This window comes from Camelus ferus, chromosome 6 (assembly GCF_009834535.1).
Source record: "Camelus ferus isolate YT-003-E chromosome 6, BCGSAC_Cfer_1.0, whole genome shotgun sequence".
Lineage (NCBI taxonomy): Eukaryota > Metazoa > Chordata > Mammalia > Artiodactyla > Camelidae > Camelus > Camelus ferus.
The window spans coordinates 5459018-5600676 of record NC_045701.1 but is presented as its reverse complement, the minus strand read 5'-3'; the positions used below and the strand labels follow the sequence as shown (position 1 = coordinate 5600676).

The window sequence follows — 141659 nt, the reverse complement described above, 5'->3', positions numbered from 1 at the left end:
ATCGCCTGTCAGCAATCCCAGGCTGGCCGCGGTCAGCCCGGTCAGCAGTGTGGGCCACAGTGGGACGTGCACAACCTTCAGGTTCACCCAGAGTGGGTTTCTGTTCCAGGTCTGCTGGTCACTCGCTGTGGGGCCTTGGACGGGGTACTTAATTCTCTGAGTCTCCATTTTCCTGTCTGTAAAATGGGGATACGCATATTGAATTCATAGGGCTTTAGTGCTAATCAGAGAACATAGTGAAGGCCTAGCACGATGCCCATCACAAGACTTTCAATAAACAGTTGTTAGACTTTTCTTCTGTATTTTCTTCTTGGTGACACAGAGATGGGACGTGATTGTGCCATTGTTCAACTAAAGAAGAGAAAGGGAATCAGTTTCAAGCTCAAAGAAAGGGAAATGAAATTAAGCATATTTAACCAATCCAGTAGAAGGGAATAAAGCAAAAAAAAAAAAAAAAAAAAAAAAAAACAGAGAGAGAAGGAAAGACACAGCATGCAATTAGGAAACGAAGTCGTAGAAGTTAATAAAAAATATCAGTAATCACAATGACCATAAACAGATTAAACTCACTTGCTAAAGGACACATTTTCAGATTCAATTTACTTTAATAGTAATAATTATCCAGCACCTACGATGTTGTAGGCACTATTCTCAGCACTGGAATTAAGCTAAAAGCTTTCACAAAAGAAACATCTAAAACCAAAAACAGAAAAAGGCTGAAGTTAAAAGATTAGGAAAAAATATGTCTGATAAAAATTAACTAAAAGAGAGCTGATGTAACAATATTAATTTGAAACAAAATAGGCCTTAAAACAGAGACTTGGCAATAAATAAGGTATTGATAAAGGGGACAGTTCACACAAAAAAATATAACTATCTGAACCTGTATGCATCTTACAATATAGCCTCAAAAAACATAAAGCAAAAACTGACAACATTATAAGGAAATATTGACAAGCGACATCACAGTGGTAGATTTTAATCACATCTCTCAGAAAATGTTCAAGCAAACCAAAAAAATTAAGAAGGACACAGTAGATTTAAATCATAGTCAGTTATGAACCCTTGCATCTCATAAATACAGAATAAATAGCTTTTCAAGTACAAACTTACAGGAATGAGTTACCCTAGGCCACAAAGGGAATGTCAAATGGCACTAAAGAATTGGTATCATACAGGTCACATTCTCTGTGCAGTGCAATAAAACTATAAATCAGTAACCAAAACATTTGTGCACGAAACCCACGTGTTAAGAAAACTTCTGAATAGATTTCTAAATAATTAATGGATCAAAGAAAGAATAATCATGGAAGTTTTAAAATATTTTATAACTGAATAACAACAAAATGTTACATAGCAAAGAGCAACGTGAGTATGGTTACCACCCCACAGGCATCTCTGTGGCACGAGGCTGTGCCAAGAGAGTGGGGCTCAGACAGCAGATGGAAGCCCTAAAAACTAGAGCAGGTGGCGTTACCATAGTGCTGGACTAGATTACTTCTCAAGTACCTTTTATTCCTCCCTGCTTTCTCTTACACTGCTGTCTCTGTCCGGAATGCCTTCCTCCCCTGTAGACCTCCCAACCTCCCTCCCGACGCGGACCTTCATCTGGTGAACTACATTTCCTACGTTAAGAGCAAGTTCAATTGTCATTGACTCAGCTTACCCCTGGCTCCCAAAGCATCTCTCTTCTAGAGCACTCTTAGATCACAAGTAATTGTCTGGGTACATGTTTCTCCTCTACAATAGCTATAAACTCCAGAGAGTGAAGGCTCCATCCTAGTCTTCTTCACCCACGTAGAGCCGCACACAGGAGGCACTCAGCACATCTTTGCTGAGAGACCTTTGGGATTTTTCATCTCCATCCTCTGTCTTTAATTAGCTGGAGCATTGCAGACAGTGGCCTGCCTGCCAAGGCTGGAGGGAAGACCCCCACGCTGGTTGCCAGGGGTGTGCCACAAAAGCTCCCACGATTGCTGTGCCAGAGAGAGCCAGAGGGCCCCATTCCTACCCGGTAGCGGCCCCCCTCTGAAGCCACAGCTAAAATGCAACGCCACCCTGGAGACCTCTTTAAATCGGAGCCTGGGATTTTTTTAGTAGATTTCATTTTACAGTCTGCCCACTGGAAGCCGGCAAATTTGGACTTTTGGCCCAAATCCTGCCTACACATTGGTGTTCACCTACTTTTACAGGAAGAAGCAAGATTTCACTCTAGGCAAGGAAAAACCTCATGAAAAACTGTCATTTATCTTCCTGGGGAGCCATTTGCCTGATGGAAACTGAATCCTAAAATGCAAATTCTTTCCTGGGGAGTGAGTGTGGCAACTGATGTTGCAACATGGCTCAGAACAATTTGAGAGCAATTCTTTTATTATTACTATCATCATCATTATCATTATTTCAACCTAGCAATTAGGTTAATATGATTAAGTCAGCATTCTCGGGAAAGTGTTCCGGCATGAAGGTGTGTGTGTGTGTGTGTGTGTGTGTATGTGGCGTTACAGCTGTCGTCATCATTTCTCTTCTGTTTTAGGGGTTGGTTAAATATTCAACCACAAGTATGTGCTCCAGGCTGAAACCTGATCAGTGACAGGAAGCCAGGGAGAAAGGGGGGCTCCTAACAATACTTCTTCCTATTAATATAAAAGTAATCAACACGACTGCTTGATAAAATACACATCAGCTGGTCCGAGAGGCCACAATAGATCACGTGCGTGCACATCCGCATCTCAGCACCTCCCATGGGTCCTGGCTGTGTCCGTGGCTGTGTTGGTAGCAGCCCAAAGAAGGCTAAGTTGAACTTGATTTAAGCAAGAGGAAGCGGCACTTGTGACTTGTGCCCCCCCCCCCCGAGCCACTGCTTGATTTATTACCACATCCCAATTACCTAACACTTTAACAGACCTGTAAAGGAGGGGGTGGGGCGAATAGCATTAGATCTCTTCCATGGAGTCAGGGCAGCATCACTGAAAGTATTGGAGCGTTGGAATCAGCCAGACCTGAGTGTGAGTCCTAGCTGTGTGACCCTGCACAGGTGACTTAACCTCTCTGGGTCTGTTTCCTCATCCACAGAATAGGGACTAATCACGCTCTCCCTTAGGGCGGTTATGAGTGTTAAAAGGGACACAATTCACATCACATAGACTTGATGCGCATGCATTGTAGGCACTCAGGAAAGAGTAGCTACTTTGTTGTGGTGGTTATTCTGTTCTCCTGCCATCTCATTGTTGCTTTCTAGCTCCCATGTGCTTAGCTCAGTCTCTATCTTAGGGCTCCCATGGTACTTGCTGTCCGGGGCCTTTCACAACCTCACTGGCCAAAGGGACTGTCCTGAAGACATCCAGGAGGAGGCACCCCACCCCTGGGGAATCTCCGTTCTCTCCCCCTGGCCCTGGGAAGTAATTTGAGATGTCAGGCTGAGCATTGCTCTTAGAGGACAATGTGTTTCCAAGCACTGGCAGGGCGATGGCGTGCAGGCTGTGATGGGACGCTCGGGGACTGGGTTTGGGTCTCCCTTCCCTGGGGACCCCCTATCGGTCTGTCGTGTTCCTCGGGAGGCACTCACGTGACATGCCCCTCCATGCACACACATATACTCACACACAGCGTTATGCCTCACCTTCTCTTTGGAGACTTTGGTTGGGACTGAATGACTTGGGGCCGTCCCTGTTCAGAGTGTGAACATAAAAGATACATAAATAATCTTGGCAGTGGTTTAATCCCCTATCCTTAAACTTACTTTTTTTAAAAACTTGGAAATAATAGAAAGGTAGAAAATAGAGGGAAAAAAATCTATAGTCCCACTCTCCAAAACCCTTTGCTAACATTTAGCAATACCTCTTGCAAATCTTTCTTGTACATGGTAATAATTATCCTATGTATTTAACATCTATTTGTGTATGTCCTGTTTCTTTCACTTAATTTTATAGAGTTAAGCATAATTTTAATTGTTGCATAATATTCTGTGAAGAAGGATACACCATGGTTTATTTATTCCAGTCATCAGAATCTTAGATCACTGCCTACATGTTTCCTATTATAAATGGAATGATAAAGTCGAGGGTTGGTTTTTTTTTTTTTTTTTCTGCTTTGGGAGTTTTTAATCTCAGGAATTATTTTCTAGAAATATAAAAGTTATAAGGCTCCTATGACATATTACCAAACTGATTTCCAAAAGAGTTACATCAATGGATAAGCCCCCAAACTTTTGCTCCTGATCTTCGCTGATTTTACCCCCCCCCCCCCGGAAAATCCCAACACCCCTGGAGGATGCCTCAGTCAGGCAGCAGAACATAGTTCCACCATTACATTCATCACTCACCAAAAGATGACTCCCACACCGCTGGGTACAGGAGATGATGACATTAGGGCACAAAGAAACAAACTTTTTTTTTTTTAACATTTTTTATTGATTTATAATCATTTTACTTTTTTTTTTAAACATTTTTAGAAACAAACTTTTTTGATGTGTTAGAAAAACCATGAAACACACAAAACCCCTGTTTCTCTTAAATATTATTGTTTAGGACCTGGCAAAAATGTGTGTTTAAGGTTTTTTTTTTTTTCAAGTGTGTTGAGTCAAAGAAAAACTACTATGTAATAAAAGTTCAGTCCATAAACTAACATGATAAAAACTGTAAAAGTGGAGTGTGTCTGCCCTGGTCAAATAGGCGTAGCTCAGCCATGCCCTTCCCGGAGCCCAGCCATCCCCTTAGAAGGAACAGAGGTAGGGGCAGGAAAAGTGAGTGCAGAAAACGGCTTCCCACACACATAGGACCACATGCTAATAAAAGTGCAGAGACCCTTGGAGGGTTGGGTGTGAAGGGCAGCATTTGTGTTGCTATAAGACATTGCTACCTTGGCAGGAATGAGGGATCTAAGAAAGCAAAGGGGCCAGAGCAGACCTTAGGATCTGAGGCTTCACCATCGGGGGTTGGGGGATGGGAAGAAAGGAAAAGAGGCGAATAGGCAATTGAGAAGGAAATTTTGTATACTGATTTGCCAGTTTCACAAGGTTGCCTTGAAAACAAGTATCGTCAAAGTCAAGCGAGAGCCAAGTCCTGTTTCACTGCTGCTAAAGCATCCGGGTGTGCAGCCAGGGCGTGAGCTTCAGATCAGCTGGACCTGTGTCCAGATCCTGATTCCCACTTTGTAGCTGTACGCAGGCTCAGCTTTACAACTTTCAGTCAGGATGGTAATACTACTAATTCCGCTGCACCACCGGTGGGGAAGAGACAGGACAGAGGTGCCTAGCTCGGGGCCTTGCGCAGAGACAGGCTCCAGTGAAGGCCAGTAGTAAGAGCTGGGGACAGAGAGGTGGCGGGGACAGTAGTTGTGCCAAAAGAGACAGTGGGGGAGGGAGGAAAAGGGGGACATAATAGAGTGTTGAATAGTAGGCGTGCTGCTGGTGGTAATTACCTCCCAGATAATTCTTGATTGTCCCTCACAGAACTCAGAGGACATCCTGCCTCACCCAGTCTTTCAAAGGAGTCCCAGCAAAGGAGAGATGTGGACTAGGGAATCCTACATATCCAACTTCCAAAGGGCTGACACCGATAAGAACGATTGACGACCTGTAATCCAACTGTAGTGGGTTGAATAGTGTTCCCTCAAAACTCATGTCCACCGTGAGCCTCAGAATGTCACCTTACTTGGAAGTAAGGTCTTTGCAATGTAATTGATTAAAGATTAAGATGAGATCATACTGGATTAGGATGGGCCCCAAATCCAATGCCCAGTGTCCTTATAAGAAGAAGAGACACATAGGCACACAGAGGGAAGAGGACCATGTGAAGACGAAAGAAGAGATGGGTGTGATGCTCCCACAAGCCAAGGGACTCCAGGAGGCTCCAGAGGCTGGGAGAGCAAGGAAGGATCCCCGTGGAAACTTCCCAGGCAGCGTGGCCCTGCTGACAACTGGGGACTTCCCGGAGACCTAGCTGACCACCACACGGGAGGTGCATCATAATAAATGAAAAGTAAACCAAAACACCATGTGGTAAGTACCTGTCGAATCAGTGAGTGTTGTTAGATAAATGGCCAGGTATCCCTTTAGCTGGGCACAGAGTCTTCTGTTCTCATGTAAAAACTGCTTCCGTTTGTGGTGCTCCTTGTATGGGCCAGGGCGCTGTGCTAAGTTTATCCGTCGGCCCCTCAGGAAGCCGATTAAACATTCAAATCTGGTAATTTGAGGAGAGTTAAAGCAAGGGGCTGTTGACAAAAGTGTGGGCAGAGTGTGCAGCAACCACAGGGGAGAATACAGTGACCCACGTGGGTGGTACAGAGCCATTACCACCTGGGCTAAAGGGATAAGAGATTGGAGAGGAGAGCTGTGCAGAGAGGGCAGCGGGGCAGGAGCTGTCTGACGTGGAGGGAGCCAGCCTCAGCCCCCTCATCTTGTACCGGATCCAGAGGGGCAAAAGGGACGTTCGCCTGGCCTCTCAAGTGTCACCTGGCTTATGTCAGTTAATTTCTTAAGAACCCTCGAGGCAAGTGCCATTGTCACCAGCCTGTTTCAGAGATGAGGAAACTAAAGTTTAAAAAAGAAACAGTTTCTAGTCATTAGTGGGTCAGGATTTGAACCCAAATCTCTCTGACTCCGCAGATCCTAGAGTTCTTCTATTCTCGCGTGTTTGGCCATAATTTGCCGTGAAGATAGCAAAATTGATCTTTTTTAGAAAGTAATTTTATAAAGCTGGATTAACTCTTCAGTTTAGCTTTTTAACAAGTAATCATTTTCTTTGGGGATGGAAAGACTGATTCAGAAGGTAACTGGCGAGCAATATAAAAACGTATTTAAACATGAAACTGTGGGGATCTGAATATTCTCTGTGGGCATTCAGAGAGGAGAGATGGGGAAAAGATAAAGGGTAGGCTGTGAGCACTGGAAGGGATCTTGGAGGTCAGCAAGCCCACCCCCTTCACTGCACAGGGAAGAACCCAGAGGCCAAGGGAGTTTCCCGGGACGATTGGGTGTGATGCACAGTAGGGCTCCTTGCAGATGAGCCGAGAAAGCTCCCCGACCTCAACTTCTCCCCACGTGCGCACATGCTCTCCCCACACATGCCCTTTGAGCTTTGCTCATGCTGTGCCCTCTGCTTGAAATAACTAGAAGGAACAAGCACTGACACTGCTCCAAGTGCTGAACACACAACTAATTTCATCTTTGAAACCACCTGTTATGTAGGTACTATTACTATCTGCAGTTTATTGCTGTGGGAAACAGAGGCACAGAGCAGTTAAGTAACCTACTCACGATCACACAGCTAATAAGTGGCAGAGCAGGAATTGTAACCCAAGGAATCTGATCCAAGCCCTTGCACTTGTCTACTGAATTATACTTTCTGGAAGGTCCTAGCCACTTCCTCCCCAGCCTCTGTTCAATTCATTCCTATAGATATCTCAGAGACCTTTAACTCAGGGCTGCTCAAACTCTTCTTCCAAAGGACTTTTAAAGTCACAGGAGAATGAATAGATACTCCTGGGGTCTGGGCCCATAGCCTGGAGAAGCCTGTCATGTCAGAGATATTTATTTGCAAACAGTTGTCTTAACTTAAAAATTCATCCAGATTTTGTATTCTTACACGTAATATTTTCATGTGCGTTTTGTTTTTAAAATAATGTTTTTAATTCCTTCCCATGGAGGAAACTGATGCTGTGGAGACTGGCATCAGGTTTATCCTCCGGCTTCAGCCACCCTGTCGTACGAGCCCCACGTCCTCCGGGGACGTGAGTCCCATCTCAGTCCATCCAGCACAGCTTCCCCAGGAAAACCTGACGCTAAATCAGAGCCTGTGCTCACCAAGCATTCAACTTCCATCTCTCATTTCCAGAGGAACAGTCAGCAGTCCCATCCCCTAAGACAGTGATTCAGTCCCTCCTTGAGTAATTAAGGCAGCTGCCATGAAGGGCTATTTGCTCTAAAAAGCCCCAAGCAGATCAGGTGAGACGCCAAGGGCTCCCTCCCCTGCCCAGTGATGGGCGTACTGAGGACGGTGGAGGTGGAGCCAACTGAGACAGGGCCTTTCTCAGCTGCTCAAGGTGTATCTAGTGGCTCTGGGTGGGGGGAGGGGAGCCCTGACTTGCAGTGTTTGCTCCATCGGGGTGGGGTGTTTAAGTACTCCCACCACGGCTGACCTCACGCTACCAGCAAGATGTCCCTGAATGTGGAGCTGGATAGCGATGTGCAGTAACACACACACACAGCGTTCCACCAGGCAGAGGCAGCTGGACGTGGGTAATGTCCAGGACACAGATCGTAGTAAAGTGTCGTAAAACAATCAGGAAGGAATGACTTTTTAGTGTTTATTAAATTTTGGTTTTAATACGATGTGTTTAATTATAACTTTGTATAATCGACTGTTTAATAATGGCAATGTTTGACAACTGGCTTGCAAAGTTCTGGAAGATTGATCAGTCACCTCTTGCAAGCCAGTGTGGGCTGTCTTCAGCACACTACTGGACAGCTGAATTTCTCTTCTGGGGCTTAAACACTACTATTTCCCAAAATTAAATATACTCTTTTCTCTAAAACAGTAAATATAGCTTAGATCATAGAGCTCACATGCATGCAGCTCACACTGATGCAAATGTTGAAAAAAAATCCAAAGAGAAGAGTCCACTAATGACCATGGACTATCAGACGGGGAACTTCTCCCTCCTTGGTCCCTGCTGGCCCCTAGGCTTTGTGGGGCCACGAGAGGGACTGGAGAGGAGAGGGTGGCTGAGCAAATGTCTGAGTGGGCAGTACTCTGGAATGAATGTTCCAGAGGATGGATGGAAAGGATGGATCCAGAGAGTTAGAAACTTCTCATGGCGAGGAGGAGAGGTTTCCCAAAGAGCTGGGTGGAAATCTGAAGACAGGGACTCTTTCTAAAGTGTAGGAGAAGCTCAGGGTTCGGTGAACGAGGTCAAGTGTGAGACAATGTCACTGAGAATCCCGCTTGTGATAGACTTGAGTTTAAGTGCCTTTGCTTTAGGATTCAGGGGCAAGTTGAAATTAACAAGAAGTAGGACTTTTCTTCTCCTCTGTTAGAATTTTGAAGTGGCCGCAACCTCTCTAGCAGAGAACTCAGCTCGTGCCTGTCCAGCCTGCCACGGCTGTTTTAGGTGGCAAGTGCTCATCTACGCACTGGCCTCAGAGAAGAGGGACCCGGAGCCTCGCAAGTGTCCGGTGACTCGGGGTTCTAGGAGGCAGACCCACCAGTACTAGGGGAGGACAGGTGGCTAACCCAACCTTCTGCTCACTCCTGTAGGTTCGAGGATGCCGCCTTCTGAAAGCAGGAAGAGGGGCCCCATGTCCGGCTGGCGTCCCTGACTCTGCCTCGCATGCAGTACTGGCATGGTTGCTTCATTTGCTTGCATCTGCCCATAGATCCTACACTTTCGAAGGGAAGAGAAGATGCCATTCCTAGCACAGGACGTGGCATACAAGAGGTGCTCAATAAATGTTTGGGGGTATGAATGAGATCCCAGAAGGAGTGCCTTCAGTCTTCCCAGGAGAGGAAAGCCCCCAGCAGCTGGAGGCAACAATGAGTGAGTGAGACACCCTCGCCCAGGAGCGCCCAACAAAATGCACAGTTGATGGACAAATGTCATGTTTTTCTCCGGATGAGCTTGAAGCACTGGGAGAAGACGGAGAAGGAGAGACTTGACCTTGACGTCCAGAGAGTCTCCTGCAGTGAGGAACAGGGCACAGCTGAGGAGCTCAAACAAGTCTGGACTTGAGGTGAGTTCATGGCTCCTCTGTGAGGTTGGGTGACTCATCCAAGATCTCAGCAGCAGGAGGAGGCTTCTACCCTGAGTCCTGGCTGCTCAGCCTGTGCTGGCTGCTCCCCTCCTCTCCGGACCAGGCAGCCGTGCTGGGGAGGGGGTGGTGGGTCACCTCCAACGGAGGAGACTTCAGACACATGGGACTGTCCCTGGGCTTTGCAGGGGTGGTGGGGATGCCTGGTGGGGAGAGAGGAGAGAGGAGAGGAGGCAGCCCTGAGGCCGGAAATGACAAGCTGTACCTGGGGAAAAAAATGCTTCGAGGTGCTGGAGGGTAGGTGAGAGGGGAACGTGGGGACAGAGTTGGGAAGGCTGGTGGTCTGGGGCCTGGAGTGCCCGGCTGAGACGCTGGCACTTTCACACGTCAGTTTCTTCATACACGTCGGGGGAGGAGGGAGTTAACATTTACTGGTGTCATTATTTAATGAATGTGTCTCTCCCACGCGGAAATGGAAGCCCCAGGAGGGAGGGGGGCCTGTGTCTCGTGTTGCTCGCCGGTGTACCCCCTCCCCCTGGAGAAGTGTGGGGCATGGAACAGGCCCTTATAAGTGTTCACTGAATGAGCTATCAGAAATGTTCAGTTTGTATGTTTGGTGTTAGGTTCCCGGGCAGCCACAGCAGCCAGAGAGACACAGCCAGGAGCCTCTGTGCCTTGTAGTTCGTCAGCTTCCGGTCTTCTGTATGCAGTGGGGGACCTTTAGTGTCTCGCTTGTAGCAGGAGTTCTTTAACTAAAAAAAAAAAAAAAAAAAAGAGTAAGTGTGGAAACCAGTGGAGCAGGTGTCCTCTCAGGCCCTCGGTGCTCTGTCATTCTGGGCGTGGCCTGGAGGCATGACCCAGGGGGCTGAGCGTGGATGGGCGTGGCCCTGGTTCTCTGGGCCCATCATCTCCACCACTGGCTGCACCCGGACGTTTGCCCACTTCGGAGGGCACCTCTCTGTAAGTTCAGGGCCTGATCACCAAACAGGCCTTTCCTTTCCTATTGCCTGAGGCCCCGAGAGAATGACGCGGCACAAAGCCCCCCTCAGTCTCTGCTCTGCCCCTGCAGGCCCACTGTGCTCACCCCCTCGAGTTGGCAGCTGCCCTGACCTGCTGGAGGGTCACCCCGAGCCATGCCAGCTCCCACTAGCTCCCTGGATTTCCTAGACCTAGACTCAGAGCAGCCAAGTCAGTTGAAAAGAAAAATACATATATCCTTTCTCCACACCCAGACTCCTCGCACCTGAGCTGGGGAAGTGCCAACAACAATAGCATGATGCCATCCCCGACTGATCCTGTTAATCCCTTTTCTGACGAGTATTGAGTCTTGATTTTTATTTAAAAGCGATTGTATTGTCAAAAGCTGGTTAAAAGCCTCTGAGAGCCGTGCTGGGAGAGCTGGTGGCGTCTCTGATGTGCAGAGTGGTGCAGGGCCCTCAGCCCATGAGCCCTGACAAGGGAAGAAATGGGATTTGCAGAAGGCCGGGAAGCTGGAGGAATTCTATTTCAGACAGTGTGCCTTACCAGCAGCATCTGGTTTTGCATTTCACGGCCAGCACCCCTCTGCAAGACAACCTCTCCGAGAATTTCTCAGCCTCTGCAGGGCCTGTGAGGAACACCACGGCCCGACTCCCTCTGGACCACTGCCTTTCCTGCCCCATCATCACTAGAGAACGCACTTGCCTCTGTTGGAAGTGCCCTGCCCGACTCTCATCCCCATCACCCAGCATCCAAATCCCAACCCAGTCTAGAGGGGCTGCCTTCGAGAGGCAAGGTGGACTTGGGGCCAGGGGACATGGGCTTGAGGCTTAGCTTTGGGCAAATCTGGGAAAGCCACTTTACCTCTGAGCCTTGGTGCCTCGTAGGTAAGACAGAAACACGAGTCCCTGCCCTCCTAGCTACCCTACGTCATACGCGACCACCCCAGTGTCCAAAGGAAATCACGTGTCTTCAGAAGCTCTACAAACACAAGAGCCCTGTACCAAGGCCAAGCATTGTTGCAAGGAAAGTAAAGCGCATAGGAGGCCCACAGGAGCAAGGGAGTTGGAGGTGAGTTCAAGGGAGTGAGTCCAATGAGGGATCATGGAATCTGAGACAGAAAGAAAGGGAAGTGAAGCCAGGAGGACACTGATGGGTAGTGAGGAAGAATTGGGCCAAGTAGGTCTGGGTTCATGCGGTCAAAGAATTGTTACAGGAGGCCTTGAGGAAGTAAGCTGGAGGGATAGGCATTGACGGCCAGAGAAAGAGACGTTTGGGTTTTGGTTTTGGGAGGTTTGCCCTTTTGGTGATGGGAAGGGAATGGGTAGCGAGCTATGAAAGTGTTCCTGGCAATGAGGTCAAGATTGGGATCCTGGAAAAATTATCCTCATGATTGAAGAGAGGCTGAGGAATTATGAGGGAGTTGGGGCGGGAAGGATTCCAGCAGCCCAGGAGTGAAGGTGGGCAGGGAGCGAATGGTTGACCAGAAGGCCCAGGGGGCATCAGGGACGGGGAGGGAGTGACTAGTGTGAGTCTGAAGGAGCAGAGGCTTTGACAAGATGAAGGGGAGTGTAGGGGCGGCCTGGGGAGCCAGGAGGATACAGACTGATCCTCTGACCCTGAGGAGGGGGTGTGAGAATAGCAGCCCCCACCTGAAAGGACCGCAGGCAGAGGGAAGGGAGGGTTCCAGGAAAAGGCTGAGGGTACAGAGGAGTTCGCTGCCTCGAAGACGAGGGGATGGGAGGGATGTAGGGGGCAGAGCAGGCCGGCTGAGCAAATGAACAGAGCAGAGTGGGGATGGAGCCACACTGGGAGCCGGAAGGTACCTGGGGAGACCTGGGCTCCGAGCTGAGCATGAGGAGAATGGGTTTGGATATGATGGATGTTGTCCCTGTGGTCTGTAGGAGGGGGTGAGGACTTGGAGCTGACGCCTTCACACGGTGGCTTGGCCACAGTTAGGTTCGGGCAGGCGGGGCTTGAGCGGGCCATCATCTAAGGGCTGCTTCCATGGACCTCAAGCAGTGGACCTTCAGACAGCTGTTCACACAGGGCTTGTGAGGAGGGATGATGGCTCCACTGGCTGGAGGGTGGTCAGATCAGGGACCGGAGGAGGTTCCATTTGCCCCTTCCTCACACAGCAGCCAAACTTAAGTGGGCAAGCTTTTGTAGTGACCTCTGTCAGTGTGACAGTCATCTCAGGACCCTCTCATTCTACCAGCCTCCAAGATGGCCCCCAGTGGTCCTTATCTCTCGTTATTCTTGTTCTTGTATAGTCCCTTTCTCATTGATCAGGGCTGAGATAGGTGAACAATAGAATACAATGGACATGGCGATGTGTGACTTCCAGGACGAGGTCACAGAGGCATTATAGCTCCTTCCTTGGTCTTCTCAATAGATGACTATGGGGGAAGCCAGTCGCCACGTTGGAAGGACCCTCAAACAGCTTCATGGAGAGGTTGGTGTGGAGGGGAACCAACTTGCAGCCACATGAGTGAGCCACTGAGTTTGGGGGTAATTTGCTATACACAACAGTAATTGGAGATGAGAAAAAAGGGAGGTAACGTGTATGGAAGCAAGAACAGTGGAGTAGTGTCTGGCACATTGCCCCTCCGGGGGCTCCAAGGGACCTTCCAGCAGGTGTGGCCAGCTCCTCAGGAACATAGCTAACAGATGCCCAGGCTGTCGGTCAGCCTGGTCCCTCACATGTCCCTCATGTGTGGTTATGTTTGCAAGAGATGCTAAATATCTTGGCCTCCGGGGGCAAGGGTCAGGCAGTGGTGGGGCCCAGGGTAAGGCAGTTCATGAACAGCCTCCCCTCTATAGGCAGTGTCCTCCTGGCCCTCTAAGCCCGTCTGGCCACAGACCTCCCTGGGCTGTGTTTTCCCTTTGTGTAAACCTGGGATTAGAACACCCATGAATGAACAGCCTGTGAAGCACTCACCTGTCTTTGTAAACAGACAAAGCTTGATGAGAACTCAGCCATGCCTGTTTGTTTGTATATTGTCTAAGGCTGTTTTTGTGCCACAAGGGCAGATCTGAGCAGTTGTAACAGAAATACATACATCCTGCAAAGCCTGAAATACTTACTAGCTGACCTCCTAAGGAGAAGTTTGCTGACTCCCGGTAGAAACGGTCGGAGGATCGCTGGCTAGCGCAGCTGAGAGCCAGAGAGGCAGCACGGGCTGTCTACTCCGTTCCTAGCTCTGCTTCTGTCTTTCTCTCTCAAGGTGAAGGACTTCCCAACAAGATGAAGAGTAGACACGTCAGGGGAATCTCACCGATCCTGACACATGTGCCAACAGATGTCCATCCTCCTGCATTAGTTACCTATTGCTGTACGGCAGCTTACCCCAAAACTTGGTGCCTTCAAACAATAAACAGTTATTATCTTGCACAGTTCCTGTGGGTCAGGGATCTAGGCGTGGCTTAGGTTGCTGGTTCTGGTTTGGGTCTTTCACAAGATCAAGATGTTGGCTGGGGCTGCAGTCACCTGAAGGCTTGACTGGGGCTATAAAATGCGATTTCAATCAATCAGGATGTGATTTCATTTCACATGGCTGTCAGGTCACAGCTGGGTGTGGGCAGGGGTCCCACCCATCCCAGCAGGACCTCTGTTTTCTCCTGTTTCTTCTTTGAGGTAGGGAAGGTGTTCCGTGGTGCTTCGCCTTTTCCAAGGGTTTCTCCCAAACCGAGGATGTTCCTGAGAAGTGACCTGCAAACCTCATCCCAGACTGCACAAAAAATTACACTCTCATGCCAGTCTGGGCAAGAGGAGGACCCCCTCCTCCATCTCCTGCCCCAGCAGATAAATGGGCAACTGCAAGCCTTGGGGATTATCCTAACGTAGAAAGAAACCTCGCTTGCTCCAAGACTCCCTCCTTAATCACCCCAGTCAATTCTCCGGGCCTCCGCTTTGCCCTCCAAAGCAGTAATCTGACACTTAGGACCTGCATTGATTACATTCACAGATGAGTTGCATCCATATCTTTTCCCAGCTGGAGCATAAGCTGGAGGACAGGGAGCCCTCTTAGACTTCCCGTCCTCCACACACCTGGCCCAGTGCCTGGCGATGAATCAGAGCTTACAAATGTTAGTGGAGTGGCTGCCCCATGGATGGCGTGGAACACAGGCTGCAGACCCTGCCTCCCAGGGCCCAAAAGAGCAAATATCGTGGTCAGTGGGACAGTGGAAAGGCGAGTCTCTCTCGGAGCCAGTGCAGATGATTAAGGAAGTCAGCTGACAGACAGGACCGCACCGGCCCCTGACAGCCTGAGCCTTTCCTCCAGGCTGCGGAGGCAGGACCTGTCCTGTCGTCCATCCCAGAGGCGGAGCCGAGCCGCAGCGCCTGCTGCCTGGAGAGCTGGTGCTGTCTCCGCTGAGATTCCAGGCCTGTGGGAGTGAGGTCTCGGGTTACACCCCCCTCCTAGGCCCCTCAGCTTTTGACAGGAGCTGCTTTGGGACAGGGCCGTCACCACCACCCCATTTGTGCAGGAAATAATTGCCAGAGAGCGTCACCCTCCAGGAGGAGAATGACAACTGAAGATCTCTGTTTCCTGGTTCCAGGACCCTTTTAGCTTAGATGCGTTCCTTAATCCTTCCTCCCTCCCAGGCGGCTCAGGGACCTGCAGGCTGTCCACACACTGTGTCCTTTTTAAGTTTAAAAATTGACCTCGCGGTAACACCTCCTTGCAGCGTCCTTGCAAGTGTCCCAGTGTGCACCACCGGATGTATCTGCACGTCAACGCCATGAGGCAGGACGAGATGTTTCGGCTCTGATAAATAATGGAATAACCACAGACAACTAACACTGTGCTGAACGTTTCACAAATACTATCATACGTAAGCCTCTGAACAACCGTCTGAGGTGGGAATATCTCTGTCCCCGTTTTCAGATGAATAAACTGAGGCTTAGGGGTTTTAAGAAACTTCCAGAGTCACCCATCTGGGAAGTAGTGAGACCAAGATTCAAATTCAGGAGAGTCTGGCTCCAAAGCACAAACTGTCTCTCTCTCTCTTTTTTTAATTAAAGTATAGTTGCTCTACAATATTACATATCACAGGTGTACAATGTAGTGATTCACAAGTTTTAAACGTTATACTTCATTTATAGTTATTATAAAATATTGGCTATATTCCCTGTGTTGTGCAATATATCCTTGTAGTTTATTTTATACGTAATAGTTTATACTCCTACCCCTATATTGCCCCTCCCCTCTTCCCTCTCCACCCTGGTAACCACTAATGTGTTATCTATTATCCGTAAATCTGTTTCTTTTTTGTTATATTCTCTAGTTTGTTGTATTTTCTAGATTCCACATGTAAGTGATAACATACAGTATTTGTCTTTCTCTGTCTGACTTACTTCACTTTGCATAACACCCTCCAAGTCCATACATGTTGCAAATGGCAAAATGGCATTCTTTTTATGGCTGAGTAGTATTCCATTGTGCATGTGCATGCGCGTGTGTGTGTGTGTGTGTGTGTGTATGACGTCTTTTTTCTCTGTTCACCTGTTGATGGACACTTAGGTTGCCTCCATATTTTGCCAATTGTAAATAATGCTGCTGTGAAAATTGGGGTGCATGTATCTTTTCAAATAAGTGTTTTTGTTTTACTCAGATCTATATCCAGGAGTGGAATTGCTAGGTCATATGGTAGTTCTATTTTTGGTTTTTTGATAAACCTCCGTACTGTTTTCCACAGTGCCGTACCAATTTACATTCCCACCAACAGTGTCTAAGTGTTCCCTTTTCTCCATATCCTCACCAGCATTTCCTATTTGTGTTCTTATTGATGATAGCCATTCTAAAAAGTGTGAGGTGATACCTCATTGTGGTTTGATTTGCATTTCCTTGATCATTAGTGATGTTGAGCATCTTTTCATGTGCCTGTTGGCCATCTACATGTCCTCTTTGAGAAAATGTCTATTCACATCTTCTGCCCATTTTTCAATCAGGTTGTTTGGGGCTTTTTGATGTTGAGTTGTATGAGCTGTTCATATATTTTGGATATTAACCCCTTATTGGTCATATCATTTGCAAATATTTTCTTCCATTCAGTAGGTTGTCTTTTCATTTTGTTGATGGCTTCCTTTCCTCTGCAAAGCACAATCTCTTAACACTCACGGTCCCCTTCTGCCCACATGCCTGTGCTGCTATCAACACTATACTACATGCAGGAAACATAGGGGCACTTAAGATACCAACTTTGACTCTCAAGTTTTCAACCCAGCGAGGGAAACTAATTTAACATGTTTTTAAAATTATATATCATAAGGTGATATTCATAATAATAAAAGATATGTATAGGAGTGATTCAAAGATGGTGATTAATTCTATATATAAGGAGGAAAAGAGATTAGGGAAAGCTGCACAAAGGAATGCTCAAAAAAATGAACTTTAAAAAAAAATTTATTTTTGAGGGGGGAATTAAGTTTATTTATTTATTTTAACAGAGGTACTGGGGATTGAACCCAGGGCCTCATGCATGCTGAGCACAGCATTCTACCACTGAGCTATACTCCACCCCCCCACACACAAAAAAATGGAACTTCCTTTCCTTATGGTGTACTTTCTTTTCTACTTTGAGTGTGTAATCTTTAACTATCATCCATCCACACTGACATCTCGTGGCTGAGTCATCCATCATCTGGGCAAGACCCAGACAAAAGGGGCCTCATCATATTAATTCTTTTTTTTAATTGAAGTATAGCTGATTTACAATGTTGTGTTAGTTTCCAGTATACAGCATAGTGATTGAGTTATACACATATGTGTGTGTATATATATATATGTATATATATTATTTTTCATTATAGGTTATTATAGGCTATTGACTATAGTTCCCTATACAGTAGGAACTTGTTTATCTACTTTATAGGTAGTAATTTCTATCTGCTAAGCCCAAACTCCTAATTTATTCCTCCCCAACCCTTTCCCCTTTGGTAACCATAAGTTTGTTTTCTATGTCTGTGAGTCTGTTTCTGTTTTGTAAGCAAGTTCGTTTGCATCATTTTTTAAGATTCCACATATGTGATATCACATGATATTTTTCTTTCTCTTTCTGACTTACTTCAGTTTGTATCATAGTAATTCTTTATGTTGACGACAGGTAGACATTGAAAGCTAGAACTGTACGTAGTTTTGTTTTTTTTTTAATGGAGGTACTGGGGATTGAACCCAGCACCTCGTGCATGCTAAGCACGTGGTCTATCACTGAGCTACGCCCACCCCACTACATAGTTTCATTTTTACAAAAACATTTTTAAAGATTACATTTTCAAAAGATTAAATGGCAATTTTATCTAAGTAATGTTGATTTTTCAGGTTGACATAAATTTATGATAATTTATATTTTCTCTTTCAATTCAATTCTCAAACAATAGATTGTTTTGCATATTGATTTGCATAAATATTCAGTTACATGGAAAAACATTCGATGGGTTCACTCTCCACACCAACCACATTCACTCATCGCCCCACAAGCCCTCCTGAGCTGGCAAACAGCGGACTGGCGAGGTGTAGAGCCCCGCAGTCGGCACCTGACTCCACAGGAAGCATGTAAAAGGCTCCCTGACTGGGGCAGGAGGGGCCTCACATACAAGCTGTATCAGCTGCTGCCACTGTATAGTGTTCAGTTGCTCACTCTGCCTTGCTTTGCCCTTGGCTTTCTGTCTCCTGGTACCTAACTCTTCCCCTGGCTTCCTGAATACCTTGACTGATCGTTTTAGTGCTATCCTCCTGAACCAGGTCTTTGTCAACTTTGCTTTGATGATCACAATCCCTGCTTCCTCCCCAGCAAGTATCCCCTCACATCCGTTCGCCTCGTGTGATGCAGTTCACTCACACACGTATGCTTTAAAACTGCTCTTTTCAAGAATACGCAGAAAATGGTCTCCTTCATCACTCATTTCATGTAAATCATTGTACCAACCAGTCTGATCCTGGCCTCACTATGCGCTCTTTCAGACTAACTCATAAATCATTAAACCTAGAAAGGAGATCCGCCAGTTTGCGGCACTCTTTTCACAACTGGGTCAACGGTGGCCCGAGGAGAGGAGACGACTTGCCTGTGGTCACACAACCAGAAAACTCAGACCAGAGCCAGCCCTCCAAGCTCCAAGCCCAGCAACCATTCTCTTGCTCCACACCACCTGGTTGGCTAATTGTGCATTCCAGCAGCACCCCACCCCAGTACATGTCTCCCTGACGTCCTAAAGAACGGTTATCGTGAATTGCGGGCTGGAAATTTGACGCTGAGTGTGCAGAGGAAAAGCAAGAGGGGCTATTTCATAAATGACACAATGGCATTCTCCGAAATGGAGCTGCAGGGATTCTGCTGCCCTGAGAGCCTGCATGCCTTTCTGGAGACTAAACATTTTCACAGTTCCTTTGGCCCAGGGGTTATTTTCTTGTTGAAAAAATGGAAAATCACCCTTCCAGTTGCTAAGAAAAATAACTTCAGCTGGACTAATCTGGAGACAAAGGTTCTTCTGAAACCAAAGGAGGGATAAAGAAGTCAGGGGAAGTAAATATTTACTTTATATAAATGCTGAATGTTTCTTCTGGCTTGCTTTCTATTTGGTAGTACCTAAGAACTCCTAACTGGCTGGTTAGAGAGAGGCTGGGTCGCCCAGGTCATAGGGAGGAGCTGGGTGGTCGTGAGGCTGCAGGAGAAGCCGGCCACTGGGCTCCCCTGCCCGGCCACGGCTGTCGGGAGCTGCAGCCCAGTCGCTGAGCTGAGGACGGGATGACTCTTCCGGGGTGGAGACCCACCCAGAAGAGCTCCTCCCTCGAGATGGAATCGTTAGCAATCTGACACTTAATTTATTACCTATCTTCAAAGTGTGCTTCTTCCTAATGAACTACTGCTTTTGCCACTGACATTTCTCTTGTTACAATTTGCTTCTTTTTGGTTTGGTTTGGTTTGGTTTTTGGTTTTTAATATTTTTATTGGGATACAATTCACATATCATAAAATTTACCATTTAAAGATGCTCAATTCAATGGTTTTTCTGCTTTATTGAGGCATAATTGGACAAAGTGTATATATAATGTACAATGTGATGGTTTCATATAAATATGCATTGTGAAGTGACCATCACAGTCAAGCTAATTAGCATTCATACAATTTGCTTCTTGGTATCAGAATCATTTATGTTCATTTCATTGATTTCATAATCGATTCATTTTTAATCCAAATGTTCTCGGTTATTTAGCTAAAGAAGAATGAGTTTCTTTAAGGAAAAATCTTAAGTTAGTATCTTTTAGTTAAAAGATTCCACAAATGAGGCAAACCTGAAAGGAAAAAACCTAACTGTTGGAAACACTGAAGATGTCAGCAACTTCAGGTAGCATGGGGGAGAGGTTTCTCCTGTGAGGTTAAGGAGGTCAGTGGGGCGTGACACCTGTTCTGAAAACCCACTGATGTTTTCACAGACGCTTGCAGCTGCATCGCCATGAGTGTGAATGCTGTTCAACAGCACGGCACCATCTTCTGGAATGTGTTTCCGTTTGTTGAATGAAGTCACAGATAGACGGTTTTTACTTGCCAGGATGTTTGGAATTGCCCTTGAAGGGCCAGTGCAAAGAAGGAGCCTGAAGTGCCCCTAGCTTCACAGTAAATCTGCCCTGTAAACCATAAAAGTGAGGCGCAGCCTCCCAAGGGTCACTTCAGCTACACTTCAAGATACCCACCTCACAGCCAATGAGCTGGACAAAGCCCAGTGCACTGGGGTTACAGTGTGATCATGCGATGGGACTAGACCAGGGGAGAAAGGGCATCTATCAGATTCAGGCCGTGTGACTTTGGGCAATGCTTTACATATATCTGAAATAAAATAGTGTTAATAATACTACATATTAATACTGCTATAAATAAGATTAATGATACTGGCCCGATCTAACTCACAGAGGTGATAATTAAATTGTATAAGAGCTGAAAAAGTGCTTTATAAACTACAAAGTACTTCCTAAAAATAATGTCATGTTTGTTTGTTTTGGGGGGAGATAATTAGTTCTATTTATGTATTTATTATTAGCTTTTTTTTTAATGGCAGTGCTAGGGATTGAACCCATGACCTTATGCATGCTAAGCACACACTCTACACTAACCTATCATCCCTCCCTCCTCAATCATGTATTCACTAAATGTTTACTGAGTACCTACTATATGCTAGGCGCTGTTCAGCATTGGAGATAAAACATTAAACAAATTGTCTTTTTAATTGATAAAGGTGATTATCTTCCTGGCCTTTAAGCTGAATGGTTCTTCGGCATGGTGGTCAGTCTCCCAAGATGGCCCGCAGTGATCCTCAACTCCTCTTACATGTGCTCTTATGTTGCCCCTACCACACTGAACCTGGTCTGTGTGACCAATAGAATATGGTAGAAGTGACAGTCTGTGGCTTCCAAGGTTAGGTCATAAAAGAGATTGCTGCTTCATCCTTGGTCTCTTGATTTACTCACTCTGGAGGAAGGTAACCACCATGTTGTGGGGACACTTACAAAGCCACGTAGAAGCCATGTACAGAATGTGGCATTCTCCCAGCACCCAGCACCATATTGCCTGCATTCCTTTGGGAGTAAATTCTTCTGCACCAGATGAGCCTTCAGATAACTTCAGCCTGCCAACATCTTGACTACAACCTCATGAGAAGCCCCAAACCACAGTTGCCCAGCTAAACCACTTCTTAATACCTGACCCATAGATGATGTGAGGGATAATAAATATTTGTTCTTGTTTTAAGCCACTACACTTTGAGGTAATTTGTTACACAGCAATAGATAACTTATACACTTGGTCAAATGTTCCTCCAAAAGGGTAAATGAAGATAACACCACATTTGGTTGCATATCACTACAAACTAATGTTTGTTGCCTCTCAATTGTCATTTGGCTGAGCAATGTTGCTCCCAACCATGTAGATGGTGCTACATAAATAAGCACTTGTCGGCTATTGGAGTAATGATTTTAGAGCCACTGAATTCAACAGTGGCTTAGAGGGCAAGGGATAGGTCACACAAGGTTAGCCAAGACTACAGGGAGACCCACCAAGGCAGATCGATGGTGGTCTCTGCAACAGGTGATCCTAGAAGTCCAGAGAGATGGGCTGGCTTAAGGGAAGTTTAGGGGTAACCATTGGGCATCCCCGTGGCTAGTCAGGCAGATCCAGGTTTGAAGTTCTGTATTTTAAGGAGGAAAGTAGTAGACAAGTGCAAGTGGAGGGAAAAGTAAAGGAGAGGTGCAGGGACTCAAAGGCAAGACTTCAGACTAAGAGATGATTGCAAGGTGGATCCTAGGGGGCAAGATAAAGGAACCCAGTCTCAGAGGCTTAGGGAATCAAGGTAGAAATGGTAAGCAAGTCGGAAGCCCAGACCTGGAGCTCAGGCCCCGTGGAGCTGAGGAGTGCAGCAAGGACACAGAAGGACCAGTGGCGAAGCTGGCTCAGCGGGTGTCTACAGAATGGCAGCTGCAGGTCCTGCCGTTACCCTGGCCTAAGACCTAGATTGCTCCAGGAGCCCAGAAAAAAAGCGCAGTGTGCAGAGGAGACGGTTAAGGCAGCCCCATCCCGTGAAGTGGAGGGAGGTGTGAGCAGAAATCAGATCCATCTGCAGTTTGAGAGAGGGATCCAGCTGGTATAAACTGTTACATCTCTTTCCTCAATGTAGAGACAGGCAAGGAGACATAAACCAAATCATGAGCTGAAACATTTGCTTATTTCAACCTCTGATCCTCCATCAAAACTGTTCTTTTGTTATTGTTACTGGTTGGTGGCCAAGCGGATTCTTGCGGTTTCTCTGTGCTTCCATCTCCCTGGCCACTTTGGGACGGAGGGTCAGGTAGATAGATTCAGACAGGCAGCAGAATCTAGGCAGCCAGAGGGTGAAGAAAAGCAGACGGGCATGATGCTCTCGGGGCCCCCGGGTGAGTGTTTCGGATCAGTACTCTCCGCTGGAGAGCGACGCAGCCCCCGGCTGTCAGGGGCGCTCTCGCGCGCGATTCCCTTCACAGAATGTCCCGACTCTTGAGCCTGGTAGCCCAGTCTCTTCTCCCAACTCCACCCTCACCTCTCTGCCCCCTCTCCCTTCCACCTCAGCTACCTTTTGGGTTTGACACCTGCTATGGCCCCCTTGGGCTTGGCTTTGACCTCCTCTCCACTTCGATTCCTCATCTTCCGCCTGGCAAAGCATCCCGGAGCTGCTGCCCTAAGTAACACCCTTCTCTGCTCGCCCGGCAGGCGGTCGGACCTTCTTAGCCGGGCACCCCTCGCACTGGTTGAGCTGTCACTACACTCACCGTAAAGTTTTCTGGTTCCTAAGTCTGAATTCACCTTGATTCGCAATGAGGGGCCTTTAACACAGTCCTCCCGTGTCAGTACCCCAGGGGACGCTGTCTCTCCTTAACCATACCTTCACAGTTTTCCCTTCTGTGGCCCATGGGCTTCTGGGGCAACAGACAGTGTCCCCAAAACTGATGACAGTGACAATCTGGTGATGACACTAGATTGTGAGACTCCAGTGAAGTGTCAAGGCGAGAACCTTTATTGACAAAAAAAGAACTTAGTCCAGGAGCTCTGGAGATAATCAAGTGGAAACAAAATACAGCGTTATAAAGCCCTCACTTTCCAAAATACCTTTGCCTTCTAGAGTTTGATACTCGAACCACAAAAAGGATAACACAATGTGAATATCAAGCTCAAGTCCAAATTCCCCTTCCGAGACTCTAAGAGAGACCACTTCCTGTGGCTTGGTGGCATCTTTTACTTTTTTCAAATTTATTAAAGACACACATTTTCCAGGCATTCTTCCCCAAAGCAAATCCCCCCCCCCCAAAAAAAAGTGTATCACCCAAATATTGTGCAGGTTGGACCTGAGTTCAGCCTTGGCCCTCTCTTTTCCACTCTTAATACAGAGGGTTCAGGTCCTAGCAGAGTTTTTCTATAGCAGTTTCCCTATACAGTGTTCACCATTGTAAACTGAACTCGCACAAATCTTGAGCTGTAAGAACTGTTTCTACTGGAAATGTTTCTGAACTAAATCATGTTGGGCTCTGAGCCCTCACAGACCAAGCTCAGTGAAAAGTCCCACGTTGGTCGTTTTTGGGTGGTTCATCTGCCCTCTCCCCGGGGCTTTCATGACCCAGGAGACAATATGAGCAAGTCCTCTAGCTGTGATCCCTCATGGTCCCTGTGGGAGTCCTTCGTACAAGCCTGTGGGGTCCCTTCAAAGGTGGGCTTCTCCACACAAATATCCACGAGCACCAGGCCAGGCTGAGGCACGGGACAGAAGCCAAAGTTGCATGAGTGTGGTGTTTGGACCATGGTCCTTGAGCATCCGAGCAGTCATCCACGCTGGGCCCTGCCACCCTCAGACATGAAGGTCTCCCATCTTCTCCCCAACCCAAGCCCCAAGGCCCTGACCCCTTTTCCCTCTAGGACAACCAAGCCTTTCTCCTTTTTCTTCAAAAAAGCCCAGGTGCTTTTCCTCTTGCCCCTGGAATCACACACACGCACGCACGCACGCACGCACGCAAAATGAAGCTGTTCCTTATCGTCCCTCCACCCCCGCCCCATCTCCCGGGGCCAGATGTGCAGGACCTGACACCAGGATGGCTGGGCGCCCTCTTGGTGAGGCTTGAGGGAGAATTACTTCTCGCCTGCAGCAGACCCTCGGTTTTCAATAACTTGATTGTTAATTGGTGATCACCTTTCCACGTTCTTGGCTCTAAAATAGCCTACACTTTTACAGCAGAAGGTCCACGGGATAGAACTCACAAAACAGGGGCTCAGCGCAGCCTGGTTTACATGGATCGAAGGAGTGTGTGAAGCCTGCCTTAGCTTCTTTCAGCCCCGTGAGATCTGGCACAGTACGATTTCAGGAACAGAGATAAGACTTTTAAAAAAACTAGACTCAGGGACTGGCTCATGCCAGGGACAGATATACCTTCCCGAGCATTTGTCTATTTTGTGTGTTGAAACTGTTGCGGGTTTGTCTGGCACCGTCAGAGATGGAAAGAAAGGGGGAGGGAATAGCTCAGTGGTCGAGCGCGTGCTTAGCATGCATAAGGTCCTGGGTTCAATCCCCAGCACCTCCATTAAAATACATAAATAAATAAACCTAATTACCTCCCCTCAACAAGATTAAAAAATAAATACATAGATGACATGGCCCCTACTCCTAAAGACTTATTTTCTAGTTGAAAAGGTCTGCACCCATGAGGAGGGTTAATAAGAGTATGAAAGAACAATGAAAGTCATGTCCCCAGACACATTGGTACATCTCACTGGACTCCTGCAGCAATCCTGAGTGGTAGGTGTTATGACCTCCCATTTCGTAGTTGAGGACACTGAGGTTCAGACGAGAGATGCTATCCTCCCATAAGCTGTGCCTCTGGAGGTGGAAACTAACCTGAGAGCAGAGGAGGCCACGCCCAGCTGGTACCCCTCGCTAGCTGGCTCCCTCCCCTCCCTGACCTGCAGGCTTCCCAGCACACACACCCGCAGTCTGACTCTACCTTACAAGGGCAACTGCCTCTGTAACAGTCTCTAAGTTTCATTGCTCCTGCTTTCAGGAAGTTGCTGAATCTCCCCAGTACTTGCCAATAAAATGGCACTCCAACCGCTGCCCGACTCTGTCCCTAGCCGCGGGCACCCAGTGAAGCTGAGGAAACTCTGTCAGGGGATTCTGGGGTCACACCTGTTAGTTGTCTACCCACCATCCCATCCGGCCCAACCTGTCAAGAGACAATTTCCACGGCCCAAGTGAGAGGCACCCTGGTTTTCCAGTCTCACCGCCCACTCTGCCCATCAGTCTCCGCCGTACATCAGAAGACTTGCCACTGTTTCCTGAATGCTCCACGTCCCCAGGCTTTGGCTCATGTTGAGCCCTCCTGGAGTTTTCTTCCCTCCAATTATGCTTGTCCACTCCCACCCGCCTGTGAGAACTAGGTCTAAATATCGCCTTCTCCTTCACTCCTTCCTCAATTTCTTCCATCTGTCTGTGAGCTCACCAGTCCCTGTAACACCACAGAATTTCACCTGGAGCATCTAAAGCATTCTTGTCCATCTGCTTCTTATTTCAGTTATTTGCAGATTTGCTTAGGGACTGGGAATCAGAGTTCTGAGTCTGTGTCCAACCTCTGCCACTTATGACTTGTGCAAAATTGGGAAACTGAGCCATAAGCAGTGCATCTGTAAAGTGGGGTTTCTTGAGGATGAAATGAGATAGCAAGGAGGAAATGCGCTTGATAAATGATCATGGGCGTTACTCGTGTTGTGCTTAACCACTGCTCTCGGCTTCAGTTTGCTCATCCATAAAAATGAGGAGTAATAGCGTCTCCCCCTTGGCTCTGCAGCAAGGATTAAATGGGCTCATGTATGTAAAGCACACTGAGCACAGTTCCCTGCTTCTGTCTCTGCCCCACACGCATGATACAAGCAGAGCTGGGACCACAGACCCAGCATTATGCTCTTCATTCTAACCGCAAGATTAAGCGGGATTCAAGGTACCGTTGCAAACACTCCTCCCCGTGGCTGACTTTTGGAATCTGGGCAGGGATTCCAATGCTCTGCAGTCATCATCATCATCATAAACAGTTGGTGGTCCCTGCATCCAGGAAATTAATTTTGGGGGCGCAGGTCTGTGCTGGGATGGAACAGCCCCTGCGCAGAGGGAGGGACTGCAGAGCATGTGTGTCCATAAGGCCACAGCTGATTCTCAGAACCGGATGAAAGAGCCTCCATCCTGAGTTGCAGGACACTGTGCGAGAGTCCGAAATCGCCTCGAACGGCAGTTTGGGGAGCGTTGGTCCTAGCCCTCCAGGGGCCATGTTATCTAACCGCTTCAGTTCAACTTTGGTGCAGGAGGGGAATACGTCAGTTTAGGGTCCAAGGATCTGCATCTGAGAGGAAAGAGAAACCAGAGACTATCGGGGCTGGGAGAGGCCAGTGTGGACCACGGTCCTGGCTGAGAACCTCAAGCCACACCCTCCCCTTCCTCAGCAGCGCTCCCTCTTTTTAGGGGGGAGCCACAGATTGTTAGCATCATGTGTCCCTAACCCTCCAGCTGTGGTTGCCACGACCAAGCATGGACCAAGCCAGGCCAGTCAGATACTCTCCCATGGAATTCTGGAATTGGAAATAGGATACAGTGGTCAGTTGCTGTTGGGATCTTTACCCAAGAAAATTCACTTTCCTGCATGGGATACAGAGTGGAAACCAGGCAAGAGAGAAGAGTTTGGGAAACTGGGACCTCATTCCAGAGAGAAACAGCTCAAGAAGGTGGTCCCACATGAGGAAGATTGCAAAAAACACTCACCAAGATACTAAACTTCTTTTGCCTCATTGCTTTAGTTAATTAACATATAACCCAGTGCCTTGCACATAGCTGCTGCTGAAAATTTCGTTGATGCTTGAATTAGTCATCAAATACAGGTGGAGACCAAATCACAGTATAAATTTTGGGGGAGAAACACATAGGCACTGAGTTGCTTAAAATTAGAAGCCAGATTTATATGAAGTTCAAAAACAGACAATCAAGGTAGTGTTACCTTTAGGGAGATAGTATGTGGAAGGTGAAAAAAAAAAGGGCTTTTGGAATGTTCCAATTTCCAGTCTAGGTGCTGTTGAGTCTGTGAAAACTCCTTTGAGTCATATTTATAAGATGTGTGTGCATCTCTGTATGTATGGTGCACATCAATAAAAAGTTCTAAAATAAAACAGAAAGGGATCAGGTCTTGACTTGCCCCTGGAGCCCACCCGATACACTTCTGACAGGGCTTCAAGGTCCCACCTCCCCAGCGTTTTCATGCAACAGATCTGGTTAAAAGAAATAAGCGAAGTGGCCTAGAAGAGAACAGAAATCACACTCCAAGTCATGGAAGAGCAGCCTCATTCTGAGAAGAGTCTGGGGTGAAAAGAGCTCATTGTCCTGAAGACAACTCCAAACGGCATGATACTAATGTGTTTGGGCTAATGTTTTAGACACAGACCCGCAGAGACACAGATGTGTGGGTGCACGTGTCCACACACCTTGGACCTTCTATAAGTTCCTAATAATTATAAAAGTAATATTTATTAGAACATTTGACATGGCAGGCACTGTGATTTACATTCATTAATTAGCTCAATTATCCCAACAACCTGATGAAGTGGGTACTATTATTTATCCTTGTTTTTCAGGTGAAGAAACTGAGGCACAGAGAGGTTTAGTGACTTGGCTAATATCACACAGCTAATAAATGGCAAAATCGGGCTGTGCTAATTCCAAAGCCTATGCTTTTTAAATAGTACTTCCCAATTCCCTAAAAATGTGCAAATAGAAGTGTGTAATCTTCAGGGAGGGATAAATCAGGGGGTGGAGATTAATAGACACACATTACTATATATAAAACAGATAAACAACAAGGACCTACTGTATAGCACAGAGAACTATATTCAATTTCTTGTAATAACATATAATGGAAAAGAATCTGAAAAGGAAAATGTATATATGTGTGTGTGTGTGTATATATTTATATATATATATATATATATATAACTGAATGGCTTTGCTGTATACCTGAAACTAACATTGTAAATTAACTACACTTTAATCAAAATTTTTTTTAAAAAAAGAAGTGTGTACCCTTGACTTCTCTATGTGAAATATAAGACAAGAAATGTTCACTTTCATTCATCAATAGTTTATACTGAAGACACATCTGGTAGCAAGACAAGTGAGCTTGTTTATTTCGAGGGGTAAATAGGAGTAATTAATTTGCTGGTCATTTTCCCATGTGTGAATGTTGGAGAGGAAGTGGTAGACATGGTGGTTCTGTCATCACACTTCATCCTCCTAAAAATTTTATGAGGTGGGTACTCTTGCCTGTAGTTTGCAGAAGGAGAAACCTTCTCCTGGAGGCTAGGAGAGATTAAAGGGCCTTCATCCCTATTCAGACTCCAGCCTGGGTAACTCTAAAGCCCAAAAGGGCATTTTCACCCCTAAACAAGTCAGTCTATCTCCTCATGGTGATTTCTGAAATGGCTCTGGAGTTGCACAGAAGGGCTCGTACGTGGCCTGGCCTTGCCCTGGACCGGGTGTGCTCGGTGACAGTGTTGTTACTTCCCGGGGCTTCTGTTTGTCTTTGGCAATCCCAGGGCCCTCAGGTCCACCAGCTCAGCACATCCCAAGAAACAATGACATTGAACCCCCAATGCATTCCCTGTAATGGAGGAACCCAGAAACCCAGAGAGCAAGCACCAGCATCTGTGCCTGGGAGGAATGTGGCTGATGACTGAGAAGTCACAAGCTATGCCAGCTTCCCTGGAGGAAAGAAGGACATGAGTCCCGGCTTCCCCACTGACCACACAGCTGGGGGAAGCACATCATACTCAGACGGCAAGGCTGATGGAGAGTGAGCGGAGGTGAACACAGGCCAGAGTGACCTTTGTTTCTTCTCTTCTCATAGTTGGGAAGACACTGGCTGCCGGCTTTCCTATTGCTGTTAATGACGTGTAACCGCAAATTGCAACAGCACATGTGCAACGTTTGTTCACTCAGTAAACATGTGTCATGGGTCTCCTCTCATTGAGCACCTGGAGGGGCGATGCAGTCTGGTGTTAAGAAGGTGAACTCTGGTGCCTGTCTGAACTGGGTTCAAGTCCTGCCCTGTCCAGCCTAGTCTGGGGAGAGTCTGCTGCTCTCATGGCTTGTGTTATTGCCCAGTGGACGTCCGAAGCTGGGTGCTGCAGGGGAGAGGGGTGGTCCACAAGGAGTGTTCCTGCCACGAGGGGCATGAAGGCAAGCACACGAATAGGCTGTGGCTGTGAAATAGGAAACACGCAGAATTTGGCGAGGAACCGAACAGGTGATTCAGAGTGAGCAGCACTGCCCCTTTCAAAACTGTCCTTTTGAGAGGGCTCGTATTTACATGGAAAGCATTGTTGCTGATGGTTAAAGGAGTTTGGGAACATGTATCGACTTTTTATTACCATTGTAAAAGTAAAACGTGTTCATTTTTGAAACTTTGTAAAGTACAGAAAGTATTTCAGATATTTCTCTTCATTCCATCAACTAAGAAACCATAGTCAAAATTTGGCTGTATGTTCTTTTACTTGTATTTTTTCCAAAAATATTTGGAGCGCCACATTTGGAGCCTCTGTTTCCTTAGACTCTGTAACACATTCTTTTTTTTTTTTAATTGAAGTATAGTTGATTTACAGTGTTGTGTTAGTTTCAGGTGTACAGCAAAGTGATTCAGTTATATTTTTTTTTCAGATTCTCTTCCATTATAGGTTATTACAAGATATTGAATAACCCTCCTGTAGGAGGGCCTTGTCATTTATCTATTTTATATATAGTAGTTTGTATCTGCTAATCCTGAACTTCTAATTTATCCCTCCCCCCAAGCCCTTACCCCTTTGGTAACCACAGTTTGTTTTCTATGTCCGTGAGTCTATTTCTTGTTTGTAAATAAGTTCATTTGTATCATTTTTTTCAGATTCCACATATAAGTGATAGCATGATATTTGTCTTCGCCTTCATTTAACATAATAATCTCTAGGTCCATCCATGTGGCTGCAAATGGCATTATTTCATTCTTTTTTTCACGGTGTAGCACAGTCTTTTGACTTTGGCTCATGAGGCAAATCCTTATCCTTCGAGGGTAGGTTGGCATTTTGGAACAGCCTTAAGGTGCCCGGAGCCAGGTATGGCACATTTGGTAAGTGACTGAGCTGGAGGTGTGTTGCTTTTGGTCCAAACACAAGATGGTAAGGTAATGAAACTAATTTTATTAGGTGGCTTGTAAAATAGCACTAATGACAGCTCTAGTGGGCAGCCTGAAATCTGAGTTTGCCACAAGCAGCAACTTAGAAAGGCCGGAATTCTGAGTTGATTGTTTTAAAATTTCTGGTGTCCAGTGTTTTGCCTGGCAAATAACAGGTACTTACTTAAAAACAGTTGGGTGCCCTGAAGGAGATGGACCACTTTATTTTTTAATTGATTTTTAATTGCTGTGTGGCTTTAGTTTGTGTACACGCCAAATTATAAAACATGCAATGAGAAGATTTCTCAAATTTTCTATGATACTTTCACGAACGTATTTTAAAATAACAGTAAAGAAAAATAAGAAACCGTTAACACTTTATATAATTTGTAAAAATATTCTACTTATATAAATTAAACCTTAAAGATATGGCTACACTCCTCTTTGACCACCATATCCAATCCTAGACCCCTCCCCCTCCCCAGAGGAAGTAAATTCAGTTACATGATCAATGTGCAAATTTCCAAATTGTTTTGTTTGTGTGTATACACATCTATATTATGTATATCATACATGTCATTTTTAACTAAACTGTATCATGGGTTGTGTGATTCACTGCTTGCAAGTTTCACTCAACTAAATGAAAACTGACCACCTTAAAGGGGACAAAACTCATTCGGATATTTAAGTTCTGGTTCACTTCCTTTTGAAATAAGTTCTTCCCTTTATAACCAGGTCTTCCATGGCATTGGGGAGAATTTAGAGTAGCCAGAGAAATCAGCAGAGGCACCTAAGAACACCCACCTCTAGAAGGCTGGCCCTAGGATTTTTCAGCCCATTATTGTATGTCTGACAGTGGCACCAGGGAATGCGGTGGGCAGTATGGGCTGAGGTCACACTCCAGGATTGGAGACATCCTAAGACACACTCATTGTCCTTCATGGCCCATGATGAAACTGTCCTCCACAAACGTAGCAGGTGTCTTGAGAACGTATTTCTATTCTCAGCTTGCCTCATCTTTAGGGAGTAATGAGTTCAGTGAGTTGTACCCTCTATGAGAAGGATGTTTGCACCCCCCCACATCATCATCTGGCCTAGAACATTAGCTGGATTTTGTCCCCCATCGTCACATAGTTGATTATTTTGATCTTCCCATATCAAAAAAGGATTTTGCTTCAGGGAAGTATGTGGAGACATTCTCTGGTTGCTTCCATCTGGCATGAACAGGAGAGGGAAAGACTGCAGTTGGGAGCCATGAGTAAAATCATCAGAACTAAAGTGGTTGGCATCGAGGTACACAGATCCGGTGGTTTTCTCCAACTTTTTCCCAGGCCAGACGTCACACACCTCAGCCAGGACCCGTAGCAGCCCCACAGTCTGGGGAGGAACAAGAAGAGGCACAGAGCTGGTAATGCAATGTCTCCCGCAAGAAAAGCCTCCCTCGGATGGTATTTCAGGGCATTAGCTCAGGCGGCCTTGTCCTCAGTCATCTCGCTGGCATTTAAGTAGCCCTTGGGTTACAGATCATGGCAGGTGCGGGGAAGTAAAGAAGGCCGTGCTAAAAATACCCAGCCTCTTCTGGAACTCGGCCGGCAGCCTGAGCTCCCTCCTCCAGCGCCAAGACCTCAGAAAAAGAACAGAGAGTTTCCTTCACCTCCAGCACTAAGGAAGGTCTGGCTCCCTCCTCCACTGAACTAGCTGAGGTGGAAATGGTCCTCCGGAGAGAACAAACTCAAAGAAGCATTTCTACCGAGCAAAAGCAATTTCTACTAAATGAAGAAAGCAGGTTCGCTTAAGGAGAAGCCAGGGTCCCAACAGAAAGTACCCGGAGGGGGAAGAAATGATAGCTCAGTGGCAGTGCGTGCTTAGCAGGCATGAGGTCCTGGGTTCGAGCCCCAGTACCTCCACTAAAAAAAAAGAAAAGAAAAAAAAAGTACTTGGAGAGAAGGGATTTGCTCGTCATCCAAGAAAGAGTCGTTACAAAAATAAGGATGTTCACTGCCTGTTTTCAGTACCCTAGCCCACCCATAGGCCTCCAAACCGAATCATCTCAACTGAAAATTAAGCTGTTGGCAGTGCACAGCACAGGAACAAAATTTTAGAATTCCTCATTCTGAACTGACCGAACACAGCGGCCCTCCTAGGGCCTGGATGAGTGGGAGCCTGACGTCAGCTGGAGCAGGAGGCACTGGGGCCGTCCGCGTCCACGGGCATGTTTGCATCAGGTTTCACGGTCAGCAGCATAAGAGAGGAGCCCTGCTCACCTCTCGGGAGGCTGCAGAGGTCACTTTCACATATGTTCCTGTTAAGAACATCAGTGGAAACTCGAGAACCTAGTATAAAAATATAAAAATGAATAGGCGGCATTCAATACGACAGAATGCGGGAATTGCCAGGAAGCCGTGATTAAAACCATTCCACAGCTCCGATGTGGCCCCTGAGGCTGGCTCAGGGCTCGGGACCGCGAAGCTTGTGGACTTTGTCATTTCTGCACAGGCTCTGGCTTAAGGAAACCCTAGATGCAGTCCTGACCACATATTTTGTCTTTGTTTTCCCCCAAACATGCTGCCTGGGTTGACTGGTGGCTCATTCCTTTGCTGACCCAAAAGTTTTGAGGGAAGAAAATGCAGATTTCTAATGATTACCTCCAACTTCCTTGAAGGTGCTGGGAACAAAATGAACGTACTTGCCTTTCTGTCTTCGTGAAGATGTCCTTTGTGTCCCATCTTGGGCTATAAACACCAGGCTCTCCCATCAGCCATTTAGGAGTCTGGGCTGCAGTGCTGTGCTGGCCCATGTCGAGTGAGACACTCCTTCAGTCCCAACCTCATTACTGTCACCTTTTATGTTCATGTGTAGAAAAGACCTTTGGTGCTGCCTTCTCCTCTCCTCTTCACCTTATCATGTGTTGCTTTTAAACAGGGAATTAAATATTAATATAAAACCAGGTTGTGCGTGGTTCATGAAAAGAGCACCGTTGCTGGAAGCCAGGCATCCACATTCTTGTTCCTGCTCAACCACCTCCCAGCTGGATGATCTTGCGTCCTCGGTGCCTTTGATTTGCTACTCTGTAGAGCGGGGGTGATGGCAATCCCTCTGATGCTGTCGTGTAAGAGGTTGTGAGGAAGAGCTAATTAACTTGAAGATGCTTTTTCAACTTGACATACATAGGGAATATGGCTGTTCTTGAGACAACACTCACCACAAGTCGGCTTGATTCAACCTATGCATAATTGCTGCTGTTGAAAGGCAGAAGGTAAGATGTAAGACAGGAAAACTCACGGCCTTTTTCTGTCCTAGAACCATTTTGCCTGTGCAAACCCTCCAGGGAGCAAGAGTACTCAGGGGGCGCACAGCAGAATCAGGACCAGCTCTATGTCACCGAACACTGAAGGAAGACATCCACAGTGGCCTTAAGACCTTTCTCAAAGCTCCAAACCCTCCCTGGAACCCTTCCTTGGGTTCTTGATGGTAGTATCACAAATCCTCAAGAAAGAAAGCACTCTTGTGTATGGGGAAAGCACGCTGTATCTTGTTCCGTGGGACGTGACACGCTGCATTCCAAAACCCAGTGCAAGAAGCAATTGTCTCTCGCTTTAATTATAGATTCTTCACTTTCCCTTAATTGCTTTGAGTCAGGACTGCGGACTCCGGGGGGAGTCTTGGTACACAAGTAGAGAGGCAGTGCTGTTAAACAAGATGGGACGATCAAGTAATGAGGTTTTTGTTTTGTTTTGTTTTGTTTTTTAAACAAACAGACCCTGATGTCCATATTCAAGGGAGTGTTCCTGTTAAAGGTGCCACATTAGTAAGCTGTGCTCATGTTGACACTCTCTTGTAGCCAAATATGGGGGAATGTAGTCTGGTAAGTATGGGTGCTCCTATGGGGGTGGGGGAGGGACAGTGAGTTTAATATTAAAGCTCTCCTAGAAAACCTGCCATGTGTTTGTCGCAGCTATAGGGGGCCCAGGTAGCATTTGGGACAATGGTAACACAGTTGGAAAAACACATCAAATGACACACAGAAAGAGGGTTTTACCCTGCAACATACGTAGATACTTTTCCTGGAGGAAAAGATCCATGTCTCTTACCCACGTTCCTTGATCCCAGAAAACTTTAGTTAAATGCCTTGCACATAAAAGGTGTTCAATAAATATTTGTGGGACATTTGTCCTTCCTGATCACAATAATTATAGTCATTCTTCAGAAAATAAAAGAGTCCTTTTTTTATTTTTTAATTGTTTTATTGAAGTATAGTTGGTTTACTATGTTGTGTTAGTTTCTGGTGTATAGCATAGTGACTCGTTTACACATATATACATGTTCTTTTTCATTTTAAGTTATTAGAAGCAATTGAATATAGTTCCTTGTGCTATACAGTAGGACCTTGTTGTTTATCTATTCTGTATATAGTAGTGTGTATCTGCTAATCCCAAACTCCTAATTCATCCATCCCTATCCTTTCCCCTTTGGTAACCATGAGTTTGTTTTCTATGTCTGTGAGTCTGTTTCTGTTTTGTAAATAAGTTTATCTGTGTGATTTTTTTTAGATCCCACATATAAATCTCATATAATATTTGTCTTTGATTTACTTCACTTAGTATGATAATCTCTAGGTCCATCCATGTGGCTGCAAATGGCATTATTTCATTCTTTTTTATGGCTGATTAGTATTCCATTGTATATATGGACTCCATATTTGGAATGGAAATAAGTCTTTTAAGCCTAATGTTCTTACCTTCCTTCCCACATACTCTTTCTCTTACTGGCTTGTTTCGTTAACAGCCAAGAAACAGCCATTCAACAAACATTTATGGAGAAATGACTGAATACCAAGTACTGGAGAAATCTCCTGGAAATTCCAAGGGCATTCTTGGCGAGAACACAAAACTTCTGGATCAAGGATGCTGTGCGGGTTCCCACACCACCATGATTTGGTCAGTTTTTTACTTTCAGTGAACACAGACCCTCTTGTGTAACCTCAAGAAAGAAAGGGGGTGATTAAGAAGACCCCTGGAACTGAGATTTGGTTATCATCTCCCAGTTTTTTTCTCTCAGTGGTGCTTCTCTTTATCTTGCTGTGTCTACTCCATTCTCTTTCTCTATAACCAGACTTCTCTGCCTCCTCATACCTGAAATGATAACATAGCCTATTGTGGTATGCTAGTCAGGAGAAGCTAGTTATGCTTCAGTAACAAACAACCCCAGATCTCAACGGCCTGAAACAGCAAAGGTTTATATCTGGCTCGTACTACATACGTGTCCACCGAGGGTTAGTTGAAGGGAGAGGAGGAGTTCTGCTGACCAGAGCCACTTGGGAGCCCAGAACAGCAACAGCCTTGAAAAATGAACATAATGAATCATATGCCAACTTTGACAGTGTCCACCTAAGTCACTTTGGCTCACATTTCCTTGGTTAAAGCAAGTCAAATGACCACACCTAACTTAATTGGGTGGGAATGTACAGTTTCACCAAGACCTGACTGCAGAGAAGGCACAAATATTTGTGAGTAGCCTTCATCACCGTCACACGCGGCATCTCCAGCCCAAGATTGCAACTCCTTTTTGTTTCAGCAGCCTCAGCTAATGATTCGTATTTTCCATGCTCTTTAGTTCAAACTGCAGTGAGAGAGAAGCTGAGGGGCACAGACCATCTCTGCCTGACAGGCCACAACAGCAGGGCCCTGGTTAGCCTCTGGATCTGTCCTTGAGTCACCGCCAGTCAGGTGGGGAGCAAGGATATACACTGTATCCCACGGCTGTGTATACGCTGTATCCCACAGCTGTCCAGCCCACGCCTCTTGATGCTATCCAGGGACCAGGAGACCTGTCCTGTACAGAATAAACTGTTGTTTAAGTCATGGTATTTTGCTGGTCCTAGCCCTTGATGACAGAAAGGTCTGGATAGTGCAGTCCATGAAGCTGGGTTCAGTCTGCCCAATGGTCAGGCTATTCATGGGGCAGAATCTCAACAGAGGTGAAGTGGAAATGACTGAGTCCAGGGACCTGCTATGTTAACCCATCAGTCTAGGGATCAAGGATATGGTACCAAGGGGTTTTTAAAACTGGCTTTGTACAGCTCCATTTCCACATTTGGAGAGCACAGTCTTTGACCTCTGACCATAGCTCTAGGTGAGAGGGGCAGGGTGGGGAAGAGAAATGTATGGCTTCAACTTACACAATGAGACTTGAACATCTGAACCTGGAATTCAAGCCCCTTCACCACATGCCTCCCATCTACCTTTCCAGGCTCATGTCCCAATTCACCCCCAAGTGAACCTACTGTTCAACCACCATCAAACATTCCCTTTTCTTCCCTTTGGTCATACAATATCCTCCTCTCTACCCAATGGCTACCCTTCCGCTAAAATCAGTTTAAAAACCACCAGTTTTCAGAGTTTTTATCTGTCTTGTTGGACTTGGTCATTTCTGTTTCTTCCTCCTCTGAATTTTCATACCTACCCCTGCTCATTCTGAATGCCTGGAGAGCATGGATGGGTCTTACCGATTTGGGGATCCCAGAGCCTTGTGTCTGCCTGCAGGTGACCATTATTGGTGTGTCTGAATGAGTGTCTGTAACACCAGTTCATTTAAGGAAACTTTAGCAAGTTCCTCTGCTATGTTTGGCACAGTGGAGAACAGTCAGTAATATATGGTCCCTCCAGGAGCTTCTCTAGTTCAGTTGCCCCATTTTATAGATGACAAAACTGAGGCTCAGAAAGGAGAAATGACTTTTCCTCTGCCACCTAAGCAGCCACAATTTATTGAGTACTTTGCTATGTGCCAGACAAAATGCTTTCTATTCTTTATCTCATTTTCATCCCTGTAACAACCCTAAGGGAAGAATTTTTGTACCTACTTAACAGAAGAGAAAACTGAGACTTTAAGAGGTTGTGACATGGCTAAGGCTAGACTGCAAGGAGGTGGCCAGGCCAGGTTTGGATCCCAGGATCTAACTCTGGGGTCTTACTCGTGCCCCCTATGTTGAGCTCCAAGCTGGGGAGTTGGCTCCCTGCAGTCCACACACCTGTATATTGCCCATAGGCCTTGAACTTTGTCAGTGCTCCAGTGCATGGGTTGACATCTGGTGTTTAAAGGGTCCTGGTGAATTTCTGGGCCATGCAGTGCCTATGTACACAGATCTAACATTCTGACCATTAGGTCAGGGTATTTTTTCCCTCCTGGGCAGTTGAGTTAGCGGAAGAAACCTGATAAAATCCTGGAGAGGAACTTAATCATTCTCTGAAGGACTTACAAGTTGTTTGGCCTGCCTAATCTGCTCAGATACAGTCTGGGAATATTCAGTATCCATGTAGTACAGGTTGTGAATTATTCTGTGGGGACTGTTAACAAGACCCTCACCAACTCTTGCCTCAGCCAGTCTCAAGCAGGGCCTTGGGGCTTTTTCCCCTCCCACCAAAGCTCTGAAAAGAGCAGGCTTTTCCCCAGTGAGGGCTGGGAGGACTAAGAGGTGTAGGGGAAATCCTCCTGCCTCCAAGCAGAGCTCACTGTACAGAGCTGGGCCTGTTCCCTCCTCAGACCTAAGCTATGGATATACAATGACTTGGCTGGGATAGAACTTATCCAATGTTTTGGCAACCTAGTACCTGAGTGCCTAACATGGAAAGAGACCAACTCTGTAAAATCAGTGCAAGAAAAATGATAACAAGTTAGATCTGCAGGCACCTCAGGGATCATCTACCCCCTGGATTTAAAGATGAGCAAACTGCAGCACAGATGCTAAGTTACTTGTCAAGGTCACAGAGCTGCTGGTGATAGAGACCAAAGTCCAAGTTGCCTGAGTCTCAACTCAATGGCCTTTCCCCCTTAAACTCACATCCACCCACCTACACAGCAACAAACACACCCCACCCTTTCCGGAAGTACCACATGCAGGCACACACAGAACTGAGCCAACTGGGTCCTATGTCCCAAAAGTATATGACTGCCCCTATGCTGGGGTACAGGGCACTGAGTAAAACAGATTCCCAGGCGTTCTGACCCCCATCAGCTGAGAACCTCAAGAACATCTCCTAGGCCTTCCTCCCAGTACTCCCCTTCTCTGCTCCAGATGAGTTTCCAGAACTTGAGAGCCAGGGCTGATGCCGGGCCAGCTGTGAGCGGCGGGAAGAAGCGCGGGGCTGGTGCCGGGAGCGCACCGTAGTGGGCGGCCGATGCTGTGGCTGCCGGGGACTCCGGGGCCTGATGCCAAGCGCTCCGGGGTCTGGCGGCTCAGCGGGGCGACACGCACCCACTACCTGCCTTGCTTCTCCGGCCACCTGCGACTCAGGATGGGCTCGGCCGGGGACCCTAAAGGCAGGGCGTAGACCCTGAGAGGAGGGGGCGCACAGAACAGAGGTTAGCGCGTCCGCTCCGGCACGGCCCCCGCGAGGTCCGGCTGCCCGCTCCCTGGCGTGCAGGTTTGGAAAGCGGGAGGCCTCGCCCGGCCGCCGCCTCGGCTGCTCGGGTCCCCATATATAGTCATATCCACCGTCAACTGGGAGGCCGGCAGGCGGCAGCGAATGGGCGAGCGGCCCCCGCGGGAGCAGCGGGGAGGGCGCAGGAGGCGGAGGGAGGAGAGGGGGAAAGGGGGCAGGAGAAAAAAGCTTTTCCAAAAAAGTATTGGCTGTCTTGAGGAATGCGGTCGCCCCCTTGGGAAAGTACATATCTGGGAGCAGCAGGCGGCTCTGCGCTCGCACTCCGGCTCGGCCACCCCAGCGCGCGCTCGCCTCCCCGCTCCCGTCGCAGCCCCAGGGCCCCTCGCCGCCGCCGCCATGGACGCCATCAAGAAGAAGATGCAGATGCTCAAGCTCGACAAGGAGAACGCCTTGGATCGAGCGGAGCAGGCGGAGGCCGATAAGAAGGCGGCGGAGGACAGGAGCAAGCAGGTCTGCTCCTCCCGGGTCCTGCGCCCACCAGTCGCCCGCGCTCCCCGCGCCGGGGTCCCCGAGTCCTGAGACCCGGGCCGGGCACCCCTTCCCGGCGCCTCACCCCGAGGACTTGGGGAGCCACCCTGACTCCTGGGCGTCCGAAATGGGGAAGGGGAAAGAGCGAGACGCAGGCTTATTCTAACTTTTTCTCTTGTCTGGGGACACTTATTTCCCTTCTCTGGTTCCCAGAGCCCGCGAAGTCCATTCAAGTCCTAGAGGCACTTGATTCTCAGAATCAGAAATCAGTTTTGGATCCGGAACTTGGGGTGCGGGTGGGCTGAAGGGAACCAAGTCCAGAAAGTGTTAGAAGTTCTTCTGGACTTTTGACTGGGGACACTAAAACTTTAAACGGGGGGCGATGGAGGGAGGAGGGTCAGTCACAGAGTTTTCCTAAAAACAAAGATGGGGCGGAATAGAGAGCACGACCCGAAGGCCGGGGAGACGGGGACGTTTTCCGCACCCCCAAATTGTGGACTTGAGCCCTCTGAGACCTCGGCAGGAGTCTCGTCCTGGGGCGCGGGGTGGGGGTGGGAAGCGGGTGCGGAGTGAGCACAGAGTAAGTGGGTTACCTAGGGAGCCTTGAACCCCAACTCGCGGCGCCCCAAACCCGAAGGGCCCCAGCCAACCCGGTGCCCTGTGTTGTATGTGTGTGTGTCTGTGTGTGTGTGTGTGTGTGTGTGTCTAACACCCGGTCCGTGCCGGCCGCCCGCGCCCGCTCGCCGCTGCCCCCCAGCTGGAGGAGGACATAGCGGCGAATGAGAAGCTGCTGCGGGCGTCGGAGGACGAGCGGGACCGGGTGCTGGAGGAGCTGCACAAGGCCGAGGACAGCCTCCTGGCCGCCGATGAGACCGCCGCCAAGGTACCCAGGGCGCGCGGCGCGACACACGAATAGCTAACTCTGTCTCTCTCTCTCTCTCTCTCCCTCCCTGTCTTTCCCTTTCTCTTTCCCGCTGTCCCTGTCCTTCTGGTTCTGTGCACCCACACCCCTCTCCTGCGGGATCACGCTGCCTGCTGCACCCCCACCCTCCCATCCCCGTCCCCGTCCCCCCACCACGGCCAACTCCCAGCTGGAAGACGAGCTGGTGTCGCTGCAAAAGAAACTCAAGGCCACCGAAGATGAACTGGACAAATACTCCGAGGCTCTTAAAGATGCCCAGGAGAAGCTGGAGCTGGCAGAGAAAAAGGCCACCGACGTAAGTGCCCCCACACACTGCCTCCCTCACCTTTTGACCTTGAGGCTGCTCTGGGGTCACCACAGGGGCCAGAGAGCATTGGAGGAGGGTCACCTCCTCCTGCTGGACACCTGCACACAGCCTGCCATGGCCCAGCGCACTGGATGCTGCCTCCAACTGCTACTGCACACATTCATTTTTATTTCATCCATTCTTCTCTTTTTTTTTCTCCTTCTTTCCCCCACCCTTGGGGGTGGAGAGGGGGTGGGTGAGAAGCTGGGAGAATAGAGCAACTGAAGTTGGGACTCTGGAGGTGAACCTTGCCTCCCTGCTGGCAGAAAACCTCTAAGGTGTCATCACCAAGGTTGGTCCAAACAGAGTACCTAGTTTTCTTGACTTTCCATTTGCCATTTCTGGTGGGTGGGAAGGCCTGGTTTTCGGTGGTGGGTCCAGTCAGAGTACAGAGGACCTCTCAACTGAAAAGATGGCATGGTGCTACTTAGAAGGCTGAGCTTGGTAGTGGACCACAGAGATCCTTGAGGCCTCCCTTCTCAATAGGGAAGCCTTAATCCAGTCCTTAAGATCTGCCTGGGAAGATGATACTTGCTTGAGTCTGCAGTCTGAGGGCACTAGATCCAAAAAGTAAGCTGGGAGTTATATATAGCTCAGTGCTTTATATGGCATAGTGAGCTAGCTGCCCCCGACTCTCCTGCTCGCCCCACCCCCACCTGTCAGCCTCTGACAACCACCACATAGTTTCAGGGGTGATGCACGCACCGCAAAAGCTCTACCAGCATTTTGTCCGCTGCCCTCTGGAATCTTTTTAACTGAAGAGCTTGCCTCTTCTGCTAAGTCAAGACAAGCATTAGATTTCCAAAGGCCTGGCTTCTTTTCACACCGTTGGATTCCATTCTAGAAGCTAATTAAGCCTAGATGCCCAATTAGGAAAGAATTCTTTGGGAAGTTAGTAACAATTCCAAGAATGTATGAGCACTGGGGAAAGCTATGCCCAGAAATTGAACTACCAAGTCCAACAGCAGAATTTTCTGAGAGTAAAGTGCAGGCTGCAGGAGTGTCTGGGTCTTGAAATCAGTAAAAGTTTTCTGTGACATGAAAGGCTTGAAACGTAATCTTCAAGTGTGCTTTGTAAATGAGAGATCCAGACAAAGGACATTTAGAATCTGACAAAAAGAAAGCTTCAGTGAAAAGCAAGGTTCCTGGAAAGGCGGTTCAGGGAAGCACTGATTTAGCTAAAACATTTAAGTTACAAACTACTTGGCTTTAGAAAAAAAAGCCAAAGAACACATATAACTCTGTGCCTGTTTTCTATAATGTAGATCAGATGCCTGCTCTTTATATGGTTAAATGGAGGATGTCTGTCTCCCCCAAATTCTCTAGCAGGACGTTTATTTAGCTTTTTCAAAAGAGCCGCTGATAGATCAAGGAGAGATATTCCTTATAAGGAAAAGAATGCAGAGAATTTGAAAACAGCCCAGTAAGACCAAAAGCAAGAGAAGGAGAAAAAAAGCTACTACAATTCTTAACAGAAAAAAAAAATCATGATTATTATAACTACGCGGTGCTATCATGTCTTTATTGAAAACCCTTGTTTAAGGGAGCATTCTAATGAGGCAGGGCAGAAGTGGAAAAGAGGATATTTAAAGCCACCTTGGGGGGCGGAGCCAGGAGTAGAGGGAGGTTTTTGAAACTACGTTTTGTTTTTTTTCCCCTCACTGGAAAACTGTCCCTAATATAGTACACATTTTTTTTGGCGGGGTTGGGGGGACGGTAGTAAGTATATTGATCCTCTTCCCCTTTAAGACATCTTAAGTTGTTTGGAACCTGTAGGAATGTGGAAGGAGTTTATGAAGAAATGCTATATTTAGAGTGATTCCTAACTAGTAAAAATAGTCAAGACTTAAGGAGGAAGAGACAGATGTCATTAGAGAAAGGAGGTAGGAGCGAGGTCAGCTTCCTGAGGCAGAATCATATTACATTTGGGATTAGGACACTGCACTGTTATTACTCACCAGTGTAAAACATTTTCACATTTTTCTACTAATTTACCAACATACTTTACAAATCCTATTCCAGAAATGGGCTCTTCCTAACTTAAAAACATGTAATTCCCAAGGTCAGATCTCTGACGGTTTTGTTTTGAATTTTTTGTTCTCACCCCACCTAAGTGAGGCTTTTTGGGATCAAGGGCTCCATTTTTCTCTCTGGCCCCAACCCCTTCCCCAATAACTATGATGTATCTGACATCTGCAGTATGTGAGTCCTTAGTCCCTGCAGGTCTTTGCTTCCTAAATCAGTGCTTCTCAACCTTAGCTAAACAACCACCTATGATGGTTTGAAAACTTAAAATCCAGGCTGCACCCGAGGCCAATTAGAATCTCTGGGAGTGGAACTCAGGTGTTAGTATTTTTAAAATACCCAGGTGATTCCAATGTGCAGCTAAGGCTGAGAACAACTGTCCTAAACTCTTGTATAATGACATCAGCATGAAAATGAACTCACCTGAAACTGACTTTCCCAGGTGTTTGAAAAGCAGGACATTACTGTCACTAGTTGGCCGCTTAGAGCATTTGCACGTGTCCAGCAGTTTCTGGGGCTCCTCCTGGAGGCTCCCAGATGCCCCCTTCTCGCACTCTCAAAGTTAGGTCCACAGTCTATACTCTTAAGGAAGGAGTTGTGACCTCCTTGCTGACTAGATGAACTGTGTGGAAACAAAGCAAGAGGCTCCACCTACAGGATGTGAGGGTCGGTGCTGGGGTTTGTGAGTGTTTCAGCAGAGGCTGTGAGAAAGTCCAAAGCAAATGAGTCAGAAAAGCAAAGGAGCTTTGCTCTTAGGGCTTTGGAGGAGGAGGGGTTGCCAAGTGTGTTTTCTTTTTCATTATTATTCCCACACTTAAACACAGGAATTTACTTAAAGGGCCTTCTGTGTTAAAGATGAGGAAGGGGAGCCCTGAGACTTAGAAGGCATTTTAAAATGTAGCCCAAGGGGAGAATTGGCAGAGGCCAGTTCCCAGAGATTTTGTCCACTTTGGTTTTCATCCAGCTGTAGCTAGAGGCTCTCCTAGGTTTCTGTAGCCCTCTTTGGCATGCCTTTTAAAGGCATCTCAGTCCAGCCCAGAATTGGTCAGATTCCAGAAGATTCTCAAAGGCTGATCTAAAATCAGAGAAGGTTGTAACCAGAAAGGACTCTTTTTATTTAATCTTAACTATTTTTTAACTTACGTATTTATTTTACAATATCATTTTTTTAAATAAAAGTATAGTTGATGTTCAATATTATATGTTACAGATATACAGTATAGTGACTCACAATTTTTAAAAGCTATACTCCATTTATAGTTATAAAATATTGGCTATATTCCCCATGTTATACAATACTTCTTTGTAGCTTATTTTATAACTGATACTTTTTACCTCTTAATCCTCCACCTCCATCTTGCCCCTTCCCCCGCTTCCCTCTCCCCACTGGTAACCACTAGTTCCTTGTCTACATTTGTGAGTCTGTTTCTTTTCTGTTACATTCACTAGTTCATTGTATTTTTTTAGATTCCACATGTAAGTGATATCTTACAGTATTTGTCTTTCTCTGTCTGACTTACTTCACTTAGCATAATACAGCATGGATAGACTTGGAGGGCATTATGCTAAGTGAAGTAAGTCAGAAGGGACTCTTGAGATGATTGTTTTTATGGAAAGGAAAGTAAGCCCCAGAGAGGCTGGCGGGCCTGAGATCCCACAGCTGGTTATGAACCCCAGTCTGAGTCTTAAAAGACAGTACCTGTGTATTTATTAAATACTAAGGCTACCATTTGAGTTAATCATATACAAGGTTTTGTGTTTAGCATTTTCTATTTATTTCATAATTTTCACAGCAGCCCTATGAGGAACGGACGCCTATGAACCCCGCTTTTACAAATGAAGTCAAATCATTTGTCGAAAGGAATAGCCAGGAGAGAACTAAAAGCCAGATTCTAACCTAGGAAGACTGCATTTAGATTAGGAGGTTTAACCTATCTACAGTATGATAGTGATTTTCACTTCATGAGTTCCATGAGGCGGAGGAGAGTTGCTGTGGGTACGATCTTGCGTCCTGGAGTTCTTTACATCGAGAACAGTCCCTTTGGGGGGCACATTAAGGCCCCAAACCTCTCTCGCTCGGCTTCCCTCTTCCTGAGCATGGGAATCCGAGAGTCCGGAGCGGAGCCCTCCAGCCGCCAGTAGGCGGCACCATCGCCCTTAGCAGCCAAGTCCGTTACCCCAGGGTCCCCACGGCGCCGGGAAAGGGCGCTGGGAGTCGAAGTAAAACTCCTGACATGGCAGCTGCCCTCCCGCCCGCCAGGTGCCCCCGCAGCGCGCGCACCTCGCCCGTCAGCCCCATGGCCGTGAGCATGCGCAGTGCCTCCCGCGCTGGGCGAATTCCCGGGGTCCGCGGCCCGCGCCCCGCCCCGCCCGCTGGGCCCGCCCCCGGCGCTCGCGCACTCGCCTGCGGTTCGCCTGCGCCGCCCGGGAGGCTGCGACTTCCGGGCTGTGCCTCGGCAGCAGGGGGCGCCGCCGTCTCGCACCGCGGCCTGGGCGGGGCGGCCGGGCGGTCCGAGTGCGGCAACGGCAGCGGCGGCAGGAGCGCAGCAGCCGGCCTCTCCGAGCGCAGCCCGCCTGCCTGCCGGCCCGCCGCCGCCGCCCGGTGCGATGGCGGGGAGCAGCTCGCTGGAGGCGGTGCGGAGGAAGATCCGGAGCCTGCAGGAGCAGGCGGACACCGCGGAGGAGCGCGCGGGCAGCCTGCAGCGCGAGCTGGACTACGAGAGGAAGCTGAGGGAGACCGTAAGGGACCCACCCATCACCCACCCCCGGGGGCGCCTCCCCCGCCGTCCGCCCCACTGCGGCCGGCGGAGCCCACCTTCCCCGCCACCCCTCCCCCCGCCTCGGGCCGCACCTGGAGCACCTGGGCCAGCAGGCGTCGGGCTCTGGGGAGGGGCCCTGCCTGTTCTCCGCAGCCCTTCCTTTTCATCTCTCTGGTCTAAAGTCAAAGAACCGAGGTGGGAAGCAGGAGTGATGCTGAGAAGCTTCTGGAAGCAGCACTTTCTTTCGCAGAAGGGGCTGTAGGTGGAGGCGGTGGGGGGGGGGGTTGCGTTCGGCCCCGTGTCTCGGGTTCCCTGGGACGTGCACTTTGCGCCGCTGGCATTATTTACTAGGAGGGTGGGGACGGAAGAGGTCCCTCCTCTTGGAAATCCGTTCGTTTGGGAAGGGCGCTCACAGGTCAAGTCTGAGGCATTGCCGGACTTTGGGGCCTGGGGATGCTAAACTCCCCCATCCCTGTTCACCCTTGATTTCATGAAAGCCTGTTTCTCTGGGGTGGTTGAGACAGTGACAGCGCGTGTTCTGGCTTAATATGCGGACCTTTGCCCTTCCCTTTCTTAACCTTCCCTCCTACCAAGTTCTCTTACACAGATAGATATATTCCTTTGTTACCGAGTCTTGAAAAAAGTTGGCTAAATGGCTACGATCATTGAGTGTTTTCTCTTGCCAGCTTCCCCTCCCCCACGTTGAGTGTAATACCTGCCTTCCTTTCTCCTAAAGCAAAGTATCCCGCAAACAGGAACAGGATTTCAGGGGTGGTTTAAGCATTTGCTGTTTGTTGATTTTGAGTGTGTGTTTTCAATCAAGATTCTCAAACACCCTAGGGAATTTTATGACAAGCGGTAATATGGGGTCCTGCTGTGCTTAATAGCAGCCTATTCTGAGTAAATCATAATGTTTAAGTGTATGCAATGGCATTATGGTTGGCCACAGAAACTATAAGACCTATTTTGCGTAAAATACAAAGAAGCAAACAGGACCTCTTAAGAGGAACACCTCACTAGGTGAAGTTTCAGATGAAATAGACAGGAACCAGGAAATCAGAAGGCAAAAGATCGATTTCTGTAGAGGACAGGACAGCAAAGGTCCCATGGATGTCTCTGAATCTGGCCGGGCGATGAATGAATTCCAGCTCCCTCTCCGACTGGCTCGCAGCTGTCCTTGAACCATTAGAACCAATAGAACGTGATGGATAGGAGCAAGAACTCTGGACCCAGGCTGCCAGGATTTGAATCCTTTAACTTCTCAGTCCCTCAGTTCCCTGACTGTACAGTGTAGGGTAGTGACAGTACCTGCCTGTTGTGAAGGTGAAAAGAAGCACGTGTAGAGAAGTTGCAGTGCAGCTTAGCACACTAGGCTAAGTGCTCTGTCAGTAGGTGTTAAAACTGTAGCACCCTCCTCATCCCTCATTACTCCTTTGCTTACAATTCACCAGCTGTCGAAGGGTCTTAAAAATGGCCTGCTCATTGCACTCTAACCTAAAACTCTCCATTTAAATGCTTCTGATCAATCTTTTTTTTTTTTTTTTTTTCTTTTTGCACCTTGAATGGAGAGAGGATGCCGGCTGGGTGGAAGGAATATTTGGTGAGGTCGAAGAGGTATTAGTGGTGAAAGTCTGTGGAACTCTCCTCCCCCTGCTCAGAAAGGGAGTATGTGGTCCTGTACAGGAGAGCCTTCTATCGACTCCTGGCCTGGTGATCGATGTTAGACACAGAAGATAAATTTTATGAAGAGCACGTTGTTACTACTACGCTCACCTTCTCTTTTGGGCTTAGTTTTTATAACCACACTCTTCCTGGGTCTGTTGGCTAAAGATGGTGTTTTCATTCTTTTCAAAGCTTTATATTAAAAGTGGTTTAAATAGGTTCAATTTTTTTAAAGTCTGTTTTGAAAATAGTCTATCCAAGTGATTGGACGGTTACGGAACTTTTTAGGACAGCAGTTTGAGGACTGGGTCAGACCATTGAAGAGCGAATGTCCAATTGAGAGCTGTTCCTAACTTCTGGAAGATGTTAGGAACTTAAAGGTGACTGACTTAAGGTGGTTTCTTGGTAGCTGTTAGACAAAACTGTGAGTTAAACTAGCAGTCACAGTTTTTCTTGGTAGCAAAGATGAAAGTTTAGAGACAAAGTCACAAGCCCCTGCAAAAAATACGTGGTGAGTTGGCCCTGAATTCAGTTTCTCAAAGGTTCAGTCAGGCTGTAGTTAATTGGCCCTATTACACCAGCACTTACCTTGGAAAAAGCAGCCATCCCTTTTTTTCCCTCTCAGTTTGTTTTTCCAAGGTGTGTGGGCCCTTCAAAATGTTGGAATGAGGCTACTTTGCTTGATGTAATGGTTGACTCTAGGTCTTATGACCCACTAGGGTTTTGTTTGTCTTTTGTCCTTATCAAAGGGAAAAAGGGAGCAAGAAAAAGCCAGTTCTCATTCCTCCTTTCTGGATGGTACCCAGCAAATGAGGGGACTTAAAGTTGCAGCCTGTAGGTTCTTAACTGGCAACTTTATTAAATCATGGAAAATAACCAATTTATAAAAATTCCCAGCCCTTTCCTCTTTAAGTTAGTAACTATTTCCAAGACCAGGAATCTAAGAGTGCATTTTGTGCTCACGTGGGGTGGCAGTAATGAGAGTGTCTCCTCTGGCTTTCTGCTTTCACGCACAGGCAAGGCGAAGGCACTGCCCCGTTCACATCCCTCTCGCTCATTATACAAATATGCCTTGTGGATTACAGGCTTCAGTGCAGATTGAGGAGATGGTTTTTATCTCTTATCCATGGGAGTGTCCCTTAATGTCATCCGTGTTTTCCCCCCTTTCCTTACCATATAAGGGCAGAAGTTTAACTTGGCTGTAGTGACTTGGTCTTCCACAGTAAGCTGGGTGCAACCGTCTCTGTACAACAACAGTTTGCATGCAGTAAAAAGGCTTGACCTTCATCATCCCACGCTGCACTCCAGTTCAGGCAGGACTTTGAAAATATGTTCCAGAGGATTTATTTTTAGGATATAGTATTATTCTCCTCCAGTTTTTTTCCTTAATAATCTTAACTGGAAAACTTTTTTGAAGAAGTAAAAAGCATTGCTATTTTTAAATTGTCTTTAATTGTATTGGCTGTAACATCTGGATTTCATGAAAGTCTAGGCCATGTTAAAGTTTTTGTTTAAATATGATTTGGAGTAATATCTTGCTTTATTGTGTGGGCATGCCCTTGATTTCTGTGTAGTGTCTTGTTGGGACGGGACTGGGGTACACCTGCCCTTGTTTTCTGTGTAGGTAGCTGGTACCTTGCCAGAGGATGGGGGGAGACATACGCAGATCGAAGACGGCTCACAAACGCAGAGTGCCTGGTGGTGGTTTAACAGCAAATCTGCAGGAAGACAATTGGTAGCCCTTACTAATATAGCAGTCTCTTTTTCTGAGTAGCTCATTACAAGTTGGGACACAATAGCACTTTTGAAATAAAAGAAACCATCATTCCAGGCTGAGAGACTTCGCCAGCAGTGTCGGTACATGCACTGTTGTTAGAAGCTAACCCAGTGCACTGAGGGTGATTTCCATGCCTGGAAGTAATTTGCTTCTGGGGTCTTGACCCTTCCCAAACGCCTTGTTATTTATATCTGCTTTTTAAATAACAGATGGTCATGTGGCTGTGGGGTTTGTACTGGCAGAGGCAACAGCAGGTTAAGTCTTTTTTTTTCTTTTTAACATTTTTTTATTGAGTCATAGTCATTTTACAATGTTGTGTCAAATTCCAGTGTAGAGCACAATTTTTCAGTTATACATGAACATACATATATTCATTGTCACTTTTTTTTTTCATTGTGAGCTGCCGCAAGATCTTGTATTTATTTCCCTGTGCTATATGGTATAATCTTGTTTATCTAGGTTAAGTCAAGTAGACTGCCCATGTGCTGTATTAAAGAGAACCTTAGAAAATACCTAAATAAACCTCAGAACTCAGAGAATATATACCAGAAATAAAAGCTGGTGAAGGTGAGAGATGGGGGCCTTTTGAATACAGAGCATAATCCCCCCCCCCAAAAAAAAAAACAAAACTATAAAGATAAGTGCCCTTAATCAACTTATCGAATTAAGTGTATCTTGAATTTTAGGGAACCAAACCAAATTGCAGTCACACCAGCCAGGTCAGTTCTGAGAAGCCAGATTTTTCCCAGAGGAAGCTTACGTGGAGATAGATGGACCCCAGACACTGCTCTCAGACCTGGGCTGTAGCCTACAAGCACCTCTGCCCGTCTGGTCTGAAACCTGTGGGGCAGCAGGCCTTGGCTTCTGGCTCTCGCTGAAGACCTTCCTTGTGGGCTGGGTGGGGGGTTGCTGTAGAGACCCTGCCACTCTGACATCAGAAGGCAGAAGGACCCTGTAGGTGAGAACCACCAACCCCAGGGCTTCCGCAAGGTGCCAGGAGGCCTGGAGAAGCGAGGTGAGCCAGCACAGGAGAAGCAGGGGGCTTGAGTGTTACTCTCCTCTCCCGCTAATGGCTATGTGACCTGAGCACTCTTCAGCCCCTGGCGTCAAAGTTTCCTCCCTTTTTCTATTTTCTCTTTAACCTAGAGCTAGATGAGTGGTTCCCACAGGATTTGCCAGCTTCTCTGGGTGGTGGGTGGGGTAGAGGGGTGGGACTGGTTGCTTCTTTATAGTGCAGATTCCTGCCCTTCTCTCTGGCCTCTTGAGTCATCATCTCTAGGGATCCGGCCTGGAAATTTGTATTTTTAATGTGCAGCTCCTAGTGAATTCTGACACCCAGCCCGTTGTGGGAACTGCTGGACGAGGCCTTCCAGCTAAACCACTGTGACCCCGTTTTGCAGACCACCCACAGGTCTGTTCTCAGTGTTGCCTCAGCCTGGCTCCTGGAACAGGTTCCCACTCCCAGTCGTTGGGGTGCCCTGTATGAGGCCTGTTGACTGGTTTTCTCTAGGACACAACCTCCTGTACAGTCTGCAGAATGCCCCAGGAGGGAAAGAGTTGGTGACGTTTATAAAAGTGTCTGAGCTAAAGGAAAGAACAGTAAGAGGGGAGATGCATATTGATGGGGGGGCCTCTCTTGGGGGAAGATCATTTGTGCAGAGGAGGATGGAACACAGGGAGCCGTCTCCTTACTCCGACGCCCTAGCTGTGTGGGAGGCTGGGGACCTAGCCTGGCCTGTCACCTGGAAGTTTCTTTCCCCAGAGCATAAATGGTCTCCTTTCTATGAGTACAAAGTCCTCAAGGTTGGGGCCCAGTGAGAAAACAGCTGGGAACTTAGAGTGTGGTTGCTGTGAAAATCGTTTTAAAAATCTTGTTGACATTTCTCCAGCCACAACACCTGCAAGAGAGATATTTAAGAAAGTTGGGTGGGGGGAAATACTCTTGAGTACATGACCTAGACGTTCTACTGAGTTTTTTGTTGGTGGTGGTGTTTTGGAGAGTGGTTTTTGTTTTACTCTTCCTTTTAGTTTCAGCTTTCAGAGTGGCTTGTTCTCCCCCTGTTCATAAAAGAAATAGGATTTTACTGGAAATGGAAAATACAGAAAAGAAATCTGACCTGACCCAAAAAGTATACCCTTAATGTATACCTCCTTCCAGTTTTTTTTAAAATGGGGCTAAAATCTTTTAAATAAGATATGTGTTACCCCTATTACCTTCAACCCTTCTCCAGAAAAACCCAACATTCATCTGCCAGTCAGGCCTGGTGGGGCCCTGACTGGCTGTGCACCTGTAATGATTTACTCTGTGAGCCAGTACAATTGTAAACTGACCTTGGCTTCATTTCACATTTCCTCCTGCTCCCTGCCTCTATCAACCCATTGTTACTACATAGTTAATTTTTGACAAGATAAAAGTGTATTTGAATGTTTTTATAGAGAGCCCTTCACCGTGGTTGGAGATGCCCTAATCACCCAGACAGAATTTCCCAGACAGAACTTGGCTTTTAGAATCTCACAAATCTAGATGAGCAAAGAGCAGAATGTTCTCATGTTCCTTTAGTTCAAGGCCATAATCACAGCCTCTAACTATACGTGCATTTCCAACTGTACATCATGCGTCCAGGAGCTAAGAAAGTTGCTTTTGTTTAAATTTGGTTGGTTTTACTCATTTTATTCGGTAGACATTTACTGAGCCCATACTCTGTCCAGAGAATCGTAATTCCTTGCACATAAGATGCTGAGTAAGGAAAACAGGAATGTAGATGGAGCTAGCATAGGTCCCTAAGTGCATGTTGTGATTTTTAGGAAACTCTCAAGTGTCCTGAAAACCCCATCACCCCAACGCACATTCAGAGTGGACAAGGAAAGGGGACCAGATTAGCAGACTCCATCTTTCACTTCCATGCATTATATTTAAACAGCCACCAATGCAAGTGTATATAATGGACCATCCAGTCATACAAGTATTCCGAGGTGCATAGTAACAAATGGTAACTTCTGCATCCCCAAGAAAAAAACATCTTACTTCAGAGACAGATACCAAGTAGAAAGAGTATCTACAGTGCTTTTCTCCTAAGGAGCCTGAAACTCTTCTTGTAGTAACCTTGACTTGTGAGAAATTCCAGTAGGCTTAGGTTAAAAAACACTTGAGAAATTTGTGTCGGCCCTGTTCCAGCGTGACCAGTTATTCTAAAGGGGTCGCTGAAGGGGAGGGGGCCTGCTGGGTTTTGTTGTGTCTGTATGGTGTATATTTTAGAACCACTGAATTTAAAGATATTGTAGTTTCTTTATAAAGCCCCTTTGAGAAAGTGGCCAGGAGAAAGGAGAACTGAGACTCCTGAGACCGGGTCTCACTGTCACTGAGTGCTCTTGTGTGGTGTGGCTGAGCCTGGCTAGGTCCGTTTCGTCCCTCCGTCCGCACCTCAGGCCCACCAAGTGCAGTGGCTGTAGTGAAACTCTCCTTTAACAGGCAGGTAAAGCCAGCGTGGAGAAACCCATAGAAGAAAGGAACCACGTGAGAGAGCGTTTGGTCCGCCTGCTTGATGAGGATGGTGTGTGGGGGTCTGTGTGTAGCCCAGGGTGGACGTTCACTGTGGAAATCACAGGATGGACTTGTCCAGCAACTCCAGAGTCGACCAGGGCTTGTAACCCACGTGAAGGTAGCTCAGCATGAGGCCCAGGCTTGCTGTCTGGCACCAGGGCTTCATTCTCAGCCTCTCCTGAGGGCATTGCCCTCTCTCTCCCTCCAGCACTCAAACACCTTTCTCTCTCTCTGCCCAGGCTGAAGCTGACGTAGCGTCTCTGAATAGACGCATCCAGCTGGTTGAGGAAGAGTTGGATCGTGCCCAGGAGCGTCTGGCAACAGCCTTGCAGAAGCTGGAGGAGGCCGAGAAGGCAGCAGACGAGAGTGAGAGGTGAGGACCCCTGGTCCAGCCCGCCTGTTAGCATAGCCTTTCCTCCTGGTGGTACAGGAGGGCTTCTCTGATCTTGGGCGTTGAAGAAGTTTCCAGTACCTTGATGGGATCATTTCCTCACTTGATCTAGGCGTAGCTACTGGTTTTGTTCATTAAACATTAGCGGGACACCTTTGTGCAAAGCACTGTTTTAAACTCCAAGGTTCTTAAGCAGAAAAAGACCCTATTCCTGCCCTCCGAGAGCTCACCACCCAGTGAGGGAGTTGGACGTGTAAACAGGAGGTTCTGGGGATGCTTGTTGGTTCTTTCATTCCTGCTGATCCGGAGTAGTTGTGCGTTTTTTAAAAAGGTAACTTTATTTTAAAATACACCAGGGCGGCTTAGACTTAGGTAAAGTGTAGGCCATCGATTGTAGAATAGCCCGACAAGTGAGGAGAAGGGAAAGCACAGATAAAGCAGAAATATGGTCCACAGGAGTACATTGTTCTGGACTTAGTAAAGCCTGGTAAGACACACGTGCACAGATAAATAGTCAGATACACATGTTTTCTGAGCCTGCTCCCCCTGTGACCTGGCTCTACCTGACTCATAACCCCAAGATTCAGGCTTATGGTAGTAAAGGAACCCCAGGGCCATATCGGCCAGCTCAGCATCGTGTATTCCAGGAGGCATTTTCTCTCATGCTCGACCGCTCAAGTTAATGTACTCATATCGCTTGGAAGCACTCCAAGAAAGACTCCTCAAGACTAGAGAGAGCTCTGCCACTTGAGGGATGACAACGTAGTGTGGTGTCTCAGACACTAGAAAGTGTGTATCTGTGCCGTGACCTGGGCAGCTGCATGCAGTCAGTCATCGTGTCCACCTCTCCATCTTGGAGGTGCGTGTCTGCCCCTCCACCACGCATAAAGAGTGACTTCAGGCCTTAGGATTAAAGAAGGTCTTTAGCTGAAGTTTTCAGCTCATTATTCACTGTTGCTTACTGTTTCTTTTCTGGCCAAGAGTTTTGGAATCTTTAAGATGAGTCATCATCTCTTACAGTGTACACATAACCAGCAGCTTTGTGTCTCTCTTCTTCGGAAAGACACTTGCTAGTGGACTTAAAGGGCAGTCTGGCAAAGTTAGACTTGGGAGTAAAAAGGTATTAGAGACATTTAGTCCAGTCCCGTGGTTTTACAGATGAGAAAACTAGGGTTCAGAGACTGGTGTGGCCTGCCCAAAGCCTCGGAGAATTTACGGCCCAGCCAAGACGCAGGTGTCCTAAAACATATTGTAGTGCTTCCTCAAAAAATAGTAATTTGTTTATCTTACTGCCTACTTAGGCTTTGGTAAATGAATCCCGTTTTAACATAGCTTGTTATTCCTTACATCTGTAATAGATCATAGGTCAATTAACATTTTCCAAAACTTACCACCATGCTGAAGGATTCAAACATACGCATCAGCATAGAAGATGGTTTTGGTCCTGTCTCTCGACACCTCTGTAATGAGAGCGTTCCATTATAGGCAGAACTCAGTTTCTCATCTGAAGTGTTTAGGTTACCCATGTGAAATTGCTATTTTTATAGGTCTGACGTGGTCAGATACCAGCCATTTCGTATGGTTCAAACTAACATTTATGTTTGTGGCTAATGGGATAAGAACAGCTCCTTTCATTGTAGGAAGGAAGTACATGAAGATAGATTTGCTTTTGTTCTAACTTTGGTCCATTTTCAAGCTGAAGCTTCCCACCAGAAAAGGGAAAGACATCCCATTATTTATATAGCAAGTAAACCAGGCTGGCTTTTCCTGATTCCACGCCTCCCAGATTCAAACAGGATCCTGATATGGTACTTTTCATTTACCATTAGCTGCCTGGACAGTTTCAGCTGTACCAGAAGTGCGAGGTTTCATTCACAATAAGCAGATAGAGAAGTGCATGTCTTTTTTCACCTTCAGCTCTGGGAAGTCTCGCTTCATGGTTTGGAAAATAGAAACTGGCTCTATGCTCTGTTTCCGTCAGCCGGTTACGGTGAGCCTCTCAGACCTGTGCGGAACAGTGTGGGCTCTTGGAAGCCGGCTCTAATGCTGGGGTCTTCCCGCTCGTCTTCCTTTTCAGAGGCATGAAAGTCATTGAAAGCCGAGCCCAAAAGGATGAGGAGAAAATGGAAATTCAGGAGATCCAGCTGAAAGAGGCCAAGCACATTGCTGAAGATGCCGACCGCAAGTATGAAGAGGTCAGCTCCTGGGGCCCACAGCCTCGCGGACTCCGCGCCGCGGCCTTGAGGGGGCGGGGGGAGTGGGGTGGGGGCGGGGTGTGCGTTGTGCAGCCTTGCGTTCTTCAGTGAAACCATCTGTTTCCTTAGCTGAAATGGCTGGTTTTGAGAAGCAGAGTCCCTTTGTCTCCAGAAAATGGCTCTTAATTTTGACCCTGCTAGGGGATCCCAGGCTTTAAAGCCAATCAGTCACACTGGGAAAGACAAAAGCTTCTGTCCCACCGGCCCCTGCCCCAAAGACTGGGTTGGCCAGGAGAAGGGAGAGTTGGACCTCTGGTGTCTTGTGGAAGGGCCTGTCATGCTGTCACCGTGCAAACAGTCCCTGCTAGTGTGACTCACCTAATGCAGCCCAGTTCAGGCAGACAGAGGCGCAGACCGTGCCCTGGCTGCCTGGATTCACGGAGGCCCCTCTCAGTCTGTCCTCCTCTCTCCTGAGCTTCACATATGAATCACTCCTGGTCATGTCCCCATAAAACAACCTCTTATGGTAACAAAGCTGACACGACTATTAAGGTTTTAGTTTTTCTTTTAATGTAACATGGCTGTCCTGAAACGGCATTGACCCTCCTTTGTTACCATTTTCATCATCAGCATCATCTCCGGGTTACACTGTGCCCACTAGTTTTGAAACGCTTCAGAGGATCCCTTCTCTCTGGTCCTTTCTTCCACTGAATACAGATTTTACCTCATTAGTCATCTCGCCAGCTTCACATGCTATTTCTGTTGGCATTTTTAACCTCCTCCACAAAAAGGAAGTTGAGGTACAGAGCTCTAAATTGATGGAGTTCTTAGGGTTATTTTCAGCCTTGTCTTGCAGCCCCCACCTCTGCAGCATAAAAGGCAGCATGTCTCATCATACTGCTATTTTTGAGATTGTGGATTTCATCTCTCTCCCTCCTTCCTCACGTTGGTCTGACTGCTGTGTAATTATATGGGCTTCACCTGGGTCGGACTTAAAATGAGCCAGCCCACTCATAAGTGACCGCTCTGGGCTTTGGTGAGCAGAAGCCTCTGGTCTCCTCTCCACTGGCACTCCTGGTGGAGACTTGCTTCTCTCCAGCCCACAGGAAAGAGGATACTCCTGTTTGTAGATGAGAACTCCGGCGAGGGGTGGTGGGGGTGCTGATGGATCCAGCCCCAGCCCCAGCCCCCCTGCTCAGAGCTCGTAAGCGCCATGGTGTGTATGTTCTGTTTGTCCTGCTGCAGGTGGCCCGTAAGCTGGTCATCATTGAGAGTGACCTGGAACGTGCAGAGGAGCGGGCTGAGCTCTCGGAAGGGTAAGCGGACCTGGCGCCAGGAGGCCGTGTGTGGGGTGCTGCAGAGCAGTGACTAAACAGCATGACCTTCTGGCAGCTGCACATTGACCTGTTTCGGCTCCGGGCTCCTTATGTGCTCATTTGACGTGGATGAGCCACGAGTATGGAACACGGAGGACCTGTGTGGGGTGTCTGTGTGAATGCGTGTATCACTGCATGCCTTACCTGCACACTTGATTTTGAGAATGGCCTTGTGCATTTCCTGTGTCCACTAACAGCCAAGTTCGACAGCTGGAAGAACAGTTAAGAATAATGGATCAGACCTTGAAAGCACTAATGGCAGCAGAGGATAAGGTACTGACGGCTCGTGTGTGGGTTTTAGGTTTAACTGCAACCCAGGTGCCTTTCAGCTTCCGGTGCCTCCTGCTTCGTTTCGTAACGCCTGCGCCTCCACCACACCCTCTGCTGTCTTATATCTCGCTTTAAGTGCTTTCTTTGGGTCCTTTATACTCCTTTGTTTTTCCTTCATAAATGCTCTTTGGTGCAGCCTGAAAAGAAGCCAAATCATCAGCCTCCAAGAGTGGTTGGGTTTTGTCACCCTGCCCCCCTGCTGCTGGAAGGTCGGAGGGCAGTGTCCATGGCAACACGAAGCATTTTGGTACCCGGCGATTTGGCTCCTTTAAGGCAGCCCTTTGTTCTCTAGGACTTGGTTTTCATTTTTTCCCATCCCTCTCCTTTTTCTCTCCTCCTTCCTTTGGCTTGTCTCCCACCCTCTCTGCCTCTGATCGAAAACATTAGCAAATGTGCCGAGCTCGAAGAAGAGTTGAAAACTGTGACGAACAACCTGAAGTCACTGGAGGCTCAGGCTGAGAAGGTAGGCCAGGAGCACAGCGTGGGGGAGAGGCCTCTTTTAAGAGCTGCTCAGAAGACACCCGCTTTTTCTCTTCTGAGGCCCTGCCAGTGAACCCAGTAGTCCGTTAGGCACTTCAGCAAATGGCATTATTTTGCGATCGTCTCCTAATGGTTATCAATAACAGATTCTCTTCTTTTTTAATAGAGAATATATTGTATGTTGAGCACGTGAGTCATCTGTAACAATTTAATTTAAGCCAAGTGCCAAATGGCTAAGTTATCTTGTTCTCATCCCATGTGAAACAATAGGCGAGAAAACAGAGAACGCATTGTCGTATGCCATTTGATATCAGAGGCTCCATTACCGCCCAGGAGATCCTCAGCGTCTGTTGGCTGGGCTGGCCCTTTTCTTTGTGTGAGAAGACACGAGTGTAGGGTGAGCCGTGGCCTGACATCTGGAACGTTCTTTCTAATTACAGTACTCGCAGAAGGAAGACAAATATGAGGAGGAGATCAAGGTCCTTTCTGACAAGCTGAAGGAGGTAACATTCGGGGTGTTTGGGATGAGCCAACTGGATTTCAAATGAGTTTGTTTTTATGGAGCCGGTCGTGATTTTTTTTTCATTTGGAAGTTACGATGATCCAAGTCCCAAATATTCAGGGGTGGTCTGGGGGTGAGCGAGCTGTGCCAGCTGCTGCCACTCTCTGTAGTGACGGGTGGCCATGGACCCAGCTCGTGGGTGCCATGCTTGATTTTCATTCTCTAGTTTCCCTGTCTTTGCAGCCACCAGAAATCTAAAACTTCCTGGTTTTGATTGAAATAAATTGAATCATTGCAGGCCGAGACTCGGGCCGAGTTTGCAGAGAGGTCAGTAACTAAGCTGGAGAAAAGCATTGATGACTTAGAAGGTAAGAGCTGACATTCTGTTTTAAACTTGATTATTAAGGCTGAATCCTGACCCGGCAAAATGATTTTCCAGTCCACGGGCATCTCCTTGGTACACTTCCTTGCTCCGTGCATTCTTTCTGTCTGCCCTTTGGGGTTTCTATTCTGTGGCTCTTAAACTCTGGGACCTGAGTTCTCTGCTCACCATCAGCCACCAGCTGGGGCACATCTCTTTCTGTAACAGCAGATGCCGAGTGGCTTTCCTGCACACTCTTCAGAAGTGTGGCAGGTTCATTTTCCATTGTGAGTGAGTCGGTTGTAGGTGAGAATGATGGTGTATGTTTTATCTTTGGTAATATCTCCGTATTGTCACAATGGTATGGACTTGTTTTTAGGCACAACCAGTCTTCCTCCAAGTATGAATTCACTGTAAGGGTTTGGAATTTTTTTCTTTTAAGTTGCTGATCATCTTGGCCAATGCTCTATGTCCTGACAGGGGGTGAGAGTGGAGTAAAAGGACAGTGCACTTTGTCGTTACACTTAAGCATTTCTCCCCTAAGATATTTAGGTTTTATTTTAGTAACACCCCTTCTGTCTCTCAGAAATCCCAAACGTTGAGCTCTGAGGCTGTGAGAAAGTAAGGGAAAAAAATGCATTAAATACATACATCAAAGGTGGAAGGGGCTAGAGAAGGGACTGGAGGTTGGTGAGGACGATGGCCAAGCTGGCGGAGAAGAGAGTGATAAATGGCTGCAAAACAATCTGCCAAAGTGCAGCGAAGTCTGAAACCGTCATCATGACAGAAGCTAAAGTGCAGAATTGGCACAACCACCCCATAAAAAATGTGGCTCTCGCTCTCTAAGCCTCTCGGAGCAGTGAGGGCCGCTTGAGTGGGAAGACCACAGGAGTAGTCTAGATGGCACCAAGAAATCTATGTCCCAGTGGTCTAGTTTGGTCAGGAAGTCAATGGTTTAAAGGTGGAGCCAGATAAGGGTTACAGACTGTAGTCACAAATTGTTCTTCCAAAACAATGCCCTTGGATGTTTTCCCTACTGTTTATAGTCGCAGGGGCTGACTGCGCCAGTGTAATTAAATTATAGCTCTGTAAAAAGAAAGATGTTCTGTTAACCGTCCCCCACCCCCGGCCCCAGGAGACAGCCTCTGGTTTCGTTTAGGATTTAATGTGGTTTACTGATAGACCTACCATATGTTATGATTTTCATATTGAGTTGTTCTTGTTTTATTTTCTAATGGGTTTTGTTCTTTTTGTTTTTGTTTCGACTTTATTAAAAACAAAACGCACGCCTCCTGCATTGGCCACCTGCTGCGGCACCAATTCCTTCATGCATTGCCCTTTCCTTGCTGCTGTGTCGGGATGGCACCCGTGCCACCCCCGCTCACCCTCCATCTCTTGATCACTCTTCATCTCCTTGCACCTCTGCCTTCCACTTCCTGGTCATAGACGAGCTGTACGCTCAGAAACTGAAGTACAAAGCCATCAGCGAGGAGCTGGACCACGCTCTCAACGATATGACTTCCATGTAAATGTTCATCCACCCTGTCTGCTCACACCCGTGCCCTCAGGCTAATATGACAGACTCACCACCACTCCCTTCTGCATCTCCAGTGTCTCCGTCTCTACACCTTTCTGCTCACTCTATTTGCATAACCTGGGACAGGCATTGTTTTTTCACATGCTACTAACATAAAGGCCAAGTAGGTTGCCTCTGTAGACAAACCATTTTCCTTTCAGAATCCATTCATTTCCCATTGTCTCAACTAGCCTGTTCCCACCAAGCAGTGAACTGGAGTATGAGTGACTTGGGCACCCTCCTTTTAGGAAATTATAACTAGGCTCAAGGAAAATTAGTAGGCCATGCAATGGTGCAGGAATTTCCTAAGAACTATCAAAAGTTGGTTTCCTGAGATTCAGTTAAATACAATGTGATCATTTTTCATAAGAGAATTTCAAATGTAAGGAACTCTATAGTGTCAGATTACAGAGGCGCGGAGGGAAAGGAAATTGATCTGATAGAGCCTAAAGGATCCAATAAAGCCTAAAAAGTCACATCTGCCTCACTTTCAAGAATTCTAGACAGATGTGAACCCTCTGCTGAGTAGCCAAGCCTTTAATTTTTCTGTGTTTTATCTGAAAAAGAATTTAAATAATTATAAACACCACAACCTGTGTCAAAGAAGTGGGACGTAAAACACAGATTGTCTAATACACGTTTGGGAGTCAATGGCCCAGCTTTTACTACCGCGAGGCCGGGAGAGTGGAGGAGACGGTCTTAACCTCACAAGAACCTGGAGCATACACGACTGACTGACATGGTGCTAACCAAACCCCAACATTAAACTGGCTCTGCCCCTCTAAATTCTAACCTGGAGTGTTGCACAGAGGCTTCCCTTCATTGTCATGATGTGGCACTGAATTCCTTACAAGCTGGAAAGTTCATTTTCCAGGCCCAACTGCCATTCCTTTACTCCTGCAGAGGCATGGTAGCTTGAAGAGCATTGGCGTGTGCCTGCTGCCGTGCAGATTACAGATCCGCCACAGTACCCTTGGAGACATGACTGTCACCATGGAAGCTAGAGAGCATTCCATCCTCTCGCCCCTCTTTTGTAAATGAGGGCATGGGTCAGATCATCTGTCTCCAGGTGCTAAAATGTGATGATTCTGTGGGGGAAACTCTTAGCATCAAGTATGATTAAGTGTTCTGAAAGGTGGGTTGAGCTTCAAATTGGTTAAGGCCTGTCTATGGGTCTGGAAATGGATCCCCCCCAGCAGGGGCAGGCGCTGGCCTCGGGCCCAGACTCTGGCGGGCAGAGACGGACATCCTCCCGCAGGGGCAGCTGGCAGCGGGTTTCGCATGTCTGCTTCTCACCTGTGTTTCGGATGCTGCTCTCCTCTGTTTAGCTTCCCTGTTTTCCATTGTGCCACTTTTTTTTTTTCTTTCTCTCCCATCTTTTCTCTTCATGCAGATAAGTTTCTTTGCTTCACTTCTCCCAAGACCCCTTCATCAAGCTGGATGTCCCACCTCTCTGAGCTCTGCAGTGTGTCTGTTCTCCAGCTGACCCTGGTTCTTTCTTTTCGCATCCTGCCTTAGGGCCAGGCGCACACTGTGCTTTCTATTGTACAGAAGCTCTTCATTTCAGTGTAAAATAAACACTGTGTAAGCTATTTCTGTTTGCTATTCTTTTTACTTCTTATTTATTGACATTTTAGTTTCAACATTGAATAAAGCTACAGGTCTGCTTCACACATATGAGGGTTAATTTTTGGCTGCTGGTTTGCTTTTTTTTTTTTTTTCTCCCCATTCTGAACATTAGACATGGATAGCAAGAATTTCTAAAACAGTGGTTCCTTGTGGAACGTCTTAAAAATACCCAGGCCTGGGTCCCTCTCAGAGTTTTGGCTTCCAAAGGTTAAAGTGAGGCCCGGGCACCTGAGTGGTTTTTTTTTTTTAGGGACTGAGGTGGTCCTGGAACGCAGTGCAGGCTGAGAACCTCTGTACAGGGGACGTTTCCTTGTTGCGGTCGGGAGGCCTGCCTTGAGCAGTGTCTTCCTCTGCCAGATGTTTGGTTTGGGATGCAGTGAGCCCTCTGTGCTGATGATCAGGTAGCCCTGCTGGGAGAGGGTGGCTAACGGATGAAAGTCATGATGAAGTCTCCATAGCCATCCTGCGTTGCTAGGAATTTACCCGTTGGAGAAGGTGAAAAAGAACACGGCTTCAAACACTGTAAACTAAGATGATTGTTGATCATCCTTTTACAGCCCAAAGAGCAGTAAAAGCTTTTTAAAAGTATATTCATTCCTCAGCCACCTTCATTTTGATCATGAAATGACTTTAGGTTTTAGAAACATACGATTATGTTCAAGTGGAGATTTATATCCAAGTAGAGTGGACTTTTAAAAATCTATGATCTAGACTATGCCTCTCCCTTGAGACTATAAAGACTTCTGTGATTTCTTGTTTTTCTTTTCCTAAGGCTCTTTGGGGCTGCCTTTGACTATGACTCCTGCCTTGTGTTTTGGATTCAGAGTAATAGAAGTGGGGCCTTCTCTGAATAACCCTGCTTCCCACCATAGACAAAATGACACGCCTGAAAGTTCTGCTGGGCAGATGTTCAGTTAATTCTGCAGGCTCACGGTTTCTTGGAAACCCTTCCGGGGACTCTCACACTTTCTCTAAGCATTTTCTACAAGGAGAAATGGGAAACTGATGGGCTGGGAAGGCAGATCTGGAATAGCCCAAGAGGGTATGGGCGCACAAGAGGGTAAGTAGCTAGTTGATTTTATCAAGGAATTGTCAGAGCCCAAGCTTTTAGCTCAGAGGGCCAGGCAGTACATAGAGGCAGCTGCTGCAAGAGGCTTAGTTGGCAACAAACCAAAAGCACTGCCAAATCTGGGCCCTAGAGTCCCCTGACATCGGGGAGGTAGAATAGGAGGGGAAAAGACGGATAACCGTTACCGGTCCCTGTCCCCGGGCCACCCCAGCACACCAACTCCACCATGCAGCTGAAATGGAGCAGGTCCAGAGGAGGATGCGGGCGGGACAGCTGGCATTTAAGCTGCATTCACATTGATCCTCTGGGTTCTCTAGGATTTCTCCAAAATTGGCCTGGGCATTGGCTCAGCAAACTGAAGTGCCCCCCATGATGGTGTGCGTGTGCTAGTGGCGTTTACACTGTGCAGCCTCCAAACATGCGGGCCAGTGAGAGGGAGGGAGGGTGTGGTGACGAGGTGAACCGGAAGTGTTCTCTGTCCTCATTGCGTCTTGTAGGAAGACAGATGAGAGAGGCGAGTCTGAGCTAACAGAAGGTGTGTATTTTAGAGTCAATGGGATGAGAGGATAATTCTGCCTGGGAGCTTCCTGGAGGAGGTGACATTTGACTGGGCTTTTGAATAGTCAGGAAGTGTGGATCAGCAAAGAAAACAAGGCAGCAGATACTCTAAGCTAGAAAGCACGATGAATAGAGCGTTTTCCCATCTCCTACCACGTATGAGAGAGAGTTAAAAATAAGAGCTGGTCGATTTCCTGGCAGAGTCGGGGCTAGGAACCAGACACTTTTATTTTCCCCTGGGGGCAGGACTGTCAGCCCTCTAAGATCAGTAAGTAGAGTTTGTGGGTCCAGGTTGTCACTGTCATTTGAAACAGTCACGAGTTTGTAAGTGCCAGGTTCTTGTCATTGTTGGGGCACAGCCCCGGCCCGCCAGAGGCAGACTGACTGTCACGCTGCCTTCCTGCCAAGTGGGCAGCTTACATGCCAGTGTGTAACATGTATGTCACCGTGGTCCCCATTGGGGTGGTCTCCATCTGGGGGTGGGGTTTTGTTCATTTTGTATACGTCCATCTAGCACCAGAGAATGCCGTCCTCCTCAGGAAGTCAGCAGTTAAATTTTAAATCCGTTTCGAGTGGAGATACGTGCTTGTTCCTTTGCTGTTTGAGTAGGTAACACACCCCCTGTACCTAAGCTGGATGAGAGTTCAGAGTTTGCACCGAGTTACGGCAGTGGGGTGGGACAGGGCGCTTAGTTCTGCATTTCAAAGACTGTTCATACAGCAGTGGCCTCTCTTGGTTCTACCTGCAAGGAAAGCCAGCCCTGGGAGCGGAGATGGAAGGGTTCCGGGAAGAGGTGAGCAGAACCGGGCAGGGTGCGGTCTGGCCGTGAGCGCCCCGCTGGGCCGAGCGAGGAGCGGGCAGCGCGCCGCGCCCCAGCCCTGCCTCAGCTCCGGGGGCGGTGGGCAGAGGCTGCGCCCGCTCCGGCTCACACGGCGCGTTTAGTGAGATGCAGGAGGAACACTCTCTCTCTCCGCCTCGGGCCCTCCCGCTCTCCTTCCCTTCTCTCCTGCCGAGAGAGGAACCTCGGCTCTTCCTAAGTCTGTCGGGCCTCCTACTGTCCGCCCACCCGGGGGCTGGACCGCCGACCACGGGGTGAGGGTAAACTGGCCCACGCGCCCCTGGTGCCCGAGGTACCTCTGTGTCCTGTCTGGTAACTCGCTCTCACTGGCTCTAGCTAACCTCTCTCCCTTCTGCCTCCTCTCTTCCGCTAACATGCTTGCTGACCTGTACAGACCAACTCTACCAGCAACTTGAGCAAAACCGCCGCCTCACTAACCAACTAAAGCTGGCCCTGAATGAGGACTAAACTTAAGTGGGAGAGGACTGGGGCTGAATTCTAGGAATGGAGCCCACGGGCAGGAGTTCTAACTGTCGAACTTAAGAGGATTGAAAACAGTTGCTTTCTGCAGAATTGAGCATGAAAGGAACCAGTTGAAAGGCTGGCCTTGCCTGCATTTTCTTCTTATATCTGGAATAATTAAGTTCTCTTTAATCCCAAAACGACTTCTATGGTAAAATGACACATATGTATATGGATAAATGTTTGTACTCAGTTCAGCACTTGTCTTTGCCATAGCAGGTCCTCTTGTTTGAACTGATGCATAATGAGGACCAAAAGACTGTTTTCTATTTCCTACAGAGAACTGAGTCCTGCTCTAAGTTAGAAAGCCAAAGCAGAGGGGTGTGTATGTGTACAACCATATATATATTATATATAGGGCGTGATATATATAATATGTATTCCTATCGCATATTCATATTCCTAACTTCTGAGTATCTGGTATAGTGTTTGAAATACGATTAAATGTACCTATGCTTGGGCAAAATAGCTTTTGAAAACAGGAGTTCTTGTCAGAAGTTCCCGATTGTCTGAAAGGTATGCTTTTATCCAGTCTCATGGCGCTATTGGAATCTGGTGAGGATGTCGTGCTAATTTAAACTAGAGCACTGTGAGAATAATCAGAGAATGTCCTCCTGAAGTGTGCATGAAACGTGTTGATAATGTTTTTTAATGAGCAATAGAAATAAATCATTTACAACGTTGTCAGAAACCTATTTACGTCATCTTTGTTTTCTGTGAGATTGTGTTTCAGCAACACAACTCCCAGACCTTTAACTGCCCGTTAACTCAGAAATGTCTGCTGTTATTAACGTCAGCGCCACGGGCTCCTCCCCCTGTCCCCGCAGCGCGGGACCTGCGAGCCTGCACCACACCCCACCGGCGTTTCGTCCTCACGGTGGCTTGTTGGCGAAGGTCTGCCTGGCCGCTCTGTGAGAACCCGCTGTGTCCGTAGTTCCTTCGGGTCCAAGACGGCCTCCCCTTTGTAGGTCCTTGTCTGGGAATGAGTCATGTCTTACAAGCATGCCAAGTCCTAATCATCTCATCCTGTGTTTGTGATTGATGTTTGCCTGCCTAAATGTACGAGCTACCACTGTGTCCAAAGTGCAGCTATTCATGATTTAATTTTCTAATCCCACCACAGAGAAAGTGGCTCATGCCAAAGAAGAAAACCTTAGTATGCATCAGATGCTGGATCAGACTTTACTGGAGTTAAACAACATGTGAAAACCTCCTTAGCCGCGACCACATTCTTTCATGTTTTTGTTGTTTTGGTTTGTTTTGTTTTGTTTTTAAACACCATGCTTACCATGAAACCCCTTCAATGCATTTTTACTTACTTTTACCACTGTCACAGAAACAGCCACAAAATACCAGCTAGATCGGGGGTGGGGAAAACACACACACACACAGGAGAGCCGGTGTCAAGGCGACGATGATTTCAATGTGCCATGTCTTAGGTCGACGTTGCCACACTTGGTAGAGAGTTTAGCAACACTGTGTGCTTAGTCAGTCCAGGAATCCTCACCAAAGCAGAAAGATTGCCCCTCGAAGTGCCAATGATGTTTGAGCAGGACAGTGAATGTCGGAAACACAGTCAGGTGTGGATTGGTGCTACTTTAAACAAAAGGTCCCCCTGTGGTCTTTCGTTCAATATTGTACAACTTAGAATCCTGTCCAACACTAATTTATTTTGTCTTGAGCTTTACTATGAGGTGAGACTGTGGATCCTGTCTGCCAGAATTCGCTGAAGCCATGGGCGTGTAAGCCACGATGCCCCTCTAAGGCTTCTGTTCCCTTCTCATTGGCACGTTTGCAGCTCATTACAGCTCGTAGGTTAGCATGCGATGTGGATTTCCACCATGTTAAACTGAAAGACTTAGGCGCTACATACGATTGGTAAAGAAAAAACCCTTTTCTTTAAGAGTTATAACTGTATGTAAACCTTGTATAATGATATGGAATAAAATGCACATTGTAGGACATTTTCTAAATGTGGTGGTCCTGTCGTTTGTATGTTTTTACTTTGTGAACTTGAGATCATGTGATCAACCTCCTTCCCTTACACGTGTTTCTTAGAGCAACGTCGTACCCAGGGTTCTGGGGGAAACAGTCTTGTGTGTTCTCCTCCCAGAAGCACTCAAGGCAGCAGCCCTGTAGTCTGTGAAAGTTACAACCAAGCAGGAAGGGACCCTTTCCAAGTCCAAGCCTTTCTCCAGGCTACAGGTTATATCTGCACATATCTGCACCAGTGGCTCTACTGGTTTGGGGATGTTTTCCTCAATTCTTAGTTAAGTCTTTGGCAGTGGCAGTCACACACATCAGCAAATTGTGAGTTAACGCGCTAAATCTGTTGTCTCCCAGCAGCGTGATTCTCCTTAAAAGTGGAAAGAGTCTTGGTGTCTGCATTCTAACTCGTGCTGAGTTCTAAATTCCAATACATCTTCTTTTTCTTGGACTTGGAAACTGAAAATATCACAAGTCACTCTTCAAGACTTTAAGCAAACAAAAACAGATTGCAGACTATATTAGTTGGCTAAACTTGTGCTGCGAGGGGAAAAGGACATCTCCACGAAAAGCGAACACAGTAAAATGGAAATACACAGATTCACTTGGATGCACAGATAATATTTTCATTGGAAAAGTGTTCATCATCCCTGTAGCTGTTCTCCACGCCCTTTGATCGGGAATTTTCTCCCTGTAAACCCAAATAAAAGCCTGGCAGCCAGGCTTCCAGTTCCCACCTCCAAAAATCTGTCCCTTTGCTCAAGACAAATAACGGCTCTGAGTCTCGGCCCTCCCACCTCTTCACCTGGGCTCGCCCCTGCCCACCCTCCGCTAGCCAGAATGTCTCCTGCCTCAGATCATAAGAGGTTTTCCTACACTAGGCAGTTTTTCACTTTGGGAGCCAGATCTGGCTTCGCCTTTCAGTAGCTTGTCTCCCTAAATCTGAGATTCTCCGTCTCTGAAATGGGCACGTCGCTTGCAGGGTGCTGTCGTGGGACTCGAGTGTGTGGCGCAGGTGATGACGTGCAGAGCACCTCGGGCACGCTCGCGACAGTGCCTGTGGCTGCCCTCCCTCACCGCCAGCGCTGCAGGGACCACCACGGAGGGCGTTTAACAACTGGCCCGGGAAGCTGGGACAACACTAGCCTGCCCCACGTGGTGATGCTGGTTATCAGCACTGTTCTCAGGTACCCTGTGCCAGAACCATCATAAGCACCTTACGAGTGTTATTTCGGTTTCACCTCCGTCCCGTTTTACTCACTACAGGAACAGGGCTCAGGGAGGCTGAGCAAACGTGCTTACAGGGCCAGAGCTCACAAGTAGTGGGGAGGGCGTCAGACTCAGGCCTGTGGACTCCAAAGCCCTGTTTGGATTCTTCTGCTTGTTTCAGGTGTTTTACAGCAGAAGAGAAGGAGTGCCTAGACACAGGTGGAAACAGGTGCGGCAGCAGGTACAGCGGGGAGAGGGCGAGGCTGGGAGGATGGAGGAGGGCTGGCACGACCACGAGTGAGCGGTGTAAGGCCTGACTTCCTCCCGGGCTTCCCGGCATCAGGTGAAATCAATGAATTACTGCCGATTCATGCAAATTCGAAGAATTATTACTCCCTGATCTTTCTGATAACTACAAAAGCGAGAACGCCCTTGTCCCCAAGGGGCACACACCTTGCGCCCTCTCAACATGCTGCTCTGTGAGATTGGGGAAGAGTGCTTGAGGCATAGCCCTTCAGTGTGTAAACGCCGAGGCTGGACGCTGATGTCACCACTTAGAAAACTGTACAGAGAAAAAATACAAGATTCGTACTCAATTCCATTGCCGAGACTTGGCAGGCCCAGATTTCCTAGTGAACAGCTGGGGAAGTTGCCTTTTTCAGAGTAAAACACTGTGGGACTCCACAGAGAAAGGATACAGGGTAATAATGTAAACATCTTCCAGGAGTATTTAAATTTATGATCAGAGTTCTATGATGTCCTATTAATGAGGAAAGAACAGCGCTTTGTGGATACATCGTGAACTCTGAAGCTGGCGTTGAAGAGGACCGCTGTTCACTGCTCCTAGAGAACCATCAGCAGAAACGAAACCTAATTTTTGTGTATGCTGTCATGTATCCTCCAGAGTTTAATACTTTGGGCCTGATTTTTTTTTTCTCCAGGAGGAAAAAAAATGTATTTTTTTAACTTGAACAAATATTTGAGTCTATGTTAACTATTTTCACCTGATTACCACGATTTGTATATGTAATTTAAAAAAAAATCTGTAGTCAGATGTACATACAGAAAAAAAAAGAATCTGAATTCACCAATCAAAACAGAACCCTGGGGTGCTCAGGGAGCCATCATTTCCAGGAAGGCAGGCAGGGGTTTGGAAAGAAATGAGAAATGGCGGCAGTGCGGGAAGCATTCCTTCCGTTATATACACGTTTTGACATTGAGGGTTTTCAGAGCCACATTCCTGTGACAGATGTCGTAAATTTTGTGTCAAACAGTGAATGAAGCTATGTTGAGGGCTGACTCATACGAATGCAACTTTTGCCAAATTTTGGACACACAGGCATCGACCTAGAGGATGAGACTGGTTCCCGCTGCCTGTGAGTTTTCTTTCCATCTGTTCCCAAGGCCGAGGCAAACAAAGAGGTGAGTCAAGGCCTTATCAGGGCCCGCCAAGGCCGATGCCCTAACTGAAACGCTGATAGGGAGCAAGCCGGGGGAGGCTTATCATCAAGGCCTGAGACTCAGTGGCTTGCTCAAGGTCGCTCATCCGGTTGCCTTCAACCCCAGCTCTCCTGCAGGGCAGGCAGCAGAGTAGAGGGCATGGAAACCAGAGGGGCCGCTTCCCATTCCCCGCCACTCACTGTGTGACCTCAGGTTTGTGCAGCCATTTCTTCGTCCTTGAAGGAGATCGTTGGCTCTTGGCGTGCCTGTACACTTCCTCTTCCTCCGGTCCCCATTCTGATCCTCTGCCCTAACTCTTCCTCCCCTGGGTTGGATTCCTAAGGAAACTGAAAGTAACTTTCATTTTGAAATGAAAGCCCCCCCCCCCGCTCCCCCACTGCACATCCCCTGCACCAGTCCCCCGGTGGTGGCTTCCCAGTGTACCCCACACATAAAAGACATTCCAAATCCAGTTTGTGGATTGGCCCAGACGCATATGCTCCTGTCACAATTCTGGCGTCCTTAATCACCTATGCACAGGACAGGAAGAATGTTTTCAAAGTGATAGGTTCACATTTCATTTTTGAGCAAAACACTGGCCCTTGAAAAGAAGTTTCTGTTGCTCCCTTCCGGGGCTGCACTTGGATGTGTTGCTGGGGGGAAGCCTGCTGGTAGGCCTTGCGGCAGATGTAAGTGAAGGCAGTTCAGCCCTCATTCATCCTTGGAGGGGCTGCGAGACAGGACCACTGCCGAGTCTGTCTGCTATCTGCAGAGGACAGCTAATGACAGGAAAGGGAAAAGCCCTTTATGTGGGTGTGTGTGGGGCAGAGGAACGATTCTCCTTCCTCTCTCCCCGGGTCCGTGGATGCTCCTTAGGGATGGGGGTGAGAGTGGAGGACACTTAATGGTGGTGAATCCTAATCTGTTATTAATTCAGGAGATACTCAGGATTTGGAATGCTGTCTTTCCAGTGAAACTTGTTGGACTCATAAATCAGATATTAAATTCCCAGGTACATGCAGTGGAATAATACAGCCCTGTGGTCTTTGATGAGCTGGGCTGACCACATCCTGCATCAGGACCCCACCCCACCCCACCCCATCCCAAGCCCACGTCCTCTATGAAAACCACATTTCACAATAAAACAGTTTGCCAATTAGCTGGTGGAGTCATGCTGTGGTCATGGACACCATCATCTGAAGTGAGCCCCGTCACTGTCTCAAATGAGGAAAGCACTGTTGCTAGAAACCCAGTGATCAGCATGTTAGAAATGTGACCCAGCGCTCAGGCAATAGGGTTTTTCCTTTTTGTTTTTAAGGTGAGCGATGGCTTCACAGGGATGGCTGGCGTAGCTGCATCCTGGGAGTCCGTCGGGAAGTGACTCCCTGGCTTTCTGGTGCTCAGTGACCGCCATCCCTGCTCTGTTCTCACAGTGTACTCCTTTCCAGGAAACTCCAGGACTGTCTGCCTTAGCACCTTCTTAAGAAATAAAAAAGGAACAGGCCGATAGTTTTCCTAGGAATAGGAGTGTAATCAATGTAAAGACAGTGTGACTCAGCAAAGTGTTTCTAGTCTCAAATCCTGGCAGGACTGTTGACATCTCTTCAATCCCCAGCCCTCCACTGGAGAACGCCTATCTGGAAGGCCTCCCGTTTCTGACTTGTGTTCTCTCTTTCCCCTCCAGCGACAGTTTTTCATTAATCTCTCCTGCTCACTCTCTCTTAAACATAGAAAGAGCTTCCATAGTGCCTTCTAGTCACTAGGGAACATATGGAGCTTAAGATGATAAGTAAATTGGCCTACAGGACCAGGAATTTCCATTTCCACTTAAGCATTTATTTTAGGGATTATAGGTTGGAGGCTGTCGGACAATATAGAGTGAGTATAAAACAGACTTGGGGAGTCTATAATCTGGAGGAAGCAAAGCATGCATATTAAAAATAATAATAATAGGATCTGATTGCCTGGCAAAATGAGAGCAAATGATACAGGAGTGCATTGAAAATAGACATCATGCTCCCTTCCTGGAAGATTTTTAACCGCTGAAAACCAGTGGGAAAGGCTCTCTCGGGCACGCTGTGTAATTTTCTCCAGTACTCCAGCCTCAGGCATGCGCGACCCGCCTTACCTCTCAGACCTTAGAAGCAAGAGCTCTGCTGGTTCGTAAGTGCTTTGGTTTTGCTATTTACTCTGGCCAGCAAGATTTTTGTTCTGTATTGTCGGTTTCTTCTGCAGGACTTAATTTAAAAATTCTCCCCTCTTACCCATGTCCCATTTCTCGTTTTATGTCATTTAACTTCAAAAAAAATTTTTTTTGGTCTTACTATATCTTCGCTTTTATCCTAGAGCATCCGTAAATCTTCAGAGCAAAGAAATAGAGCATAAATAAATAATTACATAGACTCTCATGGACTACAGGATCAGCTTTTTACTCCACGAGAGGGATCTGCAGGGAGCTTTTGCTTTCTGGGAAAGCAGGTGGATAAGTCACCATGAACACTCACTTCTTCCATGGAAAGACTTCCTTTGGTCCTTGGAGAAGAGTCACCTGACCTGCTGGGGTTGCCAGACTCCAGTCTTCTTAATGGGTTGGGAGCCCTGGGGGTCTGCAGATAATCCTTTTTCCAGCCTTCCAGGAAAGATGGAAAGCGAGCTGGTGTGCCAGAGAGAATTAGGTTTCGCTCCTGTATTGATAGGAACTGAGGGGGGGGGAGGGGTGGCAACTCCCTTGTACTTTTCTCCTTTTGGTTCCTACCCAAGAAAGAGAAAGCATTACTGATAAACATGGGGTAATGAATTTGGATGAAAAAGGGTCTGACTTGCATATAACAGCAATAGACATGTGCTATGTATTTAAAGGAATATGTAAATTTCATGCAGCAATTTGCAAGTTCAAATGAAAATCTATTTGCCAGATTTGGATACAGGACTGCAAGGTAAATAAGCCAAAATGTGCACATAAGATATAAGGCACCATGTAATTGTATGCATTCCCAGGTTATTTGTTATAAAATGATAGGGGAAATATATAAAGAAAAAGAATGTCATTCATAATCTCACCACCACTTAAAAAAATTATTTTCCTTGTGTTTTACCTGTGTGTATATATAGAGCTTTTTATCTAAAACCTTATTTTTTATTCAAAAAAATTTCTGTAAGCACCTTCCTAGGCTGCTAACCTAACCTTCATGGTATCATGAAGATACTGGCTAATCCACTGTAACTTGTTATTCTCCTATTTTTGAACATTCGGCTTCTTTCTGATTTTTTTTTTTTTTTTTTTTTTTTTTTTGCTCTCATCACTGTAACTGATATGAGGTTCTTTGTAATTTGGATATTTTCTGACTCATAGGAAATGAAAACATACACTTTTTTTAAAAAAAAAAAAAAGCTATTTCTTTTCAGTGTGGGCATACCCAAAATATGATTCCTGCTCCAGCCTGGACTGGACAGCCCATTTGATTTCCAGGCTTTGAGTCCATAAGAAAGAAACAAAGCAAAACTTTCCCCAAATTCGTTGAAACAGAGGCGTTTAAAGCAATCTAGCTCCACACGTTACCTCTGTATCTCCCCCCTCCTCCTCCCACCGGCAGAAACAAACCTGAACTTGAAGAGATGCTCTCACAGCGGCCACCCACTCTCTCCTGTACCCCGAGTCTAGACCAAGCACTGATACAAGTGAACAGCAGGTGTGTGGGCTCCAAGGCACTGCCCAGGGTCACTCTTTCTTCCGTTTTGGGAAGACCCTGGACTACTGGTAACAAACAGTGATAGAAGGAAGCAGCAGTGATAAAAGAAACTTAAACTGCATTGCGAAGATGCAGTCCACCATAGACGTTAAACCCCAGGCTTTGCTCACTCTTGTTTCAAGGGCAGGCGTTTTCCAAAGAGGTTTGTTTTGCATTTTGTATTGGATCCCCATGGAGGTGAACGGGCGGGAGGTTTTTTATCTTAAGTTGTTTGGACTGAGATTGACAGCCTGGAGTTTCCTGAAGTATGGACTCCAAAATTGCCTTTTCTATACAAATCCGGATGAAAGTCTGCCTCAGAAGCTGTTCCGGGGACATCACCGGGCTCTGGCCCTTCACCTCCTCTCTCCCTTGTTGTGTTACAAAAAATAAATACAACTACAAAAGCAGAAAATAAAAACCCAGGCTTTGAAGCAAGACCAGTATTTGAAAGTCGCTCAGCCACCTACTGGTTGTGTGGGTTTGAGTGAGCTGTGTAACTCCTCTGTCCGCAAGGTAGGGATGATAATAACCGTACCTGCCCCCAGGGCATGGCTCGGACAGTACATGGGAAGTGTTTAGTACGGTGCCTGACACAGCAAGCTCTCAGTGATGCACGACTTCCTTTGTGTTATTTAAACACACCTGAGTCTTGTGTCTGCAATCAGCCTCCCCTGGCTACAAAGAAAAGGCTGCCCCTTGTCTCTTCCGTTCTCACCTGTGAGGCTGCTATTTGGTGCTGTCTTTGCTCCTTCAAAGCTGCCTCTGATGTTTATTTCATCAGGATGGTTCAGAGCCAGATGGCCCAGTTGGATCTTCCTCCTGAAGTCACAAGGAGGCAAGGCTCCATCGCCCTTCAGGACTAAAATCCAGTATCGACGAACAGCAAGAACAGCCCCTCTCCAGTGGGGAGGGCAGGGCTTGAGTAGACCCAGCACGACGGAGCGACCAACCACGGCCAGCTCTCGGGGAGCCACCTCCCCCGTGCCATCCGGAAGAGAGCGCCTAGGTCCTGTGTCTCCTCCGAGGCGTGATGGGGTTTGCCTCCGGGGTTCGGTTTCTTGGGGATTCGCAATGACACTATGAAAACTCAGCTCACCTGGTTGTTGATCCTATTTCCAGACACTGGAAGGTTACCTAGGGCACTTGAAAGTTGTCTTTGGACAGTAATGAAATCCTTGTCCTCCTCTGGTGAAATCCTTATCGTCTGAGGTCCTGCTTCATGGTTTCCTCTGTTGAGATGTGGTTGTATCTCTAGCCTCGAAACAAGGGTCAGCAGGAGGAAGCAGGCTCTTCTCAGTCGGAGCAGATCCTGGATATGCAGAGAAGGCAGCAGCCTAGCTTCCTGGCTGTGGCTCTTATCTAGAGCAGCTTTGGGGTGTGGGGCAGGGTGCAGGGACCCAGCCAGCACCAGGAACAAAAGCCAAACACCTGCTCTGTGCTTTTGAATCTGGTTGGCCAGGGTGTCTGACACCAGGGAACATCTTTCCTTTCACACTCCATTGTCTTGTGGCTTCAATTACATTCCTGACTCAGAGCCCAGCAATGGGGATAGCAGACACTCCAGAAATTCTTAGAGCAGTGACTCACTTGAGTTTTCAGCCTCCCCACCCTGCTAACCGTGCCGCACACGGCTGGTCCTCCAGGGGGAGGGCATCAGCACCTCCACAAGCTGGGCCAGCGTCCTCTGGCCTCAGAACTGGTGTGAGGGTGGGTCCTACCGGGGTGAGCACTGAGTGCATCAGCAAAAGCGGGAGACCCAAAAGAATGAGGAAAAAAGATAGAATTTAATATTTTACATTTCCCCCCTCCAAAACCATTAATGAAGTCATTATTGGAAAAATCTGAATATCCTTGGTCTTCCTTCCACTTACTTTACAGCGATGTTTTACCTTGAGTTACAAACGTGGGAAGTCTTAAGCTGACTGCATATCTCTTTGATGCCGTGGCGCGCCACCACGAAGAGCTAGGGCCCTCTGCAAGCTTCTCACTTGCACACTTGCCCTTGACTCTCCTGAGGACCCCACCCTGCCGTCCCCCAACCCAGAGCATTCTTCACCCCGCCACCACTCTCACACGGGGCAAATGCCGACCACAGTTATGTGCTATGTGTTTTTGTGAGTCTGCAACACTGAAAACCCTCGGGTTCAGTCCCTGGTTCTTCCCGGGTAGCAGCTGGATGGTTTGAGGCCAGTCATTTTGGCCTCTCCAAAGCTGCTTCCTCCTCTAAGCCTGTCCTTTATGGTTGCATTAAAGAATAAAAGATAAAATATGTCCAGGGCCTGGTACGAGGCAGACTATCAGCAAATACTAGGGTTGTCAATGCCCTTTCTTCACGCCTGGTCCATTGTAAAAGGAAGACTGAGCAGGTCCTGTCTGTCCCTTAAAAAGAACCCCTGCCGCCTCACGTTAGCCTGAAGGGTCTTGCATGGAAACTTGGCGCTTCGAAAATAGCCCCATGAGTCTCCTGCCTCCACTGCCCAAGCTTTTAAAGCGGAGGGGCGTCTCCAGAGAGAGGCTGGTTCAAAGGGTGATGCCGGCATCGTTTTCTGAAACTAATGCTTAATTTTTTTTCTTTTATTTTAGAGTCAGCCATTAACAAAACAGCAGGAGAGTGTGTCTGAGGGCTCCTCAGGGAGCGAGGCCCACCTGGGAAGGGCAGGGCCAGTCCTGAGCCTCCGTGAGTTTCAGCAAGTGGTGCATTTCCAGGCAAGGCCCGTCTCCGGCCGCTGGGTTGCGGAGTCCAGGCCAGCAGCACCGGCCCTGCTCGGGGCCGGGCGGGCGGGGGTTGATGCACATGGGACTCACCTGGGGACCCAGTCAAAATGCAGATTCCGACTGTGGTGTGAGGCAGGCCTGAGGGTCTGCCTTTCTCACCGGCGCCAGGGCTGCCGGTCCCGGGACCACACCTGGAGCAGCGGAGCTCTGAGGGGTGGCTTGGACTGTAATGTTGGCATTACTCAGAGAGACTGTAGGTGGTGGGAAGAGACAGAAACCAACTCACCCTGCCCAGGAGCCACAGCCCGGAAGGGAGCGTGTGGTGCTCACAGCAGCCTGGGTCCTGGGGCGGGGAAGTGAGGGCCTTGAGACTGGATACAGTAAGAAAGAAGCAATCCCTCACCAGGGAATCGGGGCATCTTAGGTAGCCCACACCCACAAATGCCGGCTCCAGCCCTCCCTAGGCCCACAGCAGACACTGAGGGAGCTAAGGCACCTGCCAGGGCTACGGCCAGGCGAGTGGGACCCTAGGGTGCAAAATTAGGGAGGTTCCCACCTCGCAGTCACGCAGGCATGCATGCATGGACACCTCCCTGACTTCTGCACCCCGGAGGCCTCACTCCCCTCACCCTGGTCCAGGCCTGCTAAGGAAGAGACCAGTCACTCTGTGCTTTCCCCTCTTTCGTGTTCTGTTCCTTCTGGGACAGCCAGCTTGACCCTCTGTGCCTCCATTTGTCCCTCAGGAAAATATGATAACACAGTGAAAGCGAGTTTGGCGGTGGCTTACCATGAACAGCTTCAGAATCTATCCTGGAACATCTGGCACCTAACCCAGGACCTGGCATGTCGTCGGTGCTCAGTAAATGTCTTGTGCCTGAGTGATTGACTCCTATCGCTCGCTGGAAAGGAGCTTTCATTATCTAATTGCAGTTCCTCCCTATCAGAGGGCAGGAGCTGGTTTCTCATCATCTTTGCACTTAGTGTGTTCCTGGAATATAACAGCAGGCAACAAAAGTCTTGAATTTGATAGAAGTGAAACTCACTCCCCACGAAGGTTAAGTCATTAGTTGTAACAAGGTGGCAAATGAGGGACCCTCTTCAAAATACTTCCCTTACTCCTCTTGAAATTCCAGTGTTGATAACTTATTCCTTTGATGTTCCTTTTTCTTACCGACTTGTCTTATTTTAAAACAGCAGAGCTGTAGAGAAAGGACTACATTAACCAAAAAACAAAACTCTGCCTTTATTGCATTTGTGCCTTGGAATTTTATAAACCAGGCAAACACTCGCCTGGGGACCGTATTCAAGGCATCGCCTGTTTTTGTACAGCCTGAGAGCTAGGAACGGCTTTTATATTTTTACATGGTTGAAAAAAAACTCAAAAGAAAAATAATAGTTCATGATATGTGAAAAGTATATAAAATTCAAATGTCAGCGTTTATAAATAAAGGTTTATAGGAACACAGCCACAGCCGTCCAGTTATGTGATGTCTGTGGCTTTTTTGTGCTCCAGTGATGGAGGTGAGTGGCCATGAGTCTTATGGTCCACAAAGTCTGAAATATTCACTATCTGACTCTGTACAGAAAAAAATTGTTGACTCCCGACTCTAAAAGGAGGCTGTTTGTACTTCTACAATTATCCTATCAGCTTGTTCCAGGATTGTTTACCAAACCATTAGATAGAATCTAATTTCAGTGAAAAAAAAAAAAAAAAAAGCCCTCATTTTAGAAGCTATGTAGATTCCCAGAAAGCTATATGTAAGTAGAAATCCTATGAATGAAATCATGGCTTAAATATTTTTTATAATTTCTACTTAAAATAATTATTTAGGTTTAGAGAAATGCAAATATTCTCTCTCTGAGTTTTGGAGTCAGGTTTGTCTGAAGCAAGTGCCCCATTATCCCAGAGGCACGTCCTCTTTAACCTGTCTCCTCACTGCTCAGAATTCTTGGGGCACAGGCCATCAGGACAGGTGCACTCCACACGTAACCTCAGTCTCGGCTCATTGGAGGCAGACTGCTTTGAATTATGCTTCTAGCCAGAGAGAGACTTCTCAGCGGTGGAGAAGGAAGTGATTTACTCCAGGCACTCCCAGCAAGATGCCTGGTAAATCATCTACAGTGAATGGTTTCCATACTGCAAGGAGCAGGGGCGGGCAGGAACGGGCAAGAATAGGAATTCCAGAATTGGTATTTCTCGTCTTGTCCCCTATCCCACCCTGCAGCTTATCGGTAAGTGTGAGGTTGTCATTTTGGCCCCGTATCCCCACATGGACTCACTCTCTCCACAAACTTTCGGTTTTGCAGCTGGTCGACTTGAAGGAATGTGAACTTGGGCTGAGCTGGCAGCGTGGAGATTTTCAAGTGGGACGTCACTTCCCAGTCGGGGAAGTTGGTCAAGTCGGATCCCAGTCTGTAAGTTGTGATTCCCCCTGGCTCTCTGGAATTCTCGGTTTTCCTAGAGGGATTTTGATGGTGTCACCACTGTGAGTCTTGGAGCTCCGTTTCCCTTTCTCACCTTCGTCGGTGTCGCAGCAGGTGCCATATGAGAATTCACAGGCCCCTAGCAGCATGGGAGCCTTCTAGCCGTGCTTCAGATTGCTGGTGAGCAATTTAAAGATCAGCTCCACCTTCAGGATGTGAACTGGGGAGAGTTAACAGAAGGCCACAGGCTTTTCACTCTGCCTGCACAGGTGAATTTTCCCATCTCCCAGGTTCATAGTGTAATGCGGTACATGGCATGAAATATCTTCAAGCAAGGAATCCCCAGTCTTTTCCTGATGTGAAGAAACTTTGCATCTGCCCAGAGTCATAAAATCAGTCCTGCCATACTCACAACATTTCTGACACCAGATGCATGGGTTTTCCACACATCAGTCCATTCTCTGACACCAGCCAAGGGTCCTACAATTCAGTTTGGTTCTGACACTGTCTGCTTGGAGTTAGCATCAGATCCCACAGGTTAAGGGCTCAATCCCACAAGACTGCTCCTACCTTGGGTGCCAATCACGAGTCCCAGGCTGTCGCCCGTACTTTCGAGTGTCCGCTGGCTGTAAATCAGAGTTCCCGTTCCCTCCTCCTTGGGTTAAAAAATTTGCTAGAGTGGCTCACAGAATTCAGGAAAATGCTTGCTTTTGTTTACTGGTTTATTGTAAAGAATATAATAAAGATTTGAATGAACAGCCAGATGAAGAGATACATAGGACAAGATCCAGAAGCGTCCTGCACTGAAAGTTCCAGGCTTCTGATCATGGCTTGGTGTTTCTGGTGACGAGCCCCCAGTCCAGGATTTCACCACAGGTCCCCTCATTAGAACAAAAGGCGCTCCTACCGCATAGGAATTTAGAGAGGTCTTTGGAGCTCTGTGTTAGGAACTGGGGTCAAAGACTAAATATTAGAAGATTCTCCTAGCACCCCTATTTACAAGGGTTTTTGGAGCTCTGTGTCAGGAACCAGGGGCAGAAATCGACATATGTATTTCTTATTTCACAAAAGGAGACCCAATTTTACAGATAGGGAGCTGAAGACCAGATTGACGAAGCAAGTTGCCCAACATCCTGCAGCAAAGGGGCAGCAGGGTTCACATTAAAATCTAGGGTCCCTGACCTCTTATCCAGAGCATTTCCCATTACACACACTGTCTTCCTTTGACTAGTGGAGGCAGGGCGGCAGGTGGAACCAGGAAGGCAGATTAGTAAATGGATGGGACCAGGTCATTAAACAGAGGTGAATAAATACCATATCATATCACTCATATGTGGAATCTTAAAATAAAAAAAGACACTAATGAACTTATTTACAAAACAGAAACAGACTCACAGACATAGAAAACAAACTTACGGTTACCAGTGGGGAAAGGGGGACAGAAGGGATAAATCGGGAGTTTGAGATTTGCAGATACTACTACGTATCAAATAAACAAGTTTACACTGTATAGCACAGGGAACTATATTCAATATCTTGCAGTAACCTATAACGAAAGAGAGTATGAAAAGGAATATATGTATGTATACATATGACTGAAACATTATGCTGTACACCGGAAATTGAACACAACATTGTAAACTGACTATACTTCAATTAAAAAAAAAAAGGTGAGAGGAACCACTAAATGCCAGACAGAGGAAGCACCCAGGGCTGCACACCTCCATCTCTGATACAGCTACCAGTATGTCTTTATGTTACAGAAAGGATGAAAACACAGCTTCAAGACCCGTGCCCTAGACTCTTCTCAGACTGCCAGCTCTAAGTCCTACTGGTGCCATGGACTTCACACGGATCCTCTTAGGCAGCAATAACTTGCAATAACTATCCGAACAGGTAATATCCCCATTGTAACTGAAAACAAAACTGAGGCTCAGAAAGCACAGTGAGCTGGTAAGTGGTAGAGCTGGGCCTGGAACACGGAGCTGGCTGTGTGCAAAGTTCAAGTTCTTTTTTTTTTTTTTTTTTACCATTTTCTGCTGCTTCCCTGCTGAGAATGCTAATGAGCTTCAGGGAGAAGAGGAGGGGCCTAGTGGGGGCGGCTGGTTGGAGGATGAGCCAGGCAAGGCTCCCCAGCCTTCTGGGCCTTCTGCTGGGCTGCCCGTCTGTCCTGCAGGGAGCCCTGGGTTCAGCTGTAACTGGAGTGAGAGTCGGAGGGAGAAGACAGGCTTCCCCCAGCCAGAGAAAGCGGCGCCCGCTTGCCCCCGAGCGTGGCCCGATGGCCTTACTGCTCTCCGATGCTTTGGGCAAAGCAGGGCACCCATACCCGCTCGTTTGACAGGAGATAAAGAACCTATCTGATCCTAAACCAGGGCTAAGTTTTATGCCATCTTCCTTTGTCAGAAGGAAAATCAACACCTACATGCTCTGTATGGTACCCCCTCTTATGAAAAATTCCCTCAGAGCATGGGGCAGATGGACCCAACACATGCTGACCCATGTGACAGAACCAGCCTCTAAGTTAGTTCATCTGACTCACCTGGTGGGCGTGATGGTCCTTCAGTTCCAGAGGAATCAATTTTCTTCCCCCAGGAGCACAACCATCCTTTTAAACGGACTTTCACATTGTGCAGTTCAGTGGCGGGGGGGGGGGGACCCCTGCCCACCAGGGCCACGTAATAACTGTTGTGGACCCTGGATACTCTGGCTTTTCGTGGGCCCCTTCCTCCCTAAAAAAATGTAAAAGTTTTATTTTATGTCTGCATTGGTATGAAGACAAATATATTAATATTATATACCAAAATAATTTCTTCATCCTAAAAATTCTTTTATTTTCTTCCTATTTTAGAAGAAATTAAAACGTTTTCACGGGCCTCCTAAAGCATCCTGGGCCCCGGACACTGCGCCTCGCCTGATGAATGGAGGAGAAGTTGGTCCTGCTCCCCACCCACCCCACGGCCCTGTTTGATGAAACAAGCAAAGAGCCTGTTGCATTTGCTGAAGGAAATTCACAGTGTAGAGCATCTCTTCACTGAAGAGAGTCAAGTAATAAAAGACAGTCAGGAGGAGAGACCCTAGAAAGCCCAGGCCTGGGTGTCAGAGGCCTCGGTCTTTGTTGGGACTTTGCTACCTGACTCCTCAGTTGTCCTGTGGAAACAAGGGTACATTGTTTGGGGGTTATGTTGAAGGTCAAAGGAGCCAGAGGCAGGGCCAGGAGCGGGAGTGAAGTTTTAATGAAGCCAGAACTCAGATTGATCTCATGACTCTGATGGTGAAAATAAGCCAAAGGCAAGCAAAAGCCCTGACCTGAGAGACGGTGAGGTCCCCACCCCGGGGAGTGTCCAGAGGGGCTCCTGCCCAGGTGCTCTCAGGAGATGGAGGCCCCAGATAAACAGACAATCCAAGGGGCCTCGGGGGTGCGGGCCTTCCAGGGCAGGTATGCTGTTTGAGAGAGAAGCAGCCAGACAAGGGAAGGGAGCCACGTGGGCACAGGCTCCCTGCAGAGCAGCCCCAGGCAGGGTGGCCGCCCTGCTGGCACAGGCAGCTTTGCGGATGTGGGGTGAGGGAGGGTGGGCAGCGGGTGGAAAGGGTAGCGCCGACCAGATGGCAGAAAGCCGCGAGGTACATGAGTGACCTCTCTCCACGGCCCGCGGAATTTGTCAGGTCACCAACTTCATGAAACGTGGTTGAATATTTTGTAGGAAACAATGAAGGAGCTGAGCTTTGCGACCAGTTTTGACATTAGCTGAAGCCGAAAAGTGCAGATATGCGAGAGCAAGGAATCAGAAGATGCCAGAAGGGAGGTGAGGCACAGGCCAATGATCTTGGCAAGGGCTTCGGGCAGCCACAGTCAGGGCCATCTGGTGAGCAGGCCCCACAGGCACAGGGCCTCTGGCAGGTCAGCTTTTTTCAAAAGCTTCTGAAAATATGTGAGACAAGAAAAAAAAAATTAATGGATCTAAAATACAAAGAGAAAAGTATAAAATTGAGAGTAATACATTTAATGAGACATCTGTAGGACATAATTATGTCAACTTCACTTTTCAATTTAGTATTTATAAGTTCTTTATAGTTGAAAAGAAAGCTATGTTTTGATTTTTCTCACTCTATAAAATTTCCTGTGTCTGTATGATGACAGCCTGGAAAGCAGAGCCAATCACATAGTCAGTGGATGACTGGGCAGCTAAATAGTTTCAAAAGCAAAATTAAGAAAACCCTTTTGATTTTTTTTCCCACAGCAAGAATGTTACATTTAATGTGAAATAAAAGTATATTCTAATTTTGATATGATGCCGAATGTGGGCTCGATGATTAAAAGGTCCTGGGGCTATTATGGTCTGAAACCAGCCCTGCCCACGGGCCCTGGAATTGGGGTGCAGGCCAAGTTGAACCAGATCGCTGAGGAGGGAGATGGGGGCCTCAGCTGATATCAGATAATGACTGCACTGGGGCATATCAGAACCTTCCAGTTCAGAGTCCGTCTGTACACAGGTGCTTTTAAGCCTGAAGGGCTGTTCAGATGTACGAGCTCTTGGATGCGGGTATAAAGCCCTTGGGAAGGAAGATGCACCTTACAAGTGTAGTGAACCATTCAGTCTTCACCGGGGCTAAGGTCGCTCATGAAGGAGAGAGTGAACCAGCACAGGGCAGGTGACAAATGACTACTTGGCTGGTGGCAGGGGGCCTGGGTGTGAGGCAGGGAGCTGCCGCCTGCGGCCTGGGGTGGCCGCCATGCAGCATCACTTAGCGTGGTGGGTGTCCTGATGGCAGCTGGCACGTACTGTCACCCGCTCCAGCAGTAAAAACGACACTAATCACCATTTGCCCTCTTTTTTGCCCCCTTCATGGTTTCACTCTTACACTTGAGAAAAGGGAGGAGAAAAAACAATGGTGCCCTCCGGGCTTCTCTCTCTCCCTCGTTTTTTGTCTTTGGTCCTGCTCCAAGGCTCATATTGTGCCAGGCCCTTGCTCGTCACACCCCGCCGTGTTCTCTCTCTGCCCCAGCCCTCCCCAGCCCATTTCTCTGACCGCATGCTCCTCTCAGTGCGGCCTCACAGTGGCCCACAGACACCCGCTCAGGGCCCTCGCGGGCTGGGCTCAGAGCTGTGAGCGGTGGGGAGAGGAGAGGCCAGACTGAGGGGCCCCGGGGAGAGCCCCGGCCTTCTCTCCCCTCACCACCAGGGGCTCTGGGCAGAGGACCTCAGCCCTGAAGCAGCAGTGAGGACGCGCTGGTGTAAGGCCACGGGTATTTGCTCTTCATCAGCTGGTGACCTGGGGAAGGCAGTTTAATGGCTCTGTGTGTCTTTCTGTCATGAGTATCAGTGACCAGAAAGGCAGTAGTCAAACAGCAAAGTGGGGCAGTGGCCCTCCTCCAGAAAGCAGGCCTGGCCCTCCTTCCCCAAGGAGGTCCTGCCCCTCCCAGCGCTCCCTCCACCACACCAGGGTCGCTCCAGACCCTGAGGTCTAATATTTTTCACAGTAATCAACTAGTACTTCCCTGCGCACTGTGATGCTGGGAACAAGGTGAGCCCAGTGTCAGAATTACACCCATTTTACAGATGAGGAAACAGTTCAGGGTGAACTGACTGACCGGTGTTCTGGGGCTGGTAATGGACCAGCCAAGCGAGACTGGAACCTGGTTCTTCTGACTCCAAGCTCACAGTATATGGGCTTGGACCCGGAACCCACAGGAGCCAGGCCATGAGCATGGATTTGGATGAGGAGTACGCCGTCAGTGAGTACATGTGGTCCCAGAACCAGAATTTCTGTCTCAGGCAATTCTCAAGGCTCTTAAAATGCTGATATCGTGTAAAGCCACTGAATCTTAGTGAGAAGATTTTCTACCTTAAGAACATTATATTCTGATTATGGGGGTGCCCTGAAGTCTGGGTCCTAGAATGAAGAGACATGGGACACAGCCACAACACATGACCACAGCCAGTAACATACAACTCAAGAAATACACAACTCATTGTAAGCGCCAGCTAAAAGTTGTTGCTCGTCGTCTGCTTCTGCAAGGATGAAGTCACGAGCCACTGCAGTCTCGGACCTTCAGCACACCCTGAAAGGAGTGTAGGGCACTCTGGGAAATCTGGCAGAACAGGCCTTCAGGTAGTGAGGTATTTTTAGGAGATCCTGTGAGCCTAATTTCTTGCACTTTCTCATTTCTAGAAAAGCACTAAAATAATTAACAGAGAACAGAGACATCTGCTCCTGGAGACGAGCAGCAACTCTCTGCCAAAATGCATGCTTGATTGCACGTATACCCCCTTCACCAAGATCACATGTATACTCACCTCCCTCTCTACCTATTCAGAGCAGTTTCTCAGAACTATCTCAGGCCATAGCCCTCATTTGGCCCCAAATGAAATGTTACTCACAGCTCTCACGTTATGCAATTACAGTCCACATAAGCCTCTGAAATTTTAAGGTTCTGTGTGTCACAACCTCATTGTAGCAAAAGATGACTGATAACAGCCTCCTGCAAATGACATGATCTGTGGTGCACAGGGCAAGGGCATAAGGGAACCGGCGTATGGAAACTGATAGGAACTCAATGTTTGTATGCCCTCAAAATTAAACCTCTGCTTCCCAATGTGAGGATGTTTGGAAGTGAGGCCCTTCGGGGGCCGTTCCTCTGCCCGGGAAGGGACAATAAGCCTCAACCCAGTGGCTGCAACACCCCCCCTTACTTTTCTGCTCAGGAGAGCACGGGGGGGCATCACCCAGGGACACCTCGGACGCGAGCCCCCGCTCACTGAGTCTGCGCTAAGTCTAGCTCACTTCGGATGACTTGCGCATAAATCCAGCCTGGTGCAGGGGTCGTGCAGGGGTAACCTTCCCACCCCGATGGGGTTGGAACGGGGTTTCCTTGCCCAGGGGTCAGCAGGCACAGCTCGGGACCCTTCCCTGCTGCGGCAGGTGGCAGCCCAGTTCTGTCCCGTCCCCTGACTCCTCCCCCCCACCCCGACATCCTGGAGGCAGACGTCATCAACTCATTTTTCTCTCTGCCAGCCCCACTGGGGGAGTGAAATAGCGGATGACGGCAGAAGTTCTCCAACGGGAGGGTGCTTGAAAATCAACAGGAAGTTGTTTAAAGCCCAGGCTTGCCATCTCTATGCCGTACCTGCGCACCCGAGCTGAGAGGGGACCCCCATTCCCAAGGCTGAGCCTGCGGTGGGGCCCTGAGGGCCACACTCAGGAGGTGCACGCACGGCATGGTGAGCAAGGGCTCCTGCCAGGAAGCCGAGTCTGCTCTGGCCAGTCGTGCTGGGAGGCCAGGGGAGGCGTGGAGAGTGGAGCTCCCGGATCCTCACAGGAGGGGAGCGGGGCCCCTGGAGCAGGTCCTGCCGCCTGTGATCCACCTCTGCTGGCTTGCTGTCTGGAGGCAGAGCGGCCCCCTTTCTATTCCGCATGGCACCCCAAAAATGACTTACCCACAGTAGGTCTCAGCAAGCATACTGAGTGAATCAATGACTCGTATTTTCAAGTGAAGTTCACCTATGGTGGGCCACTTGCTTATCTGTAACCAAAATATGTCATGAGTTAATGTTTACATTGAGAGGTAACATTTATGTAGGCATGATATCTGTGATTTGTGCTAATTATGTTGAGGGAGAAATACTGGGTTGGCACAGAAAAGAAGTTCCTTAACATCCCTTGTGGAGCTGGAGAATCCAGATGTTGGCTGAGACACACCCGTCTCTCCTGGGTATGTTTTCAGGACCTTCATGCTTTGACGGCAAGGCCAAAGAACTCAATTTTGAAAGGTTTGGATAACGTTTTCACGTATTGAAACATCCCCTCTGTGTCTAAATATTAGTAAAGCATCATCTTCTTCAGCCTTAGATTTACATTCTGTTTCTGAAATGTGTGTCTCATTATCTGAGAAGCTCTGTTGCTTTTTACCGCAAATGCAGAACGGGGGCCACTCTTGAGAAATCGTGGTGACTGGGTCTGCCTCGGGAAGCCAGGTCTGACGGCCCAGCAGGCTGCAGGGGACCTGGGGACAGCCCTGCAGGTGGCCTCCCAGAGGGCAAGCTGGTATCACGCAGGATGCCAGGTGGACATGGGGCCGGCTCGGGCTGTGTGCTGGGGGTTCTGTGTCTCCATGTTGTGGCCATGGGTCTGCTCATGGGTTTTCTGTTGGGCGGTGAGATCCTGCTGCAGAAGGCAGCGCCCGGGGCCCTCTGCAGACCAGTGGAGGGTTAGTCTGCTGGTGCTGGTTGGGCTGGTCCCACCGCATCCCCGTTTGCCTGGTCCTTCCTCACAGCTAATCAGCCTGCAAGATCTCTTTTCCCACTAGGCTGGCTCTTTCCTCTTTCTTAGGAAAATTAATCAAAACCGCAGGAGAAATTTGTCCTTTTACCCAAATCCTAATGCTTCATTTCTCGGCTTCTAGATGCCAGGAAGTTCCCAGGCAAACTGTATCAGGGCTTCTGTGCACTGACGGATGGCTGGGTGGCTTTGAGCGCGATAAGCCAAGATGCCTTTTAGCAACGTCCTGATTTTGTTCCCCTGCATGGTGGGGTGCTGACTGAGACTGTCCCCAGGTGTCGTGTCCCCAGAGTACCATTTACTCCTGCCGCTGTCCCCTCAGTCCATCTTAGGTGGGGAAACCATGGCCCAGCGGTGAGAAATCCGCCAGCTTTAGTGTGCGAAGTGCTGTTAAAAATGTTCTCTGCAGGAAGCAGAAACGGCTGCGCCCTGTTGTGGACGTGGCAGCACCTGCAGGAGCCATGGTTTGATGGATCTTAAGAAAAGCAGACGCCTTAGAGCACAGTTCTGGGCTGGCGATAACCAGGGCAGAAAGAATTTAAAAAAAAAAAAAACAAACATAAGTACTGTTCCATGCCGAGTTGAAAAGCCCTGAAATGAACACAGGTTTAGGGGACAAGAATAAGACATGTAAGAACATAGTCTTGTATTCAGGCATTGCTGTGTATCTGCCCACAAGGTGGGGGCTTTTCTGGGTAGGTGGGGGAGAGTGGAGGGAAGTCAGTTCCTTATTCACGGATTCCAGATTTGTGAAGTCACCTCCTCGCTGAACTATATTTGCCACCCTTGCATCGATCCCTAACTGCACTTGTGTGCTCATGTGTGGACGTGCACAGGCCAGCAAAAAACGTGAGTCTCCCAGGATGCACGTTCCCAGCTGAGGCTGAACCAGGAGACATCCTGCCCTCGTATCTCTCAGGTCCTTCTGCAAACAGGCGCATTTTCATGGTCTACTTAGTGCCATGGTTTTTGCATTTTGGGGGTGCTTTTTGCTGGTGATCTTGGGTGGCCCCAGTCATCCTGCGGAAGTGCTGTCTGATGTCTCTAAGTGCACGAAGGCTGTGATGTCCCTTATGGAGAAACATGCGCTAGGTAAGCGTCCTTCCAGCCTGAGTTATAATGCAGCTGTGAGCGCAGCGTTCGTAAGTCAGCAATATATACGAGCGAAGTTTCTTTAAACAGGAACACACATATAACAAGGTTTTGTACTGATCTATTGACAAAAATGTCACAGATCGGAGGCTCGCGGGAAGCTCTCGGTGTCTTTTCCCTGGAGCGTTGGTTCAGTATTTGAAAATCCATTGTTTCCCAGTGACTTTATAGAATGTAATGACTGCAAACAGTGAGGGCCGACCGCGCGCTTTGTCTCCTGCGTAGGATGGAGAGAGAACAGAGCCCAGAGTAGCCATGCCGACACGGTGGGGAGGGAGGGAAGACGGGAAGGAGAGGAAACTGAAGATGGGTGAGTTACGACGTGGTCAGTGGCAGTAACTCATCTGACAGTTGAGCTCTGCAACGTCCCAGGCTCCGGTATCGTGGCCTTTGCAGCATTTGGGGTCAGTGCCTCTGACCATCTTCCATGGGGATGGAGGAAAGCAGACTGAGGTGGCAGCTCCTAGGGGCATCCACTGGGCCTCTCCCTCCTGACCTTCGAGGCTTATCTCCTCCTCCTCCCTCCTTAGTACCAGAAAGTTCTACCGTGACTCCACCAGAACCCAGCCTCACTCACTCCCCGGCCTGGGGGGCCTTGCTTGTCATCAGACAATTCAAATATGTATGAAGTGCCAGTGTTTCTCTCTCCCGGCCCTAGTCCACGTGCGGTCTTAGTTACCTCTTGTCTGTAACGGATTACCCTAAGTTTAGTGGCTTACAACAGCACTGATTGATTACCCCTCATAGTGTCTATGGGCCAGCAATTTGAGATGGTCCGGTTTGGGTCGGGGTCTCCCATGAGGCTGCATCACCTGAGGTCCCATCAGGGCCTGGAGGACCCTCTTCCGAGATGCCCCGTCCGTCCTGGCTGTTGGCTGGATGCCTCCGTTTCGCTAAAGAGCTTCACAAGCACCCTCGTGAGTTGGCGTCTGGCTCTCCCCAGGGTGAGCAATCCGGAGACCAGGGAAAGGCTGTAAGAGCCTTGACAGGCTAGCGTCAAGCATCCCACAGTGTCACTGTGTGGTCAGTCCTTGTTTGCGCAGGAGAGGCCGCACGGGGGCCTGGATACCCGGAGGCGATCATCAGTGCAGCCATCTTGGAGGCTCCCTGCTGGGTGTACATTTTAAGTCTCCACTGAGCTTTGCAAGGTGGAGGTCCATTCTTAGGGTGTTCCTGAGTCCAAACTCGTTCTGCTCGCCACACAGACAGGCCAGTGCAGCGGGACATGAGGTCTTGGGGCTAGGAAAAAAGGCTTTATTCAGAAAGCGGGCAGACTGAAAAGATGTGGGGCTAATGTCCTAGAGAACCATCTTCCCCAGGTCAAAATTCAGGCTCCTTTTATACTAAAAAGGGGACAGGGTGTGGTTGGTTGTTGCAAACTTCTTGGTGTCAGAATCCTTTGTTCTTGCAGCCATCCCTGTGGATCAGGTCATGGTGTCCCTGTAAACCGCCAGCAAGACAAATATTTTCTGTTCTGCAACTTTCTATCTTTATGTGAATGGGAAAATGTTACACCCTTACAGGCCAGAGCCTTGAGAATGCGCTCTCCTGTCTATTTCAGGCAAGAGGCAACAGTCTTTTACAAAAGGTGCGGAACCTGCAGGACTGAGCCCAGGAGACAGAGCCCAGGGTTAGAGTCAAAGGAACAGGTCTGACGTGGAGTCAGGTTTGTTCCTCCCAACCACAAGGGTAGCAGCAGGGAACGATGGGCTAAAACACTGGTCCTCGTGGAGTATCTGTCTATTCTAATGTCTCTGGGGAGGCAAACGAGGGAAAAGGAGGTTATAAAGCTGGGGTGGGCTGAGGAGCGGGGGTGGGGGGAGATGCAGAGCCCAGCCCCGTTCATCACGTTGACTTCGCGCTGGTCATTCTTCTGCAGGGGACGAAATTTCCTTCCACCAGAGTCGTGGGTTTGAGACAGCTTTTTTCATCTGCTAAGCCTGGGTGTGAGCAGCTGTATCGAATCTTCCACTCAGGCGGCCCCCAGAAACATGACTTTTTTTTTTTCCCCCAAAAAAATTAGCTCAAATCTTATCTGAAAAATTGTGTTTATGACGGGGAGCTTGGGCTATGCGTCTTAATCTACAAAACTGCCGTCTGATAAGATAGAACCACACAAGTGATGTTTTCCAGCTAAAGGCATTTTACAGGGCAACGGTTGTGCAGGGAGCCTTGGTCCCGGGATGGGCGACGTTGGATGGCAAGAGCCTGCTTGAAAGGGGGACCCATAACACATCAGGAAGAGCCAAAGGACACTGGTGTTGCTGAAGTAAAAGGTGGAAGACATGAGGATGCTTGTTGGTTTCAACTGTCACAATAATTCGTCTTTGCAGGCTGCTGGCGGGGCTCCTCGGGGCTGGGGCCGCCAAAATCAAAGCCCCAGGAAGGCAAAGACTCTTTTGTAGATGTAACCCTTCAGAGCGCACCGAGTGCAGGATGAAGCCTGAGCTGACTAGGCAGGGTTTTCAAGCGGGAAAGCGTTGTCTCCGGCTCAGTTCTGAGTCTGTTTGTGGGGTGCACACAGGCGCAGTCTCTCCCTCTCCCCTGTCAGGTGCTCCCCATGCCTTTCCTTTCACCATCCCGTGATGAACCAATCCTTCTCTTTTCCATTCAGAGCCCTTGCTCGCGGGTTACCAGTTGCCATGGGTACCCCTCAACACTCTCCATCACAACTGCAGTTAGTTACAGGCACAGGACTATGGGGCTAATGTGCCCAGGTCACACGAGCTGGGACGAGGTGCCACCCTGTCCAACTCTCAGCCTCTGCTTTGCCCCCCGCTCTGCTGCCTCTGGGTCCAGTGCATACTCGCCCCCCCAGGGCGCTGTCCCTTTCCAGCCCTCCCTGTCCTGCGCTCAGAGTGACAATGGTAATGAATCAGATAAGGGGATATTCATAAATTTATCCAATTTATCACTGAAGATGCTAGAGCAACGGAAAGAACACATCCGATTTGTGAGCAGCCCAAACCGGGAACACAGTGGCTTCCAGCCAGGGGACCCCTGGGGACGCTGCCCCAGGGAACATTGGCAGTGTCTGGAGACAGCTGGCATGACTGGGGAGCCGGGGAGGCCGCTGGCAGTCGTGGGTGGAGACCAGGCTTGCAGCGACCCGGCCTGAAACGGACAGGACAGCCCCCACAGCAGAGACTGATCCAGTCCCGGTGTCAGGAGTGCTGAGGTCGCGAAAGCCGCTACGCCCTGTGCTGATGTAATGAAAGGTGACAGATGGAAATGGGTGAGACCAACACAAGAAGTGTGAGGGGCAAAGGCAGCCGTCAGTGTGTAAATCAAGGCTGGGGAACACGCTTTGACAGCATATGGAAGGGCGCCTTTTCATTAACCAGAAGCCCAAGTGGATGCCGGGAGCTGGGGCCACCCGGGGCCATGTCTGGGGGCCACCAGTGCAGCCCAGGAGGGCCCTGTGCACTTGCGTGTTTAGATCTTGGCAGTGGCAGCATCAAAGCCAGCTACGGTTTTAAGAGGGTCTTGGGGAAAATGGGATTGTGCGGGTCCAGGGGACCAGCTGAGTGCATGCTCTGCGGACAGCGTCGGATGAGGGAAGATGCGGGAACTTGGAGCAGAGCGGCCAGCAGGTTGCTTGAAGGTTGTTTCGGGGAATAGGAACTGGAAGAATTCTGTGTGTCCTGTGGGCAAACAGAGGGTGGGGCTGGAGGAGGAGAGTTCGCTGAGAAAGTCTTTCCTACCAGTCACACCCGTCCCACCCGGGACGGGTCCCCTCAGGAAGCCACGAGCTCCGTGCAGGGACCCGGGGCTCCACTGGGGACCGGGGACTCTCGAAGGAGGCTGGCTGCCTATTCTCTGAGGCTCTTGACTCTGGCACCGTAATCTCCCCCGGGGCAAAACACAGCCACACAGTGAGCGTTTATAGTTAGAATGTAAAGCATGTATGTGTGGAAGCTCTAAAAAGGAATGCTCGGCGTGTTTCCCTGTAGCAGGTGTTTTGTGAGCATCTGGGGCGCCCCTGACTGCTGGGTGCAGGTCGACACTTCCAGACCTTGGTGCTTACGTGTTAGAGGGGGGATCACGGGCTCGTGGTGACTGTGATGAAGGAGATGTGATGAGAGAAAGGTGGACAGGGGCACGAAGCCACCTGTCCACACACACCCCCTTCTGAGGAGGTGACATAGGCTTGAGACCACAGGCCTGGGAAGGAGGGAGCCAGCCAGGAGCAAGGGCAGTGAGCAGGGCTGGAAGACGGTGGTATGGCTGGACAGGGCGAGCTCTGGCGGACGGGGGCAAGATGTGGGGGGCAGGGGTGGAGCCCAGGCCAAACCAAGCAGGGCTCCAGGGCCAGGGGATGGGTGTTTGGGGCACGAGGGGGGATAGGGGGACGGCCTGTCACTGTCACTCTGCCTGCTGTGTGGGGAGCGGACCACAAGGAGGGCCGGGCGGGAGGCAGGCAAGCCTTCCGTCCACGGGAGAGCGAGGCGGTGGGCCCGCCCCCGGGCGGCGCAGGAGGAAGCAGGGAGGAGCCGCGGCTCTGGGGTGCATCTCCGAGGAAGACTGGTGAGGCTCCCTGGAGACCAGCTGGCCCAGCCTCCTTGGAGACTCCCAGCGCCTGACGGAGCCCCTCGGTCCCTGCAGGGAGCTCCCTGCTTCCTGAGGGGGCCCATTGCAGGAGGGACAGACCCATCTGAAAGAAAACGTGTTCTTTTCTGACCCAGTGGATTAGCTGAGATGTGCGCGGTGAGGGGGAGCGAGGGGCCCCGAGAGCACCGAGGGTCTCGTCCCCGTTAACTGGGTGCAGTCGGTGGCGTTTCCTCAGTTAGGAGGGGCCGAGGGAGGGCCGTGCGTGAGCGACTGGGAGCCCCGTTGGGGGCTCCTGGAGGCTGAGTGGCCTGTTGGACGTTGAGGTGGAAACGCCAGGTAAGCAGCGTTCAGGCCGGGAGCTCAGGCGAGAGAGGTGCGGGTGGGACCCGCAGGCACGTCCGCGGCAGTGGGGGCCGCGGGCGGGGGCGCTGCCGCTGGGCCGCAGAGCACGTGAAGGAAGGAGCCACGGAGGGGAGAGGGGTCAGCCGAGCGAGAGGCTGACCCCCTGATGTGGGGGTGCCGGGCCGCGTCCGGCGCTGCTGGGAGGTCAAGCAAGATGGGGCCTGAGGAGTGACCTTGAGGTTGGCCATTTAGAGGTTGGTGACAATGGTAGGAGCAGGTTCATGGAGTGCAGGCTAGAGACCAGGCAGAGACGGGGGGTGGAGGAGCTCCACTGGGAGGCGACCTGGGCAGACGTGCGCAACCAAGGTGCTGGTGGAGTTTGGGGTGAGTTGAGGGGCCTGGTCCGTGGGGACTGCGAAGTGAATTCACACGTGGAGAGAGAGAACAGAATGTTGAAATGGATACACGCAAAGTAGGCAGCAAGCTCTAGGCACTGCTGAGAACATTATCCCAATGGCTGTGAAATGGAGTCTGAGCTACGGGCTTTCCCTGGAGTCCAAGGAGAAGGAAGATGTAATCCATGCCTGGGACCCAGGGCGGGGCCGAGTCGATGGGCGGGTGGAGGGAAGCGCACGGGCACATCACACGTCGGGGAAGCTGCAGTCTGTGCCGATTTATCACACGGAGCAAGGGATGGTGTCTGAGGAGCAGGGCTGAGGACAGCAGTGTGGCCACGCAGCGTCTGTGGACGGTGGCTGCAGCAAAGGGGGCCATCTCCTGTCACCGTGGCCCGTGTCGTGGACAGGGCCCCAGCCGGCTGCTGGCAGGAGCTGGTCCTTAGGAGACGCGAGCAGGGCCTCACACCTGGTGTTCACCCCCCAAGTTAAATAGCCAAGAGTGCGTGCCCTAAGCTGTCCTCGCAATAAAGCATTTCTATTATCAAAACCACCGCCAGCAGCAAGGGCCCAGGGCATCATTCTCAGGCCCACGCCCAGCGTCACCTGCAGCACAGGAAGTCGCACCATCAGAAGGGGAGGGCTGCTTGGCCAGACACTGTGTCTCCAGGAGCAGCCAGGCCTGCGCCCTCCCAGGGAGGCCGGAAAGGTGCCGCCTGCTCAGGGGCGAGTCTGAGGGTCCACCCAGGGCCTGGAGCACGGGGCTGCCTCATCACGGCCCGTCATGTCACGCTGACTCGCCACGCCAGTGAGATTCCCAGCAGAGGGCCCGCGCCGATGCAAACATTAGTGGCAAACCAATGAATCTTAAAAACGATCGTTGTTCAGATTCATGTAAATTTTTAAAAAATGTCTGTAAACACTTAAAATATTGTTTTTGAAGACCCAAGATTTTAGTTGAGGCCAGTGGTGGGTGGCAGCTCTGCATGGGGTCCCGAGCAGTAGGGACAGCTGCGAGAAGGGTGCGTCTGGGGCAGGCGTACAAGACGGCGTGTCCCCCAAGCAGAGGGAGTGTGTGAGCAAGGGGGCGGGAGCCCGTGGACTGGGCCTGCCAGGGATGGGGCCGGCAGGCGAGCGGTGCTTACAGCCGTGTAGCGGAGTTGATGCGTCAGAACCAACAGTGATGATGGGTACACAGAGAGACACGCCCTTTGGGAAGGAAGCTGGAGAGAAAGCAGGGACCCTCAAAGGACTCTGGGCTCCTGGCCGGGGCAGTGCCTGGGCTGGGGAAGGCAGTCGGGTAATACGTCAGCCTCCGATATGACACGGTGGGGGGAAGGGTACGGAGGGGCCAAACCTACAATGCCACCAACACAGAGGGCTTGGCCTGAGATGGAGACAGAAGCAGAGGAGAAGCATTGCTTCCAAAAGACACATCAGCTCCCTGTCTCCCCAGAGATGCTCTCGGTGTCTTGTGGATGTCTCTTGTTTAAAAGCCAACGTGGACCGTACTTTTAAGAGAAAACAAAAGCTTGTTGAGAGATGAATGGTTAGAAACCTCAACAAAGAAAAATCAATCATCGACAGTCAAATCTTAAGAGACACAAATGAGAAAATTATTATACAAGCCGTGACTTTTTAGGGGCTCGCTCGGGAAGACTGATTTGGCGATGTTGCCTGGAGAAAATTCTGTTGCCCCCGCCAGGCGGGTGTTACATTCTGCAGCCCTTTGTACGGTTATTCATATCGGGAAGAGGCTTTTTCATGTAATCGTGTGTGCATGTGTGTTTGTGTCTCTGTGTCTCTGTATGTGGGCAGGGTGTGTGTGTTGCAGTGTGTGTGCACATGTCTCTGTGTGTGTAACACAAAGGGGCAGGTGCCTCGCTCCTAGACACACAGGTGCAGTTATCTGAATACTTCTCTGCCCATGCATGACAAGCCCCTTCGGGTTAAGATGTGCACCACTTTGGGTACTTCTGGGATGGGCAGTATCGGTCCTTCTTATCTACAACTGCAGCTGGTCAGTCTTCCCCTCGAAGGTGCATCCACTGCCTTCGCACTTCCCCTCTGGAGTGTGCGTCTGTATGGTGCAAGAAGCATCTCTTTCTGTGACAGTGTCCCCACCAAATGTGGAACCTGCCCTGTGTCTTCAAAATCGGCCCTTCAGACGGTGCAAGGCGGGGGCCAGGAAGTGGTCTGGGGGAGGGCAGGGAGCAGCCGGCATGTTGCTGCGGCCTGGGGCTCTGGGCGGGTGTCACTTTTCATGCCTCCAGGCAGCCGCTTGCCCATCCTACCTCCCGGCCAAAGGTCTTACGTGGTACAAAAATGCGGCCCATACTCAGCTCTCTGGTGTCTGGTGTCCAGTTACAGCGTACGACGCAGTAGACCCTGAGTGTTCGGGTGGGGGTCCGGTAACATCCTCACTGCAGGTGGCTGGCCAGTGTGAGTGTTTACAGCTCTCTCCATCTCAAGAGAACAGTGGGTTGCCCGGGTCCTGCCCCTGTGCCCTGCTGACGGTCAGGTGAGCTCCTAAGCCCTGTTGTGCAAGGGGATATCTCATTTTAGTTAGTCCCAGAATTCTCTGCCTCCACTAATAATAATCATAATCATCATCATCATCATCATCATCATCATCATCATCATAATAATAATAATTTGGCCATATTGGTCCAATGTGCTGTTTTTTGGTCCAACATTGCAGGGATGTGTTTGCGAAGCTGATGGTAATGTGGGCAGGAAGGACGCAGGCGCGCTCGTTAGGGCTGTAGCCCCGAGTCCCAGCGGCAGAGCGCCCGCCACCTCTCGCTGGAGGCGCGGCGCTCAAACCGCTTCCTGCTGCTCGGGTCCTGACCGCTGTCCCGCCTTTGTTTCGCCAGGGGGACTCCCGCGCGCGCCCTCGGCCCCAGGAGACGCCGCAGGCATGGCCGACAGCGCCAACCACCTGCCCTTCTTCTTCGGCAACATCACCCGGGAGGAGGCGGAGGACTGCCTGGTCCAGGGCGGCACGAGCGACGGGCTCTACCTGCTGCGCCAGAGCCGCACCTACCTGGGCGGCTTCGCGCTGTCGGCGGCGCACGACCGCAAGGCGCACCGCCACACCATCCTGCGCGAGCTCAACGGCTCGTACGCCATCTCGGGCGGCAGGGCCCACAGCAGCCCGGCCGAGCTCTGCGCCTGCCACTCCCAGGAGCTGGACGGCCTCGTCTGCGTCCTCACCAAGCCCGTGCACCGGCCGCCGGGCGTGCAGCCCAGGAGCGGCCCCTTCGAGGACCTGAAGGAGAACCTCATCCGCGACTACATGAAGCAGACGTGGAACCTGCAGGTGGGCCGCGCCTCCCAGGGCCTCGCGTGAGCCCCTTTCCCCTCAGCCACCAGCCTGCCCCCCTCCAGGGGGACTGCCTCTCCTCCTTTGCGGTCACGCCTGAGAGGCTGGGCCCCGAGGCGCCAGCGATGGGGTTTCTCCACCGCAGGAAACCACTGCCACCCAGTTCACACTGGCCCTTTCGGACGGGCGTCCCAGGCACATACTGGTTTTTGTCTTTTTAAATTTACCCTAGAAGGTCATACTGTGCACATTGCCCAGCACTGGATTTCACAGCCTCAAATCGCCTCTTGCAAAACTTTCCAGATCAGCCGACACACGGCTGCGTCAGCCTGTTATTGGCTACCTGATACTTCCTCCCGTGAACCCTAGTTTATTTAACTATTGACGGATACCCTCACTATTTACAAATAATGATGCTGCTAACATCCTTCTCAACTTCTATGCAGCATCAGCAGGACAACCCTGAACAGGCTGGATTCGCCACAGCGAAGGGGGGTGTGTGGGATTCAGACGTATTGACATACTGTCTTCCAGGAAGGCCCCGGGGTTGTGACAACTTGCATTCCTGCCACACTCTTACTGTCAGGAGCCAGCAGGCTGGTGGACGGTCTCCTGCTCTGACTTACGTGTCCGATTTCCTCGCATCCCCCGGGTGTCTGCTTCACGTGTCCTCCTGTGCTGTCCTGTCCGTGTGGATGTGTGACGGCACAGTGCAGGCTTTCTGAGGAGTCTGCACATCCTCTACTCCTTTAGTGTGTCCTGCACTGAATTCAGCCTTGCAGACAGATCCTACATTTTCAGTATTTTTATTAGTGTTTCTCGAATAAGTCTCAGACCATCCTTCTACGTTTTTTAAGTCAGGTAAATCAGATTTATTGAGGTGTAGTTTACACCCTCTTTTGGTGTACAGGACTGTGATTTTTGACAAATGCGTGACATCACGTAGCCCCCCCGTGTAGTCAGGGTGCACGGCAATTCCATCACCCGTTAGGCACTCATGCCCGGCCCCGGCCCAGCCCCTGGCAGCCCCTCATCTGCTTTCTGGCCCTGTAGCTGTGCCTTTTCCAGAATGTCAGACAGAAGGGCCACCCGGCACGCAGCCTTTTCAGACTGGCCGCTTTCACGCAGCATGAAGTCCTGGCGAGTCAGCCGCGTGTCAGTGGCCGCTCTCTGTTACAACAGAATCCCGCACCCGTATTGCTTCTGCCCTTTGCTCTCTTTGAGTCGGGCGCCTTTCTGGTATGTCACTGCTGCGGCTTTGGCTTTTCATTCCATCCATGAGGAAACCCTTCCATGTTCCCCTTCCCTTCCGTCGCCCCCCCGCCCCCTCCATCTCCTAGTCTGGGGGGGTTGTGGTTTTCTTTTCCCTCCTTCTGGTTCTTCCTGTAACCTTGAGTAAGCACCTTGGATTCCTCATTCACTGCTGCGGGGGACAGCGGCGTCTCTCCCGCTGAGGACGAGGAGGACGGGAATTCAGCCAGCTGTCCGCCTCCTTCTCATTTTTGTTTTCCGCGCTGTCGTTTCTGTGTTGTCGAGGTTCGTCTCCTCTTGCTGTGGTCGCGTCTCCTGCAGGTACAGGCGGCAGTGCCTGTGAGCGTTCAGACTGCAGCCGTGTAGAGGGAGACGGGAAAAAGCACGTCTCCTTTGCTGCACGCGTCTGAAGGCTTCCTGGGGGTGATTAAATGACCAGAGTCTAATACGGAACAATCAGTTCTAGGAGGCGATGGTGGGGAGAGGGCGGGAGGGCCATTCTCTAGATCTCATGGATTATGCCAGGTGGCTTCTAAGGCCCGATGTGGCTTTTAAAAGGCCAACCTCTGCATTCTAAAATCCATTTTGTTATTTATACACTCGAAGGTACTCAAGTAATACATACGAGCTATCGGCTTTATTTCTTGAATAGCCAAACAGGTAAATAAATGTGACTGCATTTTGCTGCATCAGGACTTAGGACAGAGTGGAAATGCCTTCTGCATCTTCCTTGTCGCTGTCACTCAGCTTGTCCCCACTCTCCTCTCCGCGTGGCAGGGTCAGGCTCTGGAGCAGGCCATCATCAGCCAGAAACCCCAGCTGGAGAAGCTGATCGCCACCACGGCCCACGAAAAAATGCCCTGGTTCCATGGAAAAATCTCTCGGGATGAATCTGAGCAGATCGTGCTGATAGGATCAAAGACAAATGGAAAGTTTTTGTAAGTATTGTGTCTTTTCCCTTCGCCCCCTACCGCCAGGGCTGCCTGGACAGTTAGGGGTAACGCAGCCTCCCCGATCCTGGATTCCTCGTGACCCCGGGGAAGGAGTCACTGCTGTCATCTGAAATGAGCGTGTTGGTCGGCCACACCGACGTCTCACATTGAAGCCGTCCCACTTAATTCGGCATTTGTTTTGTCCAGTCTGACCCCAAAGCAAATACGCTCCTTGGGCCCTGAGGGACGCTGTTTAAAGAAAACGTATTCAGCCACATAGTCTGCTTTTAATGAGAAACATGAAAGGTGTCACATCGTGGTGTGTCCGCTCAGATCTTGCCCCAAGATCTCAGACTTGACTTCTGTCTTCCCTTGGAAAGAAATGCTGATAGGGTGGACGGGAAAGAAAATTTGCCGAGAGTCGGTCATATGAGAGGTCAGTGCAGAAGCTTGATCACAAACAGGTGCGTGGGCTCCAGCCTTTTCCACTCAGCAACGAGGCATGCATCCCGAGCTCTGTTCCCTGGAGGTGCTGGAGATGAAGACCACCTTGGGGCAGGGTCGGTGGTCTGGAGACGGCAAGGCGCTGTCTTGGGCACATGTCGACCTTATTCCCCCGGTGCTGTGGCCGAGGGTACAGAGGGGCGTTGGCAGTGGAGGCACACTCGCTCCTGTGTCTTTGTCCCTGCTCCGTGCCCCTCCAGAGGTGCTGGCTGGGGGTCCCTTCCTTGCCTTGGACACGCGCAGCAGTGGAACCCCATGGTCAGGCACGGGGAGCCACGCCCTGCTGGCCTTAGGAGCTCTTCTTAGAAGTGGAAGTGGTTTCTCTGATCAGCCATCTAGTGAAAGAATGTTCCTCATACTTTACCATAATATCTATTATTTAAGAAATCCAGACACACACTACTGTATATAAAAGAGACAAGCAACAAGGACCTCCTGGAGAGCACAGGGAACTCTCTTCAGTTTCTTGTGATAAGAAAATGCATTGAGCCGTTAGACTTGTGCACTTTTCATGGGTTATGCTTCATTAAAAAGGTTTTACAAATGAAAAAAAAAAAAAAGAAATGATCTTAAGCCCAACCCTCTTTCTCCAGAAGTGATCCTAGAGGGGGCGGGGCACAGCTCAGTGGCAGAGCACCTGCTTAGCATGCATGAGGTCCTGGGTTCAACCCCTGGGACCTCCATTTAAAAAACTATTTTAAAAAAATATAATAAAAAGTGATCCTAAAAACAAATGCAGGGCAGCCCTGGCTGGCACACAACGTGCCTGGATTGGTGGTTTCATGGTTACAGCAGTGGCCGGGGCAGGAATCCTGTGGCAGGCAGATGTCCTTTTCCCTCAGTGTGGCACCTGGCAGCTCATCCCCCCTGAGGTTTGGACTTTTACTGTCTTCTTAGTAATAGTCTCCAACACAGGTGTCACAGGACGGCGTGTGTGGCGTCTGGGCGTGTGAAGTCAGCCCCAAGGCGTGCAGAATCCAAAGAGCAAGGCCTTGCTCGCCATTCGGAACCCCACTCTCAGGCTGGCTGGGGGGCAGCTGTGCTCAGGGAGGCCGCCTGTCCCCCACTGAGATGTGGGGTGCTGCCGGGACCCCCCCCCAACCCTGAGCCAGCCCCACAGTTGTGGCACCTTCCTCCTGAGTCTTGGCAGGCCTCAGCCAAGTGTCCCTAGAGAACATGCCTCCTGCCTCCTTTCTGATTGTGTGAACTGGCTTGTCCATCTGTGGGCTTGTCCACTTTTGTCCACAGGAGGCACTGGATGCCAGGACCGTCCTGGGCAGTGAAGAGGGGGGCATCTTCCTGGTGGAGGCTGCATCTCAGTGAGGGAAGTAGGTGCTGAGCCACTGGACAGGAGCCTCACCATGTTGGAGCATTTAAGGAAGGGGGTAGAGCAGCCATGGTTGGGGTACCAGGGTCCTGTTTTATGCTGGGTAGTGAGGCAGGGCCTCGCTGTGAAGGAGACATTTGAGCAGAGACCCAAGGGCAGCTGGGAGCCATCCTGATGGGGGAACAGCTTGTGTGGGTGCCTGGATGCAGGAGTGCACGTTGAGAGTCAGGCCACCACCGTGCCTGGTGCAGAGTGAGATGGGGAGGGGTGGAGGGTGAGGGCCAGGCCTCCGAGGGCTCTCAGGCATCAGTATGTCTGCCTTCAGGAAGGTGTTAGGGCAGATCCGACTGAAGTTCAGTGGGACCCGCCGGGCTTGGTGTAGAAAGGAGCCAGTGCGGAGGTGGGAGCCTGAGCCCGTTCGCCAGCCACACTGCACGCATCTACATCCACTTGAACCAAAATGTGCTGCTCATTTCTCTGCAGTGATTTCAGGGCTTTTACCAGTCTCGTGCCTGCTGACACCGGCACGGCCTTTCGTGCTTGTCGGCAGGAGGGGTGGAGTGGGTGCCGGTGTGCAGCCCTGCTGGGTGGCTCTGCTCTGCACGGCAGGTCAGGGCAGGCCCGGTGTCTCTTCTGCGCAGGCAGGCCCTTATTGTGGGGATCTGGGGTTTCCTTGCACCCTCCATTGTCCCCAGCCAAGCTGCAGCGAGGAGGAAGGCAGATTTCAGGGCACGGGGTGCTGTCCGTGGTGAGCGGACCTCACCCCACCCCCTTTACCTGATGTTTACAGTTCCTTGTTCAACCTCGTCTTGCTGCTTGATTTTACGCACTTGGAGCTGATGTTTTTGCTTGCAGTTCCCCCACTGGCCCATTCCCAGCCCTTCTACACTCTATTTGGCTCCCACTGGCCGCCCCTCCACGCTTCTCACACCCCCGCTGCTCCCCTCATCCCTGCACACTCAGAGGTACTTGTCCCCTGCGTGACCCGGTCTGAGCCTTGCCCGGCCCGACGGGCCTTCCCTTGGACCCCCCTGCAGTGACTGGCCGACACGAAGAACCCAGGAGGCTTTCAGATTCAAAAACAGAATCTGATCTTTGTGATTCCTCACGCTGGTCATCTTTGTTAGATTGAAAATAAGTTACTGCCTGTGAACGGATCCTGCCTAATGTTGAGCGCTTCGTGAAAGGTTAACCGAGAGGAGTAGTTAACGGACAGAGGGGAAGGGCCGGGGGACGCACGCTAGTGCTGAATGCTTGCATTTCCCAGGAAGGACGAACTTGGAGAGTCCAGTGCAAAAATACAAAAGTTCATTCCAGAATCTCTGGTCTGCGTTACAGCTCAGGGTAGCAAGGTCCCTTCCCACCTTGGGAAGGCAGTACCCCTGCTGCCCCCAGAGAACATGGATGGAGAGGCATCGCATTCCACGAGGTCTGAGAGCTCGATGAGGTTATAAACCCTCACCAACGCAGTTTGAAGTGCGGAGGCTCTGTCCCAGAGACGCCTCACCGTCAGGGCGGGCTGTGCCCGGCGATGCCCGCCAACTCCGGTTTTCTCTCCTCTTGAATTGTGCTGTGAAATCCATTTGCGGTGACCAAACACCTGCGCCGGAAGGGACCTTACTGTTGATGCTCTGAATCCCTTGATTTCCAGACAAGGGCTTAGACACAGGGGAGCCTGCCCAAGGCTGTTGGGCAAGTGAGAGGTGAGGGTTGGCATGGGGGGGGGGTCCCTGATGTGTCTGGGCTGAGAATGGGTGGCAGCAAAACCTACACCAGGGGACCCCAGGGCCACCAGCCCCAGCCCACTCCCCCGGGAACTCAGCTGGGACTGTTCAGGAGCGGCTTTGCGAAGAGAAGCCGTCAGGGACTTCGCACTGTGCTTGGGGATACAGAACGTAGGTGTGAAGGCTCTTTACAGGCGAAATGCACAGTGCGCGCCTACGGCCCGTCTCTCTCGGCATCTGCGGTGTTTCTGGAGGCGGTTTCGCATCGCCTGGCGTTGCGGGCCCAGTGTTCGTGTCCTTACAGTTTCACCTGGTGGAGCCGCAGCCCCCAGCGTGACAGGTGGAGGTGGGGCCTTTGGGGGATGATGTAGACAGAGCCATGAAGAGGGGGCCCCGTGATGGGACTGTCTATGACAGGAGGAGACGGGAGCGTCTCTCCACGCCCGCACCGAGGCGAGGCCCTGGGAGCACACGGGAGGTGGTTCGCCTTGGGCAGGCTCCCCGCGCCTAAGCCTTTGTCTGGAAATCAAGGGATTCACAGCATCAGCAGTGAAGTCCCTTCTGCGCAAGCGTTCTGTCACCGCCAGTGGGTTTCATGCCATAACTCAAGGTGGATCCCTCATGAATGGGTTTCGAGTCCTCATTAAAGAGACTTCAGAGAGCCTTCCCCCTTCCGCCACGTGGAGGCGCTAGGAAGGTGGCATGTGAACCGCGAAGCAGGCTCTCAGCGGACACCGGCCCTTCCAGCATCTTGGTCTCAGACCTCCAGCCTCCTCCAGGACCACAAGGATGAAATGCCTGCCGTTTAAGCTTAAGTGTCTGTTCAGGCTGCGGTGTTCTGAGGAAGACACCCGTCCAGTGTCTGGGCCTCCAGCCAGATGGGGACGTCAGACGGGGACCCCCCGGCCCGGGTCCTGTGGGTGTGGGACCGGAGCTCTGCCCCATTGGTGACACCAGGGACAGAGGCAGAGCAGACGGGCTGGTTTGGGGGTGCGTGTCCTCGGCTCTCCGAGGCCCCATCCTGACAGCACAGTTTGCCGTTTGAGAAACTGGTCGCGGCTCAGGTGTGGTTTGAATACGAATCTGTTAGGCAAGGGAAACAGAGCTTCCTTTCCAAAAATGTTGCATCCTCTCCATCGAGGGAGGGCTCTAGGATTGGTGGGATACAAAGCATATGCAATTTGGAGACCCTTTAAAAAAAAGAACACAAAATTTGGCACAAAATACAATATTTTGGGAAGTAAGGAAAAAATCACAATAAATTACATTTTTTAAAAGCTGATAAATACTACAAACATACAAAATTTAGAAAAAAATAGTATAATTTTCTACTTAAGTGCCTGACACATCTCTATAGTGCCTTTGATTTTGACATCTTTTGACTGCTTAGTGTTTGACTGCCTCTTCACTGGGCAATAACTTGGTAATATTACTTTCTACGTATCCCAAAAAAGAAAACTCTGTCCTTCTGGTAGGTTCACAGCTCACTGTGAGTAATGCAGGTACATCTTTAGGATCGTTGTCAACGCTGAGATAGGCAGTCAGAGTGGAGGAAAGAGTAGTCTTCTCTGGGGGTAATTAAGTATCTTTTACAGATCGTACAAAACCCTCCGGCCGCGTGGTGACATTGCTTGGGCCGGATGAGGCCGTGGGGACAGGCCGCGGTCAGCAGGCCGCGCACCCTCCCGTGCAGAAATATCTCACGCTGTGGTTGGTGCAGGGCAGCTAAGAGCTCTCGTGCGCGTGCCCAATGTGCATCTCGTCTGCTGAAATGTGATGTGCTGTGCCCTTCATGTCATCATGTCAAGTGTCTCAGAACAAAAACGCTGTAAAAAGCCCACGTTCTGCAAGCGGAAAGTAATGGAATTGGCACCCTCTTTGTGTTTAGTACCTGGTGAATGTTTTGTTGTTTCTGGCTTAAAGTCCTTGCAAGTCTTGCAGAGTCAAGAGTGAGTCGGAAGCGACCTTTAAAATACACAGATCGTGGTTCTCCAAGTGGCTGAATTAACGTTGCAAAGAAAAGGGAGGATTTCAGATTTGTCAAGGGAGTCACTAAACCAGGAAGTCACCAATGCCTTTTTCATTCTAGTTCCTACTTTCTGACTTTAGAAGTGTGCTGCTTTAAAAAAGGAAGCTACAAAAATAGGCTTTCATTCCACAAAGTGTAAATGCATTCCACCAGGTAAATGCCAGGCATTGTGGTAGGACTGTGACAAACATGACAGACGTTGTTCCCTGCCCACACCGTGCTTCCAGCCTAGGCGGAGGATATTAAACTCAGAGAGACATGCTGCAGAGTGTGTGACATGTGACAGTGTTTCCCGCTCCATCCAGCACGGTCATCCCATCCAGCTAATGACACTGCTGACCATTGAGCAGGATCTTTATTTCCACTCACTCGTTTATTGTCCGTCAGTCCACTTGTTCTGAGTGTCCGAGCGCAGGGCCAGCCACCGTCTTCATGAGTGGAACCCCACTGCTCAGAACAGGGTCTCAGTGGCAGGAATCTTTCAAGGGAAACGGACCCTTGAGCCTCGCTTTGAGCAATAAGGAGAAGAGGATTGATGGAGAAGGGGAAAGGGGGTCCTGGGCAGGACGGACTGCTGGTGCAGAGTCTTCGGGGTCAGCACTGTGACCTGAGTGTGGCCTGGCCTGGGGCTGCGCAGGAGTGACAGTTAGTGGTGACGGGGAGGCGGTCAGACCCGCCAGGAAGTCCCTGCTGGTCCTAAGGGGTGGACCAGGGAGTGGATTGTCCACTTAGGGACACACTGAGAGGGGAAAAGGGACCAATGACAGGATGGGAGGGGTCAGCAGGGGTCAGCAGTTTGAGTCTACCCAGAATCAGGGATGTGCAGGTCAGAGCCATGTGGTCCTCTTCCAGGACAGCCCTGACCTGGGGACACCAGATGCCAGCCCTGACACCCTTGACCATTAGAACAACACCTTTCACCAGTGCCCTCCCCTCCGCTCCCCCATCCCATCAGGCAGACTGCTTGGCAGAGGGATCCCTCTCTTTGGAAATAGCTGTCAGTAATCTTTTCCAGTGCACGTGCAACTCTGTATAAGGGAGCCCTAAAAAAAACGGGTTTACAACGTGGCACACTTTTCAGAGACTTTGAGATAGCTTGTAACAGTGTACACTTGTGTTCCCTACGAGCAAGGAACAAAGGTTAATTAGGAGAAGGGAGAAAGACTGAAAGCAGTGCCTTCATTGGGATTCCACAGGACGGAGACAAAGTCCAGAGCGGTTGATGTAAGCTGTGGTCCTCAACCTGCTGTGCGTGTGCAGACCACCTGCAGGCTGGAGAAAACAGCCTCCGTACTGTTCCACAGATTCATATGGCACAGGTTTCAGCCGCCTCCCCTGAGTTTTTAACTCACTGGGGCTGGGTTTTTGTTTTTGTTGTTCCTCTCATCTTCTGTGCATCATTAGGGCTGGTGTGTCTCCTGGGCCTGCGGAGCTCTCGGCCTCACGCTGGCAGACGTACGACTGTGCGTGCCTCTGCTGCAGCCCTCCGTCCCCGCTCCCCAGCATCTCTCTAGAGAAGCCGCTGTCGGGGACCCAGCGGCAGTGTCTGCCCGCCCGATACAGCATCAGCCCTGGAAGGGAGCCCCTCCCCGTCTCTCCGTACAGCCCCTCCCGGTCGTAGCCACACAGACGCCCGCCTTCCCCTCCACCAGCCGTGCTCCTCTCTGCTGTGAACGGAAAGAAGACGCGCCAGACAATGAGAATGCCTGATGGGCTGGGACGTGCCCAGCCATTCCATTCCGTCTGCAGCAGACACAGTGCAGTGCCCCCAGACTTTGGCTGGTGAGGGTCACCTGAAGGGTGCCACCACCTCCCGGGTCCTCACTTCCCCATCAGTGTCTGGACATCTCTGATCCAGGAGAGCACAGGAGGGTGGAGGAGGGGCTCAGGCCTCCAGGCCCTGCCTGGCAGAACGAACACCCTCCCTGCCTCGGCTTTGCCGAGCGCCTCGTGTCAGTGAGGGCAGGACCTGCTCATCGCAGAGCCCGAGACGTCCACCTCGGAGGGGAGGTGGCACTCCTGCCCGCTCACCAGCGGCCTCGAGACAGTCTGAAGGCCGGTGAGGACGCTTCACAGCTCAGGGCACTGAAGCCCCACACTCTGTAGCAGCAAAACACAAATCTGTGGTGAGCCCGCTTCTTGCGAGAGACTCGCCGGGAAAAAATACTCTAGTGCTTCTGGGAACGTGCTGAAGACGGCTGGCCCGGAGGGCGGAGGCCGGCAGCCCCCAGAGAAGCTGGAAGGCTAGCCTTTGCTCGTGCCTCGCTGGGCATCCATGTGACAAACCTAGTGAGTGTCCCAGGGACGAGGGGGGCTTCTGAGGAACAGGAGGGGCCCAATAGGAGGAGCGACTTCAGCTTCCAAACCAGCATTTTCCGTAGGTTAGACTAAAAATAGCCCAGCCCAGGATCTGCCTGCAGCCAGCAGGCGTCTCACGGTTGCTGGCCGTTAGTGTCACCGAGCCTCTGGTCTTTGTCACCCACAGATGCCAGGCCTGTGGGTTTCCCTTCTCTGCCCTTGTTTCCTGCCAGCTGCCTCGGGGGCTGTTCAGGCTGCGTGACCGCCGCCTGTCCCTGCGCCTGCCAGTCCTTCAAGTGTGCTCACCAGGGAGCTGTCGCCGCTGGCCTCGTGGGAGCTGGCCCAGGCTGCCTGGCTGGGGCTCTGGGAGAGAGGCTCCTCTGGGACCTGCTCCCTGCAGGACTCATGGAAGCACGTGCTTTTGCAGAACTCCCCGTCCAAAAGCAAGACCTTCCCTTTCTGCCTTACACAAGCTCTCTTTTAAGGCTGTTTTAATTATGAAATATTAAACGCACAAAAGAGTGCATTACCCTCTATGTGTTACCAAAGGCAAGTTCACGTGCCCACTGCACCACGAGGCCAAACAAACTGAAACACGAGTTTGGAGCAGAGAAAGGTTTACTGCAGGGCTGAGCAAAGAGGACGGGGTGGCACATGCCCAAGAAAACCCCAAACTCCTGGAAGGGTGGCAGCAAAGCATATTTAAAGGCCGGGTAAGGGTGGGGGGTGTGCAGGGCACCTGATCAGCTCGTGCACAATCTCTGACTGGTTGATGTTAAGGGAACAGGGGGTCAACACTGTCAACCCCCAGGCGCCAGACGGTCTGGATCATCAGGTGGTTCATTTCATCCCTTTGTTGGTGGTTTTAAGCATCTGACAAACTCAGGAAATATGCATGAGATACTATTATCTGGATGCTTCAGAGAGGAGCTCCAGCAGAGGACATGGGGAGGGGGTCTGACGCTGGAAGCCCCGCGGGGCCTGCCCCGCACGTATGCGCCGCTTACTGGATGGCTCTGAAGCAAATGCCGCTGGAGTCAAGAACTAAACCACGGACAGTGTCACCGGGGGCCCCGCCCTCACACCCCAGCCCCTAGAGGACACCGCTTCCTGCACCCTTGTGTCCAGCCTGTTCTTGCTTTTTTCTTCTTTTCTCTCTCTCTTTTTTTTTTTTTTTTTTTTGCCACCTAAGACTGACCTATGTGTACATCTCGCAACAAAACCGTTTGCTTTTGCCTGTCTGGGAACTGCATGTGTGTGGAATCACGGTGTCCGTTTTGCGATCGTGAGAGTCACCTGTCCTCTGTACCCCTGCTGCTTGTGTGTTTTATCCTGTGACACTGCGTGGTATGAATCCCCCCCTGCAGACTCGCTCACCGTGCAGTCAGTGAACACTCAGGCTGTTGACAGTTTTTGATAATCACAGATAAAGCTGCTATCAGCATCCTTGCACTCAATCCAGGTGCAGGACGCACACAGGTGGCGTATCTTCGAGTAGGTTGCTGACTCACAGGGGACAGACAGGTTCAGCTTTAGCAGAGAACTCAGAATTGTTTCCCAGATTGGTTGAACCGACTCACGCTCCTGCTGGCCGCATAGGGGAGTGCCTGGTGCCCCCCTGCTCAGCAGTGTTCAGTATCTGGCATCAGTCTTTTATTAAATTTCTTCCAGTCTGAAAGGTATGTAGCAGTATTTCCATTGCAGTGTTCATTTGTGTTTCCCGATTTCTGGTGAGGTGACGGCACCACCTCGCTGGGCGTTCTGCAGTCCTCCGTCTGAGTTTTAACAACAAAAGGTCAATCAAGGCATAAAGCAAGATGGAGAGGTAGCGACTGGTCGTGAATCCAGAAAACCAGAGCTCAGATCCAGTTCATTGTTTCCAGGACCCCGAAGTCCAAGACTTAGAGGACTCGAAGTCAAGGAGGGTGATATTTTGCAATGGCTTGTGGACATTGTTATTCCAAGGCCACCTGCTTATATGCTTATAAATGCTTCCTGTTAAGAATGTATATAATTCTTTATACTTCCAAACTATCTTATTTGTTTGCCACCAACGCTTAAGAAACAAGCAAAGCAGGCATGAATAGTCCCACGTTATGAAATAGCTTCCCTGCTAGATTGACTCACTTCTCCCCCGTATGAAAATCTGTTTTACCTTTTATGTGTGGCTGTTTTTCAGTTTGACAGCAGCCGCCTGGCCTTCCTGCGCCGTGTGACCGTGAAAGAGAGCTTACACTTTGAGGTGCGGGTGATCTGGTTGAGTTGAGAGAAAAGGCTGTTTTCACAGTGCAGGGTCTGGGCGTGCCCCGTCACCCACACCAGCTGCCCTGAGCACTGGGGCATGGCGGGAACCCGTTCCTCGTGCACAGCCAAGCACGACTTAACAGAAATGTATTTTTGAAACAAAGTTCCAACCCCACGTGACACAGCTTAGCTCTCAAGTCCTGGGTTAGCTTTTGGCTATCAGTCTACTAAGTCAAGGAAAGTGTGACCACATCAGCTTCCAAAGCCTGTCTCATAGGTGTGGCCTCGTGCAACCAAGAGGAGGCATTGGAAATGTACGCCAAACGTGGAAATCCCACCAGCTTGGCACATTTGAACTCTTCCCAAAATATAGTACATTGGCCACACTGCTTAACATCTGGGGGAACTCAGGGTCCTCATTGTAGAAAATGCCATGGCTAGAGAGGCTTTCTGGGACCTTCTGGGACCTTCTGAGACCTCTGTGACTCACCGTCTCTCAGATTTCATGATCCGAAGGGCTTGAGTGGCTGAGGGGGAGGATGGCCTGAGGATGGTGATGACTAAGGAGTTCTTCTGAGGGAGGGGGTTCACCTCCATCCCCAGCCTGTACGCCTCGGCCTGAACTGCACCCTCCCCACATCCCACAGGCCTTCCCTGGAGGTCTCTGTCCTCCCTGGAGGCAGCAGCCTCCCTTGGGCAGCACAGTGGGTGTCTCTCTGCTTGGGACTCACAGGTCTCATTCCCTGAGTAAGGGAAGGGTGGCACCAAGGCGCACCTGCTGGGACAAGGAGGCTGAGCGGGGGTGGCCGGCACCACCAGCACAGCCCTGGTTCTGCTCTCTGGTCCCCACCCTGCCGTGGGTGACATTTTCTTCTCTTGGTGACTTCATCTGCCCTGTATCACATGAAACAACGGTTTAAATTCTGGTCCTGCCCTCTCCTGCCTGCAAAAGGAAGAGGGCCCTGGGAAGTGGGAGCTTTCACCCTCCTCCATCTGGGGTCCAGAAGGTTCCAGAAGGTTCCTACTTTACAAGCCCACCAAACACCGCCCATGCCGCAGCCTCGACTGGGTGGTGGAGCTTCATCGTCTGGAATCCGACCCAGATGCAGACCTCGCTGAAGAGAGGCAGGCTCCACAGAGGCCTGTGGCTCCAGGATGCTGGGGTCCCTGCACTGGGATCTGGAGCGGTGTTACTGCTCCAGGTGAACAGAGGACTCACCCACAGAGCCGGGCTCTCCTGACGCCCACCCGGGCCTCCCAGGCCCCCTGGGCAACCGTAGCACTGCCTTGTCTGGAGTCACGGTGTCACTGAGCTGTGGGCTGGGCCTCCCTTGACCCCGAGGGCAGGGTGCTTCTCCCTGCCGGGCGGTGGGAGCGATGCTGATGCGCGGTCCCTGTCTTGCAGGATCAGGGCCAGGGACAACGGCTCTTACGCCCTGTGCCTGCTGCACGAGGGGAAGGTGCTGCACTACCGCATCGATAAGGACAAGACCGGGAAGCTCTCCATCCCCGGCGGGAAGAATTTCGACACGCTCTGGCAGGTAGGCGTCCTCCTCGGAAGCGAGGGGCCCCGGCCCCTGGACCTTGTTAGAAACGTTCACCTGGGCCCCCGAGGACACCTGGCCCAATCAGGGTCTGCTTTTCGACCTCCAGGTCCCTTAGGTGACGGAGGCTCACAGAGCTTGTCTGGGGCCCCTCGGGTCTCGGCTCCACGAGGTGGAACCCGCTCGGGTCTGCGCTCTGTTTAACAGGACACCCCGCCCTGGGGGCTAGAGGCATTCCTTTCTGAGATGTTCTCCTGGAACCAAATACACCCACAAAACAGGTGTGGATGGCTGGGAAGGGAGGCCCAGGGGCAGTTGATCGGACTGCTCTTTGAGTTGTGAGAGGCCCAGTGGAATATATAAGGTCACATTCTCACTGCAGAACGAATCTTGTTGCAAAATTAAGGGAATGTAGAAAGCACCCAGCATTTCCTGTGCTTCAGGCTGCCCTGGTCTTTTTCAGCCCTGGTCTGAAACGGGGTTATTCTTAACCCACCTTGTAATAAACCCAGAAACAGCTCATCACTGGGGAGCTCCTTAGGCACTAATGGGCCCTGATCCGAGGTCCGTCCCTCCTTCCATCGGGCCAGCGTGGGCACGAACACCTTGGCTTCATTCGAAATCACAGCTCCACGAGGGAACAGCAGTCACCGTACTGAATGCATCGCTTTTAGCAAAGCAGCCTAGATGGAGCCAACCAAGGGACCCTGCCACCCCAAGAGCAAAAGCTGCAGTGAGCTTTTGTAGGTGAGGGACGTCAGCAGGGGGTGTGTTCAGATGTCCACACCCAGGCCCCACGAGGAACCTCGTGTGTGGAAAGGACCCAACTCAAAACCTGATGTTTTTAAAAATTAAAATCAAGGATCCGCATTACCTTTAAAGCACGTAGCGCAGCCACCGCATGGTGTATCTTGGTTCCTAATGCTGCAGTTGTAAAGAAACACTTCTTTTTGGAGTGCTGGGTATTGGAACGTTGATTCATATTAGCCATCACACCGACACTGTCTTTTGGTTTGTGGCTCATTCGTATATAGCTTATGAGGGACCACAGACTTAGCTTTATTTCAATGGTGTCACTTTGTAAGAGTATTTAGCCTTCTGGGTGCTAGTGTCCAGTGGGAGTCAGAGCAGTGAGCAGGGAATGTCACCTTCTGGGATTAACTTCCCAGCGGAGCCTCTCACCTCCCACAAGAATTGCTGACGGTGTGCATTTAAAGGCACCGGCTGGAGTCCATCTGCCAGCCCGATGCTTGAAGGCCTGGGGCGCCGTCGCTGGCATGCGGCCACTTGGCTTCTGTTGACCGCCTTCCCTGCGTGAGTCCACTCACGGCCTCCAAGCCCGCACGCTCACCACAGTGTGTAAAACGTCTCTAATTGCCAGAAAGTCCCTTCCTAAGACTTTTTCCTGTATTTTCTGATCCATCCAGCGAATCGTAGTATTCAGCCTTAATTAAATCTTCCCCATTGTATATATATTGAAGAAAGAGCATCAGAAAATGCCGCAGTGCCTCCCACTTTTACAAACGGGGTTTCACTGGTTTTCCTTGACAGCGGCGTCAGATACCTCTGTGTCCTGCCTCCACCCGGGAGTCTGGTGCCATTTTTCTGACGGTCGGTAATTGCCACACCACCCTGGTCTTCCCTTCTTTAGAGCAAGCGTCCACACACCAGTGGACCAAATCTGGCCCTTTTTGTTTTTGTTTTTGTGTTGTCCTCGAAGAAAATGGGTTTTATACTTAATTTTTTCAATTCTTTTTTTTTTTTGAAGCGTAGCCGATTTACAATGTGAGTTTCATGTGTACAGCAAAGCGATTCACTCGTCCATATACATACATCCATGTATTTTTGGATTCTTCAGCATTACAGCTCATTAGAAGAAACTGAATATAGTGCCCTGTGCTACACAGTGGGTCGTTGTTGTTTATCTATTTTACGTACAATAATGTGTATCTAATCTGTATCTAAACTCCTAGTCTGTCCCTCCCCCCAGCCCTTTCTCCCCTGGTAACCACAGTTTGGTTTTTGTGTCCATGAGTCTACTTCTGGTTTGTAAATGCAATTTGTATCTTTTCTTAAAAAATAAATACAGGACTACGTGACAGAGATGGTCTGTGGACTGAAAAAGCCCAAAATATCACTGTCTGGCCCTTTACAGAAAATGTTTGCAGGTCCCTGCCCACGAGGGGAACCCGCTCTCACAGGTATGCCCGCCTCCCAGCCACCCTTGGAGAGTAGGTGGTAGGAAACACTGGCGTGTGAAGAGATACTTAAATGGCGCTGGAGAGATGGACAGGCTGTTGGAGCTGTTTCAGGGACCTCCGCACTATTAGCCTGAGAACACACTATCGCATTTAACAGAGCAGAGGGGGAGCTTTCGTGTCCACTTCAGTAGCGTGTTGGAGCTGGCCAGGTGGAAGCATTTGCTAAGAGGGTGGATCTCATGTTGTGTTCTTGACCACAATGAACTAACATTTTATAAAAAGGATGCCACCTGGAAGGATAACATGTATCACATTCAGCAAACATTCACCCGAATAGGTAAGTTTTGGGAGGAAAGAGGAGTCAGGAGCAAGGAGTCCTTAACTGGAAAAGGTAGCGATAAACAGATAAGGACGAGAATTCAGATCTGAAGATTTTAGCTTGTCTGAAGACGAAGTATCAGTACGAGAAAAGAAAATGTGAACGCTGAGACTGTGTTCCTAGCGCATAATTTTGATTAGATATGAATAAATCTTCTTGCTATTAATTTATATTTTGACGTAGAAGTCAGACACTGTGGCCCAGTTTTCTGGGAGCCGTTAGTCTGTGTTTTGTCAACATCAGGCCATTCTCCAAGGTCACCATTCCCCAGGTCCCAGCTCCTGTGTCCCCTGTGCTGGGATGTCTTCTCTCTGAAACTTTTCGGCTGAATTGTCGGGTCCCTCCAAAGCCTTTGCCCACAGCACTCTTTCAGCATTAATCACTCTCCGTTGTGACTCATTTGTCTGTCTCTCCACTGGGAAAGATGCATCTCATTCACCGTAGTTTATTTTTTGTCCTATCTCCGGGCCTAAGCACACAGCAGAAGTGTTTGTTGAATGACTGAATAAATGAGTGAGTGTTAGCTTGCTGAATTCATTGTCATAATATCACACGGATATAGGAGAATATAAACAAAGAAATGCAATGCAACTTACCAAAAAAAAAAAAAAAAAAAAAAAAAAAGAAAGAAAACAAAGAAAGAAAGAGAAAGAGGGTGAGTTGAGACCAGTAGGGTCTGCGTGGGAAGGTGGCATGTGGCCTTCTGTCCAGAAGTCTGAGGGCGGCAGGGGAGAGGCACAGGGAGGGATCAGGAAGACCACCTAGGAAGTACCATTTTTTTAATTGAAGTCTGGTTGATTTTATAATATTGTGTTAATCTCCAGTGTACAGCATGGTGATTCAGTTATACACACACACATACATATATTCGTTTTCATATTCTTTTTCATCATCGGTTGCTACAAGATATTAAATACAGTTCCCTGTGCTGTACAGTAAGACCTTGTACCTTTGTTGTTCAGGGCTGTCCTCGAGCCATTTTTAAAGTCTGAAAGAGGAGTCCAGGTCAGGGTTGCTCCATTTCCTGCCTTGGTCATTAATTGTATTTCCTTACTGTTTTCTTTTCCAGCTAGTGGAGCATTATTCTTATAAGTCCGATGGTTTGTTGAGAGTTCTTACAGTTCCACGTCAGAAAATTGGGCAAACGGGTGAGTAGCCGAGACACGGGAGTCTCACTCTCTCAGATGCTGCTGACAACCGGCCTCGTTTTCAGTCTGGTCTGTTGCAAATCCAGGTGGGACAAGGCGGTTGTGTCCTGCTGGATTAAAATGATGCTGGATTGCTCCAATCTTATATATATATGTGTCATTCATCAAAAACAGCCAATAACTTTAAAAAAACTAATTCATTTTCACTGCTTATGTGAGAAAGGTGAGTGAAAGAGGATAAAAAGGAATGTGTGCAGAGAATGTCCCTACTTCTCCAGCGGTCACAGCGCACAGTCGCAGTGCTGGATCTGCAGTGGAGGTGGGGTGGACATAGGGGGTTCTCACTGATGCAGCGCTAATTGTCCGCGTTCTTTCTGACCAGGCAACGTAAATTTCCGTCCACAGCTGCCAGGCTCCCATCCTGCTGTAAGTGTCATTCAGCGGCGCCGTCAAAGGTGGGGCAGTTGTAAACTAGCACAGTGGAAAGCGCGTTTTAGATAGCGGGGAAGCAGTGATGGTTTTTATCACCCTCGATAAACTGGGATTGCTGATGAGTGTCGGCTAGAAGGTTAAGTTCCCTCCGCTTTCTAAAAGTGTACACAGTGACCATGCGCCCCAGTGTTAAGTCAGACGTACGCCTCCTGGCAGATTTGGGAAATGGCCACATGCTCTTCAGGGTCAGCCCTGACCCAGCCATGTGGAGCCGCGTGCACAAGCCACATGGCCACGTGCGCGATGGAGCAGTGAGCCTGGTATACAAGATGTAAGGTTATCGCATGGCGGTAGAGGGTGCGCTTGGTATGTCTGAGGTCCTGGGGTCGATCCCCAGTACCTCCATGAAAACAAACATAGACAAACCTAATTACCTCCTCCCCCCAAAAATGAAAATAAATCAATTAAAAGTACAAATAATAATAATAAAATAGGGGACCAAAAAAAAATTTTTTTAGAAAGATGTCTCCCTGAGGTTGACTGCCCAACTCTTTTGGTTAAATCACCCAACACACTGTTGTCAGAGAGCTCACCCTTTCCAGGAGAGCTGCTTCGGCAATAACTCAGTGGAGGAGGGCACAGGATGGGGGGGCGCTCGGGGCCATGACATGAGGGACAGCCCTAGAGAAGGATGGAGCTGGGGGCTTGGCCAGAACCCCCCTCCCCTCCTAGTCAGTGGGCGGGGAGACTATGGCCTGACCACACTTCTCCCCGTGGGTTTGCCTCCTACGTGCCTGATGCCCCGAAATTGAGAGGATCCTGGCTCTCTCCTCCCTCCAGACTGTTATGAGCTGACACACAGATTTATATTTAAAGCAGGAATGGCATCCTGCCTACCCTGTCCATGGTGGGGACTGCTGACTGCTCAGAAGCTTTGTCTGCACTGAAACAGGAAGGCCCTCCCAGGGACGGCACCTGTCCCCAGACTGGGGGAACCAGAATTTGCTAAAATACCCATGATCTTTGGGGTCAGCCTCTAAAATATAGCACCTTTATGGAGTCATCGTTTTATTTCACCTTTTACGTGGCCCATGGGCCCGGCCAGCCGACTTGAAGGCTGTACCCTCCACGAGACAGATCCGTTTTCCTCTGAGCAGCATGAGGGCTTCGGGCTGAGAACTCTTAAAAGAACAGGAAGCCCTCTGCTCAGTCATTCATCACCTAACGGCTTCAGGAAGTTAGACATTTTGGAAAAATTTTTCACTGACCAGTGAGATACATCCAGGAAAAAAAAATGCATGTTCCTTAAGGGTCCAACTCGGTGAATTTCCACAAATGTCACAGAAGCAGCACAAGGAAGAAGTAACAAAATTGGGCACTCAGGTTTACTTTTAGTTTCCCTAGGACAATTTGTCTTGAGTTTGGGACTTAATAATTCTATATGAAACGTGGGCTAATTAATGCAAAAGCTCGTGTTTTATAGCCTCCCATGGAAAATATTGCCAAAATGTGTTTCCAGCTCCTGCTGCTCAAGTGGCAGGTTTTCCTGGAGTCTCCCCATGATCAGGTGTCGCCCACCGTGCGTCTCATCAGCAGAGTCTGGCAGGGTGATCACAGAGCAGGTTAAAACAGCTTGTCGTGTAACGAACGCAGCCTGTGTTTTCTGAAACATTTACTGTTCCTCTTTGCCGTTGTGGTTTCTAGACTTGGTCAGCGGGCGGAATAATCTCAAGAATCAAATCGTACTCCTTCCCAAAGCCTGGCCACAGAAAGGTGCTAACACGTCCCCGCCCGCTGTCCCCGAGTGGTAGGACCGACACGCGCTCGGCCCCGCGCTCTGCTCTCTGGCTGCCCCTCCGTGTGCCCTGCTGCTGATGCTCCCGCTGCCGCGGTCTCCTGTCCCCGCCGCGTGTAGCCCTGCCGGGCGGCCCACACCCCAGCCCTCACTGTGCTTTCCATGTGGGTCCGAGTCACTTCGCTGCCATGTCCATCACGGTGAGCGCAGCTGTCTGCTAACATGTGCGCTGGAAAGTCACTTCGCTCAGGGTGATGGGTGGGAGGGAGTTCTCACCTGGGAAAGTCTTTTCAGAGGGAGCTGAGTCACTTTTGAGTCGCCGGAAGCATGTGCTGCGGCGTGAGGGTCATTGACTAGATAACTTACATGTTGGTGGAAGGAACGCCGAGGTTGTGTGGGTCCCACCCAGTGACAACACAGGACCCATCCCTTTTATAAATGCCATATGCCGTGGTAACTTCATGGTGGCTGTAGAGTTCCCACACAGAACTTTCAGCATAACGTGTAGGAAGACGAGATGGAATTTGAGAATGAGAAACACCGTTTTTATTTATGGGACAGTAAGGTGGACATTTGGCTGTACGACAGGATTATGAGGGAAATAAAAAGATGTTGTTTTTTAAAGACTTTTACTTATAATGAATCACCTCCCTCAAAAAGAAAAAATATATATATAGCATGCATGGATTGCTTTTTGTTTTTCACTATGGTATAGAATTAATTACTTTATTAATCATTCTTCCCGTGTTCATATCAGTTAGTAGTTTTCCAAACATTTCAGCATATAACTGAGCATCAGCTCATGAAGCAGATTGCCTAAAGTACTTGTTAGAAACAACAGAAATAAAAGACGTGTAAGTCCTAAGATTTAATTTCCAGGTGGGCAGTCTTAGTTTCAGTGTTCCCAGCCTTGCTGATCATAGAACAGAGAAGTGAGTTGAACGTGGTGTTTGATGGGAAGTTCTGTGATGAACCCGGATGGAGTGACTGTCTATTTTGATGGCTGCCAGGCAGCATGGATCACCTATGACAGGGCATCGCTTTTGGGAGGTGACAGTAGGGCTGCCCACGCACGGGTGGCATGTTAGGGGCTGGGGGCCAGGTTGTCAAGGCAAAGCATGCTCTATGTCCATGTCCCTTCTGCCCCATGACCTGGTGCTTGTTTCAAGAGGCTTTGGCCTTGAGCAAGTAACACTGCCCACGATCCAAGGTGAAACTCTCCACAGCTGCCGCCTCTGGCCCACATGGCCCTCGACCCCGGTGAGCATTTGCCCCTTCTCCTTGGAGAGGGCTCACTCCGTGGCCAGGGTGCCATCTCACGGGACCATAGTCCAGGGAGACGTAGGCCAATTGGTGCCCCATCAGCCAAGGGGATTCAAAATGTGTTCTGGTTCAGGGTGCTTTCCAGTCGTGAGTCATCCTTTCAAGAGTCCTTAGTCACCTGCTGCACTGACACAGCTCCATGGAACACCCCAGGGCAGGACCCCGGGCAGGCACAGTGCCCCTTCAGCAGACCCGGACCACCTCCATCGCCTGGCTCCCTTGGCCAGGAGCCCTGGCAGGTGCGGGACACACCCCTGGACCCCACAGTTTGTTTGTCCAGCATTCCCTTTAGGACGTGTGCCACCGCACAGCCCTCCGCCCACGTGCAGTCCCAGAGATGAGCGGTTTCCCTGCAGGGTAGATGCCGCATTCCACAGGTATCGCAAGTCTGTGGTTTCCAAGGGCGTCGTTCAGGGTTCAGCCAGGGGGGCACGACCATTTGGAGATTTATGTATAAAACGTGCATGCACACACACACAAGTACATAGATAACACACACACCTACATATTTATACACACACATCTACATACATGTACACACACGTAAGTACATAGATGACACACACCTACATACATGTACACGCACATGTAAGTACATAGATGACACACACACCTACATATTTGTACATACATACATCTACCTACATGTACACATACACACACACACACACATACAGATATATTACCAGGACTTGCCTTACACAACTGTAGGGGCAAGTTCACTGTCCACAGGGCAGATCATCAGGAAGGGAGGACACCAGGGTATTTTATTTTTAATTATCTCAGGCAAGGCTGAAGCTGTCATTCACAGCCTCTCCCCCAAACCCCCCACCTTTCTCCCTCTTAAGAAAGCTGCAACTCTCTTCTGAGGACTCTCAACTGATTAAGGCAGGCCCACCCAGGGAAATCTCCCTAAATTAAATCAACTAATTAGGAATTTTAAGTACTTGCAAAATCTCTCCGCAGCAGTGCCAGGATCACTTGTATCACGAACACAGGAATATAGTTCAGGCGAGCCAGGCCGACACAGCAGAAAGCCATCACCCCAGGAAACAGTAACCCAGCACTGTTTTAGGGGACAAAGCCCACTCCCACCCATGTCCTTTTTCCAGGCAGGCTGAAGCCAGCTCAGGCCACCCATGGTGACTCTAGGAAGTAGCCAGAAAATACATTTTAGTAGATCTTTAAGTGAAAGAAGAATGTGTCTGAAGAAGTGTAAGACTAGCTAAAAATAAAACATGTGCATGAATAATAACCACAATATCATCAAAAGGAACGTAGTAAACTTGGAATAGGTATTAGTAATGATGATACAGATGGAAGGTTAATCTCTTTAATATATAAAGAGACTTTATAAATCAATAAGCAAAGTTTCAGCCACCTAACAGGTTAATGGGCAGAGGATAGTTTATAGTAAAGCAAACATAAATAGCCCTTAAACGTAGGAAAAGCTGTTCTGTTTCATTGTAAGAGAAATGCAAGTTAAAACTATGGTGCTCTCTTACGTCCATCTGTGAAATGGACCCAGATAAACAAGCTCGGTGTCACAATGTACAGCAACCGTGTGGTGAGTGAGCCTGGCCACACTTTACTGGAGAAGTGTGAAATGGTGCAATCTCTAAGAAAGGCAATTTCACATCCATCAAAATTAAGAGCTCACGTAACCTCTTCACTGCAGTTCTATTATCTGGGTATTTTTCATACATTATGTGCAATCGCGTTCATACGGAAGTGTTTGTTCTGACATTGTGTAATGGACAAAGTCTGGAAATCATTTAAAAGTCAGCCGATGGGAAATAATGCAGTCAGTCACAATGACATCCGTACTATGATGGGTAGCTGGGATCTAGAATTGTTTCCGAAACACAGTGTTAACTGAAGACCCCAAATTCATGCACAGATATGTGCTGATATAGTACAGAATGTTCTAGAAGAATACAGAAAATGCCGATAACCCTAGTTGCCTTGGGCGTAGGAAACGGGGTGTCAGGGAGAACCATGTCGTAAACCCTGCCGTGCCTGTTTAAATTTGCCCTTGCTAAAATTATTTAACCAATTTTAAAAGACAATTAAATATTAGAAACTAATTAATCTGATTAATACTGTGAAAATACTTCTCTGGCAAACAAAAAAAAGGCTGTTGCCTATTTAAATTTATAACAACTTTGAAGTATGCATTGAATTTTCATAGATGCCAGAAATATCAGTAGTTAATTGATGAAAAAAGGGATTGTGTGATTTAAGCAGTGGATTAAAAATATCTTAATTGCTCATCAGAAATATTTTAGGAGAACTAATCCTTATGTTTTCACAAATAGAAGTAGAAATTTCCATTATTTAACCAGAGAAAAAAACTTGTGGGCATTTATGTCAAATAGCTCATCTGTTAAGCTAAGGTGCAAATAACTTGCGTGAATTTGTTAATTTGCTCAACATAAATAGCTGTTTTTTAATGCTTCACGCACAACAAGTGCATGTTAGAACTTGAAGTAACTCAAGTACGTAGTTAATAACAAGTACGTTTTGATCTGCAGGACATTAATTATTCAGAATATTAATTGTGCAGACTATTATTAAACCGGTAATTTGAAATTTCACGAAAACTTAACAGCAGGTGTATTTTTTCTCTTCTTTAGTACATTTTAACGCTTAAAAATGTAAATGAATTTGACTGAAGAATACGAGCATTTGACCCACGCTGTCCTCGCCCCCTGCCATCGCTTGCTCTAAGGACTGGTAGTCCTTACGTGAATAAAATTGCTCCTATTATCAGCATTGGAATCTATTTCTTCACTACTTTAAGGATGCAAACCCATCCTTTTATTAAGGACAGTTGGCAGAGTTTAAACAACAGCATTCTTAAAGGCCGTGCTTCTGTTCCACAGTTCAAAGGCACATTCTCTAAGGTGAAACATAGCAGTTGTGGGAAAGGGTCCCAGAATTTCAAATTAAAACGTGTTTCGTGTTTTCTTCCAACATTTGCATTGATGATGGGACTGTTTTTTAAGACATATTTCATGATTCACGAGGGTTCAGCTGAGAGAGAGAAAGAAAAAGTTCTTAAGTCCTACCCGTTTGCCTGGTCATGTGGAAGCAGTGGCCCAGACCTCTGGGACGGTGTTTCCGCATCACTGTATAAAGCACTGGATTTTAGATCTTTGCTTCAAAGGTGAGGGAAGATGAATGATGAAGGTCGAGTGTTTATTCTCATGGATCTGAAGCAAACCTAGTGTTATCTCATGCCCTGGCCAAGGAGAGTCTGCCTTCGGCTCTGAGTGAAGCCTTGGTCCCCGCTGGGACCACGATCATCCCACCAGGGAACAGAACCGTGGCTGAGCCTACAGGCTCTTTTTGCCCATTTTTTTCATGAAGTTTTCGTGAAATTTCAAATTACCTGTTTAATAATATTCTCCACAATTAATATTCTGAATAATTAATGTCCTGCAGATCAAAACATACTTGTCGTTAACTACTGCAAAAGTATGTTGGCGTCTTTATTACTGCTGTTGCCTGATTAGAAAACGTCTTTCAAGAAGTCTAGAGATTAAGATCCAGAAACGGACAGCAGGGCACGTGGCGATGCTCCCAGATCAGGAAACTGTGAGCAACCCTGCCGGCTCCCTACCTTAACATATTTTTTCTCTTTTGTTCACTTCTGAATTCATACTTCTTAAACACAGGCACTCAAAGAGTAATTGTCAAATAAATTTTCTCATTGCAGTTAAGCCTGGTAAATAAGAGATCACGATTTATCACCTAAAGTTTCTTTTCATTATTGTGGGGTGAACAGTTTTTACCTGAATTTGTAAAACTTAAAAATCACAAATCGCTCTTTGGAAGATGGGATGGGAAGGTGGCTAGTGCCATCTTGTGGTGTCCTGCAGGTGTGACTTCTGTTCCGAATATCACCAAAAACCAGGAAAAAGACAAGCCAGCCTTTCATTTATACCTTGTTCTATGCAGAAAAGGTGATACTATTGGTTAGGACAGAAAAAAACGATCAACACAAAGCAGGAAGAAGAGTGATGACTTACATAGTGGACCGGCAGCCTGTTTTTCTTTAAATTAAAATTTTTTTTTTAAGTTCAAAGTACTAACGTACTTATAGTTGACCATTTTTGCCTCAGAGCTCACTTTTTTACAAAGTCCTCAATTTCTTCTTTTCAGCTGAGCATTCGATTCCCGAGGCTGTTTGTTGTTCTTTTTGCTAGATGGCACGTTCACCGAGTTCTTTGGGAAGGATGAACCTTGCATTTTGTAGCTTCATCTTTATATAAAGCCACCCCTTTTAACAGACACGGGAGAAAACCTCCCATTTCTCCCAAAGAACAGTCTCTCGAGTGCAGTTGCATCCTCCGCCCCAGTCGGGGGGCGAGGAGGGCCAAGGGGTCCGAGCGGGGAGCTGGCGTGGTTCCTGAGGGGAATTCGGGGCTCTCCGGGCCTGGGGAGGCTTGTAAGCACATGGTGGTCTCTGTGGGCAGCGCTTGAAATGAATCCCTGAGTCGCCTTGGCTTAACAGATGGGAACTGATCTTCTAAAGGAGACCCCCAACCCGTTTGCTTATCCATAGTGAAGACAGACTAGGGGCGAACCCCACGCAGCCAGTCAGAGCACACATTACTCGTCCAGGGCTTCAGGCCGACTGTCCATCTCTGCTAACTCTTATTCTTCGTACCCCAGGTATCCTGTGCAGTACTTTCTACACCTCCGTCTCTGCTTTTAAAACCTTCCCCACAGGATTCCTACGTCAGGTAATTGCATTCTGGCTTAACTGCAACAGCCTTTATGCAACCTTCCTGCTCTGGAGACCGTTCCATCCGGGCGGAGAGGCTGCACCCCGGGAAACGTGCCTAAGCGGGCAAAGGGCCGTGGGTCTTACGGGCAAGAGCAGGGGTGCTGGTGCCCTCTCCTCGTCTGTGGCGGCTGGGCCTGATGTCTTGAAGTTTTGTCTTTGCATCAAAACTTTCCTGCCCAGAGGGAAAATCAGAGAAGCTGCAATGGTAGTAAAATGTGAACTTGAAGGTCTTCATGTGCAAAGTCTCTCCACCTTGGAGTCTGATGGCCGGAGGGACCTGAGCAGAGCGGGAGGACGGCCAGCCTTGGGAATCACCTAGTCTCTCCCGGGACAGTTCTGTCGAGACGGGGTAACTAGACTATACGTGCGAAGTGACGGCCCAGCACATCCAATAGCCTCGTAGTTATACGCCAGTTTTTAAAAGAGAGATATTGTCTTTAGGAATTATTCACACCTATCCTTTCTGTTAATATAAAAACTGGAGCCAGAACTCATTTTTCAATCACATTAGCTTACACTTCACATCTCCCAGTTTTAAGGTTGTTTCCATTCATTCATTCATTCGTTCATTCTCCATATGTTTGTTCAACCCATCGCTACCTAGCACCAGTGGTGGGCGCGGCAGAGCTCTGAGGCGGGGAGTAAACGACTTCACCCCACAGAACTTAGATTCTGTTTTCACCCGTGATACGTCGTAGCTGCTTCTATGAAACAGCTCGAGAAGAATGCTGAGACAACCGTCCAAAAACGGATCCGGTGACATCCCGTTGACAGCACATCAGTGTGTGATGTCCTTTATCCCGTCAGGAGGGCCTCTGCCACAGCCAGCAGTGGTTCCGCAGAGCTCGGTGGGCAGCAGGAAGAAACAGGTCAAGGTTTAGGAGACCAGCGGTCAAGTGGCAGCCATGACGCACTGTGGCTTTTGTCCCTGTGTTTTTGGTCCCCGGTCTTGGGCCGGCAGGAAGGCAGACGAAGATTCAGTGTGTGCGGAAACTCAGTGGCTGTGTCAAATTGAGCTTAATGCCTCTGTTTCTTTAAATTTCTCCAAAATCTGGCATTATCTCATTTCTTCGTGGCCAGCGTTGGGGCACTGCTGACAAAAGCAGATATATGAAGTGTCCGCTCAGTGCACATCCCCAAAATGGTTTCAACTGTGCTTTCCCTGCAAAGTCAAATTTAGTAGCAAGGCCTTTGTTTTAAGTTGGGGGTGAGGGTGTATTAGGAACACTTGAGACAGAGAGTTGCAGAAGGGAAAGGTTGTAGGAACATAACATGTAACAGTGGATTTTTACCCCATTATTTCAGTATGCACATTGGTGCAAATCAAGTGAATAATAGAGCAGGTTGCCATTAAGAATGGCCAGCAAATATTTGTTCTGCTAATGCTTCAGTTAACCTGCTCTGGGTACAGGGAAGAATTACCTTCCTCCGGGTTAGCAAAACGAGTCTTCCCTGCCTTACAGGATCCGTGATGATGGTGACAAGGATGGTGACGAGGATGACAGCTAGCAGCATCGCTGGGCCCTGGGCTGGGGGCAGCCGCTTCCTCTCGGGACCCCTAGCTTAGCGGCCCGCGCTGCCCTCTGGCATCTCCCCAAATGTTGCCTGAATGCCATGGAAGATAAAGATACAGGAGGATACTCAGAATGCACGGATGCTTTGCAGTTGGGAAGCAGCTGGTGGAGAGTTAATGTCTCTTTTTAAGTAATTTCCCTATAAAGTAAAGTTAAAGAGAAAGAGTTAATGGAGGGAAATTATCCAAGGGGTAATGAAGACCCCCCAGCACCTTCTAGCAGGTGGAAACAGGCTTTGAAAGGGTGTGTTGGTAGGAGGTACCTTCACCCCCACGGCGTGGTTTGTGCTCTCACAGCACCCCCGTGACCTTGCCGGCCCTCCCACTGCAGGAGCAGGGGTCCTATTTAAGTCTCCGAGCACCCCAGCAGTTGCCCGAAGGATGAGACAAGCCATGTTGTTGTCTGCTGTTTTCCTGTCTCTTTTCCTCGTTCCTTTGTCTTCCCTGCTTAAGTTGAAGTGTGATGATTTAAAAACAAAAATAATTACCCACATCAACTCAACAGTGTTACCAACGAAGAAAACTGAGCTCTTATCCTTTGTGTGCCTCAGACCTCCTCATCCCAAGAGAACCGGCCAGAGAGTTCGGTGTCGTTCAACCCGTATGAGCCAGACCGAGGGCCGGCCAACGACAGAGGTGAGAACCGCTCCTGCAGCCCCTGGGCGTTCGCAGCGCGGGGACACGCCCCGCGCTCACTGCAGACCGCAGGCCGGCCTGTAATTCACCCCGCTGCCGGCAGCTGTGACGTGGCGGCGGTTGGCAGTGAGCGGCCCTGTGGGCTGGCGGCCGGTGGCAGGTGCCACGTGCCTGTGAACAGGGGAGACTTTCGGAGGAAATGGCCTGCACAGCCTCCCTCCCAATAAACCGGCTGCCCTGACGATGGTCTTCAGTCCTGCTGCTTCGGAATCTCTCCTCTCTCGCAGTGATCACCAGTATTCCTCACAGCTTCCTTTTCTAAGATTGCGTGCGTGGCAGGGTGTCTGTGTCCACGAGGAGGTCTCAGCAGGCGGTGCGGTAGTGGGCGACTGGTGGACACTGGAGCAATGTCCGAGTTGTGGGAATCTGGATTCTGTGAGGCCTGGAGAGGGTAGGGTTCAGGAAGACAGCCCCTCGGACTCCGCAGGCCTCCGCTAGACTTACCGGATGATCGCCGCTGGGTGACCTTCTTAGGTTTTCCAGGAGGTTTTTTAATTGGTGAAGTTGGTCTGTTTATTACTCCCCCCAAACCGCCCCACAGCTTAGTAGCTTAAAACCACCGTAGTCGTGCAAACCCTCACGCGGGTCAGGAACCTGGGCGGGGCCCGGCTGGGCCTCTCCCCGTCAGACGGCGGGTGGGGCCGGGCCAGCACGGGTGGAGGGGCGCTGAGGCCGACCGAGGCGTCTCCCTGCCTCCGCTGAGCCCCGGGGGCCTCCCGGCCGGGTCCCTGTGCCCGGCCCGGCTGGGCACTCTCCCAGCCTAGCAGGGCTCGGGGCAGCCAGACAACCTGCACGGCACTGAAGCGTCAATAGCCAGTTTCCCGCAGGCCAGGCAGAAGGTGCATGGCCTTCTGGCAGCTCACCTGAGTGTGCCACCAGCCTCGCTCCTGCGGTGCTCTCGGGGGTGACACGGTTACAGAAGCCACCAAGGGGAGATGACACAGACTCCACCTCTCGATGAAAGAGGGTCAGAACTTTCAGACATGGTTTAAAGCCACCATGGCCCGTTAGGAGGACCCCGTCTGACTTTGCCTCTGGCACAAAGGCCCCTTCCCGATGCAAGAAGAGGGGTCAGGTACCACAGGGACGAAGGCTTTCCCTTCCCCACCGTTACCAGCTGTGGGAGAACGCGTCTTGAGTGCCCACAGGCCCCGTAACTGCCCCGGGTGACCCAGGGCTCGAAAGGGGAGGCGTGCCCACAGGATGCAGGAGGGCGGCACTGTCTCGTGGGACCCAGCCCCAGGGTGCTGTGTTTCTGGCCTGCGTTGCAGAAGCCCAGCGCGAGGCCTTGCCCATGGACACCGAGGTCTACGAGAGCCCGTATGCGGACCCCGAGGAGATCAGGCCCAAGGAGGTCTACCTGGACCGGAAGCTGCTGACCCTGGAGTACAAGGAGCTGGGCTCCGGCAACTTCGGGACCGTGAAGAATGGCTACTACCAGATGAAGAAGTAAGTCACGGCTGTGCGCCCTCACATCACAGCTCATGCTCGTGCACGCTCACATTCCAGAAGCTCCTGAGTGTTTTCACGTATCGTGTTCATTTAATCCCAGACACGAACTATAACCCAGCACTGCTGAATCCTTTTTCATCAGCAGTGTAATTTTTGTTCACTTCTGGTACAATTACAAGCAATGCATCCACTATGCATATTAGCTATGTATATAATAATTATATATATCAGTGGTATTATTTATATTATTATATTGGTTGTGTTATTATATTAGTTGCGTGCCTTACAGAGAATTAGGAAATTGAAACAGACAAAACATAAGAAGATAAAAACGTCGTATTTTATGACCCAAACACTTCTCCTGTTAACGAGCCTGAATGTCTATATAATTTTTTTGGATCTTTATGTTGAATTAAAATGCAATCATTCAATGATAACACAGTGCTTTCACTTTTTTTTTGATTGTTTAAATTGTTTCATTCCTCTTAACCAGAAAATTCCTGTTGACAAATATCATTCGTCTGATTATTTATTTGCTTTATCCTATCATTTCAAATGGCAATACATGTGATACAACAATTGGAATAGTGACATTGCTAAAAATCTCTTCGTACTTCATTTGGTCTTTAGAAGACACCCCACAAGGAATGTTCAGGAAAATACTGGTTTCTGAAGTCCTTTGAAACAAATTCTCTCTTTGCATGTGTATGTTTGAGTTAGTATGTTTCTGAGATAAATATAACTGGGTTTGGGTTTTTTGATGCCATTCTGAATTTAAGGAATTTGTATAATTTTTTTTTTCTTGAGTAGGAGGTCTACATGAATCAAGGGTCAAAAATATAGACAAAAGTATAGACGGAAACTTTGGCTTTTAATCCTGCCCCTTCCACCATATGTGTGTGTGTGTGTGTGTGTGTGTGTGTGTGTGTAATGTATATGTGTGTGTGTGTAATGTATATGTGTGTGTAATGTATATGTGTGTGTAATATGTATGTGTGTAGTGTATATGTGTGTGTGTAATGTGTGTGTATAATGTATATGTGTGTGTGCGTATGACAGCTATGCTTGTTTTTAAATGTATATGTATATATATACACATATATAATCTTACACTTATTTTGAAAAATGAATATAAATTACCCTGTATTAAGGCATAAATTTTCTCAACTAGTTTGCGATGCTGAAATTCTTTGCTTAATTAAATACGTAAATTAGCAGGCGTGACCATGGATGCGTTATTTCGGCTAGAGGTTTAGGGAGAGGAGAGGCCGTGTAGGTCAATTTGGGGCAAAATGACGTCTTTGCAACACTGAGTTTTCCAATTAATAAACACGACCCACCCTTCCATTTCCTGGGGTCATCTTTAACTTCTCTCGGGTTTCTCTTGGCATGGTTGTTTAGTTTTCTGCACAGAGGTCTCGCACAACTTTCCTGTTGGATTCATTCACAGGGAGTTAGTACTTTTGATGTCAACATGTATGGTATAATTTTTAAATTGCTATTTGCTATTTCTTCTAGGACTGGTTTTGCCTGTCAGCCTGAAGCCCAGCAGTCTTGCTGAAGCCCCCTATTATTTTCCACTTATTATTTCCAGTAGTTTATCTATGTATTCTTTAACCCAGAAATTCTCTGTAAATGATGCCAATTTGATTATATTCATCCTGTCCAATCCTTATTCTTCTTATATGTCCTCCTTGTCTTATTGCATTAACTAGGAACTGTGGTTTGATGTTAAATTTAAGTGGCAGGAGCCTCATTCCTTATTTCAGAGGGAAAACATTTAATATTTCACCATCAGGTTTATAGCTGCTCTTTATCAGATTATGAAAGTTTCCTTCTGTTTCTACTTTTCTGAGAGATTTGTTTTTAATCATAAATGGTCTTACATTTTCTGTGGACTTTTATTTCCTCTACTGATATGACCACAGGTTTTCTTTCTCTTTTGTTGTGTTTATGTGGTGAATTACACTGATGGACTTTCCAGATGTTAAACCTGCCTTGCATTCCCAGAATAAACCCACCTTGTCTGTGAATTATGTATCATTCTATCTTTTTCATAGATTACTGCATTTAATTTATTAACATTTCCCTTAGAATGTTTACATCTATGTTCATGAGTGGTTGTCAGTACATTAGTTTCTTGTAATTTCTCTGCCTGTTCCTGGCATCAGGCTAATGCTGGCCTCATAAAATGAGTTGGGGAGTTCCCTTTCTCTTTTGTTTTCTGGAAGAGTCTGTGGGTGTTCTTTCTTCCTTAAACATTGGGGAGAATCAAGAGGTGTCTGCTTGTTAACTTAGACCCTTACCTCACACCATACACAAAACCACATCCAGGTGGATGGTAGACAGAAACGTAAAAGGTAAAACAGTAAACTGTCCAGAGGTCGCAGAGGAGGCTGTTTCCTTGGTCTCAGGAGGAGAATGAACGGGGAGGGGGCGGACCCAGGATGCTGATGATGTTCTAAACCTCCATCTGTGTAGCAGCTACAGCTTCTGTCCAGTGACACAAAGCATATAAATACTCTTTGAGTCCTAAGCTGAAGCTGTATGTGCTTTTCTGAATGTTATGTCCGACTTACTCTGTTATTCTGTTGTTTTACATATTTCATTGGATAGTTCTGTTTTTATTCTCCCGTTTCGGAGTTCAACAGAAGAGGAATACTTCCAGCATTTCTGGGAACTGTATCCCAGAGAGATGCAGTTTTTCAAATCATGCCTAGTTGAGTTCCATTCCTTTATTTAAGCCCTGCTATATCAGAATAGTTTCAAGAGCTCAAACGTGACCTGGATGATGTTTTTACTAGAAAACAGAAATAATTTGTTTTTTGCAAATTTGTTAAAGCTAGCTTAAAATGAACAAACTTTATTTTTTTAAGTGTTTTGTAAATTATGAACTGTAATAGTGTATGCTTTTTAATTCTGCATCTAGAAATTCATTGTAAGATATATTAAAGGAATGTTGTATTTACATACATTAGAAATACTCTTGAGATGGTAAATCTCAAGGTGTTATTGGAATTCATGAATGTCATAGGTTGCAAAGTTTATTTGAAAGTTATTTGAATATTCCATAATACGTAGGCTTTCCAATTGCTTGGGGCAATCTTCAGTGCTCTCCCATTATGTTTAACAACTTAGATGTTACTTTCTTTGTCTATAAAATGAGAGAACATGATTGGAAAACTAGTCGTTTACAGCATGGCTTCTCAAGATGACTTTCTGTTCCGTGACAGGTACCATTTCTAGCATAGGAGTTATGCTTCAATGGAAAATAATTATGTACGAGTGAGCCACTTTGAAAAATTTCTTATGTGTTATGACTTCTTTTGCAGAGTCATGAAAACAGTGGCTGTGAAAATCTTGAAAAACGAGGCCAATGACCCCGCCCTTAAAGATGAATTATTAGCAGAAGCCAACGTCATGCAGCAGCTCGACAAACCCGTACATCGTGTGCATGATCGGGATGTGCGAGGCCGAGTCCTGGATGCTGGTCATGGAGATGGCGGAGCTCGGTCCACTCAACAAATATTTACAGCAGAACAGGTGCCTTTAGGCGCCCCCACTGGTTATTCTCTGAAGGGCAGAGTCCACCTGCCCAACACACACAGTAGCCTGATGTCTACAAGAAGCCGTCTCTCCTCCCATGCCTACCCGGTGATGGTCCACACTCAGGGCTCTTGCACGGGGAGGCAAGAGAGGTGCGGTCTTAGGATCAAGTGCTCTTAGTTGTGCAAATTTTTTATCTTTTCCTTTGCTCACTCTGTATGGGCCTGTGGAGAGAATCATTCTTAGACTATCTTGGCAAGCAGTCTCCCCTCGTTCAAGCAGGCAGAACGAGCGCGCTCTTTTGAAAGAAATATTTATTTACCTGTTTGTTTTTGTATTGATTTATTATTTTTAATTCACATATAGTCAGTTTACAATGCTGTGTCAATTTCTAGTGTACAGTATAACATTTCAGTCATACATATATATACATATATTCCTTTTCAGATTCTTTTTCATTATAGGTTAGTACAAGATATTGAATATAGTTCCCTGTGTTATACAGTAGAAACTTGTTGTTCATTATTTTATATATAGTAGTTAGTATCTGCAACTCCTGAACTCCCAATTTATCCCTTCCCACCTCCTTTCCCCCAGTAACCATGTTTGTTTTCTATGTGAGTCTGTTTCTGTTTTGAAAATAAGTTCATTTGTGACTTTCTTTTTTAGATTCCACATATAAGTGATATCACTTTATTTTTCTTTCCCTTTCTGGCTTACTTCACTTAGAATGACAATCTCCAGGTCCAATTCATGTTGCTGCAAATGGCATTGTTTTATTCTTTGTTATGGCTGAGTAGTATTCCATTGTTTAAATATACCACAGCTTCTTTATTCTGTCATCTGTCAGTAGACATTTAGGTTGTTTCCATGTCTTAGCTATTGTAAATAGTGCTGCTATGAACATTGGGGTGCAGGTATCTTTTTTGAATTAGAGTAAAATAAACATTTAAATAAACATTTCACAAGGGAAACCAGTGATATTTTCAGAAATCACTTCTGAAAATATCTGTTGGTCTTTATTGAGGACAGCCGTCAATGGAGTAGCCATGCTGTGCTCACCTGCAGCCACGGTGGGGATGTAGGGACTCACGTGGAGTAAGTTATATTAACAGCCACTAATTACTTCATCCCATTTGCTACATTATGTTCCTACTAAACTCAGGGTTGGTTTTGTTACCTGTTCAATGTTGGAACTGGGATTCCCACTGACGCCTGGGTCTCCGTGAGACAGGTCTGACCACCCCCTTACACGGCTTTCCATGCAATTCAAAGCACACCTTGAAAATTCTACCAGTTAAACACCAGGAGAATGGTGTTCACACTTGAACACCTGTAGGTTAACATGGTTATTTGTCACCATTTGTGACTCTTGCTTGAGAAGAAAAGGAAATGAGTGGATTCACATTCCTTCTGTGCAAGGGGCGTGGTTGGTTGTTCTGAAATGAACTACCGTTCACTTTTACTGACGACACCTCTGTGACTTCCAGGCACGTCAGGGACAAGAACATCATAGAGCTGGTGCATCAGGTGTCCATGGGGATGAAGTATTTGGAGGAGTGCAATTTTGTGCACAGAGATCTGGCTGCAAGGAATGTATTGCTGGTTACTCAACATTACACCAAGATCAGTGACTTTGGACTTTCCAAAGCACTTCGTGCTGATGAAAGCTACTACAAGGTAGGGACAGCTCAGCTGACGTTCAGAGCAGCGGGTAGCAAAAATCTGAAATGCAAATGTGTGTCTTCTTTATTTTATTACAGTAGGGTTTCAAGAGGCAATTTCCTTGTGTAAATATAACTATGTAAGAAATGTTCATAAGCTTTGATTCTCTTGTTTTAAAAAATGGGAACACTGTAATATATCACAACTTGCGACTTACTCGGAATAATGTCTTCCAAACTATTCCTTAGAACAACAGGGAATCAGGGTATTAATGATAATTTGTTTTAAAAAAAAAACAAGAATAGAATTATTGTATTGAATTACTTTGGAATATACAGGTTGAACAGGTTGATTCTTGCAGGGTTTTTCGAAGCCCCTCTCTGAGCCCTCAAATGAACTAATCAGAACTAAAACAAGGGGGAAAAAATACGAAAGCCCCATCCTCATATGAACTCAAACACAGGGCGTATGTAGAGTCTAAGTTGGTCAATTGGAAAATGCTGTGGGGTTGAGCCCAGGCAGTGGAAGAGGGTGCCAAGGACAGATTCCCAACTCTTCCCTGGGAGTGTCCGGTGGTCCAGAAACAGAGGACAGACCCTGAGGGTCTAACCAGAGAATGGCAGGACGGGGCGCTGTGGGGTTGCCCTGAGTGGCTGGGGAAGCACGGTTAAGTGACCACACTGCCCCCCACTGCAACGATTCTCCAAGAGGCCAGCCAGGGGAATGGCAGGTGGCAACAGATAGCAGATCTCGTCCAGCTAAGAGTCAGCACAAAGGACGACCGACAGGAGCAGAGCTCCCCCCTGCATTCTTCATAGAGGAGCTGGCCCCCGAGCAAAGCCACTTCAGACATGAGCCTTCACTAGAAAAGCATCCAGTGAGCCCCATCCAGGGACTGCTGGGAAACGGAGCAAAGGGAACAGCTCACCTAGAATGACAGCCAGACATACACAGCAGTAAAAAAAAAAAAAAAAAAAAAAGGAGATTTTAAGGTTGGAGGTGCTTTGGGTCATGCACCTCATCACGACAATGAGAGAGAAGAAAACATAGACCATCCAAAACATAGACCCAAACAGGAGATGGAGAAGTGAGAGAACAAGTCACCCCAAAACTTAGTGCCTTAGGGCGACGCCAGGCGTGGGTTCCCTCGCAGCCCTGCCGCGCGGGCAGGGCCTGGTGGGGGCGCGCCCCCTGCTCCACGCAGCGTCCCAGTGGGGAGTGGTCCTGAGGGGGCGCGAGGGTTACTCCCGCTCTGCGCACTCACACAGCTCATGACTGACTTGACGTGGACCGTGGTCGGGGACCTCCACTGGGCTGTGCTCACAAACAACGACGCATCTGCACGCGGCCTCCCCGTGTGCCCTGGGCTTCCTCACTCACATCCTGGCGGCTGGGCCCTGAGAGCAGGTTATTCAGGAGGCAGGAAGGGGGGGCTGCTGGGCTTCCGTTGCAGAGCCAGGACCACCCTATTAAGGAGAGCGGGGAAGAATGACAGCGAACAGGGGGCCAGCTTTTCCCACTGCCACTGGTATTAAATGGCACACCATTGAAAAGTAAGCCAGTTAATCTCTGGAAACCAAAAAAGAAGAAGAAAACGTAGAAGATAGTGTAGAAGTGAAGTGAATCCACCCAAGGGAGCAGGAGTAGCTCATGCCAGGCTGAGCCCCCGGCCCCGAAGGAAGGGTTTTGCTGGGCAAGATTTTCATCTCTTTATGGCCATTCACTATTTTTTTTTAATTAGAAAGTTTAAAACTTTGTTTTAAATGACAACTAGCAGTCTACCCCAAAATAATTAGTATTAATATATAATTATATTATAATTAATATAATTAAGTATAGTTAATATCTATTAATATACAGTAATAGTGAAACATGCTTGTGAACAGTCCAGTATTTCGTGGAGCATAACCACGAAGCCATATTCAAGCTCAACACGCCAAACTCCAAGGAGCTGCGAGAGGTGAGGGAAAGAGGCTAAAAGCTACAAAAAAAATTCAGTCTGAATCTCAAAAATACATATTTAAATCTTAAAAACTTAAGATTTTACAATGTGATGGCATTTTTGAGTCTCAAATCAAATATACGTACACAGGCATTTTGCGAGTCATGATTTCATTTGTTTTCATTGTGGTAAAATACACACAACCTAAATTTGACCGCCTCACCCATTTTAAGGGTAGAGTTCAGCGATGTGAAGTACATGCGCTTTGTCTGCAGCCCATCTGCAGAGCTCTTTTCATCTTCCAAACTGAAACTCTGTACGCCTTAAACGACGCCCCACCCATCCCTCTCTCCCCGTGTTCTGCTTCCTGTCTCTATGAATCGGACTCCTCCAGGGGCCTCAGTGAGTGGAGTCACACAGTATTTGTCCCTCGGTGACCTGACTGGCTCATTTCACTGAGTGTAGTAACAGGTAACTGCATGACTCATCCACGCCTTCGCATGCGTCAGAATTCCCTCCCTTCCTAAGGCTGGATGGTGGTCCACTGCATCAGTATACCCATCTCATGTATCCATGCGTCTGTCCACGGTCACATGGGTGACTTCCACCTTCGGCTGCTGTGAACCAACACGGTGACCATAATGTTATTCTTAACGGAACGTCTCCCCTGGCGTGGTGAACAGACGCGGCGTCCATATCTTCTTAACGGAGCGTCTCCGTGCGTTTCAGGCGCAGACGCACGGCAAGTGGCCCGTGAAGTGGTACGCCCCCGAGTGCATCAACGACTACAAGTTCTCCAGCAAGAGCGACGTGTGGAGCTTCGGCGTGCTGATGTGGGGAGCCTTCTCCTACGGGCAGAAGCCGTATCGGGTGAGCGACCTCTGCTTCACTTCCTGATTACATGGCCATCAGAACAGATAAGCACCAGATTAGCTTCACCAGACCCTGAAGGTCATCAAATCTGGGCCCCCATTCTGAGTCTTTATCTTTTGAGAGTGGGCAGTTAGTATGATCTCAGTTTCTTCTAAAACTGAAAGAAATATTTGAAGCTACCTGGACAGTGTGTGTTTTTTTTTCTATTATGTCTTACACATTTAAATATGCATAAATATATGCCCAAATCAACATTTAATAGGATTGAAATAGAAATAGTGACTACTCCCATTATCAAATTGGCAGCTCCGTTACCGTTTTTTGGATTTTTTTAAATCAAAATATACGTACTGAAAAGTGCACAAATCCTAGAACACAGACTGAGGAATTTTGACAAATGGGACATGCCCATGGAACTGGCCCCAGATGAAGAAACAGAACAGAACCCCAGAAGCCCCCCACACCCGCTCCATGCACAAGGCTTACCCCGAGGGCAGCCCCGTCTGACTTCCAGCATCACAGATTAGGTGCTTCTGTTTTGCACTTGATGTCATGGAAGTCGCACAGCGTGCACTCTTGTTTCTTTTCGGGGCTGGGTTGTGTCTGTTGTGTTTCGCTGAATGCTGTGTTTTAAAAGCTCAGATGTGTTTTGCATGTTTCAGGGAATGAAAGGCAGCAAAGTTTCTGCCATGCTGGAGAAAGGAGAGAGGATGGGGTGCCCGCCAGGGTGTCCAAGAGAGATGTACGAGCTGATGACCCTGTGCTGGACCTACGAGTGAGTACCCAGCCCTCCCTGCCGCTCAGCCCAGCACGCTGCAGGCAGGTGGCATCGCCAGGCACTCAAAAGCATAAATGCTGTCCTTTATGAATCGGGGTGGGCTCCCTTCTAAACAAGCAATGGGGGAGGGGGCTTGCTTCCTGGACCAGGTGCTCGTGTTCTTCAGTCTAAAGAGTGTAGACAATTGCTCTAATTCAGGGCACCGGAATTTAAATGTCGGTAATGTTGGCCCAGGGGTCGGAGGGGTGGTCAAAGTGAAAAAAATATTCTTTAGCGTCTGGTCTGGGGGTGTGTGCCATTTCTGGTGACAGAGGATGGTGGCGGTACTTAGGGGGGTGCCATACTTGGCTAATTTCTGATTCCCGATCACCTTCCTTAGTGAGGCATGACCACGGATGTGGGCCAGCTCACAGATGGATTGGCTAAGGTAGCACGTCCCGAGAAGCGGCTCAGATCTTGGCACAGTGGCCCTCAGATTCTGCCCTGAGGGCCCTCACGTGGCCTGCCTGGTGGAGCACATGTGATGTTGTGGGCAGGTGATGTCAGGGCAGTTCAGCTGGCCAGGGAAATGCGCTGCACCTGAGAATCAGGAACGTGGCCTTTGACCTTGCCTGGGTGTGGCAACCTGGAAATGCATCGTGGGGAAACCCTAAGCCATGGTCTCTGTCCCTCTGGCACTGAAACATGCAGGTTGGAAGTGATGCGGCTCATATAACCAGGAGGTTTGTTCTCAGACACTGCAGCTGAGGCTGCAGGAGCGTTTAAGGATGAGGGATGTTCCAAGTGCCTGCAGATGCCACCTGGGGTTTCTCCGCATCCCAGGGAGCGTCTTCCGCCACCACAGCTGGGAGTGGAAGTGAAGAATCTCATTATTATCTAGAAGTGACCCTGGCACGAGCCCCAAAGGGGGAGGGCGGAGATTTCCCTGTCTGCTGCTGACACGGTTCAGGGAAAGGGCCTTTCGGTACCCAAGGTGCCCGTCTAGGCCCCCAGGGAGCTTCTCTGGCCCAGGTTGCCAAAGAGATGTCAGGGTGTCAGCAAGAGCGAAATCCAGCTGATGGATCTTAGGTGTCCATCACGTGCAGTCTTGACCTCACCTCCCCACGCCCGAACGGGAATCAGAGAACCACTGACAGGCAGGGCATGACATTGACATGGAAGTTCTGGGCTAGAAATCAAGGTGGGGGAGAGATACAGGAAACAGATAAATTACCCCAAGGTGATGTTACAAACCTTGCAGTCGGGCCACCGTGTGCCAGTGCTGAGTCCAGTCCCTGCTGCCCCACCTCTTGGTGCCTCTGACAGGCAGGGGCGGGAAGCACCTGCAAGACGTTCCAGGAATCCCATAAACGAGGACAGGCTGTTAAGCTTTTCCTCGACACACAATTCCGAAGGACCTATAAAGCCACTGGGAACGGGGCAGGCTTTTCCTGGCTTTTAGTAGGCACCGTGCACACCCTCCCCCCAGGATTTGGAGACCCGGTGGTCTGTGAGGAGTCACTGGGAGCAGCAGAGACCCCCCCTCAGGGTGGGAGGCAAGCTCATGGCATCTCCCCCACCCTCTTGTTGTGGAAAAATGTGTTACAGCTCTGTTATATCTCAGTTGTGACAACAACCTGGATCCAGGCGAGAGACCAAGCAGCACTCAGAGTTGGGGAACTCGGGTTTATTACACCAGCAGGCCCACAGGAGCTAACACTCCAAGCTCTGGACCCCGTCTGTAGCTCTACACAGGCCTTTATAGGCTGCCTGTTTACACTTTGCAACATCATATGCAAATAAGGTATAACAGAGTTTGACCAACTAGGAACAAAGGGGAACAAGGCACTCCTGGCAGTGCCCGTGGTGGGGGTGGCGTTGCCAAAGCCAGGAAGGAAACAGTCCCCCACCCCACCTCCAAGAAAAACAAGAACCCACGCTGGGGGCGGGGGCGTCACTCATAAGTGTGTCCCAGGGTCAGTTCACATCCTGTCTGTTCCCACATGCTTGTGGGAAAAGCCCTTGCAGATTGCGAGAATATGGAGATCCTGATCCTGAAAACACAGGGCCTCTGCCTAACGGAGAAAAGCTGGGGATGTTCGGGAGTCTCTGAGAGCTGGCAGTGATCGAGGTGGAGCCCAAGGTGTTGTTTAGAGATTGGCAAGCCCAAGGCACAGTGTCCCTGCTCTTCCCCGGCGCCAGGTCCTTGGCCTCTGTGCGCCTCATCGTCTGAGAGCCGCGGGCATTCACTGGGGCCACACTCACCACCCGAGCCAGCTGCATGCAGGCCATGCTGCTGTCCCCAGCGGGCGTGTGGTCGGCAAACCTCACGGAAGGCACAGGTCCCACCCCTGTAGGAGCCCGCAGTCCAGGGGAGGGGCAGGCAGGCAGGCAGGCAGGGACCGAGAAGCTCAAGAACCAGTGCATCTGTGATGTGTTCTCAGAAGGTGCCGAGTCCACGGGCAGCTCGGAGCCCAGGAGGACCCCGGGCCTGGGAGGGAGCAGCACGTGTGCGTGAGGACCTCCTGGGTGGTGGCTGTTACTCTGCAGAAGGAAAGGAAACAGCTGCTTGGGGCACAGAAGCACATGGAGCTACCAGAACCTGGTGGATTCAAAGAAGTAAATACAAAAGATCCCCATATAGTTTCCAGCCAACCGTTTTAAAGCATTTTTTTTTTCATGGTTTCCTCCATTGTAAACAGTCAGCCACCTTTTGCCAAAGTGATGGATCGTCCCATGGATGTGTAGATGAATAAATGGTTAGACTGATGATAGACGGATTAGGCAGACAGATTGATCAATTCATGATGGATGGATGGGTGGACGGGTATTTTGACAAACATACACATACACAGTTTTAGATTTGTCACCGACACACTCTGTTGATGGCCCGGCACCTACTGAGCCCCGCGAACAAGCACTAGCTGACACTGTCCTCATGGAGGTTACAGTTCTGGGCTGGGCTGGGGGCTGGGCGTTGCTAGGCAGACGGGAAACAAATTAACCCTCATATAAACACGTGATTACGTATTCTGATGGGTGCTGTGAACGACAGTAAAGGATTCCGGTGGGTGTGCATCTTTCCATTGGGGCGTCCGTATCAGCCTAAAGGAAGGGGCATTCCAGCTGAGAGCTGCAGGATGAGGTGCTTGAATGCAAGAAATGAGACACGAGGAAGGGGGCCACTAGGCAGGAAAAAGCACCCCAGCTCCAGGTGGACAGAAGTGGGCGGGCAAGGGGTGGATGGCAAGATGGCACACAGGCAGGACGCTTGGCCACCCTCCTCTGCAGGAGCTCGGCATTGGCCTGGCTTCCTAGAGGCAGCCTAACCCATGGTGGAAAGGAGAGGTTCCCTGGAAAACTGACCAGGTGTCTTTGCCGAGAGCCAGTCCGTATTCCTGTTTACCTACACTAGCTTGTTTGCTTGGTGCTAGGCTCCTGGGTGGATGAAGCCCTCGTGGCCAGACTCAAAGGGACGCTGTGCATTGGCATCCCTGTGGCTGGAGCAGAGCGCCCTGCCCTGCAAATATGATAAGGCTGCACTGTTTGGCTATAGAAGTTTAGTAACAGGGGGGAGGCTTCCTCGCTGTGTGGATACAGGTTTCCGCACATGATCCTGCATCCCAGGCTTGGTCATCGCTTCCCCTCCTGTCACAAAATTTGGTGGCCAGAGACACATCTTCCTGCAGTAAGCCAGAGGAAGCTTTGGTCTCCAGACAGGACCACAGGTGGCTGATTTTTGCAAACAGTTTTATCACGCTTTTCGCTTGCTCTTGGAAGCTCTCGGTCCAACCATCTATTTTGATGCCATTTGACGGAACTACCCATTTTGGTCCTGCAGACATCACTCTGCTCTCATAGTGGCGAGCGGTTCTTGATCCCTGGCTCTTCTTTCGTAGCTGGACTGAGCCACGTGAAACTGCAGCTGTTGCAGGTCGGAAAGGTTGAGTGTGGACACTTCCTGCAACCGAACCTCAACGTCTGTTTCACTTACTGGGCAGTTTTACCCACTTGCCGTGTGGCCCCAAGTCTTGCAAAATAAAATTAATTTCCAAGCGAAGATAGAGTCTCAGAGTTTTGAGAAATATTTGCTCCCAACTTATATCCTTTCAGTGTGCCCGTGTTAGCGAAAGCAGAGAGGCCCAAAACAGTTTTGTTTAGATGCTGCACATTGTTAAAAACGTTTACCTGTGGTTTACGTACATCATCACCTCACTGGCCAACAGTGACAGAAGCAAGGCCTTGCTATGTTAAGGTTTATAACAGCAGCACGTCTTCAGAAAATTCAGAGCTGTCCGACTAGGGTGTGAGGAGGGAACCTTTGAATCGTGTCTACATTTTAATTTTCACAAGATTGTGGGTCAGATGTTCCATTTATGTCTGCAGCACGTTCACCAGCTGAGCATTTTCAGACACACTCTGTTTTGCTAGATCATAAAGAGACAGTCTCTGAACGTGGGATTAAAAGATTGTGACTGTGAAATTGACACAGCATTGCAAATTGACTTCAATATACACATATATGCACACAAAAAAAATCTTTTTTTTAACTTTTTTTATTGAGTGATAGTCATTTTACAGTGTTGTGTCAAATTCCAGTGTAGAGCACAATTTTTCAGTTACACGTGAACATACATATATTCATTGTCACGTTTTTTTCGCTGTGAGCCACCACCAGATCCTGTATACGCTTCCCTGTGCTACACAGTATCATCTTGAAGGGACATATGGGGACGCGAGCCACCCGGAGACCTCGCTGAGCGCAGACTGGGCCCCGGGGGTCTGGGGTGGGCCTGACGCCGCGTTCCCCACAGGCTTCTGGTCGCCGGGGGCTGCGGCGGGGACGCTCTGAGAGCCGCGTGGCCGCGGGGACGCCGGCAGGGGGCGCTCTCCCCTCAGCGCGCTAACGATGCCGCCCCCCCCCCCCCTTGCAGCGTGGAGAACCGGCCAGCCTTCGTGGCGGTGGAACTGCGCCTGCGCAATTACTAACTGATGACGGCGGGCCCACCCGCCGGTGGCTGCCCTGGAGCAGATGCGCCGCCGCGGGAAGACTGTGCCAAGCGCCTTGATTTTGAGTCTCCATCCCCCTCCGCCCGTCGGGAGAGCCGTGCTGACTGTTGTTCCCCAAAGCCTGTGCCGGACGGAACCCGCCCTCCGCCAGACAAACCCGTCCCGGAAGAGCCGTGGGGGGACGGACGGACCCCAGGATCAGAGGGCCCGTGGGTTCGTGTTTCTTGACTGCGGGTTTTCATGGCAGGTTAATTTGCAGGGTGTGTTTCCAAACTCCTTTCCGTCTGCAGCCCCCTGGCTCCTGGGCTGCGTTTGAATCGCGCAGCATCACCACCACCCGGGGTGCTGAATGTCCCCCCACCCCCAGCTCTGCGTTCTAAGCGGCCGCGGCCGGGGGCAGCCGCTGGCCCGTGACACCTGCCCTGGGGGAGGAAGGAAGCGGAGAAGGGGTGTGGCGGCCACCGGAACGAGGCTCCCTCAGGTCCCAAGACCGAGTCCTGCCACCGGAAAGCTTTCCCCATAGAAGTGCTTTGAGGCTTTTAAAAAAAAAAAAAATCAAGCTGAATCTTTACAGGGTCCAAGCCGGTAGCCAGTTAAGGGGAAAAAAACTCGGTACGGCTTCTGCTCTGTGAGTTCTGAGGCGGAGGGCTCCGGTCTGCGTGAGGTTGGGGGCCTGCTGCGATGAACTGGCTTGCTTGTCGCCCCAGAGCCCCTCTCCTGCGGGCTCCTGAGGACGGTGCTTGGCTGGAGATGCATTAATAAAGTTCTTTGTGGAGACGCAGTCGGGGAGAGGCTGTGGCCATGTCAGGCCTGACGCAGGGCAGACCCCGGGTGCTGCGGGCTGTCCCCGCCTGCCGTGGTCCACGTTCCCTCTCCCCTGGGGACGGCGGCCGGGCCGGAATTCCCTTCCTTTTCCTGTATTCGTAGTGGGGGCAACCTGGTAGCCAGGGCCGTCTGCAGATGGGTTTCTAAGTGTGAATTCATCGTAAAGCCGCAGATCGTGACCTTGCCTCACGCAGGCCTCGCTGAGTGTGACTTTGGGCTGAGGATGTGAGACCCACGGAAGGATAGGGGACCCAGGAAATCTTCTCCAGCCCCCTCGGCCCTTGCTCCTGGCTAATGTTTGACCTTCTACAAGTCATCAGCCCATTGGTACCAGTTTTGCTGTGGCCTTTGAGGTCGGAGCTAATGAGCCCGCATTCTTAGGTTAGCTGAGACACAGACTCAGACCGTCTCGTCTTCAGCGGCGCCCAGGACGTCATAGCGTCCTGCCCCCGGAGAGGAGCCGCACTCCTAACAGGGGGCCAGGCAGCACTCAGCACCCAGCTCCGGCGGACGGGAGCCCACTCTCAGAGCTTGCGTTAAGGAACGTTTAGGAACCGCCCGTGCTTTGTAGAATGGTGCCACCTCGTGTTAAAGAGAGGGTCCCCGTGTGCTCAGCAGATGCTCAAACCAGTGGCCACGCACGCTTGGTGTCCCTGGAATTAAAAAGATGAGCAACGTAACGTCTGTGGTCAGGCTGGGCATAGCTTTAGAGTCCTCAGAGGAAGGCCTGGAGAACGTGGCCTGAGAGGGAAGCCGTCCCTGCATGCCGCTGAGCTCCCGCTGTCCCCCCAGAGCGTGTCTGTCACAAAGGCCACCCGCTCACGGCAACGAGGGGGCACGTGCAGAGCGCTTTCCTTCTTTCTGGTGGGATTTCCCGCACCGTCCAGCAGCCCCTGCCCCGCCCTAGAATGTGAGAGGACAGGAGAAGCCCAGCCCGGGAGGCGGCCAGCGCCCCCTCCTCGCTGTCCTCCACCTCCTCCACGCTGTCCTCCGCCTCCTCCCCACTCCCGGCAGAGGGAGTGCCTGCGGCCGTGTGCACATCCTGCCTAGAAAAAACAAAATGTGCCCTGTGTTAGGAGTAAGTCTCCTTTCCCCTGGGGTCACAGTGGAGGGCACACGAGAAAAGGTGACTTCACGGAAGACGTAAATGAGCAAAATTCAGAGGGTTAGGGCTTCTTGCCGGGCATCAGGCTGGGCTCCCCCGCACGCCGCGCTCTTCCTGGCTCTCACCCTGTCTTCACCCTGTCTTTGCCTGGGTCTGGGTTCCCTCCACGTGCCTCCAACCTTCCCATCCTTGTTTAGCGACAACTAAAGGACGCCACCATCCCATCACACTGCCCTGGCAACACCAGTTGTCTGCTGATGCCACAGTCACTTGTCCCCTCAGTGGGACCAAAGGTTTCCATGAGAGAAACATAATCCACTCCATAGTTAAAATAATTACAATAATAATGATGATGATGATGATGATGATGATGATAAATGACAAGTTTTTTTTTGAGCGTGTCCTTTCCTGTGCTCGCTGGCACCAGCCTTGCCATTCTGTTGGGTGGTGGTGTCACACGTACGCCAGCCCAGTGACTGCCACCCCACCTGGGTTTTCACGTCCTGGGG

The 141659-nt window shown here is 49.1% G+C and overlaps 2 protein-coding genes and 4 long non-coding RNA genes across 37 annotated transcripts; 4 read left to right on the top strand and 2 right to left on the bottom strand.

The window, feature by feature from the left end:
- Positions 1 to 30833: 30833 nt before the first annotated feature.
- Positions 30834 to 33834, bottom strand: LOC116664070. Its single transcript, XR_004320399.1, has 2 exons — positions 32592 to 33834; positions 30834 to 32092 (listed from the first exon to the last, which is right to left on the bottom strand). It is a non-coding gene; the product is annotated as an uncharacterized LOC116664070 (long non-coding RNA).
- A 5233-nt stretch (positions 33835 to 39067) lies between these two features.
- On the top strand, positions 39068 to 66206 carry TPM1 (tropomyosin 1). Of its 26 annotated transcripts, XM_032481009.1 has the most exons (11): positions 39149 to 39356; positions 40132 to 40257; positions 40466 to 40591; positions 52646 to 52779; positions 54875 to 54992; positions 56238 to 56308; positions 57086 to 57161; positions 57619 to 57681; positions 57979 to 58048; positions 59488 to 59566; positions 61011 to 61209. In XM_032481009.1, the coding sequence occupies exons 1-11, from the start codon at positions 39243 to 39245 to the stop codon at positions 61012 to 61014; spliced, it is 981 nt and encodes a 326-aa protein (XP_032336900.1). In that variant the 5' UTR covers positions 39149 to 39242; the 3' UTR covers positions 61015 to 61209. The 26 variants fall into 26 exon arrangements, with proteins under 26 accessions (XP_032336909.1, XP_032336908.1, XP_032336915.1 ...); XM_032481018.1 differs by lacking the exon at positions 40132 to 40257 and having other exon boundaries at positions 39068 to 39356; XM_032481008.1 differs by lacking the exons at positions 57086 to 57161; positions 59488 to 59566 and adding an exon at positions 56566 to 56641 and having other exon boundaries at positions 39138 to 39356.
- On the bottom strand, positions 65484 to 69938 carry LOC116664069. The gene is made up of 2 exons (XR_004320398.1): positions 69069 to 69938; positions 65484 to 67990 (listed from the first exon to the last, which is right to left on the bottom strand). It is a non-coding gene; the product is annotated as an uncharacterized LOC116664069 (long non-coding RNA).
- On the top strand, positions 67581 to 81676 carry LOC106729512. Of its 7 annotated transcripts, none has more exons than XR_004320395.1 (7): positions 67581 to 67657; positions 68768 to 68850; positions 73381 to 75276; positions 76058 to 76173; positions 77622 to 77729; positions 79502 to 79634; positions 80587 to 81676. It is a non-coding gene; the product is annotated as an uncharacterized LOC106729512 (long non-coding RNA). The 7 variants fall into 7 exon arrangements; XR_004320397.1 differs by having other exon boundaries at positions 67608 to 67657; positions 75183 to 75276; XR_004320394.1 differs by having other exon boundaries at positions 67608 to 67657; positions 68703 to 68850.
- A 9854-nt stretch (positions 81677 to 91530) lies between these two features.
- Positions 91531 to 95246, top strand: LOC116664471. Its single transcript, XR_004320992.1, has 3 exons — positions 91531 to 91618; positions 91866 to 91867; positions 95237 to 95246. It is a non-coding gene; the product is annotated as an uncharacterized LOC116664471 (long non-coding RNA).
- A 120-nt stretch (positions 95247 to 95366) lies between these two features.
- LOC102521769 (tyrosine-protein kinase SYK-like) lies at positions 95367 to 139775 on the top strand. The gene is given in 14 exon segments (XM_032481006.1): positions 95367 to 95777; positions 97809 to 97969; positions 109495 to 109630; positions 113283 to 113361; positions 113744 to 113787; positions 115498 to 115566; positions 123831 to 123915; positions 125247 to 125424; positions 128760 to 128862; positions 128864 to 128970; positions 130464 to 130653; positions 133310 to 133450; positions 134116 to 134228; positions 139145 to 139775. Coding segments are annotated over 14 exon segments (1863 nt in total). The 5' UTR covers positions 95367 to 95375; the 3' UTR covers positions 139200 to 139775.
- The last annotated feature ends 1884 nt before the right edge of the window (positions 139776 to 141659 follow it).

Coding starts and splice junctions, on each gene's coding strand:
- TPM1 (XM_032481008.1), top strand. CDS start 39,243: ATGGACGCCATCAAGAAGAAGATGCAGATGCTCAAGCTCGACAAGGAG. Junction 40,258..40,465: donor CCGATGAGACCGCCGCCAAG/GTACCCAGGGCG, acceptor GCCAACTCCCAG/CTGGAAGACGAGCTGGTGTC. Junction 58,049..61,010: donor AAGCATTGATGACTTAGAAG/GTAAGAGCTGAC, acceptor CTCTTCATGCAG/ATAAGTTTCTTTGCTTCACT.